The sequence below is a fragment of the Bactrocera dorsalis genome, chromosome 6 (assembly GCF_023373825.1).
Source record: "Bactrocera dorsalis isolate Fly_Bdor chromosome 6, ASM2337382v1, whole genome shotgun sequence".
NCBI lineage: Eukaryota > Metazoa > Arthropoda > Insecta > Diptera > Tephritidae > Bactrocera > Bactrocera dorsalis.
This window is the reverse complement of record NC_064308.1, coordinates 8,040,844-8,185,022: the sequence shown is the minus strand read 5'-3', so window position 1 is coordinate 8,185,022 and position 144,179 is coordinate 8,040,844. Positions and strand designations below refer to the sequence as shown.

The 144,179-nt window shown below is 37.8% G+C and overlaps 3 protein-coding genes, 1 long non-coding RNA gene and 2 pseudogenes across 6 annotated transcripts; 3 read left to right on the top strand and 3 right to left on the bottom strand.

Moving 5' to 3' along the window:
• Window positions 1-83,656: 83,656 nt before the first annotated feature.
• On the bottom strand, window positions 83,657-83,786 carry LOC125779839 (small nucleolar RNA U3; annotated as a pseudogene).
• Window positions 83,787-84,675: 889 nt separating this feature from the next.
• Window positions 84,676-84,805, top strand: LOC125779870 (small nucleolar RNA U3; annotated as a pseudogene).
• A 13,823-nt stretch (window positions 84,806-98,628) lies between these two features.
• LOC125779215 (uncharacterized) lies at window positions 98,629-112,934 on the bottom strand. Its single transcript, XR_007423184.1, has 3 exons — window positions 111,833-112,934; window positions 98,851-105,190; window positions 98,629-98,790 (listed from the first exon to the last, which is right to left on the bottom strand). It is a non-coding gene; the product is annotated as an uncharacterized LOC125779215 (long non-coding RNA).
• Window positions 112,935-112,964: 30 nt separating this feature from the next.
• Window positions 112,965-127,856, bottom strand: LOC125779112 (uncharacterized). Of its 2 annotated transcripts, XM_049459675.1 has the most exons (3): window positions 127,113-127,856; window positions 123,211-127,020; window positions 112,965-123,146 (listed from the first exon to the last, which is right to left on the bottom strand). In XM_049459675.1, the coding sequence occupies exon 3, from the start codon at window positions 115,114-115,116 to the stop codon at window positions 113,620-113,622; it is 1,497 nt and encodes a 498-aa protein (XP_049315632.1). In that variant the 5' UTR covers window positions 115,117-123,146; window positions 123,211-127,020; window positions 127,113-127,856; the 3' UTR covers window positions 112,965-113,619. The 2 variants fall into 2 exon arrangements, with proteins under 2 accessions (XP_049315632.1, XP_049315631.1); XM_049459674.1 differs by having other exon boundaries at window positions 112,965-127,020.
• Window positions 127,857-128,235: 379 nt separating this feature from the next.
• Window positions 128,236-139,248, top strand: LOC125779105 (uncharacterized). 2 transcript variants are annotated; one of them, XM_049459644.1, is made up of 2 exons: window positions 128,236-128,858; window positions 128,959-139,248. In XM_049459644.1, the coding sequence occupies exon 2, from the start codon at window positions 137,014-137,016 to the stop codon at window positions 139,246-139,248; it is 2,235 nt and encodes a 744-aa protein (XP_049315601.1). In that variant the 5' UTR covers window positions 128,236-128,858; window positions 128,959-137,013. The 2 variants fall into 2 exon arrangements, with proteins under 2 accessions (XP_049315601.1, XP_049315602.1); XM_049459645.1 differs by having other exon boundaries at window positions 128,236-131,304; window positions 131,394-139,248.
• Window positions 139,249-140,968: 1,720 nt separating this feature from the next.
• Window positions 140,969-142,508, top strand: LOC125779182 (uncharacterized). The gene has a single exon (XM_049459823.1). The coding sequence runs from the start codon at window positions 140,996-140,998 to the stop codon at window positions 141,587-141,589; it is 594 nt and encodes a 197-aa protein (XP_049315780.1). The 5' UTR covers window positions 140,969-140,995; the 3' UTR covers window positions 141,590-142,508.
• Window positions 142,509-144,179: the final 1,671 nt, after the last annotated feature.

Sequence of the window (144,179 nt, the reverse complement as noted above, 5' to 3'; positions counted from 1 at the left end):
TCATTCAATTCAATTTTCACAGGAAACGGAATACGTTTGAACTGAAATGGCAAATCGTTAGAACTCAAAGGAATTCATAGGATCAAGCATTCTGTCACTTTGTACTCTACAGGTGCGTCACAATCAGTCGAGTTCCATTACACAGTTTCGGCGCATGAAGATTGGGAAACATAATAACGATAGATCCTACTTTGGGACGCAAATGATGCGGTGGCATACCAAACCTGTCCAAAGAATTTAGGAATACCACTGGATAATTCACAGCGTCGTCTTCATAGTCAAGACGATCGATCGATTTGTATGAGCGTAAGTCTCTCGGAACTTGACTTTGAATCTTACAGTTGAAGTCAACAACATCGGTATTTTTGGTAGCTAATATTGTGCGTGCACTTAAGGAATCGTAGTTATGACAATTTGGCCAATGTCCGAACATTTGTGATGAGTTCATCCTTCGTGAATTGATAAAGGGAAGATGGAATTGATATCGAACCCCCGGAAGTATCAACCGAAATTGAACCATTTCCAATTTTTAGCGAAGACGATGTAAAATGTCTTTGACAATGTCGAGGTTTATATCGAAAAGTATGCGAACTTCATTTTCATTCCAGTGATTAGCGTGTTCCAGCATTTGTAATTGCTGGCTTACTTCTCCAAAACTTGCACATATTCTCATATACCATTCACAGTAAGCAATGACTCAAATAAAGTTGAACCGCGTACATTATGTAATCAATAGCAACCGAAGGTAGAAACAGTCGTCGTTTTTCGGGTGGATTGTGTAAATTCGTCTTAAGGAATTAGTTGATAAGACACCTGGATGTCAATCTACTGGTTGGCCTTGCTTTCTGCGCAACTATTCGACGATGCATTCCATGTACAATATCAAGGTATTTTCGAATAGAGCAATGTTCTCACAAACACATCACTGACAAAAGTTAAGAAAAAACTCGTCAATGTTAATTTTGTTGCTGGCGATGTTTCCACTGGCTATACATTATTCTCTGGGATGAAATACACTCTTTGGCCATTCTCCAAATTAACTGCGAGACGCACAACAGTCGGAAAACGTTCATGAATTGCAAAACTAAATATCCTACAAAGCGCTTTATTGCAGTTCACGTATCGACCGTATCGTTCAAGACCAATAATCGCCATGTTTTTTCCTTTGGTGACGTACTTACAAACGTATTTTATCGATTACACCAAATTGCAATTTTGAATGTGAATTAAACAGTGGCGAATATGGTACGATCCGTGTGTTGTCAACTTCGATACTCACGCCTCTAAATTAAATGCTAAATGTTCTGCCATTGTCGTCTGGTGAGCAACGCCGATAGAGTGGCTATCCATCATTTCTAGTTTGTGTTTCCGAAATAAAAGTACGTGGAAGAATGTGTGCGTGCGGCAAACCACTCTTTTGCCCCTCAACAGAGTACATCTAGCATCTAACAGCACCATATATGCGTTGCTTCAAGATAATGTCCATCGAAGCTGTTGAAAAGTTTTGCTATGACATCGTGACGATCGCTTTCTGATTGATCGCGACCCTTAATACCGCACGTATATCATCGCATCCTGGGAGTACTCGTTCATGTGGCTTGGGCTGCAAATGTATATTGATGCCAAAAGGAACGCCGACCGATATTAGCGCGACCTCTTCATGGCATCGTGACAAATTTCAAGCTGTAATTGATCACTTTGTTTGAAAAACACATAACATTTTCACGGAATAATTTTCAAAAATTTTTGAAGCAAGCGCCAAATTTGAAAGATTTAAATAATTGAAAAACAAAACAAAAAAATTGAATAAAAACATTTGTATGGAAAAAATTAACTTTTTGGAATTGTTCAATTTTCCGACTTTTCCTCATGAAAGACATACAGGTTCTTTATTTCTAAACCTTTCCCGATCCACGACGAACAACCTCTTAAAATTTCATCAATATTGGTTCAGCCGTTCTCTTACCGTTACCAACGAACAAACATTTAAAGTGCTGTTTTCAGGGGGTTTTCGGCAATTATTCGAATTTTTTTCTCCGCAGGAACCATCCCTGAACCTCAACGAACATCATAAAAAAAGAATCATCAAATTTGGTTCAGTCTTATGAAAGTTATGAGCGTACATACATTTTGGCGACTTATTTTTATTTATATAGATTTATTTTCTTCATATTTTTTTTCGTAAAATTTTCCAGAATTTTCTAAAGTATTCTACTTGTTTGGGCGGAGACCTGTCCGAATTGGTGCTAATCACCGAAATCGGTCCAGGCGTTCTCCAGTTATAAGCGTAGTAACTAACATCACTTTCTTTTTTATATATAGGTTTATTTTTTTCATATTTTTTTCGGAAAATTTTCCAGAATTTTGTTAAGCATTCTCCTTGTTGGGGCGGATACCTGTCCGAATTGGTGCTAATCACCGAAATCGGTCCAGGCGTTCTCCAGTTATAAGCGTAGTAACTAACATCACTTTCTTTTATATATATAGATTATGTACTTTTAAGGGTTTTGCAGAGCTATCAACTGCACAAAAACGGCAGCAGGTATTTAATATGAGTGATGATAATTTTTTAAACTTCAGTAACCCCTAGTGACAATATCAATTTTTTAGAATAAACTCCTACTATCGTTTCAAAATGAATAATGGCAATGAACTAAAATTTTTATTAGATACCGGATCGAACAAATATTACATCACGCTAATATCAATGTTTTCGGTGATGAAATAGATAATTTAAAATTTCACATTATGCTCAAGTTAAAAACCTCTGATGCCATAATAGGTAACGATACAATGTAAGTATTAGTAATTTTTACTAAGGAGAACTATTTTACATTACTCAATAAATACGAATACACTATCCACCAGTTAGCAATTAATTCTATTGCGCACACTACATTAAGGCTAAATCATTTGAGTCCCGAAGATAACGATAAATTAAAACAAGAAAAAATGCTAACTTCGGTTGCACCGAAGCTAAATACCCTTCACAGGTGCATTTCTATTAGTAACTATGTGTTCAGTTTGTATGGAAGCAACATATATGCTATAGTTAACCGATCTAAACAATTTCTTCGGAGATTACATTGTTGCCTTAGAAAATAATATATACCAAATTTCTTGCATATATCTTGTCAAATGTGAAAGTTGTCCACACGAGAACTTGATTCCGATCGTTCAGTTTGTATGGCAGCTATATGCTATAATTAACCGATCTGAACAATTTTTTCGGAGATTACATTGCTGCCTTAGAAAATAATTTATACCAAATTTCGTGAATATATATTGTCAAATGTGAAAGTTTTCCATACAAGCATTTGATTCCGATCGTTCAGTTTGTATGGTAGCTATATGTTATAGTTGTCCGATATCGGCCGTTCCGACGAATGAGCAGCTTCTTGAAGAGAAAATGACGTTTGCAAAATTTCAAAACGATATCTTAAAAACTGAGGGACTAGTTCGTATATATACAGACAGACAGACGGAGAGATAGACAGACGGACAGACAGACGGACATCGCTAAATCGACTCAGCTCGACATACTGATCTTATAGGGTCTCCGATGCTTCCTTTTGGGTGTTACTTCGTGAGAAACTTAATATACCCTGTTCAGGGTATAACAACTCTTTAACTCTTGCCCAACACTATTTGCTGAACCATATAAAAAATTAACATACATGTATGTCACGAACGTTATAGCCAAAATTAGGACTAAAAACGATAGGCCAATATATTCCAAAACTTACCCGTATCCAATGCCTTCAAAAAAAAAAATAGACAAACAAATTGAGGAATTACTTAAAGATGACATTATTCGACCATCGAAATCTCCCTACAATTCTCCGGTATGGGTCGAAGCGAAGAAAGAAGATGCCTCAGGATTGAAAAAATTCCGTATGGTAATCGACTATCGTAAATTGAACGAGGATACCATAGCAGATAAATATCCCATTCCAGATATTACCACTATTCTAACTAATCTAGGATCAAATAAATATTTTTCTACATTTGACCTTAAGAGTGGATTCCATCAGATTGCTCTTAACGAAGCAGATATTGAGAAGACCGCCTTCTCCGTTGCCAGTGGGAAATTGGAATTTACTCAATTTCCATTCGGCTTAAGAAATGCGCCTGCCATTTTCCAACGCACTTTGGATGATGTACTACGAAAACACATCGGCGTTCGGTGCTACGTTTATGTCGACGACATAATTATCTTTAGCAAAAGTAAAGAAGATCATTTTAGAAGTCTTATAATTATACTTGTACATTGGTATGAACAAAAAGGGTACAAAAATATGGTATTTTGAAGTCTTAAAATATGAAAATGTTTGGGGTTTTATGAAACAACACACTTTGATTGAGTCTATCCTGGCCAGGTTGCAAGCAGTAATTGATGCCAAAGGAGGAGTAACAAAATTATGACTCATTAAAATAAAAAAAAATAAAAATTTATAATTTTTAATATAAACCATATAATATTATATGACATTGTATAATTATCTTTGGCACGAATAAAATTTGTGTAATAACTTCTGACGCCAATATGCATCAAACAATTGTATTGTTTTTGTGAGAAATATTGCGTTATTTTCTTTGAATTTTTGTTCGTTTCTTCTACACACTCCATTTCATCCAACAACAACAAATCTTTAACTCTTGCCTTCATATTGAAAACAACAACAACAGCAATCGGAGGAGTCTTATTAGTAATGTGTAATAACATTTGACTATGGCTGTATGTACTCGTATAGCGCTCAGCACACACCTATTAGCGTTTGTATTCTATTTGTGTGCCTAGCCACTCAATGTCATACCGCACAAATAAATATATTTTTACATGATGATTTTTTATTTATTTGAAAATATGTATTCACTTTCTAAAGTGCGTATTATTATTTTAATACATTTCCATAGGCAGCTTAGATCTTTAAAATTTAATAAAACAATTATAGAAAAAAAATCTCAATTCTTTTAATAATGGTGAAACGTTGCGAGGTTTCGAGAGAAAGATATATAGTCCTTTGCACGTTGGCCATGGCGAATACCGCATTCGATGAAACGATAAGCTGTATGAGATATACAACGACATTGATATAATTCAGCGAATTAAAAGACAGCGACTACGCTGGCTAGGTCATGTCGAGTGGACGAAAACACTCGGGCTCTAAAAGTATTCGACGTAGTACCCGCCGGGGAAAGTAGAGGAAGACCTCCACTCCGTTGGAAGGACCAGGAGGAGAAGGACCTGGCTTCCCTTGGAATCGCCAATTGGCGCCACTTTGCGAAAAGGAAGAAACGACTGGCGCGCTGTTGTTAACTCGGCTACAATCACGTAAGCGGAATATACGCCTTTCTGTTTTATATATAATATGTAGATATACAAAACTGCCTAGCATTTGTACGTATAAAAGCCCACAACTTGAGACAAGATTTCCCAATTGTAACTAAAATGAATTTTTACAACCGGCATCATTACCATTAATAGTTTTATCACATATACATACATTGGAGTGAACTAAAAAAGACAATTTGGTATTGTGAAGTTTTAAAATATGCAGTTTTCTTGTTAAATAAAATTATTTTTAGATACAAGTATAACTTATACAATTTTGATTAGAATGTATACTTGATATATTGGGGAGCATCACTGCGTTAAATTAAATAAAAACTTCCAGTTTATTTTTTATACATTTGGTTTTTCAACAATTTTATTTAAATTTAAATTTATTGATTTTATCATATAAACTCTTTAAATATGATATCGACGGGCGAGGCGGCGATACTCCAATTCCGGGAACGATTTGTCACCGCTGGCGATCGAGTGAACACAGATCGTGGTTGATTTTTTTAGTTGGAGGTGTCGTGAGGTGTCGACGCGGCGGAGTGCATATGCACGAATTGTATGAGTCGAACGAATTGCTTAGAACCAATTGTGTCTGCCTTCCCGTTGCCCATCCTTTTTGTTGAGTGGGTTGGTGAAGAGATGTGTTGAGTTGTGTTGTAGTGTAGTGTAGAGGGGGTGGATGCTTAACTCATTTAAACATCCTGGCCCCCCTAGGCGAATATTTTGCCTAGTTTTATACATATATTGCATATAATCTGAGACATGTAATTCGGCATACTGTTGGTGTAGTAGCCGAAGGCGCAGAATATTAGTTGTAAAAAGCGATTTTGGTTTTAATAGAAAATTGCATATTGGTGCTTGTAAGTGTAAGTGTTTAAGTGTGTAAGAGTGTAAGTATTGGTGACTGATTTTGTGTGTTTTGAGGACTTATTGTATTATTATTGCAAAAAAAGTTGTTTGCTTTTATTAATTTTATTGGCGGTTATTTACAACTTCTTATTTTATCGGTTCGGTATACCGGTTGTTGCCTTTTTTGTATGATCGCCAATTGTTTGCATTTAATTTATTCCTGGCTTATGAAGGATAGTAACTCCACGCATGGCTCAGATATGGCCGGAATGGATACTCCTTAGCCCTGGACTAAGACAATAGAGAGGTCTTGCGAGGGAGTGGCCGTAAATAGAGAACGGCTTCGATTCGTGGATAGATAATTATTTGTACTGTATTTAAGGCTTTGTATAGATGATTTCCATAACTCACCCATATGAGGAGCGCTTTGATAGATGCGATAAAAGTGACTTTTGCTTTTTGTAAGAGTAGGTGCGTCACTTTATCGCATTGGGAGTATGGTGATCCCTAAACTTCCTTTTGAGATTTTATTTATTTTTGAACATTTATGAAAAGTGTCGACTTTTCGCCTTTTTGATACAACTGTGTATAAAATGTAACATTTTAATGCATATGCACTAATTTGCCGTTTAGTAGCTCGCCACCGCTCTAGGATTTGTTCAGAATTGTTTTTTTTTTTTTCATTATTCAAAATATCCGGAAGTAATACCAGAAATCGAATGGGGAGCATACGTCGACGTCTAGAGACAATAATTGCAATAAAATGCAGGCCAAAAACCGGTAAAACTATTGTAATTACTTTTGATTTAAATAAATAATCATTGGTGTACGGAAACTTTTTTGATATGAATTAGGCGCATTTTAAGCTTTAGCATTAATTTTTTTGTTTCTTAAAAAAAAAAAATATTTTTATATGCTATATTTAATGTTAAATATACATATCTTGAAATGGATAGAAAAAAACTACAAAATTTATTCATTTTGAAACAAATAAACGTGTCGTAATTTAATAAAACTAGGTGTATGTAAACTTTTTTGGTCCGCTGTATATATGTATACATTCAGTATAGAAATATGTACAAGGTCTGTGAAACAGGACTGTTAAAAAAAAAAAACAACAAAAAATTAATATTTTTCAAAAGTTATATTTTTTATTCAAAGTAGTTTCCTTGTGCTTCGATACAGCATTTAGCCCGGTCAATTAGCATTTCAAATGAGTGTTTAAGGTCATTTTTCGGAATGCTTTTGAGAATATCGGTCGTCGCCTTTTGGATAGCTGAAATGTCCTGAAACCAGTGTCCTTTCATGGGCAAATGAAGTTTTTCAAAAAGGTAAAATCACAGGGTGCCAGATCAGGTGAGTAGGGTGATTGATTAATGGTTAATATGGAGTTTTTTTGTCAAAAAATCAGTGACAAGCGTAGACCCATGACACGGCGTATTATCGTGCCATAGTCGCCAAGACCCTACCTCACGGTATTGTGGTCGAGCACAACAAATGCGTGACAAATGACATTTCATAACACCAAGGTAAAACACAGCATTCATCGTTTGGCCAGGTGGGACGAACTGTCGGTGTACAGTACCCTCGGAATCGTAAAAACAAATCAGCATTGGTTTATTTTTGACTTCTGAAGACGACTTTTTTTCGGTGATGGCTCTCGTCCTCACGAGCTTCTTGCAATCGCTTAAACCACTCATGTACATTACTACGGGATAGGCACTGATCACTATAAACTTTTTTCATCATTTGAAATGTTTCAGTAAACGTTTTCCCAAGTTTAGAACAAAACTTAATATTTACTCTTTGTTCAAAATGCATTTTACGACCGATGACCAAAAGTTGCTGTCACTTGTTGATCGATAACATCGATTTAGTCATCCAATTGTCTTAAAATTTTTACGAAATGTCAACAACAGATCAAACTTTTTATTTCATATACCCACCAATAGGTGGCTCCCCCAGAAACAGTTTTTTTTTTTTGCGACAGACCTTGTATATTCTAGCAAAATTTATTTAAGTCCGCATGCGACTGCTGCGTAGTGGGTCGACCCCCCGGCTAAGCTTTTGTAGCGATGAAATTTATAAAAATATGTACATATATATTAAATGAAAAAACACTCTATTACTTGACATTGACTCTTCTCCAGTACCCCAGTGACACCTACATCGCTTATTATTATTACGTGGCATCTGGACAGGAAAAATATTATTTGAAGGTAGCCTGTAATAGTAGGTCGGTAGGAATAGTAGGTAAATACAGATTTGTCAATATGTATGTATGTTTGCAGTTGTTAATATTTTAATGAGAATTATTGTCATCTGTGTAGATATATTTTACTGAAATGAGTATTCTCAAATAGATCAATGTGTATTCTGGAAAAATTATTTATATAGTAATCCTATAAAATGAGAATATACTTGTACATATATTTGTATTAAAAATTCAGTATCTCGAATAAATAAAAATAATTCTACAATTTTTTCATGCTCTTTAAATTTTTAAACGGTTCAAGAGCTCGAATGTTCTCGTTCTCATTTTGAAAAGGAAATATCAAGATATCAAATGCCCTCATTTTTCAAATAACTTACAATTTTAAGCTAATGATATCCTTCGAATGGAATGTCCAAATTGAACAACTTAATATGAAGTCATTTGCTTTGATAAGGATTAATTTCAAAGCATAAATAAAAAAGCGTTTATGGCGGTGGCATTTATATATATTTTTTAAAATGATAGAAACACTTATTGTGACAAAACTATAATAAACATGTGCTGTCGCGACAAGATTTGTAGATAACAAATGCGTAGTACATATATTATTTTGTTCTATAATCAATAATTTTCACAGCGCACGCAATTTAAGAAAAAACTTTGGTTTGGGCAATGAACAAATAGAAAAAGTTCGTACAGATATTTAAAGCAGGAGTGTAGATTAATTAGTAATTTTAAATCAGTTGATAAAGCGGTTGAAAAATTACCGGTTACAATAAACTCAATAACCGGTAAAAGATCTTTTAAAACTTTATTTTATAAAGAAACCCACTTATATTTGGAAGACACGTAAAAAAAAAATAAAATAAACGTTAACTTCAGCTGCATCGAAGCTAATATACATTTCACAGGTGCATTTCTTTTAGTAACTATGTGTTCAGTTTGTATGGAAGCTACATATATGCTATAATAATCCGATCTGAACAATTTTTTCGGAGATTATATTATTACCTTAAGCAGTAATCTATAAAATTTCGTGAAGATATATCGTCAAATGAGGAAGTTTCCCATACAAGCATTTGATTCTGATCATTCAGTGTGTTTGGCAGCTATATGCTATAGTTAACCGATCTGAACAATTTCTTCGTATATTGCATTATTATATTACAAAATAACCTGTGCCAACTTTTTTGAAGACACATTGTCAAATGTGAAAGTTTTCCATAAAGGAACTTGATTCCAATCGTTCAGAGTGTATGACAGCTATGTATAAGTTATAGTGGTCCGAAAAATTCTTCTTGAAGAGAAAATGACGTTTGCAAAATTTCAAAACAATATCTTAAAAACTGAGGGGCTGGTTCGTATATATATAGACGGGCAGACAGACAGACGGACATGGCTAAATCGACTCAGCTCAAATACTGATAATTTATATACATATATGTATGTATACTTCACAGGGTCTCAAACGCTTTCTTCTGGGTGTTACAAACTTCGTGGCTAACTTAAGGGGTTAGGGGTAGTCAGAGGCACGAAAAAATGAGAATTTGCAGTATTTTTTTCCTATTAAGTAAATTGTGTTATTTTACAAAAGCAGTAATATGGCATTATTAAAGAGTGTGTTGACTTGAAGTCACGAAAATTTCAAAAAAAAAATTTAATTTCCAAAGTTATAGCTGTTTGTATTGACCCTCTTCTAAAAAAAAAAGGTATTTGCGGTGAAAACCATAAGTCCTTGGAGATTAATCTAAAATCAATCGGACAAAAAAAATTTGTTTTATAAATAGATAATCCTGGTCCTGATCGAAGGATTTTATTTTTTTTTTCAAAATTAATAAACTGGTGGCCTCACATTGTTAAAGTTTTAAAAATGTTTGTAATAAAAAAAAAAATTGGTCTTAAAAAATCGAAATTTTTGAAAAAAAAACCTTCGATCAGGCCTGAGTTTATTATGTATTCTAAAATCTGTATAAATTTCTCGAATAACTCAAAAACTAATTATCGGATCAACGTGAAATTTTCAGAGAATATTTTTAAGATATTACACTTAACGAAAAAGACATATTTTTTGAAAATTCTAACTACCCCTAACCCCTTAATATACCCTTTTCAGGGTAAAAAAAATTCAGTACCATAACAAGAAATAAGTTACAAAAATTTAGCATAGCTAAAGGAGAAATCATATGAGACAAAATTTATGGGTAAAAGAATAAATTAAATCTTAAATAGAAAAAACAAATAGTTGATGAAGACTTTGGAAATAAAATAAAAATACAAAATAGAAGAAGAATAATCAATAAAGATAATACTAAAGCTTAATTTTTATTTTCTTATAAGTAAAATGAAGAATTTTTATAAATTAAACAAGAGAAAATTACATATATGTAGCGGAAGAAAATGAAGCAATTTTTAAATATTAGGGACCGATATACGATTTAACAAATGTATCGTTGTTTGAAAATGTACAAGAAAAATAAAAACCTAATGAAGAAATAATTTTAATTGACAATTAATATAAACATTTTTAAGACATTTATAAACTTACAATAACAGAACTAAAAGAGGCATTAATGAGTTAAGTCTTCCATTTTTACTGGGGTAGACCAAGTTCCAAGCGAAATCAGGCCTTCTCACTTTCCAACGGAGTGGAGGCCTTCCTTTGCTACCCCTGGCGTATTGCGTCGAATAATTTCAGAGCTGGAGTTTTTTCGTCCATTCGGACGACACGACCTAGCCAGCGTAGCCGCTGTCTTTTAATTTGCTGAACTATGTTAATGTCGTCGTATATTCAGTACAGCTCATCGTTCCATCGAATGCAGTATTCGATGTGGCTGCCAATGCAAAATGACCATACATATTTCGCGGAACTTTTCTCTCAAAAACCTGTTTGGTTTTTGTTCGTCGAGGGAGGACTTAGTTCGAAGTAGCACCTATGTATTGGCAAGAGTTATTCTAAGTTGGATTTCGAAGCTGACGTAGTTGTTGGTATTATTGCTGGTTCCAAGATAGACGAAACTATCACCAACTTCGAAGTTATGAGCTGAGCCGAGAGTGCGACGATTGCATGTTTGATGACAGGAGATATTTCGTCTTGCCCTCGTTCACTACCAGACACATTTGCTTTGCTCCATTATCTATCCTGGACAAAACAAAACTTCTGCAGCTCGAATTACTTCCTCCATTGAAGAAGTCGCACGATAGTGACTCGCCTTGTCTGAAACCTCGTTTGGTATCAAACGGCTCGGGGAGGTCCTTCCCAATCCTGGCGTAGCTTTTTGTATTGTTCAACGTTAGTTTACACAGCCGTATTAGTTTTGCGGGGATACCAAATTCAGACCTCGGGACAAAAAGGTAGTTCCTTTTCCTGTCAAAACCAGCTTTGAAATTGACGAAGGGATGGGGAGTGTCTCTCGTTTTGTGAATTGGATAGCGCACATCTAAATTTTAACCGTCAGACATAGAAATATGTTCTTCGCTGCGTGGTTGAATAGCTTCGCCGGAAATCCATCGGCCACCGCCACTTTTTTGTTCTTCAGACGGGTAATTGCTATTCAAACTTCTTCATAGTCGGGCAATGAAATGTCTGCTCTATCGTCATCGATTGGGGAATCGAGTTCGCCTTCTCCTGGCGTAATACTTTCATTGAAGGCTGGAAAAGTGTTTCCTCCATAATTTTAGTATGCACTGCGAGGTAGGCAGTCAGCTTTCTCTTCACTGCGACATGGCACTCCTCATCGTACCAGCTATTCTAGCTGTACGTAAGGAGTTAAAAATGCCGTCCCAGAGATCCCTTAAACCGAGTTGTTGACGAGTTCTATCAGAAAGCAGGAGTGCAAGCCGAGTAGAAATCCGTTCGGCTGTCTGTTGTGATTGCAGCTTCTCGACTTCGAACCTTCCTTGTGTTTTCTGATGTGCGTTTTTTGCTGCAAAAATGAGGGTGCGTATCGTGGCTGCAACAAGATGGTGGTCCGAGTCGATGTTAAGACCTCAGAGCGTACGCACGTCTAGAGCATCTTGTCGGTTGTTGATTTGCCCGGTCTAAAGCCACAATGATATGGTCCAATCAGTTTGTTGACGGTGGGCTTTAATCTTTTACACAATACGCGCGATAGAACCTTATACGCGATGTTGATGAGACTTATCCCACGGTAGTTGGCGCAGATTGTGGAGTCTCCCTTTTGGATTGGGCAGAGCACACTTAAGTTCCAATCGTTGGGCATGCTTTCGTCCGACCGTATTTTGCAAAGAAGCTGATGCATGCTCCTTATCAGTTCTTCGCCGCCGTGTTTGAATAGCTCGGCCGGCAATCCATCGGCCCCTGCCGCTTTTTTGTTTTTCAGGCGAGCAATTGCTATTCGAACTTCTTCATGATCGGGGAATGGAACGTCTGCTCCATCGTCATCGATTGGGGTATCGGGTTCGCCTTCTCCTGGTGTTGTGCGTTCACTGCCATTCAGCAGGCTGGAGAAGTGTTCCCTCCATAATTTAAGTATGCTCTGGGCATCGGTGACTAGATCACCTTTGGGGGTTCTACAAGAGTATGCTCCGGTCTTGAAACCTTCTGTAAGCCGCCGCATCTTTTCGTAGAATTTTTGAGCATTACCCCTCTCGGCCAGCTAATCAAGCTCTTCTTACTCACGCATTTCGGCCTCTTTACGTTTCTCTCTGCAAATGCGTCTCGCTTCCCTCTTCAACTTTCGGTATCTATCCCATCCCCCACGTGTTGTGGTCGATCGTAGTCTGTTTTCTCTCCGCTGCGATACGGCACTCCTCGTCGTACCAGCTGTTCTTTTGCATTTTTCGAAAACCAATGGTTTCGGTTGCAGCTGTACGTAAGGAGTTTGAAATGCTGTCCCACAGTTCCCTTATACCGAGTTGTTGACAACTGCTCTCAGAGGGCAGGAATGCAAGCCGAGTAGCAAATTGTTCTGCTGTCTGTTGTGATTGCAGCTTCTCGACGTCGAACCTTCCTTGTGTTTGTTGGCGTGCGTTTTTTGCTGCACAGAAGCGGGTGCGAATCTTAGCTGCAACAAGATAGTGGTCCGAGTCGATGTTAGGACTTCGGAGTGCACGCACATCTAAAACACTAGAGACGTGTCTTCCATCTATCACAACATGATCGATCTGGTTGGTAGTTTTTCGATCCGGAGACAGCCAGGTAGCTTGATGGATCTTCTTATGCTGGAATCTAGTACTACAGATAACCATATTTCGGGCCCCGGCCCGACCCATTTGGGGATGTTTCCTCGTGGAGGCTGAATTTACCGACCGTAGTGCCAAAGATACCTTCTTTGCCCACCCTGGCGTTAAAGTCGCCAAGCACGATTTTGGCATCGTGGCGGGGGAGCTCTCATAAGTGCGCTCCAAGCGCTCATAGAAGGCATCTTTGGTCACATCGTTCTTCTCTCCGTCGAGGCGTGGGCGCATATCAGCGATATGTTGAAGAACCTCGCTTTTATGCGGATTGTAACTGATTGTCTGTGTTTTTTTTTGGTTTAATTCGCGCCCGTTTGTTTATTGTAAGTAAGTAATAAAACTATATTTTAGTTGAATTTAAATCAAATTCATATTTTTGTTTTTAGAATGGCAAATTTGAACCATGGGTGATTCTATTTTATTGTTCGTAACAAGATATATGTATGACTTAGAATTGCTTAGAACCAATTGTGTCTGCCATCCCGTTGCTCATCCTTTTTGTAGAGTGGGTTGGAGGACAGATGTGGTGAGTTGTGTTGTAGTGTCATCAGCTATGGTTAATTGCGCTGTTGTATTAGGATGCGCCGGTTTTACCGGTTATAGGGGATGGATGCTTAACTCTGTTAAACACATTTTTCCCTAACAGTGATTAGAATTTCCCACCATACAAGAGTAAATAAGAACAATAATTAATACGAAACTGTGAAACCTGCAAAATAATTTTTACCTCTTTTTGTTCACACAACTGTACAATTCCGTTATGAAATAAATTTTCTATTCAATATGTGCACAATGTCAGTATTGCCGCAACCATTCTGCAATGAACACTTGACTTGTACCGCAAAAATGGCCCAATATGTGAGCTATTTAAATTAGAATAGGAGTGCATGATTTATTTATAATAGTGTATCTTTGTTACAAAAATAAATAAGTTTTAGCGAAAACTTGGCCTAGCCCTTTTCAAACGTCCGGCTGACTTTACTCTATATGATTGGTTTGACACCTTAAAGAATTTCCCTTTAATTCTTGCAAGTTGCAAGAGTATAAAGTGTTCGGCTGTACCCGAACTTAGCTCTTTCTTACTTGTTCTCATTAAACATTGAAAATGCTCAATTCTGCTATTTTCGAGTCCTATGAACCAAAACTGTGGTGAAACACGCTTATAATTTATCTTTCAAAAAGTTACGTTATCTGAATCGTGAACTTTCCCAATGGTATACCTTCGTTTTCTGGTAATATCCTATTTTAACTTTCGCTAGGTAGCGCGTGAGATTCTTATGCCTTCGAGCATTATGGTGTCTCTGGGCAGTTTTTAGGGGTCTGGTTTTCGGGATTTGCCTTTGCTATTAAACCCGTAGTTTTTTGATATAAGCGCTTTGTTTTATTTGTAAGATAAAATGTTAAACTCAATAAAGATTCTTTAAATTCTTACCACTAGTGGAGGAAAAGTAAAGACCTTATTGAGCTGAGAAATATTTTCATTCTAATTTTTAGTTTGTATTTTCATTGCTTATGTACTTTTTATGGAATCTTGTCTTATAGTCGTATGTGTATGTGCATATTGTTTATGCTGCACTATATAGTAGGGTTGTTTTCAAGTGTACAATTCAATACATGTGTGTGTATTTCATATTATCTGATTTGGGTTTCTAAAGTGTAAATTTATGACTTGTGTTCGCCCATTTAGTTTACAATTCCTATATGCATTTTTGTTATTATTGTATGCGCATTGCATGTAAATGCATATGTCTGTTTATGTACATATGTATAAATTTTTCTTTTTTTATAGTAGGGGGAAGCATCGAAAGCCGGTGTGCGGAACTTTAATCCGCTAAACCTAGCCTACTCCCAACTCAAGACTCTCCTACGGACCGGCTTAGTAGTACTTCGTCGGAGGGACAAGACAGTTAAGTCTCCTCAATTGCGCGGACAGACGGACATCTAGTCTGTTGAAAAAGTCTCTGTTTTCTCATTATGAATGCTGACGCTTCGCAGACAGCTTTCCATTTATCAGTCGACTGAGGCATGAGCGTCGTCGAGTGTGGTTTTTAGTTTTTTCCTTGTATTCGAAAGTCGAGGGCAATAAAATAATAAATGTATAGAATCTACTACATACTCTGTACACGTCGGACAGTTTGGACTAATGTCATTGTTGAATCTGAAAAGGTAGCTTCTAAAGCACCCATGTCCACTAAGTATTTAGGTCAGATCGAAATCGATTTCCCCGTGTCGTCTGTCTAGCTACGAGTGGATGTCCAGTATAAGTCGATGGGTCGAGCTCTTCTTCCACATTTTAGTGCTCTTGTTTTTCTCCTCCTTGCCGATAAGGTTTTAGGCGCCGACAGCTGATATAAACGCTCAAGTTTATCGCCGTAGATGTCAATGGGCGGCATACTGGCTAATACTTCAGAAGCGATGTTTGATATAGTCCGGAAATACTTATTACTCGAATTTCAGAAAGTCTATGCACTACAATTACACAGTGATAGTCAAAAAAAAAAGACAAGACCAAATTCGACGGTTTCCCCCTATTTCGGGTCCTGCAAATCGAACTGCATCATTACTTTTTTGAGTTACAATCATGGTTTCATACAAAAATTTTTGTTGAAGTTTTTCATCAAAGTGGCCCATTGTACTCGTAAGAGAAAGGCACATTTTTCTTCGGTCTCTAACTTTTTTAATGTTGACTTTTTTGGTAAACTTTCTTTGGCAAAACTTCTCAGAATAAGTCCGTCTTTAAGTTCTTAGATGACTGTAAACCCCAAAATCAATGTTTCTTGTGTCCTTATGCCAATATGTCGAAAAAACTGAAATTTAATCCATTTTTTTAATGTTTTTTCCCTCACGTTTCGTCAATATTTTAATTTACCCTTTGATACTTATACATTAAGTGACATCTTGTAATAGTAAGAAACTTAAGCAAAGAAAACGTTCTAAGCAAACTAACCATTAGAAAAAAAACTTAACAAAATTTGTATTTTTTAAAAAAGCGACACTAACTATGTTTGTGTGCTGTTTTATTTTTTTTTTTTTTTGTATCTTATAAGTGTTATCAATAAGTATCATAAATTTGTACACAATATTTAAATTAAATTTAATAAGACTCATCTATCAATGTCCAACACAAATCAGCAAGCAACAAGTCAAGCTTTTTGCCGCTGTACTAATGCTCAAGGGGGGCGGCGACTTGGTGAAATCTTTCTCCATGCTCATCGGATTTTTTTTTGAAGAAAGCTATCACTATCATAGTGTTGTTTGTTTAGCATACGCTTTTATATACATTGCCTGCATCCATACTGGTGCCGTTTACAGTCATTGGCGTAGACCATTTAAGCACTCATTATATTTATTTTTTAGGTTGGCTAAATGTTTAGCCACTGCTACCGCCATCCGCATCGCTACTAGTTTCACGTTTGCTGGTTGCTGTCTTCTTAGCACCCCGTCATATATAAAGTTCCATAATAGTGGGCCTAACACTGAGCTTTTGGGTACTTCACTCGAGGTAAAGTAACTCCTGGTACCTTTGTCCGTATCAAAAATCAGCCTTCTGTATTTAAAATAACTCGTTATTGTGTTTTTGATGTATTCGGGGGCCCGTATTTCACCTGCCCATTTTGCCGTGTTGAACGCATTCTTGACATCTAGGGTATTCAGCGCGCAATACTTTTTTGTGGCACCTTTCCATCTTTTGCCACTTACTGCACATTTCGCAGTATCGATAACTTCGCGTAGTACGTCAATAGGGAATCATCTTTTTATAAAGCCTCTTTTGGCCTTTTGGCGGTTTGTTTCCATATTTTCTTACACTTTACTCATTGTGTAGAGTATACCAGAGGTCGATGAAGGAATAGAAAATCCAGTCGTGTTTCGGGAATAATGTTTCGATGACTTTTCCCATAAAAGAGGCGTCTTTAGATTGCTCCTGTTTTTTTTTTAAATCTCGACATACAGATTTTGTAAGCAGTTCCCCAAAGGTCAATGGTTGCTTCCTCACAGAGCTTCTCAAAACATGAGATTACTGACTTTAGGGGCTTCTTGTGGCTTTTAAATTTTTCCCTAAGGCGATTTTCGTTTGTTTACCCCGGTTACGCTGTAGACGCTGTAAGTGGAAATTTCCTCATTCCACGAACATATAGGTCGCCGCTTGTTGTGATGTAATGTTCTACGTATTATTGCGTCGCATGCTGCGACCAGTTCCTTTCACACTGCCAATACCAATGCCTTTGATGCACTCCAGACTAGCTCAAATAGGTCTTAGTCGAACTCCTGTTGTTTCCAGTTTCGCTTTCGGGAAGATGTATGTATGTGTGGATGCATATATGCTCAATATATTTGAACATAGATATTAATGTTTAATGGACGGTATGTGTTTTTACATATTTGTGTGTTTGATTTTGTATACATGTTTATGTGTTGTATAGTTACGGCTTTAATATTATTAAAATATGAACATGTTAAATGATATTTGAACACGTTACCGAGGGAAAAAAATGATTATTAAAAATTAGTGGACTGTATTTTTTTCTTATTATTATTCTACAGGTTGGGAATATTGACAATGATTCTATCAGCATGATTCGCTTTACATTTATGATGGAAATGTAGTATTATAATGCATATTATTACAATTACTACTAACACTAAAAATTGATGTTCGCTTAGGTTTCTTAAATTTAACTCAACTAATTTTAATTCGTTTTTGCTGATCATCTTAATCCCTTTTCGTAGCTTTCTCTGCTCTTCGTTGACATCTATTCTACTTATTTGAAGAGTAGTTAAGTGATCTTCGCCTATTTCCTTATAACTATAGTCCTCACGACCGGGTCCAGCGTTGGATTGATGCCGCTCTGTATTTTAAATATTTCCATGCCGATTAAGGTATATTTTATATCTTGCAGTACAACCAGCCGGGATATCCCACACCTGCGTTTTGCCCTTTTAACAGTCTAAATGGATGGTGAAATTTTCGAACACTTTAAGGATCCAAGGAATTTTTTCAAAGAGTTCTGATCAAAATATTGATTTAGTCACTTCCTAATATTAACAGTTGGTGTTCCCGCCTTTTAACAACGCTGAAATTTCGCGTGTTTGATCTAAAGCAGGTTACCATGGAGATTTTCCTTTGCATATTAAATGGTTGTTGAGGCTTTTTGGACACCTATTTAATTCTGTTTGTGACATCAAAAGATATCAATTAAGTCCAAAGTTGTAAAGTAAAAATTCGTTTCTTAGTTTTGCTTCTAATATTCTTCTAATTACAATAATCAGTAAACAGTGGGCAACCACCTATTCGAGTATCGAATAGTAGATTACAACTAGAGTGGAATATGGTAATTTTGGGGGTGGTAATGCATCGCCTCCATCGTAGCATAATGCCTGGTTTTCACGAGGTCATATTTGATGCCAAATGTTGGCAAACTACTGAAAATGGGTTGTCATATGGTGTTATTTACGTTTACCGGCATATTTGCCAACGCACGGTCATATAAAGTGACAGGCAAATTAAAACAATCGAACTTCGATATGTGGCAACATTTGACATCCAAATTTGATTTGTCAACATGTTGGCAATTTGTTTTCGTTTGCCGCGGGAACAGCTGTTAAATACAAAAACTAGAAAAAGGAAAAACATTTTAACGAGGTTTTTAAGGTAAGGTTTTTGTTGCATTTTCTGAATACAACTAATTTATTTTTCCGACCTTTTTCAGTTTCAAATATGGAGGAAGAATTTTATTTTGACTATAGGGATCGTAACCATCACGGTGCTCGATGGCATGAGGTGGCTGAAAAATTACGGTTGCCACGGTCGGTGAAATAGTTCACAAGAAACTAAATAACAAATATGTCTTTCAGGCGGCTTTCAACCGGAAAGCATTTTCAAAGAGTGGACAAGCTGCAGGAAGAGCGCCCACGATTAGCCCGCTTTATTGCTCATAAAAGGTTCTTGAGCCCACTTTGCGTGTTGAAGCAACACCACATTAAATTTAATAAATATACTTACATTAAAGTACATTTAGGCATAATAATCTGTAAAAAAATATTACATTTTTTCCATATGTATATTTGTTTTTACAGGACAGCCCGTCGGCCCTGACCTCTTCACCACTATTGTGGGAGTCAGATGATTTCTGGTGAAATACAATCAATGCCATCGACATCACGAGACAGTTAAGGGAGACGTCGAAACCAAAAAGACAATGATGGATATATTGAAGTGGTGGAAGGAGCGCTGGAGACATTGAAATCAGCTACGCAGAATGTCGCTTGGGTTGATTTGTGAAAATTTGTGGCATCCAATGGCGGAGAGTGCAAGAATTTCCACAACTGGCCAAAGATTTTAAGGGGATATATGTGAGAAAGTAGCAAGGCCAGAGTAGTCACACAATTTTATGTTTTAATAAAACATAATTTTTCTGTTTTATTTTATAGCTAAGCATTATTGCTTCCGGAATTATATAAATATATATTGTTACGAATTTACTGCTTGCTAGTTTACTTTGTTAGGTTCGTATCTCTGGATTGACAAATAAAACCAAAACTGTTTAATTTAATTCAACAACTCTTTATTTCACAACTCGTCTACACTATAGCAGTTTACTCTTAGCACTGATTGATTGCTTGTTTAGACAAGCAGACAGCTGTGTCGCCAGATGGGACTATTGTTTAGATAAGCAGACAGCCGCGGCGCCAGACTCAACAATTGTTTAAGTAGACAAGCAGACAGCTACGGCTCCAGATGTCTATTGTTTCGACAAGCAGACAGCCGCGGCGCCAGATGTCTACAACAAGACAAATGCTATTCCATATACCTACAGCTATTGTTCATAATAAGGGATGCATATAGCAATACCTCTGCGAATGGTAGGCACCTTGTCGTGGTGCAGGGGCTTAAACCGCAGCACAGCACGGCATCTCCCATCCGCCAGGGATGATGCTGCTTAGCATCTCCCTTGTGGGATGGCAGAAGCCGCATGTGCGCGGTGACCAAGAGCTACCACCTCCTAATCCAGGGTGTCATGCGACCCGTGCCCATTGGATGATTTGCAGCCAGGAGGTAAATTCGGCTGTATTCGAACGGAGCCTTCCCAACACCGGGCCGCCTTGGGAAGTAACGGTGGCCTTACTGCGTCAAGGGGCTCTGGCGCAGCGGACTCTTCGGATTCCCCTTTCCAAGATTAGACCGGGAGGCCTACAACACGGGCCGAACGGTCGTACGACCAAGATGATTCAACAACAACAAAACCAAGAAACAACCAAACAAACAACGGCAACAACTACGGCAACAACAACGGCAACAACCGAATCGACAACAACAACAACGAAAATCGGAGCAACGAGCAGAAGCAGCGGCAACAGTAGTACCGCAAGCAAGAGTGGCCCAGGAACTAGAAAGAAGTATAGGTTCCTGGATGCCCTGTCGCCTGATGAGCGAGCACTCGTTGAGGAGCACGCACGCGATGATGACGAGGCGCCCTCCTGCAGCGGTACACAGCGTAGTGAGTCTACTAGGACCACGGTAAATCGCGCAAATGCTGCCCCCGCAACTCCCTTGAGCAGGATCGACGGCAAAGAGGAGGGTGGTTTCACGAAAGTGGAATCTAGGGGTGAACGCAAACGAAGACGGCAACGAGGGAACATTCCACGTACCCCGGAGCAAGGACAGCCAGGAGGTCATGGCGATCCTCGCAGGGCAGGAATGAGCGGAGCCACTCTTAAGTGGTACCTTAGGTTCCTGGAGGACGGCATGACACCAGAGTCAGCTGAAAAGCGGGCTCTGAGTAGGAGCAGTGGGAACAATCCCTCTGCCAACAACGCACAGCGCACAGGTGCCAACGGTGGATCGGCGGCAACGAGACGCAGAAATCGAAGGCGTCACCGAGCTCACGCTGCCTCGCTTGAGGGAAGGAGCGAAGCAAAGCCGGCACCCCAGGAGGCACCTAGAATTGAGAGGAGGAAGAGCGGCCAAATCACACCTCAGGAGCCACCCAGACCAAAGAGGGTAAGAGAGGACAAGCCACAGGAGGCCAGTGGAAAGCGCTCCAACCCCAACCAGCAGCCGATAAGAACTGCAAGCCGCAAATATGCAGAGGCTGTGAGCAGCATTCGGATGGCTGTGTTGCCCCGCAACTACCCGGCGGAGGCCCTGGGGTCCGAACAATTAACGGCTCTCCAGGACTGCATCGTGGATGCCCTATGTGTCGGCAAAGGCTTCACCGGAGCCTTCAACGGCATATTTTTCAAGGGCGGCATGCTGCTGGTTGACTGCCAGGAGGAGAAGTCGGCCACTTGGCTTCAAGAGATCACACCAAAGCTGGGAGGTTGGAAGGGTCCGGCCCTGTGCGTAAGAAGGGGTGACGAGATCCCTCAACTGTACAGCATGGTGGCGTTCTTCCCGAGAAGCGCAGACAAAGGATACGACACCGCGCTCAATCTGGTAAATAACCAGAATGAAGGTTTAAGTACCTCGGCGTGGAAGGTCGTAGCTAGTAAAATTGAGGGTTCCGGGTGGAACCTCAATCCTACAAGTACATCCGGCAGAGGGGATTCCGGTTAAATTTCCGCTTCGGGAAAATAATTATGAGGCCATGGAGGCCCAAGACCACGTCGTCAATCCAGCGTGCTACGACAGGGACGACCGAATTAACAGCTCCACCCGAAACCCGCCCAACAGCGCATGAGGCAACTGCGGCTGTGGTTTCAGGAGAGCAAATGGAGACCCCCAACGAACCCATCCCGGTTGTGCAAGGTGAGACCACCGCCGCGGGTGTAGAAAGCAGCAAGGAGCCCCCCATCGAGCAAGGAGGCACGCTGCCATCAACCCAGGAGCTTCTGGAGGGGCTGGAGATGCAGGTCGAGGAAGAGGTTGTGGACGAAGACCTGTCTCTCACCGAACCGGTCCTATAAGCTCCAGAACCGGCATGGAAGTGGCTCAGGTGAACCTACATCACGCATCGGCGGCCTCGGCAGTCATCGTGAAGAGGTTCATCTCGGATAACCTGAGCATCCTTCTAATCCAGGAGCCCTGGGTTTTCAGAGGAGAGGTAAGAGGCCTCAACACGAGTAATAGCAAGGTAATCTGGGATCTCTCTAGCGAGAGACCCCGTTCCTGTGTAGTCGTTAGAGCCGATATAGACTTTTTCTGTATTTCAGAGCTTCTAACGCAAGATCTGGTGGCTGTGCAGGTGAAGGACAAGGAGGGGTCGGACTTTGTCATGGCGTCCGCGTACTTCCCGGGTGAGACAGCTACGGCACCCCCCCCATCGATACTCAGCTTGGTGGAGTATTGCAGGGCCAACAATCTTCCCCTGACCTTAGGATGCGATGCCAATGCGCATCATACGGAATGGGGTAGTACGGACTGCAACGTGAGGGGTGAGTCACTTCTTGAGTTCATACTTAGTAATAGCATTAGTATAGAAAATGTAGGGTGTGAGCCAACTTTCGTAACCAGTGTTCGCAGTGAGGTCCTAGACATCACCCTAAGCAACGACAGCATGACCGGGTTGATCTCACAGTGGCGGGTGTCAACAGAGCCCTCAATGTCGGATCACCGGATCATTCGTTTCGTTCTGGGGGTGAGTGTCGGGGACCGACCTCCGATTCGTACCCCGCGTAATACGAACTGGGGTATTTTCGTAGAAACCTTAAGTAACAATATAAGCATAAATGTGGAGGGGCAGACGGATGGCAGGTCGACCACAGATGGACTGGAGAGCAGACTGAGTGCCATAAACCAGTCCATTGTGGACGCCTATCATTGCGCCTGTCCACTAAAAGCGACCACCAGTAAACTTAGCTGCCCCTGGTGGTCCAGTAGACTCTCGGCCCTCAGACTTAAGGTGCGCAGGCTGTTCAATAGAGCCAAGCGCACAGGGGCCTGGGAAGAATACAAACGGCACCTAACAGCCTACAACAAGGAGATTAGGTCTGCCAAGTCGAACAGTTTCAGGAGATTCTGTGACAGCGTCTCCTCGACCCCAGAAGCAGCTCGACTGCACAAGGCGTTGTCGAAGGGTAAGACGGACACAGTATCGTCCATAAAGAGACAAGACGGGACATATACGACGAGCGCGGGGGAAAGGGCAGAAATTCTCCTACAAACGCACTTCCCGGAGACAGTTCCAGTGAACCAAATTCCAACCTCGGTCACACGTAGGCCGGATCGCTCAGACTGGCTGACTGCAAGGAAGCTTTTCACTGCAGACTCGGTCAGGTGGGCACTGGCCTCCTTTGCAAGCTACAAGTCACCGGGAGTGGACGGCGTCTTCCCGGCCCTGTTGCAGCAGGGTATGGATATTCTCCTACCACACCTGATAGGGCTGATGAGGGACAGCCTGGCGTTGTCGTATATCCCTGAGCTATGGAGAACTGCAAAAGTAATTTTCATCCCCAAGATAGGGAGGAGAGACTATTCACTAGCGAAATCGTTCCGGCCTATAAGTCTCACATCCTTTATGTTGAAAGGGATGGAAAAAGTTATAGACAATCATATTAGATCGGAGGCGCTAAGGATCGCACCCCTGCATGCCAGACAACATGCGTACAGAGCGGGCAGATCTACAAACACTGCTCTGTACCAACTCACATCTGAACTGCAGGATTCGCTGGATAATGGCGAAGTTGCGATCTGCGCCTTCCTTGACATTGAGGGTGCCTTTGATAATGCGTCACACGTTAGCGTGATCAGGGCACTCGAGAGAAGGAACGTCAACCCCCCGATACGCAGATGGATTGAAGCCCTTCTGCGCACGAGGGTTGCGGAAACAACAATAGGAGACAGCAAGATTCGTCTTGGCACCACGAGGGGCTGCCCACAAGGTGGTGTGCTGTCTCCTCTGCTTTGGAGCCTAATAGTAGACGAACTACTTGAGCTTCTCACCAGCAATGGAATCCGCTGTCAGGGATATGCGGACGACATTGTCATAATGGCGAGAGGCAGATTTGAGAACACTCTCTGTGACATTGTCCAAAGGGGCCTGAATCTGGCGAAAGGATGGTGCATCACGGTAGGGCTAAACATCAACCCAACAAAGACCACCGTGATCCCATTCACTAGGCGGAGATCTCTTCCGGGCCTGAGGCCCCTAACAATTGGAGGCACAGAAGTGGAAATGTCAAGGGAGGTCAAATTCCTTGGCCTCACCTTAGACTCAACGTTAAGATGGAGCAGGCATTTGGACCTAACGATGTCCAAAGCAACCAGAGCAATTATGATATGCAGACGCCTGGCCGGCAGATCATGGGGTTGCAAGCCATATATCATTAGATGGCTGTATACCATGATAGTAAGGCCCATCATCACCTATGGAGCGGTTGCTTGGGCCCACAAAGCAGCACAGTCTTCTGTGATTCAGAGACTATCAAAGCTGCAGAGACTTGCATGTGTCTGTGCTTCGGGGGCAATGCGCACATGCCCTACGGTGGCACTGGAAGTCATACTAGAGCTCACACCACTGCATCAGGTGATCAAGTTAGCAGCAAAACACACCATGCTGCTAATGTCAGCAGAAGGCTGTGGAAGAGGGAAAATAATGTCCTCTAAACAGATGGACGCACTAGCGGAAAGCACACCGCTGGCCCTCCTTCCAAGAGACAGCACAACGAAGAAAATAAACTTCAAGAAGAACTTCAAAGTAACCTTAGGCAGCAAGACGGAGTGGAATGATTCCACTCTGGAAAAACTGCTGGAAGACAGTACCATTCAGTGGTACACTGATGGCTCAAAAACACCGGAAGGAATTGGGGCAGGTATTGCGGGTCCGCATACTAAGCTATCCATACCTATGGGATGCTTCCCAAGCATCTTCCAGGCTGAAGTTTTTGCTATCAGTCAGTGCGCCGAAGTCAACCTCAGCCGCAACTATCGCAACCAGCGCATAGCTATCCTCAGCGATAGTCAGGCGGCACTAAAGGCGATCTCATCATTCGAGACCAAATCGCTTTTAGTTGAGGAATGCACAGAAAGGCTAAACCGCCTGTCCTTGTGCAACCGGGTGCACCTAATTTGGGTACCAGGGCACAAGGGAGTAGAAGGAAATGAGAAGGCCGACGAGTTGGCACGCAAGGCGGCAGCGTCTAAGATGTTGGGACCAGAGCCGCACATAGCGGTAGGACCCCACACTCTTAAGGAGCTGCTTCGCACGGAGGAGAGAGAGGTGAGGGAGCAACACTGGCGACAGGCAGCAGGTATGCGTCACGCCAAGTTGCTACTAGGTGGATACAGCCTCTCCAGGTTCAAAGAGCTGATGAACCTCCCCCGTGAGAAATTCCGCCTCCTCGTCGCAGTCTACACGGGACACTGCAAGCTCAGGAAGCACCTGTCCAACATGGGCATGGTCTCCTGTGCTAACTGCCGGTTCTGCGACTTGGAGCAGGAAACACCAGCACACTTAATCCTGGATTGCACAGCAATCTGTGGAAAAAGGCTCAAGGCCCTGGATTCCATCTATATCAGCAGGGATCACATAACCTCACTGGCGCCCGGCAAAATACTGGAACTATTCAGGCTGCTGGGTCTCTGGGAGGTCATGTGATATAGGAGAGGGCACAATAGACCCTAGGTCGCGGTGCATAACCTCAATTAACTATTCATTCATTCATTCATTCATATAGCAATACAAATACAACTAAATACTACTTTTGTAACAATATTATATATCATACATCATAGCTAGTCTTTTGTACCTTCAAATTAATTTTTTAAATATTTTTTCTGCTAAGCAATTTTAAAAAATCTGTAAAAAACGAAACATGTATATGTGTGTTTTTCATATATGTGAATTTTATAATAATTATATTTAGCCATCAGAACTATGCTATTGTTTTTCTTGTAGTTGAAATACTCTGAAGCATAGTTCGCTGGCGCCTGAGTGGCTACGCGTTTTCCATCCATTGCCCCACAGCAACTAGGAAAATGCCATCGCTGGTAAAAGCGCTCTGATACATTTATCCATTCCTCATGACTGTTGGGAAGCTTTCTAGGATTCCATTTTATTTTTTTTCACGAACAGGCATGAATCCTCATTAAAAAAACTCGTCTTTTAAACCTTGAGCAATTGCACCACACGTCTTATATATTATATAATATGACATATGATAATTTTTCCTAATAGAGAAAAACTCGTTCCATGTAAAGGAATGCTAAGAGCAAGAGTGCAAACATGCTTATAGGTTTGCTTCTTCATAGGTATGGTTGTGATTGCAGATGTTTTTACTTCATTATTTTCTTCATTATTGTCTACTAGGGTGGGTCGATTCCGGACTTTTTTCGATTCGGGATTTCTAATAGTGCGGAAAAGTTGCCTTAGTACTTCCTGATTCCAATGCAACTTTTGTGTTATCAGTTTGAAAGATTTCGTATAGGCCGACTCCGAGGCGACAACTATGAACCTAGGAGTAAAGAGGTTACAGAAATAGTTGCAAAAAAGGTTGAAAATACTTTCAAAAAGTCATCTATTCCGATAGTTTCACACACCAGAGTTGTACAAATACCAACCACATACCATAAGAAATTTCTGACTCTTAAGCAAATGTTTTTAACGAACTCAATAGGTTTGAGCTCTAAAAGAGACGACTTTGTCTCTTCTGCCGGAAATTATTTGGCATCGCTAAAGAAAAGCTTTCAAAACGTCATTCAACATCAACTTCTTCTTCTTAATTGGCGTAGACACCGCTTACGCGATTATAGCCGAGTTAGCAACCGCGCGCCAGTCGTTTCTTCTTTTCGCTACGTGGCGCCAATTGGATATTCTAAGCAAAGCCAGGTCCTTCTCCACTTGGTCCTTCCAACGGAGTGGAGGTCTTCCTCTTCCTCTGCTTCCCCCGGCGGGTACTGCGTCGAATACTTTCAGAGCTGGAGTGTTTTCATCCATCCGGACAACATGACCTAGCCAGCGTAGCCGCTGTCTTTTAATTCGCTGAACTATGTCAATGTCGTCGTATATCTCGTACAGCTCATCGTTCCATCGAATGCGATATTCGCCGTGGCCAACGCGCAAAGGACCATAAATCTTTCGCAGAATTTTTCTCTCGAAAACTCGCAACGTCGACTCATCCGCTGTTGACATCGTCCAAGCCTCTGCACCATATAGCAGGACGGGAATTATGATGTGACTTATAGAGTTTGTTTTTTGTCTGTCGAGAGAGGACTTTGCTTCTCAATTGCCTACTCAGTCCGAAGTAGCACCTGTTGGCAAGAGTTATCCTGCGTTGGATTTCTAGGCTGACATTGTTGGTGGTGTTTACGCTGGTTCCAAAATAGACGAAATTATCTACAACTTCAAAGTTATGACTGTCAACAGTGACGTGAGTGCCAAGTCGCGAGTGCGACGACTGTTTGTTTGATGACAGGAGATATTTCGTCTAGCCCTCGTTCACTGCCAGACCCATTCGTTTTGCTTCCTTGTCCAGCCTGCTCCATCGTCATCGATTGTGGAATCGGGTTCGCCTTCTCCCGGTGTTGTGCTTTCACTGCCATTCAGCAGGCTGGAGAAGTGTTCCCTCCATAATTTAAGTATGCTCTGGGCACCGGTAACTAGATCACCTTTGGGGGTTCTACAAGAGTAGAGTCAACATCAACACTTACCAGAAAAGTATCAGCCAGAACACGTGACCATTCAGATCAGCCAGACTCTCATACAGACGACAACAATGTAGGTGCGTCGCACATGGATCCTTCCAAAAACGATGCTGACGATGAATTTTCACACTAGTATTAGAACACATTGCTTTAGCTGCCCAAAGATTTGGAGTAATAGAGCAGCGGCCTTGATTGTTTCATCTGCTTTTCTGGATGCCAAAAAAGCAGGTTTGATAACAGAGGATCAGGCTAGCTTTGTCACGGACAAATGCGAGATTAGTCGGGTATAAAAAAGTGGTGGAGTTAAGCTCCAAAACACCGAAAGTATTTACTCTGTATATGGGCTGCATTTTGACGGCCACAAAGAAAATACACTTACACAAGTCAGCGAAGGTGAAGGGTACTACCGCGCCACTGTCAAAGAGGAACAGGTTTCGGAACCTGGTTGTCATTACTTTGGCCACGTCACCTCTCCTTCCGGGTCAGCTGAGGATGAGACGTAAGCTATATGGCAATATGTAGAAGACAATTCAGTTGATGTGGAACATCTAGAAGTTGTCGGTGCTGATGGCACCAACACGAACACAGGTTGGAAAGGTGGAATCATTCGGAAACTAGAAGAAACCAACTTAGCACAGACCAAGCTTATCTCTATAAAATATCAGAAGCTGTTATTTCCGGTCAATGTTCCTCAGATTTAGCGTCGATGCATCCAGGTAACATGTGCAAATCTCGCTGGCTCACCTGTGCAAATAGAATTCTGAGATTATACATTTCTACTGACAAACCAACAAAGGAAATAAAGATTTTGGCCAAGTACATACTTACAGTTTACTCACCTTTGTGGTTCTCAATAAGATTCAACAGTTCAATCAAAGATGGCTCGCGCCATCTCTATGCTGCAATGTGTGGCCGAAAGCCGATTTTCATCTTGCGCTGTGGCGCGCCGCATTTTCGCTCGTATCTCGGGACCGGTTCGTCCTACGGCCATGATCGCTTCTACCATTTCGGTAGCAAATGACGTGACAAATAACTTTTGTTTTATACATTTTGCCATGAGATGCGTATTTCAGGCGCTAGGTAGACAATTTCACAATTTTAGACGAATTTCCGAAGTTTCAAAGCCGGAGTTGGGGTTGAAGATGCAATTCGATCTCAAAACAAAAAGTTGCATTGGAATCAGGAAGTACTAAGGCAACTTTTCCGCACTATTAGAAATCCCGAATCGAAAAAAGTTCGGAATCGACCCACCCTATTGTCTACTTGTTTTATAAGTACACATTAATTTGTAGATTGGTCTTTTCAATGTGTTGTTGGAAAGCTTTAACGTCACATCTCGAACACGAGCACCACTTCTTGGATGCGTTTCTATAATTTTTCCAAAAGGCCACTTGGTAGGCTGTGTATTTTCATCTTTTACAATGACAATATCTCCATCATTAAGATTGTTTGTCGGAGCTTTCCACTAATTCCTTTGTTAGAGTGTATGTAAATACTCATCTTTCAACCGATTCCAAAAATCTCGATTCATTTTTTGTGTTAATTTCCATTTATTTGAGGAGGAAATTTTGCCATTTGTATTAGAAGAGGGGGTAGATAGTATTTGTTTTACGCATCTATTCCATTATCATCGTTAATTACATATAATAGACGGGAATTAAACTAAGATTCTATTTGTGCTACACCTGTTGACATTTCTTCAAAAGTTAGCTTAGTGTCTCCAAGCGCTCTTTTTATGAAGTACTTCATTCCCTTGACACCTGCTTCCCACATTCCTCCAAAATGTAGGCCTTCCGAGGGAGAAAAATATATGTATATTTGTTCATTAACCAAAATTGATGATACTTTGTTGTTTTTCTTTACTGCATCTTTGAACTTCTTAACAGTATATCTGTTGGTTCAAACAAAAATGTTTCTATTATCGGAGGTCATGTGAAGACTGGTGAGCGTCTTTAGTTAAAGGGTACTTTTTGCCATACGATAACTCTGAGTTTATTAGCCTTCCACCAACTCTCATAATGCCATTTTTATCTAAAAATGGATTGAGGTTGATTATTTGATTGGTATTATGTGTTTGACTTTCGATAGTTAATTCATTTCATCCCTGAATAATTTCTTTTGATTTTCTCGAATGAATAAATTTCTAGCTGCTTAGGGTTCTTCTGCAAATAAATTTAGGGTTTGATAATTTGTTTTTTTTTTTTTATATCGATGTATATACTCGTATGCTACTATTCTTTGTAACTTCAAGCAACTGAAATATCTGCTAAGTAAATTCTCCATAAACTCTGTTGGGTTCTTTGATGTTAATAATATTCTTGCTGAGCCGTTTGTGTTTACTATTGGACATTGATTTTCAGATAATTGGAGCCATTTTGGCCTATACCGCCAGATGTCTACAGTCAATATTTTTTCTACGAGAATTCCTCCTGATTAAAGATCCGCTGTTTTTTTTTTTAAGCTTGCATGTATCCACTTTATTTGTGAAGTAAGCTGTTTGATGCCGTCACTCGATTTCTTTTAATTTTGTCCTTGTTCTTTAAATTTTCAATCCAAGTCAAGGTTATTGTTGAATCACTCCATGCATAGATTGTATGGCTAATAATAATTGTTTACTTTGTTGAATAATTTAGATAATAAATGTGCTGCGCAAAGTTTTAATTTCGGAATTGGTTTCCGATTTTTTTTAGCGGGTTAACTTTTGTTTTTGCTGCTAAAAGTTTTACATTGTTCCCTTTCTTTATGTATAATATAAAGGGTGATTTTTTAAGAGCTTGATAACTTTTTTTTTTAAAAAAACGCATAAAATTTGCAAAATCTCATCGGTTCTTTATTTGAAACGTTAGATTGGTTCATGACATTTACTTTTTGAAGATAATTTCATTTAAATGTTGACCGCGGCTGCGTCTTAGGTGGTCCATTCGGAAAGTCCAATTTTGGGCAACTTTTTCGAGCATTTCGGCCGGAATAGCCCGAATTTCTTCGGAAATGTTGTCTTCCAAAGCTGGAATAGTTGCTGGCTTATTTCTGTAGACTTTAGACTTGACGTAGCCCCACAAAAAATAGTCTAAAGGCGTTAAATCGCATGATCTTGGTGGCCAACTTACGGGTCCATTTCTTGAGATGAATTGTTGTCCGAAGTTTTCCCTCAAAATGGCCATAGAATCGCGAGCTGTGTGGCATGTAGCGCCATCTTGTTGAAACCACATGTCAACCAAGTTCAGTTCTTCCATTTTTGGCAACAAAAAGTTTGTTAGCATCGAACGATAGCGATCGCCATTCACCGTAACGTTGCGTCCAACAGCATCTTTGAAAAAATACGGTCCAATGATTCCACCAGCGTACAAACCACACCAAACAGTGCATTTTTCGGGATGCATGGGCAGTTCTTGAACGGCTTCTGGTTGCTCTTCACCCCAAATGCGGCAATTTTGCTTATTTACGTAGCCATTCAACCAGAAATGAGCCTCATCGCTGAACAAAATAAAGCGCGAAACACATTTCGAACCGAACACTGATTTTGGTAATAAAATTCAATGATTTGCAAGCGTTGCTCGTTAGTAAGTCTATTCATGATGAAATGTCAAAGCATACTGAGCATCTTTCTCTTTGACACCATGTCTGAAATCCCACGTGATCTGTCAAATACTAATGCATGAAAATCCTAACCTCAAAAAAATCACCCGTTATTACTGCGGTACAAGCTCTTTCTGAAGCGTCACAGAACCCATGTATTTGAATCTGCGAATCAATATAAGTTCCTATTCATAGTGGAATCCAAAACTTTTCTATTAAGAACAAATTTTTTTATTAAGTACATCCATTCTTTTATTTTCTTTTTTTTTGTAGATTTTCATATACATACTTAGTTGGTTATCCCATGGAACCCATGTATTTGAATCTGCGAATCCATATAAGTTCCAATCCATCCTGGAATCCGAACCTTTTCTATAAGGCACAAATTTTCTATGAAGTGCATCCATTCTTTCTGTAGATCTTCATATAGTTTGTTATCCCAGCTGGTTTGCCTAGACCAAAGTTTTTGAATATATAACTTTGCAACTATAATTATGGGAGAGAGCCAGCCAAGTGGATTAAAATATTGGGGCAAGTTATGAAAGAACACTTCTTTTTGTAATACTCTTTGAATTTTTGAAATAAATTTTAAATTGGAATTGATCTTTCTGTGGGTCCTAATTTGGTTTGCAGCTTCATATTATTTTATTTGTATGATTTCTTTATCCCCAGCATAAGAATTGTTTTTCGTATCACCTAAAACTAATCGAGATAGATATATTTGAAATCCGGTTGACTGTCTTTCTGTCCGTCCGTCCGTCCGTTCAAGCTGTAACTTGAGTAAAAATTGAGATATCTAGATTAAACTTGGTATGCAGGTTTCTTAGTAAAAAAAAAAAAAATCGACTTCGTAGATGGGCGTGATCGGACGTGGAGGTGCCACAAATTGCCATTAACCGAAAACATATAAAGTGCTATACCTAAGCACCAAATTAGGATATAAAGCTGTAATTTAGCACAGGGGATTGCAGAAGCCAGGGTCACCTGTGGGAAATTTTGAAAAACCAGACGTGGTCTCGCCCTATAATAAGTTTAATGTATATATCTTCCAAAACCACTAAATCTACAACAACCAAATTCACTCAGCATGAATATTACAAGAACTCTTACCTATAGTGTGAAAATGGGCGAAATTGGATGAAAACCTCGTTCACTCTCCATTAGGGTGATTCAAAAAAAAAAATATTTTTTTTCGTTTGGTACTCGGAAAAGTAGTTTCCTGGACACCTCTAAGAAAACCTCTCCAAGCATGAGTTCTTCATTGTAATGGGAAGGTCAGTTTTCTATTTTTTCTTATTATCAGATAGAAAAATTTATATATCGCTTCTAACTACTTGAAAAAATATCTTGTTCCTTTGATTTTGTAGGAAATTGAATGTTATACAAAAAAGGTCTCTAATGCATTTTCGTAAACCCAATCCTTTATAAGATATTGACAGTTACAGTTTGATTATTTTTGGGAAATTTTTTTATTTCTTATAAATTTTATAACTCAGTGAAAAAAAAATCATTATGAATGATGAAACTCATAGTGTTGTAGGAAATTTACTGCTCTATAAAAATAGTCTCTTACGATTTTTCGATTAAGTTAAGTGCTTACGAGACATTCATCGTCAAACATCAATGCATATTAGGGTGGATTAAAAAAATTTTTTGTTTTCGTTTGGTACTCTGAAAAATAGGTTCCTAGACACCTCTAAGAAAGCCTCTCTAATAACCTATGAGTTCATCATTCATAACGATTTTTTTCATTGAGTTATAAAATTTATAAGAAATAAAAAAATTTTCCAAAAATAATCAAACTTTAACTGTCAATATCTTTTAAACGGTTGGGTTTACGAAAAAATCATTGGAGGCCTTTTTTGATGAACATTCAATTTCCTACAAAATCAAAAAACAAGATATTTTTTCAAGTAGTTGGAAGCGAGATATAAATTTTTCTATCTGATAATAAGAAAAAATAGAAAACTGTAAGAAGGAGGGTCCTCCCCGTTACAATTAAAAACTCATGCTTGGAGAGGCCTTCATAAAGGTGTTTAGGAACCTATTTTTCCGAGTACCAAACGAAAAAAAAAATGTTCTTTTTGAATCACCCTACTCTCCATATAACGGTACTGTTCAAAACTACAAAAAAAAAACGCGATAAATCAATAACTAAATGTGCTAGAGACGCAAAAATTTGCCGGGATGGTATGACAAGGTTTTATAGGGACCAGGGTGAAAATTGGACGATGGGTGTGGTAACGCACGCTTTTTGGTGAAATCCCATATTTTGGGACCCGACCAACCGATTTCGACAAAATTTAGTTCCTTTTGCATTCTTAAGTCACAGTGCGAAAAGAAAAAAAACCACGCCTTCTTCCCATATAACACAATTTTGAATTTCACTTGATTGGTTCAGTTTCCAGTACACAAATCAAGAAGCAATTAATATGACGGGATGAAATTGTGCACGAATAATATCTTCAGTGTGCGCCACTCTATGACCATAAGTTGTTGAAATCCAATAAAACCTGTTCAAGCCCCCAGGCACCGAATATTTGGATCCCAGATGACTTTTGATCGAAAATATCAGTCAATGTGTGAGATATATAATTGAAAATAAAAGATGAAAATATGTAAGTTATCGCAATGAAAATGAGCTATCGTATTTTACTCATAAAGTGTATCTTTGTGCCTAAATTTGAGCGAAAAGTTAAACTAACAACCTATTTAATATTAGGATATTAGGACTTTCGAACATCCAAAGGCAAGGTTTACTTTATACGATTGGTTTTACACCATATAGTATTTCCCTGGCTTTGATTCTTGTAAGTTGCAAGAGTATAAAATGTTCGGTTGCATCCGAACTTAGCCCTTCCTTATTTGTTTTGTTTGTTTGTTGCCTGTATTTTGAACAGAACTATTTTAATTTGGTCTAGCACTATAACCGGCTAGAAGAACCAAAAATGTTTGATTTGTAAGATCAAACGTTAAACTCAATAAAGATTCTTTAAATTCTTACCGCTGGTGAGGGAAAAGTTAAGACTTTATTGTGCTGAGAAATATTTCATTCTAATTTTTATTTTGTATTTTCATTGCTTACATACTATTTTAGGATATTTACTCTATACATCGCATCTTTTCGTAGAATTTTCGAACATTACCCTTGTCGCCAGCTTACCAAGCTCTTCATACTCACGCATTCGGCCTCTTTATTTTCCTGTCTGCAAATGCGTCTCGCTTCCGTCTTCAACTCTCGGTATCTATCCCATCCCGCACGTGTTGTGGTCGATCGTAATATCCTCGTCGTACCAGCTGTTCTTTTGCATTTTCCGAAAACCAATGGTTTCGGTTGCAGCTGTGAAATGCTGACTTTGCGTCCGCACGACTTCTTACAGAATTATATTCACAACGATCACTTCCACCGCTGCCGAATTCTACAGAATTCGCGCTCAGCAGTTTTTGCTCGCTTTGTCGATACCACCAATATCAGCAACTCAACTTAGCCTAGATTTGATTTAAGTTGAAGCAACCAGTGTAAAATCGAAATAAACGAAAGCAAACGCTTCTTAAGGAGGATGGAGTCATGTGTAGAAGTTCACGCAAGTGAGGAAAGTTCTCTGATTGCCATTCACTTGGGAGTGGCCAGAAACGATTCTTTTACATGTGACTCAAGCAGCTCACGACTTCCGGTCTTTGACCAAGTATCCTCTGGATAGCCTAAGAACATCCGCTTGAAGGCGAGCTAAAGTGAGAAGGCGAACCATCCCCTCCGCGTTGTTTTGCGCTGGGCTTGGGACCTGCCACGTAAAAAAAAAACAGTACCAATGAAAAGAACAACAAGCCTCGGATGAGTGACCCCCCTTTTGATGACAACCGTGGCAAACGAAATAAGGACTACGAAGTAAGGGCATGCACCTGGAATGTCCGGTCCTTCAATTGAGAAGGTGCCGCTGCCTAGCTGGCAGGTCCTTGTGGCATTCACTACAGTGCCCATATAAAGGAGCGCAAGGAGCGCAAGGAGCCTTTCATCGATTTCAAAGCTGCTTTCGACAGCACGAAACGGAGCTGCCTTTATGCCGCGATGTCTGAATTTGATATCCCCGCAAAACTAATACGGCTGTGTAAACTGACGTTGAGCAATACCAAAAGCTCCGTCAAGATCGGGAAGGACCTCCCCGAGCCGTTCGATACCAAACGAGGTTTCAGACAAGGCGACTCCCTATAGTGCGACTTCTTCAATCTGCTGCTGGAGAAAATTATTCGAGCTGCAGAACTTAATCGAGCAGAGACAATCTTTTATCAGAGTGTGCAGCTGCTTGCGCATGCCGATGATATTGATATCATTGGATCTGCTTTCTCCAGACTAAACAAGGAAGCAAAGAAAACGGGTCTTGTAGTGAACGAGGACAGAACGAAATATTTCCTGTCATCAAACAAACAGTCGTCGCACTCGCGACTTGGCACTCACGTCACTGTTGACAGTTATAACATTGAAGTTGTAGATAATTTCGTCTCTTTAGGAACCAGTACTAACACCACCAACAATGTCAGCCTAGAAATCGAACGCAGGATTACTCTTGCCAACAGGTGCTACTGCGGACTGAGTAGGCAACTGAAAAGTAAAGTCCTCTCTCGACGAGCAAAAGCCAAACTCTATAAGTCGCTATATAGTGCAGAGGCTTGGACGATGACAACAACCAATGAGTCGACGTTGCGAGTTTTCGAGAGAAAGGCTCTGCGAAAGATTTATCATCCGTTGCGCATTGGCCACGGCGAATGTGTCATTCGATGGAACGATGAGCTGTTCGAGATATACGACGACATTAACATAGTTCAGCGAATTAAAAGACAGCGGCTACGCTGGCTAGGTCATGTTGTCCGGATGGATGAAAACACTCCAGCTATTAAAGTTTTCGACACAGTACCCACCGGGGGAAGCAGAGGAAGAGGAAGACCTCCACTCCGTTGGAAGGACCAAGTGGAGAAGGACTTGGCTTCGTTTGGAATATCCAATTGACGCCACGTAGCGAAGAGAAGAAACGACTGGCGCCCTGGTGTTAACTCGGCTATAATCGCGTAAGCGGTGTCTACGCCAGTAAAAAATAAGAAGAATTCCTCTTTTATGAGTCTAGCTTGGTTTTGTAAGCTTATTAAAGTAGCTATCACTTTGAGTCACTGAGAAAACTATCCTTTCGTATGGAATTCATAAGGCTGTTTTTCAGCTTTGTTAACTTATTTAATCGCTGTTTATTATCTATCTTTAAATTGTTTCGTCTTTCAAACATATTACTTTTATTACTTACAAAATGTTTTTATGAAATTTAATTAAAGTTTTATATTTTTTATTTTATTATATTATTTTGTTTTAATTAAATTTTTCGAAAAATATTATTTATATTAAAAACGAAAAAAAATATTTCATATTTTATTCAAATTTTAACTTTTAATATATTTATTTATCATGTAATTTGTTTATAACGGGTGATTTTTTTGAGGTTAGGATTTTCATGCATTAGTATTTGACAGATCACGTGGGATTTCAGACATGGTGTCAAAGAGAAAGATGCTCAGTATGCTTTGACATTTCATCATGAATAGACTTACTAACGAGCAACGCTTGCAAATCATTGAATTTTATTACCAAAATCAGTGTTCGGTTCGAAATGTGTTTCGCGCTTTACGTCCGATTTATGGTCTACATATCATTTCTCATTTCTGGTTGAATGGCTACGTAAATAAGCAAAATTGCCGCATTTGGGGTGAAGAGCAACCAGAAGCCGTTCAAGAACTGCCCATGCATCCCGAAAAATGCACTGTTTGGTGTGGTTTGTACGCTGGTGGAATCATTGGACCGTATTTTTTCAAAGATGCTGTTGGACGCAACGTTACGGTGAATGGCGATCGCTATCGTTCGATGCTAACAAACTTTTTGTTGCCAAAAATGGAAGAACTGAACTTGGTTGACATGTGGTTTCAACAAGATGGCGCTACATGCCACACAGCTCGCGATTCTATGGCCATTTTGAGGGAAAACTTCGGACAACAATTCATCTCAAGAAATGGACCCGTAAGTTGGCCACCAAGATCATGCGATTTAACGCCTTTAGACTATTTTTTGTAGGGCTACGTCAAGTCTAAAGTCTACAGAAATAAGCCAGCAACTATTCCAGCTTTGGAAGACAACATTTCCGAAGAAATTCGGGCTATTCCGGCCGAAATGCTCGAAAAAGTTGCCCAAAATTGGACTTTCCGAATGGACCACCTAAGACGCAGCCGCGGTCAACATTTAAATGAAATTATCTTCAAAATGTCATGAACCAATCTAACGTTTCAAATAAAGAACCGATGAGATTTTGCAAATTTTATGCGTTTTTTTTAAAAAAAAAAGTTATCAAGCTCTATACTTACATTAATTTTTGTTTAAAATTTTGCGATGTGTCGTTGTAGCAGTTTATTAGGTGTTGCATAGTCAGGGTATCATTACAGTTCATGCAAAATGGTGGTGATTCTTTTGAAAGTAGATATCCGTGCGTTAGTCTTGTATGGCCAAGTTTAAGTCTCATCAAAACAAGTTGCTGGTGTTTTATCTTAAAATTCGATTTGCTGCCATGTTGTTGAGATAACCGCGTTTATTGATGAGAGACTATCGGTGCATATTATTAGATTACAGTCTTTGAGTTTTAATTTTGCAGCTTCTTCAATTGCTGTAATTTCCGAGGTGAATATAGCGGTGTATCTAGGCAAAAGTCCATTTTGATTAGTTCTTTAGATTCTGTTGTAATAACGAAAGTATTTTCAACTGTCTTTGAACCATCACAGTACCAAATTAGCCAGTTCTTTTGCTTCCATTGCACTTCTTCAGCATGTATAGGGTGATTTTTTAAGAGCTTGATAACTTTTTTTAAAAAAAAAACGCATAAAATTTGCAAAATCTCATCGGTTCTTTATTTGAAACGTTAGATTGGTTCATGACATTTACTTTTTGAAGATAATTTCATTTAAATGTTGACCGCGGCTGCGTCTTAGGTGGTCCATTCGGAAAGTCCAATTTTGGGCAACTTTTTCGAGCATTTCGGCCGGAATAGCCCGAATTTCTTCGGAAATGTTGTCTTCCAAAGCTGGAATAGTTGCTGGCTTATTTCTGTAGACTTTAGACTTGACGTAGCCCCACAAAAAATAGTCTAAAGGCGTTAAATCGCATGATCTTGGTGGCCAACTTACGGGTCCATTTCTTGAGATGAATTGTTGTCCGAAGTTTTCCCTCAAAATGGCCATAGAATCGCGAGCTGTGTGGCATGTAGCGCCATCTTGTTGAAACCACATGTCAACCAAGTTCAGTTCTTCCATTTTTGGCAACAAAAAGTTTGTTAGCATCGAACGATATCGATCGCCATTCACTGTAACGTTGCGTCCAACAGCATCTTTGAAAAAATACGGTCCAATGATTCCACCAGCGTACAAACCACACCAAACAGTGCATTTTTCGGGATGCATGGGCAGTTCTTGAACGGCTTCTGGTTGCTCTTCACCCCAAATGCGGCAATTTTGCTTATTTACGTAGCCATTCAACCAGAAATGAGCCTCATCGCTGAACAAAATTTGTCGATAAACACATTTCGATCCGAACACTGATTTTGGTAATAAAATTCAATGATTTGCAAGCGTTGCTCGTTAGTAAGTCTATTCATGATGAAATGTCAAAGCATACTGAGCATCTTTCTCTTTGACACCATGTCTGAAATCCCACGTGATCTGTCAAATACTAATGCATGAAAATCCTAACCTCAAAAAAATCACCCGTTAGTTGCCTTAAAGCAAGTGGGTTGGTGCTATTTTTAGTAAAACCACTGGAGATGAAAAGAAATTCTGCAGATTTCCAGGAGGACTGAATACTTTGTAAGCTTTTAGTTTCGAAAAATCTATATCCATCTTTTTAGCCATTTTGAAGATTTCCGAGATTGTAGAATTAATTTTTAGGTATCTTTTCGAATGAGCTAGAGCCTTAAAATCTGTGTACAGGATGTTATCTGAGTTTTGTATGCAGTTATATATTTTATTCCCAGTTAATTTAAAAATGCAGTCTTCAATAGTAGAGAGTTTCAGTTCATAGCGTATGTTTGCAATTGGAGTTGTTCGAAACGCGAAACTAATTATGCGCGCTGCCATGTGGTTATATTTTTTGATTTCCTGCAGACAGAGTTTGGACGTTTTGCCATATATAATAAGGCCATAGTAGATTTTCCCCAATATCAAGGCTTTCATAATATTTAATAGAGACTTTGTATGTGCACCACTTTTCATGCTGCTTTGGAGTAGATTTATTCGTTTTGAAAGGTCCTGACATAGGTTTTCAATTTGGTATTTCCAAGTCAGTTTTTGATCGAAGGTTATTCGTAGGATTTTAAGAAAGCGCACACTTTCTACTAAATGATTTTGAAATATTGGATCTTGATGATTGCAGTTCCGCTTCTTGCATATGTAGGTGCTTACACTTTTCAAAATTAACAGATGCACCCGTTGTTAATGACCAATTTGTAAATAAGGTAGACAACTTTTCCAGATCATAAATGTAAGTGTTTACATCATTAATCTTCGAAACAAAACAGAGGTCATCTGCGTATAAATAGTGGAATATGTTATTAACTTTTTCCATTAAAGCATTTATTTTTTCAAATGCAATTAGAAATAACGTCACCGATAGGGGAGAACTCTGTGGTACACAATTGTTTAAGTTTGATTTATGTCCGTTTACGTTGACCATAAATGTTCTACTTGATAAAAAAGCTTTTGTATAGTTGTAGATTTTTGGATCAACTTTCCACTGATCAAGTTGATTGAGTATAGAGTGAACACCTATACGATCAAAGGCTTTAATAAAATCAACACTTATAACAGAGCAGTGATTGCGAGTTGATAAATTACTAGCTAAAAAGCGGTCTAGGTAGATTATTGCCTCTATCGTGCCTGACCTGGGTTTAAAAGCACTTTGTTTTCTACTTATCAGATTACTTTCAAATAAAAAAAATTGTGTACGTTTTGATATTATTTTTTTCAACAGTTTGCTTAAACATGATAAAAGCGAGATAGGACGGTAATTTTTGTAGTCATCTTTCTTATTCATATTTTTTGGAATACAAATAACGTTTGATTTTTTCCAAGAGTGGGGAAACACACCAGTTTTGACGATTAAATTATATAAAATAATTAAAGGACCTTTTAATACCAGAGGCCCATTTTTAATCATTGCATAGGTGATTCTGTCCAGGCCAGGACAATTCTCTTTAGTATTTTTAAGATTATTTTCCAGTTCAAACAGAGTAATTTCTTCCTCAAGACTACTAGCCGACTATGAAATTTTATTCACCTTGTATACCGATTTGAGGACACGATTTTTTTCAGAAATGTGTTCACTTAAAAATTGTTCATCTGCAGAAGCCGATGCAAAATAAGTGACAAATATTTCTGCAATGTGGACTACATCTGTTATACATAATTCCAGTAGAAGATTTAAGTGAGTGAATGTAACAGGAAGTGGGATTATCCTTAAAAACTCTTACTATTCACCAAACCTTTTGTGTTGGAGTATTTGGGTTGATATGAGCCGTAAATTGTTCAAAAGAGCTAGTTTTTGTCTCTTTTACTTTTTTGCGAAAAAGAACATTACATTTCTTATAATTGAGCAGTTTCTGTAAGGTTAAGTTATTTTTTAGAGCATGCCAGTATTTCATTTTCTCATTTCTAAGTTCTTGCAGCTCTTTTGTCCACCAACAGGTATTACGTCTCTTCTTGTATGGTTTAGATTGCGGAATACTTACATTGGCAGCTGGCCTAATAGCTTTCGTTATGTTAGCCGCGTCTTTATTAATGTTATCAGTATACGGGTAGGTATCGGTCTACTTCTATTTCTAATCTCTTAGAAAAAAGAGGCCAATTAACGTTTGCCGTTTTGTAGCTTAGGTTCTGGATAGTACACGCATAATTTTCCCTATAACTGAGTATTATTGGACTATGATCACTACCAGACATATCATCCACCGTGTCCCAATTTATCGAAAGAGATAAATTGGGGCTACATGCTGAGATGTCAATCGCAGTTAAAGTATGATGAGTGGAATAGTGAGTTTATTTGCCATTGTTAAGAATACTCGTACACAGATTATTTTGTAGTATAAAACTTTCAAACATTATTCCTCTGGAGTTGGTATTGTGAGAGCCCCATAGTGGATGCCACCCATTTATATCGCCCAATATAATACTGTTCGCAAAATGAGTATCAATTGAATTGTTCAACTCATTTGAAGAAATTTTTATGCTTGGTGGTAGGTAAATATTTTGTATTTTAATTTTTACACTAGTTTTCACTTGGATTGAAGCTATTTGAAAATTCGAACTAGTGCCATTTGTCCAGTAGATATGTTGAATATTTTTGCGGATGAAAAATGCAATACTTTGTTTATTTGAAATGTTCGTATTGTGAAGATAAATATGTATTATACCCTTTTGGGCATTTGGTTGTTTTCAAAGCCGCATTGATATGCGTTTCTTGTAATGCTATAACATGTGGTTGGAATTCCGTTATTAATATCTCCAAATTATAGTAATTGTTCCAATAGCCTTTGATATTCTACTGAAGAACTTTCATTATAAAATGAGCACGAAGATGTGAGTATAGTTATTCAGGATTTGAATCTGTTATTATATTTTCCTGATTATTGTAATGAAGTTGTGAAAGAAACTCATTGATGTCTGTACCCATATTATTCTGTGAGTCATACTTGTTTTCGGTAAAATTGCTGGTGTTGGCAATGTAATTATATTTAAATTCATTTACCTGCATTATAGTTGATTCGGTTACTTCCCGAAAATTTGATGATGTGGGTATGCTTATTGAGCCAATAGAAGATACACTTAAGTTATTATCGGATGGATTATCTTTATTTTGATTGTTGGGATGAGTTGCATTGTTATGATAAATTTTTGTTGGTAGGATAAAATCTGAGTATTTTAATTGATTTATATAAGATTTTTGTTTTGTAGTTGTGTTGTCAGCAAAAGGTTTTTCATAATTATTGGTTTTGTTTTGTAATTTTCCATTGTTTTTGGTTGTTATTGTTTTTGCTTTGATTAATTCTTCTGTGGTTAAGCCCAATGATTCTATTGGGTTTTCTTTTGTGAAGTAGTCTAGTGAAAAGTTGTTATTCACATAAGTTATTGCTTCTTTAATTGATGTTCGGTTTATTGTAGAATATTTAGGGATTTCCTGTTTTTTAAGATAAGTTGGGCATTCTTTATTTGTTGATTTATGCTGAGAATTACAGTTAATACATTTAATTTGAGTGCACTTTATTACCTCTGAGTGTTCTGGTAAGGCACATGTGACAAAAACAGGACTGTTGGTACACCTGTTTTTTGTATGACCGATAACGTAACATATTTTGCATTGCATGGGTATTGAATAGTTTCGAAATCAACTTTTAGGTCTTTAGGGAGCTGGTATAAGTCAAATGATAGAATATGCAAAGGAGTATTTACATTACCGTTATTTGCTATTTTTTTAATTTTATTAACTTCGATTACACTTTGATCCATAAGGCCAGTTGTTATTCCTTTGTCTGAAAGGTTTGTTAATGCTGGAGAAAAAATCACACCTTTCACCGTATTAAGTTTATGCGAAATTACTTGTGAATATCATGCAAGATATTGACAAGTAATTTCGCATAAATTTGACAGATTTTTTCTTTTTATTAAAAAGTCTGCGGTTTTTTTTGTTGTTAACTAAAACGAGTAAATTACCATCACGTGTAAATTTTGTTAGTTTTCTACTATTCTCACTAACGATACCGTTTAGCGCTTTTATTAAGAGAAAAATATTGTATGTATTTAGCGGCTTTTCATTATTTGTACTTTTGATGGTTACAAATTTTTGAGAATAAATGTTTTTATTATTATAGAGATTTTCCGTAATTGAGGTTAGAGCAGGAAAAATCTTCGGGTTGTTTAAGTTTAACTCTTTTTTCAGTGAGCTTTTCTTTTTCTTGGCTGGGGGATCCATATCCAGAATCCCATAATAGCCTCCTCCAGGAGGCGGCCCTTCGGCCATAACTGCGAGCGAGAAATCAGTATAAGACACTTGTAAAGACTACGTTTGAAAAAGAACAATTTCTTCACAAAATTATAGACTTTCAATTTAATTTTTTCACAAATTTATGAATTCCTCAAAAATTTTTTATAAGCTTGAGAAAAAATAATGCTATCGTTTTCAATGCTTACGGCAAGAAAAATTCGAATATTTGCCGGAAAACCTCTAAAAACAGCCCTTTTCTTTTTCCCATACAAACGAATCAATATAGTTTGTAAGTAACGCTAAGAGAACGGCTGCACCAATTTTGATAAAATTTGCAGATGTTGTTCGCTGTGGATCGGGGAAAGTTTAGAAAAAAATACCTTACACTTTTCTTGAAGAAAAGTCGGAAAATTGGATAATTCCAAAAAGTAAATTTTTTCCAAACACATTTTTATTTGTTTTGTCTTTCAATATTTTGATTTGTAAATTATTTGAATTGTTCAATTTCGGCGTGCTTGCTTTTTTATTCCGGCTATTCAAAAAAAAGTTATTGAAAATTATTTAGTGAACACTTTACGTGTGTAAATATCGGCCGGCGTTCTTTCTAATACGCTTTTATTAGCTTCACTTGTATGTATGTATGTATGTTTGTTTGTAACTTTTTTAAGTGGTACTGAAACGTAGAATATTTGAGCGACACTGTAGGAAGGCGATAGTAAGTTTAAGCAGCTCACCAAAAAGATGCGCTTAAAAGTATGCAACATCTATATAAAACTAGTTTTAGTGACATTTAAATAGCATACTGATTTGGGCTCTCGACTGTTTGCTGCTGGACAAGCTTATAAAGCACTTAGTCATTGTAGATCTTTGGACTGTATTCGAATTGAAGAACTGGACTATTCAAAGTTGACAGGTAAAACCTCATGTAACAGTGAAGCTTTAGAAGAAATGATTCGATTAAGAAGTAATAATTCGTAAAGTCGTCAATAGAACTTGGTCGCAAATAATGTAACAATTAGTCAATGAAAGGTTATGAGTAGATATTAAATGCTGCCTAAGTATCGATTTACTTAACAAATACTACATGTCATAGTTCATATTTTAACAAATTTTGGGGTTTCTCACACCAAACTAAAAAATTAAAAATAAATATAGTTTAAAAAAACTAAAAAACACGCTTTTAAAGCATATTAAACTAAAAAGTGAAAAATAATTCTTTGTATAAACTAAAAATAATAATGAAGGAAAAATTCCTGCATTATTGTGAGAAAAGCGTGGGGTGCTTTGTGACATATTTTTCATATATCGAATTTTTCCTTCATTATTATTGCTAGTTTATACAAAGAATTATTTTTCACTTTTTAGTTTGATATGCTTTAAAAGCATGTTTTTTAGTTTTTTTTTAACTATATTTATTTCCATCAACGTATGGCAGCCCAAGGCAAGTCAAGGAAAGCAAGGTCCCAGATCGCGGTCAATCAGCAAGCGATCGTCACGATGGCACAGCATGACTTTTCAAACATCAGTTACGATGTTTGATGGACTTTATCTTGAAGCAACGTATATGAGGTGCTGTTAGATGCTAGATGTACTGCGTTGATCAAATTGATGAAATAATTTCTGCTTCGGTTTTTATGTCTGACAATAAATGCACCAAACACTATCCACGTGCTTTTCTTTCGGAAACACAAACTATAAATGATGGATATCCACTCCATTGGCGTCGCTCATCAGACGAAAATGGCAGAACATTCAGCATTCAATTTAGAATAGTGAATATCGAAGTTGCCAACACACGGATCGTACTATATTCACCATTATTGTCTTATTCACATTCAAAACTCATATCAAAGTTGAGCATTGCAGTTTGCTGTAATCGATGAAATACGTTTGTAATTACGTCACCAAAGGAAGCAACGTGGCGGTTATTGGTCTTGAACGATACGGTCGATACGTGAACTGTAATAAAGCGCTTTGTAGGATATTTACTTTTGTATTTCGTTTTCCGACTGTTGCCGTCTCGTAGTTAATTTGGAGAATGACCATTTCAACCCAGAGAATACAGTACAGCCAGTGGAAACACCGCCAGAAACAAAATTAGCATTTACGAGTTTTTTCTTAACTTTCGTCAGTGATTCGTCTTCAAGAACATTGCTCTATTCGGAAATGTCTCGATATTATACATGAAATGCATCGTCGAAGAAATAGTTGCGCAGAAAGCAAGGCCAACCAGTAGATTGACATCCAGGTGTGTTCTCAACTAATGTCTTCCGACGAATTTACACAATCCACCCGAAAAACGACGATTGTTTCTACCGCCGGTTGCTATTGATTATTGTACGCGGTTCAACTTCATTTGATTCATTGTGTCTTGTGAATGGTACGGTGAATTATGTATATTTATTACTAATTTTATGTTTGTTACAAATCTCCAAATTAAATAAAAGATGATGTTCGCTCTTTGAATGTCAAAATCGTTCTAACATTTTATATTTTAATATTTAATACAGCATAACTTAACTGCTAAGCTTAAAGCTATATGAAACGTTTATTATTTATGTTTGTGCACTTAATGCTGTCAGCAGTTTTGGTAGGAATGTTTGTTTGACGATTCTTAACTCCCCCCTTTGTTAAATGTCAACAGGTTGCGTTGGAACTTGTTTAATATTTACTTCCACCTATTTTTCCTGTTTTTTAATTTACAAATTATTATAATAGTTGATACTAGTAGTATCAAAGCTATTAAACTGTAATTTATAGCCTTAGATTTGTTAGCCTCATATTTTAATTCTGATATTTGTTTTATGTTTTCAATTTGATCAAAATGGATTTCTTCCATTGTTATATCTTTCATTATTGTTACATTAATAAGCTTCACCGGATTTGGTAGAATTTGAATTGACATTGGTTTATTATGTTTATACAATTTTCCCATTACTTTAATATCGCAATTTTCAAATCGGATTAAATAATTACCATTTATGGTAAAGTTATTTGAATCACAATTGTGATTAACTGTTTCATTTATTGCATTAATTATATATATATGATTTGAGTCTAATTCAATGACATTGGTTTTATTATTCATCTGTAAAAATATCTCTACTTAAAAAATTGTTTTGGCTAGTCATAATGATTTCTTTTATTCTAATTACCTTTTTCTCAATGTACATTAAATTTTCTAATAATTTATTGTCCCATTTTTCTTTCGATACAGCTTTAAGTTCTGAGTTGATACTCTTCATGTTTTCAATTAATTCAATTAATTTGTTCAATTGCATTATGTGCATTTTGAGTATTAACATTTAATTTTCCTTCAATTTCTACACGATCTTCTTCGTCCATAGTTCCATAGATATATTTGAGTCCTGTTCCCAAAAAGTTAAATAATCCCCTTTTTTGCCTTTGGTGATGTGGAGTTAGTAAAGGGTTAGGATTTTCTTCTTTCAAAATTAATTTTTCCAAATAATTTACTTGGCCTTTGTACATTGTTGTATTTACTAAGCATGATATTCTGTCATATCTTTCGATTAATTTGATTTCATTTAATTTTAGTAGCGAGTAGCCGTTTTCATGGTTCAAGTCTACTATTTCTATCTGGGCTGCGATTAGAGGTATTGCCAAAAAGAGTATCGTAATCTTCATCATTATGTTTTATCTACAAAATTTAAGATTTTATGTTATCTTCGTAAATAATTCTATTTTTTTCTTGAATCATAACCTTATTTCGTAAATCTTGCTTAACTATTTATTTCCTATATCTAGGTTTTATTTTCCTTGAAATTTACTTCCTTTTTCGTATATCGTTTGATTTTCATTGAATGATCTTAATTTACGGCCTTTTTTCTATAATTGAGCATCTGACTTTGAACTAATTTTAATTTTTCGGTTAAATCATTGTGCTTGATTTAGTTGTATAATATTTCAAAAGGCTTTCTTTCCGTTACAGAATGAATAGTTTGATTATATGATTGAGCCGCGCGTATTATAACTTCAACATCATTTATTAATTCCATTTCCTCTTTTAGGCATTTTGCAATTTCAATTATTTTTGAGTGAATTCTTTCTATTTGTCCGTTCGTTGTTGAATGTCTAGAGTCGCAATAATTTCATTCTATCTGCGAAGGGTTTGAATTGAGCTGAGCTGAATCCGGGCTCATTATCGCATGTAATCATTTTGACTTCTGGGAAACTTTGAAGGGCTTCTAATACTTTTTCTGACAAATTAGTTTTGTCTTCGATATGTTTAACAATTAAGAATTTGGAATATGCATCCATTACAGTAAGGAATTTTAAATTTGATGCAAAAAATATATCAATATGTAATTGTTCCCCCTCTTTTTTCGGAATTGGAGCCTCTCCAATCGGTATCCGTATAGGGTGTCTATCGTATATATTTTTATTGCAGATTTCACAATTCCTTACAAATTGTTTAAATTGTTTCTTCATTAGCGGCCAGTAGTAATCTTTAGAAATTTGTTTTAAATTTTCTTTATAACATCTGTGCGCTCTTATATGTGTTTGTCTAATTATTTTTTCCTGATCATCTTCGTTAGTTATACTCGTATCAATAGTTATTGTATCCGTATGGAAAACTTTCTTTGCAATTGTGTTTAGCAAAATTCGCTTAACTTCATGTACATAATTCTTCTAATGTGCAATTTACCCCAGTTAAAAGGTTTTTATCTACTTTTTCTGAAATGATTTGTTTTAAAAATTCTAAATCTTTATACCGTACTAGCGGGCCCGGTGCCTGCTTCGCACGGCAAAACAAAATAAGAAACACACTTGTTTTTAATAAAGTTGGTTTTGTTCCCTATTATTCAACTTTTAATTCTAGTTTCTTACAATCTTAGACTATGTATCACTTAAACTATCTTAGAGCTCTTTCGTAGTAGTGTAGTGTGTAGATAAAGAGAACTGAAGGCTTGCCAACACGTGAGCACGAAACATATAACTGGCAGTGTGAAAAGCAAGTATATTCTAAATCAATTCCACACAATTCCAACGATTGCCCTTGCGCTTTATTTATTGTAATAGTAAATGCAAGACGTACATATTTGAAGCTGTAGTCTTTTGAATTCAAAAGGTAAATCTGATGGAATCATTGGAATTCGTGGAATCAATACATCTTCACATTTAAACTTCCTTTTAAAATTGTTGCTTCGATCAAATTGTTCATCACCTTTTTAACCGCTAATCTTGTCCCATTGCATAATCGTGGTTGATTTATATTTCGAAGCATAATAATGAGAGCACCCACTTTCAATTGTAAACGATGAGGTGGAAATCCGGGTAAATCCAATGAATTCAAAATTTCTGTCGATTGCTGTGCAGTATCAACTGTGAAATATACACGTTGTCCATTTTCTAAATGTACTGACAAATGAATAACTGCCGGATTTCGATCATGAATTGGGAACGACAATATTCTCCAAACTGCCTCATTGCTACTGATATACCTTCCTATTTGATATTGTGTTATTTCATCATTTCGGTTCTCTGCAACACCAAACACAGTCATGTCGCTGCCTTAATTTACATACTTGCAGATATATTTAATCGTTTTAACCGAATTGCAATATTCTACATTGATATGAGCTTTGAATGCTTTTGATAGTATTGGCGAATATGGGACAACCCACCTATTCTCAACTGTAATATCTTGATTATTGACTCGTAGATTGATTGATTTGCCATTATAATCTGTTGAGCGTCGGCGATACAATGGGTAACTATCATTCCATTAATTGTCTCGGAAATCAAATCTCTGGGATACCGCTTCGTGCATTTCCCATTTTTCATACATGGCGAATTAATATTTAGAACACCACATGGCCCATGAATCATACTTTTTGTAACAACATCAAATAAACCTGGATCGATTTCCTGATCAGGAATTTCTGCTGAGATGATGTCATCTATTTGATCGCTTGTTATTTTGTTGACTAACCATACCAAAATATGGGCATGTGGTAATCCTATCTTTTGCCATTCCACCGAATACATCCAACATCGAACTTCGCCGAGAACTTGATGTTTAACAATAAAATCCATCAATGATTTCAGCTTCTGTCTAAATACTGTTATGCAGTTATGTCGTGACAGTCTGTAGAAGATTGTTCTTCATATAAATATTGCTTGATTTCGTCCCATTATGGATTACATGTAAATGTAATAAACAAATCTGGTCGACCATACCAACGAACATAGCAAATGGCACCTTGTGTAAATTACAAATAACCGTCTTGTTTTTGTTAAATTGCTTTATTGATCAGACAGACCATCCTGTCTGATGAGTTCTCTGTTTAAAACTAAACTTACATTGTAAATGTCTTAAACCTGCACCTTGTCTCAGTTGTTGTGGAGTTATTGCAGCGGATACGACGCCGACGCTTGCGTTGGCAGTTTGCCGCTACCGCTGTGCCTTACCTGTCAGCGTGGGAATGTGAATTCGCTGACTCAGGCCACGCGCGGACTTTGTTGTTGACGAAATGCTGCTTATGTTGACTGATAGCTGCCAGCGTGAGAATGTGGATTCGCTGACTCAGGCCACGCGCGGACTTTATTGTTGATAAAGAGCAGCTTATGTTAACTCCTCCCCTTCTAAATGAAGGCCGTCCACGGACTTCTTAAGATTGTTTATGACGTTCTGAAGATTCTGGGATTTGAGTCTTCTTTTTCGCTCTCGGTATAGTTTAATTAGACCGTAACAGGTAATTAGTATGACAATGCTAGTGAGACCTGATATCGTTGGTCCCATCATAGTCCTCCCTTCGATTTTCCCGATAAAACGCAGGTTTTCCATACTTATCTTGTGAAGGTATGGAAGACTCAAAATCTCTTGATGACTGGTGATATTGAGGAGCGCCGTCGTTGCTGATCCTGGTAATTTTTTAAACATGCCGTTTACGTTTTTGAAGTAGGATCCATTAATTTGAATCTCATTTTCGAAGGAAAGTAAATAAGTTCCCTTTATGGTCTTCTCGGTGTCTGCGGTAGTCTTGACTAAAGCGGTATTATCGTTAATGATGATTATGCCATCATCGGCCACCATAATTGGTTCAAGGTGGCTAGGGCGAGTGCTGCAGTGGGCAACATTACCAGAATGAAGCTGCTGGGCGCACGTTGGATGTTGTAATTTTTTGCAAAACGTTGATGTGAGCGTTGCGCTGCAATTTCCAATCGCCAAAATTTGATTATGACAATCGGCAACATTGTTGTCATTCCCAAGGTGCAGGATTGTTCCGTTGTGTTGTACAGGAAAAATAATAATTTTCTTACAGACTAGTACTGGCTTGGGATATTTGATTATAAAATGTAGAAGATTACCGTCTAATAGAACCTTAATATATGATACCTCCATTAAATCAGTGATAGTTGTGTTTGTAGAGTGCATTTCAATAATGTTTTTTATATCATTTGAGTTTAACAACATGGGATTTATTATCCCTATCTTTGCAAGGGTAGTAGTTGAAATTAAAGTTTCAATTTCATTTATAATGATCCTATTTCTTGCAAGCAACATTTCATACAAGTGACCAGTGTCGATCTGTCCAGCTTTTGAGTTTTTAATGATGTGGTTAACCGTTTGCGTCAGTTCATTTATCTTTTCTTGTATCCTTGTGTTTATTTCTACCTGATGTCGCTCTGAGTCTACGAGTTCCTGTTGTCGGAACTTTAAGTTTTCGAAATCGTCAAAGTCAGGCGTACCTGCGATAACCTTTAGGGCAGTACCCAAAACGTTAATGCTCCTAGCCTGTCTGTGATGGATGTCCAGTGTTGTCAGAAGCACCTTTATATGTGCAATGTCTGCGTCGAGTAACATTCTCATATGGGATAGAGGGAATTGCGTTGTTAAGCCTTTGGTTTCCTCAACTATTCCCTTGTATACTGTAAGATTAGTTGTATGCCTTAGATAGCCAAATTCCTCCCAAATCGTCGCGTCACCATCCTGAATCGGTATGTAGTCGGAAGTCGAATAGTCGGTCAATTTTGCCGTCGTCGTTTGAATAAGAAGTATCGCAATCAGTATCCTGAAAGATAGTGTGAAAGAAGCTTAAATAATTTACCCTATGCTATTTAAAGAATTCTAAAATATGCTAAGCGTTTTCCCTTACTTTAGGTTGTCCTTGTGGACCACCCTCCCTTTTATGAGAACCGTGGTTCCCAAGTCTGCTTCAACTTCCTCCTCAACATATAAAGGGGTTAATTTATTTCCGAGTCGTCTGTTAGTCTTTACCAATACTCTTTCCCCCACGTCGAATACTCTATTCCGTCTGGAGGGGTTATTCCCATCCATTTGTACTTGTTGGGCCTTCATTATTTTCATGGTTATCTCATTCCTCAGTTCGGGTGGGTTAGCGTGAAGTATTTCGATTGGTTTCATATTGGTCACCGAGTGAATCGTTCGATTGTATTTAGTTGTTGCCATTAATATGAGGTCTGTCGTCTCGTTAATTTTTCTGTCCAGTTTCAAACATCTGGCTATCTCCAAAAGTGTACTATGGAGGCGTTCAACCTGCCCGTTCGAGGTGCTATGAAGGGGTGGTGCGTTTACGATGTCCACACCAAAACTATTCCTCAACAATGTGGTTATCGTTTCAGAATTTAGAGAAGCTTCATTATCACAATAAATTGTTTTTGTGTTTGGAAATATATTCATTAACTGAATGATTGGGACCTTTACATCCACAATTGTTCGAGAAGGTATAGGCTGCACCACCGCAAATTTTGAGAATTTGTCCAGACAGGTAAGAAAGTACTTTTTATCTGTCGAAAACATATCAATGTGCAACATTTTCCCGGTATAGGAGGGGATTGGAGTTACACCATGTTCCTGCTTACGTGGGTGTCTGTCGTATTTGGCCTTACCACAGATCCTACAATTCGCGACAACTTCATTCGCCAAATTTGTCATCTTTGGGAAATAGTAATCGCAGAGGATTTGTTTAATATTCTCCTGGGCTGCTCTGTGAGCTCGATTGTGCCCAGCAACAACAATCTCCCTCTGCTCGTTTTTGTTGACAATATCAGACACCATGTTTTTGCAGTGCCAAAACTTTGTTGACGGAAAACTCCTTACCAATTCATCTTGTATGCTGGCCAATGTTGGTAGATCGCAATGTATGGCATTTACCACATTTGGGTTTACAGCTATTTTTATCTCCTCAATAAGGTGCTTCCTATTTGTAAATTGAATTATATGACGAGTTTTATTGCCAAAGTATATGAAATTCCGTCTTAAAGTCATGTCTGCTTCTTCTAAAACGATTTGGTTTCGGAAGCAATTTAATGGTTTCTCAGTTCCTTCTATCGTATAGGATAGTGACATTTCGCTGTGGACTGTAGCCAAATCTGATTGGGCATCCTCCTCTAGAGCGTGGATGTTCTGTCGTGACAGCGCGTCAGCAACATGATTTTCCTTACCCGGTTTGTAAAAAATTTTAGCGTTGTGCTCGTCGATAAACGCTTTCCAGCGTTTAATTTTGGCATTTGGGTTTCGGTCTGAAACCGCAAACGTAAGTGGCTGATGGTCTGTAAAAATGTTTAAATTTTTAACGCCATAGATATAGATTCTAAGGGTTTTTAGGGCCCAGACTATGGCAAGTAACTCGCGTTCGTTAGTTGCGAAGTTTTGCTCACGATCTTTCAAAGTCCTTGAAATAAAGGTGATTGGCCTATTTTCCTGTGACAGTACTGCCCCTATACCCAAAGATGAAGCGTCTGTCGTTAGATCAAATGGCTTCCTGAAGTCTGGGTAGAGTAACATAACATCCTCCGATGTAAGGACTTCCTTCAATTTGTTAAAAGCAAGTGATTGTTTTTCGTCTAATTCCACTTTAATCTTTTTCGATTGTGTGGCGCTAACCTTGCCGTTTTCTCCTTTCAAAATATCTGTTAAAGGCTTTGCTATTGCCGCAAAGTCCTTAATAAAGCAACGATAGTAGCTTGCTAAACCTAGAAAGGATCTGACATTGAAAAGAGTGGCGGGCTTCTCGTAGTTATGTATAGCATCTACTTTGCTGCGGCTCGTTTTAATGCCTCCCCTAGACACAACAAAGCCTAAGTATTCAACGCTTTCCTTAAAAAATTGTGATTTCTCGCGCGAAATTCTCATATTAGCTTCATGTAACCTCTTTAACACCCACTCGATATGCTCGACATGTTTTTCTTCGGTTTCTGAAAAGATAATAACGTCATCGACGTAAACGTAACAGGACTTTCCTATTTGTTCTCTCAGTACGTCGTCGATAGCCCTTTGAAAAATGCTGGGCGCATTCTTCAATCCAAAAGGAAGCCTGCAGAATTCGTATTTTCCGTTGCCTACCGAGAAAGCGGTCTTTTCCCTATCGGATTCTGCGAGAGTTATTTGGTGGAAGCCCGATTTCAGGTCGAGTGTTGTGAAATACTTGGCCTTTCCTAGATTTGATAGTATTACGGTTACATTGGGGATGGGATATTTGTCATCGATGGTTTTTTCGTTTAATTTTCTGAAGTCTATTACAAGACGTTTCTTCACATTGCCTTGTTCGTCCATTCCTTTTTTATCTACAACCCATATTGGGTTGTTGTATGGTGACCTAGACGGTCGAATAATACCATTTTTTAGTAAATCGCGAATTTCAGTATTCACGAATTCCGCTACACCCATTGGATAAGGGTATAGCTTAGAATACACCGGGTCGTCACTTTCGGTGCGAATAGTGGCGACAATATTTGTGTTAAATGGTAGGGCCTCATTAGGATCAGAAAAAACGCGTAATAAATTTTTCAACATTTTCTGAAATTTGCTCTTTACAACCTTGGGGACTTCTATGTCCTCTACTCGTGTGAAATTCACATTTGCACACTTTAAAAACTTTATTTCTTCTGAGCCATTATTAGTTATTATTCTTTTTGATTTTAAATCTATTGTTGCGTTTGTTTGCGTTAGCAAATCCAGACCTACTATTCCGTCGAACGTTGAAAGAGACGGGAGAATAAAAAAGGTACTGTTTGTGTCGAAAAGGTTTACCGTGCATTTTTCTTTAATGTGAGTAAAGCCATGGATTGACTTTACCAAGAAAGAATTTTCGACAGGTGCTATGTGCTTAAGCACTTTTAGAGGCTTTATATAGTTCTTTGATGCCCCCGTATCAATCAATAATTTTAGTTTTCTCCCTGCAACTGTTCTTTCAATGAACGGTAGCAAGGAGTCCTGTCTAAAAAATTTAACTGGTTAGGTTCAGTAAGGTCGTCTTCGATTGATGAGGCCTCTGAGTTTGCTACCTCATGATACGTCGTATCTTCTTGATTAGAAGTAGAATTTACGTTTGGCAGGTAGTTAACCCGATGTTGTTTTGGTCCTGTGAATTTTGCAGAATCATTACTTGGTCTCTTCACTGTCTGTCCGTATTTTTGATTTTGATTATTAGGATATCGAGATGAGTATCCACTATTTTTCTGTTGTGCTGAAGGTTCTCTGAAGCGTTGCGAGGTATCAACGTCCATTGGCTGTACTGGCTCTAGTTTCGGCGGAGTCCTGCTGTTGAAGTCCCGCGTTCTGTTAAAATGGGGATTTTTCGCAAGATACGTGTCATTCGTCTGATATCTACTACTTGTACCTTTTTGCCTAGATTGCTCTATATTTAGCCTTTGGGATTTGTCTTCCAGGCTCCTGGCATATGTGCTTGCGAACTGGTATCGCTCATGGTTAGATTCCACCTCCTGTGCTAACGCTAGAGCCGAAGGTAGATCTTTAGGCCGGGCTGAGAATAACACATCACTAAGGGGTTTCTTAGTCCCTGAAATAAATACGCGTAATGCATCCATTCTGTATTTTTCGTTCAGTGATGCAGCAATTGATTTTTCGTAAGTCATTATCGTTTTGTTAGTTAAAAGGGTTAACTTTTTCTCTACCTCGTCGTAATATTGTAGTAGTGACAAACTTCCTTGGCGGAGAGTTGACATCTCCTGTTCGATCAAGTAAATTGGTCGTTTGTCGGAATAACTAAAATCGAGTCGATTAATTATGGCCTTAAAATTTAGAACGGTATTAAATGAGGCAGAACCATGTCGGCCGGGCCTTTAACTTTATTCCTAATGATGGCAACAGCCTGATAATGTTTGCTGCTACCCTCATAGCCCTCAAAAACTTTGTAGGCGGTGTGTGCCGCCTGCCGCCACGATATATAATTATCCTGCTTACCGTCGAAGTCCGGTAAGGACTTTACAATATCGAGTGGCTCCTCACATGTATTCCCGGGTACAATTTCTGTTTCCCTATATGTTTCTATGTTCGGTGTGTCGATTTTAACGTCATTTAGTCGTTGATTAATAATTGCAAGCTTTTGTTCGAAATTTTCTCTTTGAGTGGCAAGTGCACTACAAACTGCACTTTCCACTAATGCCCTTAATTGGTCTGGTTCCAGCGCCATTTCTTGTCTTTTGTCTGCCACTCTATATTCTGTCCACCAATTTTCAGTATTATCCCTATTGTTGCACTGTTTTTTACTATTCCGTTAAGTCTCTCAAATATTTTGTCCAGGTCCTGATCACTCATGAGCTTGAAGTAAAACCGATACCAATAAGCTGGCCTGCGCAAAATTTATTTCTCAAAAACTCGTGCAAAGATTTACAGTTATATTTAACACAAGTTTTCTTTTTTATCTACTTTTTTTTATTAGAGCAATTCAACATACTATATTTTTTGCACTCTACTTACATATTTTTGAATCTTAATTCTATTGTCTAATTTTTGTAGAAATTTTCTATCCCCTTTGGTCCGTGATTCCTTTTTTTTGTGACGTCTCCTCTTTGATGGTGCGTACAATTATTCCCGAATAGTTTTTCTCCTATTTTTTATCGAGCTTTTTATTTCCGAATAGTTTTTACTATTTTTTATCGAACTTTAATTTTTGTTCCCGAATAGTTTTTACTATTTTTTATTGAACTTTAATTTTTGTTCCCGAATAGTTTTTACTATTTTTTAACGAACTTTAATTTCTTTTATTCCCATATAGTTGGGCGCCAATTACAAATAACCGTCTTGTTTTTGTTAAATTGCTTTATTGATCAGACAGACCATCCTGTCTGATGAGTTCTCTGTTTAAAACTAAACTTACATTGTAAATGTCTTAAACCTGCACCTTGTCTCAGTTGTTGTGGAGTTATTGCAGCGGATACGACGCCGACGCTTGCGTTGGCAGTTTGCCGCTACCGCTGTGCCTTACCTGTCAGCGTGGGAATGTGAATTCGCTGACTCAGGCCACGCGCGGACTTTGTTGTTGACGAAATGCTGCTTATGTTGACTGATAGCTGCCAGCGTGAGAATGTGGATTCGCTGACTCAGGCCACGCGCGGACTTTATTGTTGATAAAGAGCAGCTTATGTTAACTTGTATATTCATGCATGTGCCTTGGACTGCCTGTGTAACTTGCTGGTCAAATAACAACTTGTCCAACATTTCCATCATTATTGATTGCATCGCGGAATATACGAGTACTCTTCTGATCGCAACTTCCGTTGATTGAATCGAATAAAGTTCAAACGCTCTGTTTCTATCTTTGCATACATGTCTACGACATATTGATGAAAGAGTCTCCGACATTTCAAAATATGATTTTCTGATTTTGTCGTATCATAATTCTATGTGCATAATAGTTCATAGCGCTGACATTTTTATTGACTTCACGTTCTGAAGAGAAAAAAACAAATGGAAATTTAAATTATTTCATACTAATTCTTGTTAAACAAAATTGGAAGAGTATATTAAACACAACAAAGACTCACGTGGGTTTGCGGGATCTGCCATTTTTAAATTAATAGAGTATCCATCTTCACCCCGACAAAACAAAATTGGGTACTGTTGGGCATCGAAAGAGCGATGTATTTCACAAACACATTGTAATTGATTAGTTCTTTTACGCAATACATGTCACGTGATTGAAACTCATCGCCGACAATCACCACAGCAACTTCATTATTTATAGGTGCATTAAATCTTCGTTCGTGTTCTCCGATTGGTCTTCTATCAGCACGAATCACGATTTTATGATCATTACACGGCATCTGAAGTGCTGTCCGAAAAGTTTTATTCAAATCATTATGTTCGTGGAACAATGCTTGCAATTCACGTATTATTATTTTTCTGGCACCGCACGCACATGCATTATCGGATTTCAACCAAACTTCATATAAACCATATATGGGCCACTGCCTACGTAGTGTATAAGTTTATGATTAGTTCGGCGACGTACATATACGGACTTATTTTTATATATATAGATGTGGTGCCTGTAGGTATTAAAAGTTTTTGTTCTAAAATGTTCGTTACCATTTGATTTGCTCAGTACAATTTGTTGTGGGAAAGAGTTTAGGGTTTTATTTAAGGTTTTTATGTGAAAAATATCTAAGCTTGGTGCTGAATGCATTGTTTCAGTGGGGTTATCTTCTTCGGTTCCTTCAATATTTTCATTATTATTTTCTTCTAAAATATTATTATTTAACACATTGACGGACAGTAGGAACAAGTAAAGTTCGAAAATTGACACTATGCGGCCATAACCGTCATGGCCGTTTCGTTTTAGACGGCTGTCGCCGTCATGTCACATAGTGAACTTCGCTTTGACGGCTATAGACGCAAGTGTCCGTCAACGTGTTAAAAATTGTCTGGATAATGCATCTGCTACATAATAAGTATTTCCAGATTTATAAATTATTTTTGGGGCATATTCTTCTATAAATGCATGCCAGCGCTTCATCTTAGCATTCGGATTTCGCGGTGATACAGCAAAAGTAAGGGGTTGATGATCCGTGTGAATTTCCAAATCAGCAGCTCCACATAAGTAATTTCTTAAGTTTTTCAATGCCCAGACAATGGCATATAACTCTTTTTCATTTGTAGCATAATTTTTTTCCGTTGAGTTTAACGTTTTGGATATAAAGGTTATTGGTTTTTGGTCTTGTGACAGGACGGCTCCTATTGCATCGTTTGATGCATCAGTAGTTAATATAAATTTTTGTTAAAATCTGGTTGAGTGAGTTTAACCTGTTGCATTATTTCATTTTTTAATCTCGCCACTGCTTTCAAGGCTTCATAATTTAATTTTATAATGACTTTTTTTGATTGGTTTTGTGATATTCTTCCATTTTCTCCTTGCAAATATTTAGTTAATGGTTTAGTAATGTGTGCGTAATTACCCGGTCATTCCCAAAAAACTTCTTAACTGTCGTAAAGTTTTTGGTATAGGATATTCTTTAATGGTTTCTACTTTCTTTTCATCTGTCATGATTATATTATGGGCAACCTTGTATCCCAAAAATTCAACACTGGTCTTGAAAAACTCGGATTTTTCCAGTGAAATTTTCATATGAGCTTCATGCAAGGTATTTATTATTTTCTCTAAATGATCATAGTGTTCGTCAGCATTGCTAGAATATACTATGATATCGTCAATGTAAACATGACAAAATTTCCCTACGTATTGGCGAAGTATATAGTCCATGGCCCTTTAAAAAATTGAAGGTGCGTTTTTCAATCCGAAAGGCATTCGGACATATTCATACTTACTTGCCGTTGTTAATTGAAAATGCAGTTTTCTCTATGTCTTTCTCTTTCATTGGTATCTGATATAAGCCCGATTCAAGATCTATGGTAGAAAAAATTTTAGCTTTCCCCAAGTTTGCCAATATGACATTGCAATCCGGAATAGCATATCTGTCAGTTTATGTATTTTCATTTAATTTTTTATAGTCGATCACCATTCTTAATTTGGGTGATCCATCTTCGTTTGTTCCCTTTTTGGGCACAACCCAAATGGGTGAATTGTAAGGACTTTTACTTTCCCTAATTATGTTTTCTTTTAACATTTTCTTAACTTCCATATTCACAAATGCATTCGCAGAAAGAGGGTATGGGTATTGTTTGCTATATATTGGTGCATTATTATTATTATTATTATTATTATACATGATTATAATTAAAATTATAGGCTAGTAGTAGGATAGGAGCAATGGTAGCAAAGACCTTCAGCTCGCGTAATATATTAGATTTTATGTAAGGAAAGAAATAAATTAAATTTTATAGTACGGCCGGGTGGATTTGAGATATGCTACGATTTTCTTTACATTAACTGTGTTTGGAGTGGACAAGAAAGTTAAAGGATTGGTGCCTCCAAAGAATTTGGTTCTATTGGATTGGAAAAGTGTACAATCTACTAGGATATGGGATATATTAATGTTTGTGGTTTGGTTACAAAAGTGGCAGTATAATTGTGCAGTATTTGTGATGTGGTAACTGTGCGTAATGTTTGTGTGTCCTAAACGTAGATGTTCGAATTTTATTAAGTCTAGCCGGTTAATGGTATCGTCGATATGTTGGGTAAATGTTTGTATATTTGTATGATTGCTGTTGATAGATTGGTACCATGTTGATGTTTCAAGAAATGTGTTGTTGTGAATCTGTCTGTAGTGTAGTGTAATATGCCTGAATGTCCTGGAATCCATATTAGGAGAAATTTGGGGTAGTATTCCGTTAGGATATTTTTGATTTTGAGGGAGTAATATTCACTAGTTATAGGATTAGAGATGGAGTCTATTGAGGAGAGCGAGTCCGTGCATACAGCATATTTTCCTTCCTTGTGTATATGGTAGTCTAGAGCTTTAAAAATTGCAATAATCTCCGCTGTAAAGACTGAAGAGTAATCGGGTAGGAGGGAGTTGAATATAGTCGATGTACTTGTTGTAACACTGTAACTGGTTGAGTGACTGGTTTTAGACCCATCCGTAAAAATTAGTGTATAGTCCTGTATTTTGCTCAAAAGTTCTGAGAACCGTTTTTGGTACGTTCTGATGGAGGTAGAGGACTTGGGTAATGTTCGTAGAGAAGCTTTGATGGAGGACGTGGGGAAATCCCATTGTGGAAATTTGTGTGTTGTTGAAGAGTCACAAAGGTAAGGAAGCTGTAAGAGAGAGCATTTGGCTATTGTTTTGGAAATGACGGATTCGACCTTTTGTTTTGTATTAAGATTGGTGACAGTCGATATAAGCTCATATATTGGTGTGTCGCAAGTGAGAAAGGATTTGGAAAGTTTTGCGGTGATGTAATCCCTAGTTGTCTCGATTGATTTTATGTTGGCTTCGTACATTAGATTACTGATGCGAGTGGTTCGAAAGGCGCCAAACGCTATGCGGACCGTTGCATTAAGAACAGATTGTAGTTTATTGAGGGTACTTTTGGCAGTGTATCCGTAGAGGAATATACCGTACTCAATTTTTGAGATTATTAATGCTTTTACAACGGATATGAGGGAGCTAATGTTGCAATTAAACTTGTTGCTGGAGAGACATTTGACTACGCTGAGATTATGGCCAAGGGCGAGTAAAAGTGATTCAACATGAGGTTGCCATCGGTATTTGGAGTTGAAGGTTACTCCTAGAATTTTGAGATTGTCTACATCGTTCAGGCGAATGTTTCCAAATTGTACGGTACACTTGCAATTATGTTTTCTACAAATGTGTAGATGTTGGCATTTATGCGGAGATAACTCAGCTCCAGAGTACTCGCACCAATCCAATATTTCATCGACTAGTGAATTTATATTTATCGCTTGGTTTTTTATGTTGCCAAGTTTCATGATGATATGGAAGTCATCTGCGTATGCGCAAAAATGTAGTTCCCTGCGTATAGATAATATGTTAGCAAGTTTATTGTAGGCGATTAAAAATAGTAATACGGAGAATCCCCTCTCTCCTTGTGGGATTCCGTTGTAAAGATTTAATGTGCTGGAGTGTTTGAAATTCACTTTAACTTTGATTTGCCTATTTCTCATAAAATTTATAATGTAGCTTATTATTTTCTTACCGATCTTCCATTCTAGAAGCTGATCTATTGGTGCATTTGTGACTGTTCTTATTTCGGCCTTAACATCAGTTCTAAACGGTAAATTTGTATTTATGTTACCGTGGATTTTTAAGACTTTATGTTTTATTTTTCTTATTTTTTCTGCATTTGAATTTTCATCTTTTATATTATTTATTTGTCCTAATTCTGTTTCTCTGAGTGTATAGAATTTCTCTTCATTTTTACAATTATTTCTTAGAAATGTGTTATTTTTTAAATTTAGTTGTATTCCTGCTTTACTGAGTAAATTCAACCCTATTAGCATATCGCTTTGCAAATTGTTAATTTCATAAAATCGTGTCAGGTAACCAAAAATGTGTGCATTGTACTCGTAATAGTTAGTAATCAACGTAAAGCCATTTATTGTTTTTACACGTTTCACAATTTCCAACCTTTGTCTACGAGTATTAGGTAAAATATTCGGTGTGCAATAGCAATTTGTTGCCCCTGCATCTATCTATTAGAACTTTTAATTTTTTATTTGTTCCTCGTAATTGTCTGAATATATAGGGAAGGGTGTTGCTTCGTCTAAAAAAGCACTTTCTTGGATATTATTGATTCTTTGATGTTTTTACGGAATCTGATGACTATTGATAGATTCATGATTTCGCTTAGGAATTCTATTGTGGTTATTATTATTATTTTGAAGAAATTTTTGTCTATACGGATTGTCTAAATTGGGCGGAAGTATCTATTTCCATGGGTGTTGGCTTGGATTGATTTTGCAATCCGAATGATCTTTTATTATAGTTATTGTTAAATTGCTGAGGTCTTTGATTACATCTCAAATTATTAGGATATTGGTTGTTATTATTATATTGCCTGAAGGTGGGCTTGTTATTAGAAAAATTGTTATTTTGGCTCTGCAGACTGTAAGTATTAGCAAATTGTATACCAATTTGATTGGATTCCATTTCCTGTGCTTTCGGTAAAGCACTAGGCAGATCGGTCGGATTTAGTGACATTATTATATTATTTAAAGGAGCGTTGAGTCTCGTAATGAAAACTCTTAATGCATCAGCGCGATGTCTTTTGTTGTATTCATTGGTAATGTCCGAATTATTACCATATGTCATTATAGTTTTGTTAATCATTAAAGTTAATTGAGAATTCACTGTGTTATAATAGTCAATTAAGTGAGTCGACGTTGCGAGTTTTCGAGAGAAAAGTTCTGCGAAAGATTTATGGTCCTTTGCGCGTTGGCCACGGCGAATATCGCATTCAATGGAACGATGAGCTGTACGAGATATACGACGACATTGACATAGTTCAGCGAATTAAAAGACAGCGGCTGCGCTGCCTAGGTCATGTTGTCCGGATGGATGAAAACGCTCCAGCTCTGAAAGTATTCGACGCAGTACCCGCCGCCGGAAGCAGAGGAAGAGGAAGACCTCCACTCCGTTGGAAGTACCAAGTAGAAAAGGACATGGCTTCGCTTGGAATATCCTATTGGCGCCACGTAGCGAAGAGAAGAAACGACTGGCGCGCTGTTGTTGGCTCGGCTATAATCGCGTAAGCGGTGTCCACGCCAGTAAAGAAGAAGAAGAAGAAGTTCATATTCATTTGCCTTATTAAGTTTAATTCCTGTTCAAGGATATGCAGGGGTCTCTTGTCTGCATAAGCGAAATCTAACCGGCTAATTATTGCGTCAAAATTGAGGACCGTGCCGTGATTCGTTAAAGTATAGTTTGCTTCACCAATTATTTTATTTCTTAAAATTGTTAGAGCGACATAATATCTCCGACTCACTTTTTCGTACAAAATCATAGTATTAGTAGCGGCTTCCCGCCAACTTACGTAACCTTTCCCATTAAATTCGGGAAGCGATCTTATTATATCTAATGTTTCGCCACATCTTACTGTTATATCTATGGATTGTGGCTCGAATTCGACCACATTATAAACATCTGTCAAATTTCTAACTTGTAATTTTTAATTTTCTATTTCTCTTTTCAAATTCATTGTATGTACTGAAATGAGTCGAGCTAATGCTTTATCTGAACTTGTAGCCATTTTCACTTTCTAATTTTTCTTGTTTCAAAAATTTTAAAATATTTATAAAAATTTATATTTATTTCTTTTTAAATTTTTTGTTTGGCACTTAAAATCATTATATTAAAAAAAATATATTTGCTTTTGTTTTTCACAATTTTATGTTACCATATTCACAAATTCACAAATATATACATATATTTTATCATTACAGTTTAAACATGTATACATAAATATATAAAAATCACGTGTCACGTTGTTTGTTTGCAATGGACTCCTAAACTACTGAACCGATTTTAATGAAATTTTTAACACTGTGTGCAGTTTGGTCCAACTTGAAAGATAGGATAGTTTATAACTCTCCTTATAGTCGCATTATTTATTTATTGCAAATTATTTGTTTATTATTAGCAAAGAGCTATCCACCAGTTGGTGGCGCTAACAGCGGTATTGAGTGCGGTATGTTACAGTAGATGGCGCTACAAACATTAAATGAAAATGCGTTGTTTGAAGTTTATATTATTTGTGGTAAAGTTATACGAGAATATGACTTCCAAAAAAAATAAAAATTGGGCGGGGCGAAGTTCGCCGGGTCAGCTAGTACATATATATTTATTAGTTTTCTTACTCTTATTTAGTTCTGCTGCTTCTGTTGCTTTTGTTGCCGCTATTTATTGTTCTTGTTGTTTTATAATTATTTCTGCTACTGTTGTTGCCTCCGTTGATGATGTTGATAATAGTTGCTTTAGATATATTTTTGGAGATGAGTGGTCTCCCTCCAAAATCCCTTAATTTTCTCGCTGTTCTCTGCTCGGGCGCCAATTATATTTATTACTAATTTTATGTTTGTTAAAAATCTCCAAATTAAATAAAAGATGATGTTCTCTCTTTGAATGCCAAAATCGTTCTAACATTTTATTCTTAATATTTAATACAACATAACTTAACTGCTAAGCTTAAAGCTAGCGTCTCTTGTTACAGCTATATGAAATTATTATTTATGTTTGTACACTTAATGCGGTCAGCAGTTTTGATGAGAACGTTTATACGATATTTCTCAACTTTAACTTGCTCGCTTATTACACGCAGCAACTTTTGTCTCGGCAACTCTTGGTTTATAGGCGAGGGGGCGACGAGGAGAGGAGAATCGCGCCGAGTTTCCAGTGTTCAGCAACTCGCTTTGTGTTCTTATTCGTAGCAGTTCGCTGCGACGTTTTTCGGCATTCGTGTTCTTTCTTTCGTAGTACATAGTTGCATTTGAGTATATTTTTTTTAAATTAATATTTTGAATATATTTAAAAAATTTAATTTCATCTTTTGGCAAGTAATTTGCAAATATGTATACAAATATACGTAATATAATTTAAATATTTTAGAAAATGGAGTATGACGAAAAATTCGCATTAATTAAAGTTATTGTGAAATGTATGGAGAAAGCCATACAAATTGATTCAGACGATAGTGAAAAGGGTGACATATGTATGTGAAATTCTGTCATATAATCTTTGTTTTCATTTTGAATTATAAATAAAATGTATTTCTTAATTGTCAGAACTGATTAATATATGTGATAGAGTGGCCCAAATACCCATAAGGAAAAAGAAACGACAATGGGTTAAAGTAAAGAGTAGACAATGGGTTAAAGTAAAGTGAAAGAGAATGAGAAAAAAACTCGAACAGAGTTGCGCAACACAAGTTGCTCGTGTGAAGGTAATGGGCGACAGCAAAAGAGAATCGCCCGAGAATTAGCAACTTTTGTCGCCTCGTGTAATAATAGACTTGCTGTCAGCAGTTTTGGTGGGAATGTTTATTTGACGATTTTTAACTCGGTGTGTGTAAGTTTTAGCGAAGTAAGCCAGCAATTACAATTGCTGGAACATGTTAATCACTGGAATGAAAATTAAGTTCGCACACTTTTCGCGATAATCATTTCGACATATCAGCCTTCAAATTCGCGTCAATTATGGGATACGAACAAAAATGACATTGCCGAAGACATTTTACATCGTCTTCGCAAAAAATTGGAAATGGGTCAAATCCGATTGATACTTCCGGTGGTTCGATATCAATTCCATTTGCCGGTTATCAATGCACGAAAGATGTACTCATCACGAATGTTCGGGCATTGGCCAAATTATCCTAACTACGATTCCTTAAGTGCACGCCCAATGTTAGCTACCAAAAATGCCGATATTTTGACTTAAACTGGAAGAATCAAAGTCAAAATCCGGGAGACTTGCGCTCATACAAATCGATCGATCGTCTTGACAATGAAGACGACGCCGTGAATTATCCAGTGGAATTTCTAAATTCTTTGGAGAGGCTTGGTATGCCACCGCATCATCTGCGTCTCAAATTTGGATTTGTCGTTACTATGTTTCGCATTCTGCGCTATCGAATACAGAATGCTTGATTCTACGAATTCCTTTGATTTCTAACGATTTGCCATTTCAGTTCAAACGTATTCCGTTTCCAATAATTACAAAATTACAAAACTACTATGAGAGTATTGGCTAATTTGAAAAATCGCGAGGTTTGAGGCGTTTGAGTCGTCTTGGTGGTCCATCTCTGGAAGTTAACACTGCTACTTCTTCGTTACAATGCTGTAGCAATCTTGATCTAGGCGTAAACTCGGTTAACACAGAAATATTAAAAATTGCATCTATCACGTTCTATATCAGCACATCTACAATACCAAGACGCTTTGACAATTAGTCTTAGTACTTTGTTTTGAAATTGTTGAATGACTTTCTTATTGTTTGCGTTAGTACATCCCCAGAGTTGGGCACCATAGCTCCATATCGGTCGGAGTATTTGCTTATAGATAAGTAACTTATTTTCAATAATTTTTAAGTCGGATGTCCAGCTCCATACGTTTGTTTTTTACGTGAACCTTCCACCGCAGCTTAGAGTCAAGCGTCATTCCTAAGTATTTAGCGGAATTAAAGTACGGTATTCGTGCACCGTCTATGAAAATTGGTAAGTGCTGTATCTTGTTGTATGTGAAAACAATGTGTACAGACTTTGCTTCATTCAGTTTTACCTGTCATTTTTTTGCCCATTGTAGGACTTTATTCACAGCTTTTTGGAGATTAGTAGTGGACTCGTGTTCATTACTACCAACAGCAAGCAACGCGGTATCATCTGCAAATGTTGCTGTTGTATAATTGACATCTACTGGCAAGTCGTGCGTGAATAGAATATGAAGAAGAGGGCCCAACACACTAGGTTGTGGAACTCCATCTTTTATTTACCTAAGGATAGAATATTTGTCTCCTTGTTTAACGCGAAAGTAGCGATCTGATAAATACGATTTTATGATGTCATAATGCTGTTTCGGTAAAATCAGTTTCGAAAACAGTCCTTTGTGACAAACTTTATCGAACGCTTTTGCAACATCCAAAAACAAGGCAGAACAGAATTTTTTTTCCTCAAAGGCTTTTTCAATAATGTGTGTTATCCTGTGGATTTGATCAATCGTGGAATGGTTGGCTCGAAACCCAATCTGATGCGCTGGAAGTATGGTTTTTCGTTCAATGATGTTATTGAAACGTTTTATGAGAATTTTCTCAAAAAGCTTCGGTATTACCGGTAGAAGTGATATGGGCCTGTAAGAAGATACATCATATCCTGGTTTTCCTGGCTTAGGAATAATGATAACTTCAGCAATTTTCCACTAAGTTGGCACGTATTTAAGATAAAAAACCGCGTTAAAAATGTTGGTAATTTTTACTATACTTATTGGAGGAAGCTGTTTTAGGACTTCGGTAGTAATCAAGTCGTAACCGGGCGATTTTTTGTTTTTAAAATTTTTGATTTCCTCACTTAGCTCACTGCTAGTGCAACTTGAGATTTCTTCGGTTTCTTGACTGGAAGCAGGAGGATAATCTACGTGTGTTTCATATGGGGAGAATATTTTGGCTAAATAATCCGAAAATACTTCTGCTTTTTTGAACCGTCTCTGGCCCAGTTATCAGCACTTATTTTAATGGGACATACTTGAGTTTCTGGTGTTTGTAATCATTTACAACTTTTCCAGAGAGAGTAGTCGGAATTTCTTCCATTGTTTAGGGACCGAAGATATTTTGCGAAACTTTCATTTTTAAAACTTTTAATTTTCCGATTAAGATCTTTAGAAACTTTATTTAAAATGGATTTATCAGCTTGGCAACGAGTTTGATGCCACTTACGTCGTAGCTTTCTCTTTAATTTCATAATTTCTCTTATATCATTGGGGTATTGAGAGTCAACAGCAATTTTCCTTAATTCTAGTGTACTTTTCCAAGCTGCGTGTTGCATACTTGTTGTAAAGTGCAAAATTTCAGATTCCAACTGGTCTGTATTTAATATAGAGTCATATTTACTTTCATTACATTCCATGATCATTCTAAAGTATTCTCAATCCGTACGTTTATTATACAAGGCCGCGGTTTTGTCTTTAAAGATGACGGTTTCGCTATAGGTTAAATAGATAGGAGAATGATCCAAGTTAAGGTCATAACCCTGATTGATCGACAAGTAGTTCCGGGATATTTTGCTCACAATGAAAAAATCTATCAGGTCTGGAACCTTTTGATTATCTGATGCCCAATAAGATGGTAAGCTCGTCGAAAATGCGTAACTTCCGGTTGACTGCAGTGCTTTGTAGAGTTCTCTCCCCTTTGTAGTGGTAAGCCTTGAACCCCAGTGCGTGTTCTTTGCGTCGAAATCTTCACCCATTATGAATCTATACCTGTGTCTGTTTATTAAGTGTTGGTACTCTCCAAATTGGATTTGATGCCTTGGAGGACTGTACACAGAAACGGACTTTTAACTCCGTAAATAGTCACTGTTGTAGCTTGAAACTTATCAGTTGAAAGTTTTTCTTCCTCAAACTGTTTAATCGTATTTTTAATTAATATTGCGCTTCCACCACGGGCGCAATTGCTAGGATGAATTGTATGGTAAGTTTCATAGTTTTTAATTTTAAAATAGGTCATACATACATATACATTTTCCGAGTTCAATATAATTTCGATTTCATTCTTATGTTTGATTAACCCATTTGAGTTCCATAAAAGAATTTTTATAGATTTAGACATCTTTGGTATTAAAAATATATTTTTCAAGCTTGCATAAGTGATTTTGTAAGGAAGTGTTGAATTCGTCTTGTTCGTTGAGTTTCTGTAAGATCTGTGTGCTATTGGATTGAATATTATCACTATTATTATTTGCTTTTAAAACATGAACAAAAGTCGATTTTTTTGATGTTTGATCTGTAATTTTAGGATTTTCTTGTTGATGATGTTCATTGGTTTTCTTTCCGAAGTCTACAGGACCCTCTACCTTTTGGGTTAGACCCAGTGGCGTAACTAGGGTGGTGCAGGTGCTGCCCCCGCACCAGGGCGCAGCCCTGGGGGGGCGCAATATCAAGGAAATATTTCTTTTATTTTGCAACACAAACTCAACATAATTTAAAATCGATATCACCGAACACCGAACACTACATAAAATATTAAAATATCGATCTAGATCAATGTGTCAATTGACAAAAATATACTTCACTTTGAAAACAAACAACAATCGGTTCGCTTTTCGCAACTAAAGTTAAAGTACAAATTTATTATCAATTTTTTTAACGCATTTAATCGCTGGTATAGCCACAACAGAGCTCAATGGGAGGTATTGTCTGATTAGCTTTAAAACATCAAGTTAAAATCCTTTTTTATTTGTGGAATCAGAATCAGACGGGTTAGTGTTTGGAAGTTAAATTTAGTTGAAAATTACAAAATACAAGCTCTATATAAGTTGGTAAGTACTACATCATTGTTTCTTATTTTTAATAGAAATAAGTATTATTAAATTAATAAAACTTATCTAAATTCGCATTAAAAAAGGGCGAATTTTTACATTTTTCGCGTTTAGTTAACAGGTTAATAGCTGTTCAAAATTGAACATGTTCGTTGCTGCCAAAGAACGGAAAACAATATTATATTTAAATCTTTTATAAGTGTATTTCAATGTTAAATAAGATAAGAAATAATCTATCTATTTTAATCATACAGTCCACTACTATTAGCTATTGCTATTGCCATTGCCAAATCTGTATGTGGGCATTTGTTATCATAACATAATCATTTGCGCAAAGGCGCAGGGTAGGTAGGTTCGAGCTGATGTAGCGCATGCTTTGAGCTCTTGAAAAACTTATTTTATCATATTGCGAAATGCCGTCGGGTAAGTAGCTGATGTAACGCATGTTTTGAGCTGAACTGTTTAAATCTTTTATGAGGAAAATAAAAAAAGGATTACGATCCTTTTGTTTACAAATGTATTTCTGGGAAAAATACAATAATAACAAAGGATAAAGATCCTTTTTTTACAAATGTATTTCAGGGAAAAATAAGATTTTAAGAAAAGGAGAAAGATCCCTTTTTTACAAATGTATTTCTGGGAAAATAAGAATTCATATTTTTGGACTACTATATAATAATTGTGGCATAAATTTTAAATACCAATTAAAATAATAAATTTAAAATGAGAAATGATATTTTGATTTTTGTATAAGTTTATTTAAATTTGCTCATTCCTAACCCAATTTGCATAATTATTCTGTAAATTAACAATATTAAACTAAATATTAATTTTTTTGAAAAATTTTATTTTGAAAATGTACTTTATTTTATTTTTATAATATAACACAACACAATCGTCTTAATATTCGCTCTTCAAAATTTCATATTACCGAAACGAAAATGCCGTCGACACAGCCACAGGCAATAGGCAGGGAAAACCAGTTAAGATGTTTACTTATGATAACCCATGGGTTCTTAGAATACATTTAGCAGCTGCTTGTAAATGTACTCACATTAAAACAAGCCCAAGGTCACACAACATGTGCACTTGAAAACAATACCATACCATGTAGCATAAACAATATGCTACATACATATGAACATACACACATACACATATATTTAGTTATTTAGGATATTTTGGAAAATAGTATATAAGGTTTCCAAATTTATAAATAAAACCAGAATGAAATATTCTTAGCTCGACTAAGGTCTTTATTTTTCCCCCACCAGCGGTAAGAACTTAAAGATTCTTTGTTGAGTTTAAAAAGTTTGATCTTACAAATCAAACAGTTTGAATATAATTTCAAACAATAGCCGATTTCACAGATTTATTAAGAAAAGTTTATCATTAAGTTACTGTTATTTGCGTGGAACTTCAATACAACTTTTACTATTTGACGGTAACATTTTTGTTGAAATAGATATTTTATCGAAGTCAGACATATCCCTAATTTTTTTTAATTCCGAATATAAGGTAGTTAGTTTATTTTTATGCGGTGCAAAGAAGGTAAAAAAAATGCGTTCTTGCTTTATTATAAATAAATACGGAGACGTTTTTTTACATATTTCCACGAGCAGAATAAAAAAAATGTCACTCTTTTTGGCCGCACTCGCGGTGCTATAATATACAATACCAATCTTCAAATCTAAGTCACCATCAGAAATGCAGGGATTTTCTTGTTTTGTTTTAGATTTAATAACCAAGATTTTGTCAAGAATGTCATCAAAAAGACCATCTGGCGCGGAGTTTCGGAAACGAAAAAGAATAAAAGAAGCCAATAGTAAAAAAATGACCGACACATTACTTAAATGGACTAAAACTAGTGACCATCTGACATCTAATAGCGAAGAGAAAACAGATACTGACTATACAAATATTCCATCTACGTCGCAGGAAGTATCGGAAACATTTAATCTATGTCTGGATGATAACCGAAATAATCCGATTGTTCAGGATGACGACAATGAAGCCTCAAATACTTCCCATGGAAATGATGAGCCCGATGTTCAAGATGCTATGGATCTAGATACCGTAGTTGCCAATACAGCCGTCACCGTCGATAGAAATGATCCTGTTACTTGGTACCCAATCACAGATCAAATTCGATGTTTTTTGGTCGAACAGGGTAAACATTTTGATTTTTCTTCTACGGATATGACCGACATGACCTCCAATGATACTGCCAAAAGGACGTTTTCTCGAGACTGGTTTAAAAGAAAATTACCCAATGGACTATATACGAAGAGGACCTGGATAATTTATAGTGGCAAAAGGCAAGCGGTATTTTGTTTTCCGTGCATTCTTTTTAATGAAAATGTTTCAACAAATCCAAATACACCGCCTATAGCTAATCCAGAAAAAGGATTTACCAACTGGCGTCATTTAAGTCCTAGAATTCCAGATCACGAACATTCATCGCGCCATTTACAAAATGTGATACGGTGGAAAACATTAGAAAAGAGCATTAAATCTCCCTCTTCCATAGATAATGCACTCCAAACAGCTATACAACGGGAAAAAATGAAGTGGAGACATATTTTAAATATACATATTAATATTGTTCTTTTTTGCGCTGAAAACAATTTAGCATTGAGGGGACACAATGAAAAATTTGGAGAGTCGGGTTCGGGAGTTTTTTTAAGTGCTCTTAATATGATTTCCAAATACGATCCAGAGTTAAAATATCACATAGAAACACACAAAAAGGGACAGTTATCATACAGGGTAGGCCATTTAAAGTTGACCCATCTGGCAACGCTGTAACTTTTAACAGCGCTGACAAATCGGCTAATGTCATACCGCGTTAGAAGCGTCATTCGAAGACAATTTATACCATGGAACAGTACACTCCAAAAGAACGCGCTGAAATTGTTCAGCTTTATATTCAAAATAACTTTTCAATTGTGTTAACTCAACGTGCGTTTCGCAAAAAAAACAAAGTGAAAAGTGCTCCAGTTAAGAACACAATTAAGTCTTTATACGCAAAATTTGTGAACACCGGTATTCTCAGTAATGCCAGTCATGCCAGTCATGCATCCAGACAACGCACAAGACGTTCTGATGAAAATATCGAAGCTGTACGAGCCAGTATTGAGGAGACTCCATCGACATCGAGTTATCGCCGCTCTCAGGAATTAGACATCTCTCGCACCACTCTCCGACGCATAATTCATAAAGATTTGAAGATGTTTCCATATAAAATTCAAATGGCACAAAAACTAAACCCAGCTGATTATCCGCGACGCCTTAATTTTGGCAAATGGGCCATCGAAATGGCTGAAAACGAACTTGACGAAAAATGGTGATGTTGACTGGCCACCGAGATCACCAGATTTGACGCCACCAGACTTTTATTTGTGGGGTTATTTGAAATCCAAGGTATACGCTAATAAGCCAAAGACCTTAGCTCAACTGAAAGCCAACATTCGACGTGAAACAGCCGCCATATCATCCGAAACATTGGCCAAAGTCATGGAAAATGTCGAAAAAAGAGTGCATTTAGCTGTCAAAGCTAAAGGTGCCCATTTACGCGATCTAATTTTTAAATATTAGCTGAAACAAATCCCCTTGGACCAAAATAAATTATTTTTGAAATGAACAAAAAACATTGTTTTCTTTTGTTCTTTTTTTTAGAAACAAATGGGTCAACTTTAAATGGCCTACCCTGTATTTCTCCGCTGATACAGAATGAAATTATTAGTTTAATGAGTGGTGCTGTTAAAAAACATATTATTGCGGAAGTAAAAGCAGCCAAATATTATTCAATTATTTTTGACTGCACTCCGGACCTTGCACATAACGAGCAGATGTCTCAAATTATAAGATATGTAAAAATTACCAAAGGAGTAGTTACTATTGAAGAACGATTTATTGATTTTATACATTCATACCAGAAAACCGGCGAGGGTTTATCAAAAGAAATTCTGGACAAGATAGAAGCGGATGAATTAGATGAAAAGATTCAAATAACTTTAAAATGTCATGCGGATACTAGGTGGTCTTCCAAAGCCAAAGCGGTAAATGCTTTATATCACCAGCTTAAAGGAGTAATGGGTGCTCTACATACATTGACGTCTAACAATTTTAACGCAGAGACTATCTCTGGTGCACAAAGTTTGATCAACAGCATCGATTTCAAGTTTCTTTGTTTCTTGCAAATTTGGTCCAGAATTTTAACTGCTATAGATCGAATAAATAAAACCCTCCAAAGCAAGGATATTACACTGGATACTGCTTCAAAAATAATTGAAGGTTTAACAAAACAGGTCCAAGAAATACGAAATGAGTCTTTTGAAAAATATTTCAATGATGCCCAAGATCTGGCACAAGAAATAGATATTGACGACGACTTTCCGGAAAAAAGAAAAAGACGAATTAAACGGCAAGATCTGGACGAGAGCACTGATGAAGGGTACAATTTAAACAGCAAAGAAAAATTTAGGACACAAATATTTCAGGCGATAGATTCATTATTAGTCGATCTAAAATGGAGGTTCGAAAAAATGAATACAATTGCAAAGGATTTTAATTTTTTATCAATTGCTAACTTGAAACACAATGACGTCGAAACCCTAAAAAAACATGCCAGAGATTTAGCAAATGAATACGAAGGCGATATAAATGCATTAGAATTTTTAGGCGAATTAGAATCACTGAAATTTCAATAAGATGTATTATTTTCTGAAAGTGAATCGGAGACCCTTCAAGACACGCTGCAAAAACTTCACGAATTCTCTTTGGCAGATACTTTTCCAAACGTAGATGCAGCTCTCAGGATTTTCCTTACCCTTCCTGTAACAGTCGCATCTTGCGAAAGAGCTTTCAGTAAGCTAAAACTGATAAAACCATATTTAAGATCGTCAATGGGCCAACAAAGGCTCAGTGGGTTAGGAATTTTATCAATTGAAAATTCTATTGCGAAACAATTGAATTTCGATTTACTCATTGATGAGTTTGCATCTCGCAAATCTCGCAAAATTATTTTATAAATTAGTTTTAGTTCGTAGGTAGCTTAAGTGTTCACTGGCTTAATTCCTTGTTTTAAGAGTTCCTATTTCACCAAAAATGTAGTGTACATATAAGATGTTACTTTTTAGATCTATAGGTATTGTTACGTAGTTATTTTTTTTTAAACAATCATTTTAAAAATGTTTCTCTTTGTTTTAAAAACGGTCGTTTTGTTTATGAAAATAATGTGATTTATTTTTTCTAACTGTTGTTTGTTTAAATTAACAATTAAATTAAATATAAATAATAATAATAAATAATAATAAAAAAAAAAAAAAAAGTATGATTTTTGAATGACGGGGGGCCCGCGGCGCACAATCTATGAAGGGCGCAAAATTCATCATCCGCACCACGCGCAACGTAGGCTAGTTACGCCACTGGTTAGACCATCACCTTTTTTGGGGCCGATTGTGTTAGCTCGTATTTTTTGTAATTCTTTGGCAACAAGGCACCCTCGATAGTTGGTTGGATGTGCTTCGCCACAGTTACAGCATTTAGGCTGCTACTTCTCTGGTTTCGAAGATTCAGATGTCTTATGCTTACCGGCGTACTTAGCGCATCTTGGTTCTTTACCACAATAGTTTTGTGTGTGTCCAAATGACTGGCAATGTTTGCATTGTGGTATCATCTTAGGCAATTTTACCGGTTCAATAGAAATAATTGAATTTAAAATAGTTTTGGTTTCGTAAATCTTTTTTATGTTCTCCATGGGATCGAATGTTACCAAAACATGTCGAGGGGAGTTTTAGTCTTCCATTAAAGACGATTGACAGTACTCAGTGCATTTAATCCTTGCTCTTTTAAGTCATCAATAATCGATTTTGGACCATAGGAATTGTGCAAATTTTTTACAATGACTCTAATTGGCCGCGTTTGCTTGTTCTCAAAGCTATACCAAGATATATTTCTACTCGAAAGTGCTTTTGATATGCATCTGTAGTCCTCTATGGAGAAAGTATTTACTTTGTATATTCCATTATTTAAGAGTTTAATGGTAAAATTGTTTTTTGCCTCCGATTTTGCAATTGTATGTAGTTGCTGATAATTACTGCCGTTGGCATCTCCAGACACCATAATTGGTGGAGGCCGCGAACTATTTTTTGGGGTAATCGGTTTTGATTTGACTTTAACTTCTTTTTCCGGAAGATCAGGAGAATACTCCGCTTTCCGTTTTTTAGCTGGCCTTTTTTTAAGAATCCATTCCGTTTCTGTAGCTAGTTCTTCTTCATCCGTTGAGAATTCAACCTTATTTTCCAAATTCGGAATTTTCTTTACATCGGTTGACTTGAGCTTTATATTTTCGGCTTTTAAAGAGTTTACTTCTAGTGAGAGTTTTTACAAATTTGTTCCATTTCCTGGAGGCGGTGTCTTAATAATTGGCATTGCTTTTAAAATTTGCTTATAGTTATATTCATACAAACAATTAAAAATATAAATACAAAATGAACAATACTTGGCAACCCTAAAACTCACTTGCCTTGTGGATAATTATTGATCAACATTTTTAGTATACTTTTAGACTAAGGTAATATAAGTAATTTTTTGTGGCGCCAAAAAAGTCTCCAAAACAGCTGATGGGTTTCTCCTCTGTGTCCAACAAAAAGTGATATCGGCGAAATAGCAAACGTTCCAATCCAAATTAGTCAGTGGTTGTAAGTTGCTGCTTCTGCACTCCAATACACCTGATTACCGCGTTTTGGATTTTCGGGATTGATGAGCAGATTTTGATAATTTTCTGCCTTTTTCCACCGAAATTATTTAATTTTTCTGAGCACGCACAATTACACACTCTTTTAGCAGGCAGAGTTGCCAGAAGTGTATGAAAAAAATTAAATGATACATTTAATTTCTTTTCATTTCAAAACACATAATTTCACACAGGACAACGGCGGGGCAGCTAGTATAATAATAAAATAATATAATACCAAGGCACCAATTCGGGTTTCGTGAAAAGCATAGCACGATAGAGTAAGTAAGTACATTTAATAACGAAATAAGAAAAGCATTTGAGCACAGGGAGTACTGTTCAGCAATATTTCTAGATGTAGCTCAGGCGTTTGATAAGGTGTGGCACGAAGGTCTTTTATATAAGATTAAAAAAATTCTACCTTTAGAATTGTATAGAACCCTGGAGTCTTATTTAAAAAATAGAAAATTTACGGTAAAAGTGGGAGATTTCATATCTGATGAACGTCAGATAAGGGCTGGTGTACCCCAGGGAAGTGTTTTAGGCCCAACACTATACATCATATATACAGCAGATCTTCCAACAGCTAACAATGTATTAACCTCAACTTTTGCGGACGACACAGCTATAGTGAGCCGTAACAAATGCCACATAATAGCATCAAGAATATGAGCCGAGCACTTAAGGTCTGTCGAAGAATGGCTAGCCAGCTGGCGTTTAAATGTGAATGAACAAGAGTGTAAGCATGTTACCTTTTCGCTTAGACCAAAAATGTGCCCGGAAGTAAAAATAAACAATATTTTAGTACCGCAAGCGAACGAAATAATATATCTTGGTATTCACCTAGATAGAAGGTTTACGTGGAGAGAACACATCTCTAGTGAAATAACGTGTATGAAGATTAGAGCTGCAAATTTAAATTGGCTATTAAATAGAAACTCCAAACTTAGCCTAGACAATAAAGCGCTTTTACGAGTATATAATGCGACCATAAAGCCGATTTGGATGTATGGCATTCAACTGTGGCGTACGACCTGTGCAACTAATATAGACATAATACAAAGGTTCTAATAAAAAATGCTTAGAACAATCACGAGTGCACCATGGTACATGCGTAATGAAAATATCTATAAAGACCTTGGTATTTCTATGGTAAAATAGTATATGGTGAAGTAGAAGACAGCAGAATTAAATATATGTATGTATATCTAAACTCCGAGATCACCCAAACCCTTTGACTAATGCTTTGGTACATTCCTGGGATCAAACACGCTTTAAAAGAAGAGATATTCCCGCGTACTAGGGAGCAACGTATGACCAAAACAGCTTAATCACTTCCTTGAGCGTATCTAGTTTTTAAATATGTAGATTTAAGATTATATAACGTATTGTTGTAAACAAAAAGCAGATTTAATAAATAAAAAGATATTGAACAAAAAAAAAACAAAATATAAAAGATAATATGTTAAGTTATTAACAGGTATTACCTTAAGAAAATATTAAAGTTTCCTTCATTCGCACTTTAATTGAGCTTTTCTAGTTTAATTGATTTTACTTATTCAATAGATGCTCTAATTGTATTTATGTTTCTGGATTCAATATCTATTTTTGTTATTTCGATTTTCAACTTCTAACTTACGATACTATATTCGATGAGGTCGCCTTTCCTGATGGAATGAGCGTACTCCTGTTTGTCTTGACACGTCCCCCGCTGTGCAATCAACAATTAAGTTTAGATTGCAGTAGGTTTATTTCCGTGCGGCCAAATTAATACCCGCAAGTCCCTCGGAAATGTAACTACATTTTTTATTTTTTTTTAGCCGACTTCGCGAACTTGGTTAAGCTGTTGAGCCGTCAACATTATTAGTTGTTAACACGTGTCGTCCCCGGACCCTTGGGTCCCTTCTCGGGCGCCAACTGACTGCTTTAACTGAAATCAAATTTAAGTTGCACGTAAGTGCATACATATACCTGTTTATGTACGAGTACATATGTATGGATGCATGTATGTTCAATATATTTGAACATAGATATTTTTGTTTATTGGGCTTTATGTGTATTTGATTTTGTATACATGTTTCTATGTCGTACAGTTTCGGCTTTAATACTATAATATGAGCATGTTCAATGATACTTGAAAACGCTTCTTTGCGTGCTTTAATGACTTTGTGTCAATATAAGCAATTAGATTTGCTTTTGCAATTTTTATAAGTATGCACATGTGATAAGCAATTAGCATAATCTTTTTGATCTGACAAAGTTTTTCGTTCCTTGACTTTTAAGTTTTTAAGCCTCTCGCAAGATGTAAGTTTGAGTCCTCTTGTGCATGGTCCGCATGACGTATATTTTCTCTGTGCGGATGTGATACGGTTCTGTTAAAACTTCTGGATGATTTGTTTTTGCTTCTATTGAAGCCTGTGTTGAAGTCGTAATGAGCATTATTTGTTTTAATTAGATTTTCGGTTACAATTTTATTGATTTCGTACTGGGTAGTTAGGAAATCTTTCATTTATTGCAATGTTGAGCACCAGATTTTATTTACCAGAATAAGTCCCAGCTTTCTGTGAGGGCTTTTTGTGTCGATAGAACCGATAAACAATTAAAAACAGTGGATTTTAGTCCAATATATTCTTCACATTTTTCTTTCTGAATTTTAGGCAAGTATTAGTATCGTTAGTTGTTTATCGAATAGTGTTCTTTCGTTATCGTATTTTGCTTTGATAAATTGAAATTATCGTCATTAAGAGCGAACTGTTTTACTATTATCTACGCCTGCATGACCTTTAGTTTTGTATCGAAGGTGATACAATATTTGTGCTTTTAAAAGTTGTGGACGGTTGATGGAAACGGCTGTATACATGTCCCGGAAGGACGGCGATTTTTCTTAACCTCCACCAAATGTTTCTGAGTCACATGCAGGCACCTCGAGTTGGATTCTTGAACTTTCCTTTTGACTATATATTTGTAGCAGCTCTACACTCGGATGTGGAGCAGGTGCAAGTGCTTTTATTAGCTTTACTTAATCGGTTATCATACTTCTGGTTTGTTCGTACTGGTCTTAGTAGTTTTCATTTATTTCGTAAGCCGATGATATACAACTTTGTGGTAGATCTAAATCGTCGGAATCCACTATGGTTTCATGAGTAGTTTTGAGACGAGTACAATATTTTTTAAGATTTTGGTATATTATTTCTAATAACGATTCAGAGTGATCTTGAATCGGTGAAGATGAAAATCTAGTGCAGAATCTTAATAAACAGTCATTTTATGAAATAAATTTACTAACCTGTTTTGGCGGTGTAACTCCTACAGGTGTATTTTGATTTGTATTATTATTCATAATTTTGGTAGTATGTAGAAATATTTGTTAAAAATAATAAAATTTTTCCCAGCGTAAACTGGCTAAAGGTATCTATTCGAAACGATAAATTATAACAAATTGAACACTCTTTTAAAACCATATCTTTTTTTGGTTTTGAATTATATCGGTAATAAATGTAGTTCATTGAACTAGAAAACACGTTTTTAAAGAACATCGAACTAAAAAGTGAAAAATAATTCTAAATATAACCTAACAATAAAAATGAACCAAAAATTCGTATATTAATGTAAAAATAGCGTGAAATATATGTAATGTCTGCAATATTAGTAATCCTGGCAAGCAGCAACCAACTTCACGTCTCAAGGAGTAGTGACGGTTGGCAAAATACAGTTGGCGAACAGAGTTGGCAAAAGACATTGAGCGAAAAAGTTGGCAAACGCGGCTGATCATATATTTTTCAATTGATTCATTAATTTTTCAATTTATTGTAACTTAATTATAAACAACATTTATATAATCACTTTTTAACTCTGCAAATGAGGAAGCTGGCAGCTGGAATAAAAGTGCGTGATGATCCGAAATATCCATTGTATAGTTCTAAAACATTTAAAGAACTAAAAGAGCGTTTCGGAATTATACAGCAAATGAGTTACAAGCAGAGCAGCAGCAGCACACTACAAAAGCGAAACTACACGAAGCTTGCGCCAAATGTTAAAGACGATGAGGGCGAAAATCGCGCAGTAAGCAGACATTGTTTCAATTGCGGGTCATCTACACACATACGTGCAGAATGTAAGGCAGAAACAAAATGCTTTAAATGCAACGGCAATGGTCACATCGCAAAAAATTGTGAATATCAGAAGAGAACGGTGAACATGCTAACAAGTGATAAACGAAGTAAGCGAATGCAAATTAGCAACAAGAACATCTCATGTTTAATAGACACAGATGCAGATGTGTCACTTATGCAGCAAAGTGTTTATGAAAAAAATTTTGGCAGTCACAGCCTACAATATTATAGAAAAGATGCCAGAAATTGATGTTCCGCCTCAACATAGAAATGATGTTAATAAATTAATTAATGAATACAATCCTGTAGTAAATCCGATTGAACATCCTATTCAGTTAAAAATAAAAAAAAAGACGATTTTATTAATTTCAATGAAAGTCCCACCCGATTATCTGCCGTAGAGCGTGACGTTGTCAAGAGTCAAGTGAACGAGTGGTTAAAACTTGGTAAAGTTCATGAATCCCACGCAAACATAGCCAGTAAAGTTGTTCTTGCAAAGAAAGAAGATGGAAGCTATCGTGTTTGCATAGACTATCGTAAATTAAATGCTGTCGTTAGAGAAGATACGATCAGCGAAATTCTTTACGGTTATGGACCTCAAAAATGCGTTCTTTCACGTGCCGATTGAAAAAAGTATTCAAAAATATACAGCATTCGTAACCAGAGAAGGTTTATTTGAATTTGCTAAGGCACCGTTTGGATTTTGTAACTCGCCAGCAGAGTTCATGTGGTACGTAAACTGTATTTTTCCACAGATGATAAACGACGGTATCATGGAGTTATATGTAGACGATATTGTTGCTTTCGGGCGAATGTTCGAAGAATGTAAAAATGGTTCTGCAGAAGGCGCAAATTCTCGGTTTAGAAATAAAATGGACCAAATTAGTTAATTAGTTTTTTGGGTCATGAAATTCATTATGGTAATGTATGGCCTGGAAGAGATAAAATCAAAGCTGTTAAAAATTTTGTTGTACCTAAAAATATCGGAGGCGTCCAAGCTTTCTTAAGTTTGACGGGATATTTTAGGAAGTTTGTTCAAAATTATGCCATCATAGCTAGGCCATTAGCACAGTTACTGAAGAAAAAAGCAGAATTTCAGATTGGTCCATCGCAGCAAAAAGCAATACTTGATTTGAAGTCAGCTCTTACGCACGAGCCTGTTTTAAACATTTTTAAGCAGAATGGTAAAACTCAACTTCATGTAGATGCGTCGAAGTATGGGTTTGGTGCGACTTTAGTACAAGAGCATTAAGGGAAGTGGTATCCCGTATTTTATTGGAGTCGAAAGACCTCACCTCAAGAAGAAAGGTTACATAGTTACTTTCTCGAAGTCAAAGCTGCGTAATTGGCAACGAAGAGTTTTCGTCACAATTTAATGGGAATTCAATTTGACTTAGTTACCGATTTTTCGGCGTTTAAACAGACTGCGACGAAAAAAGATGTACCCCGAGAAGTGGTTCAGTGGCTTATGTATCTATAAAATTTCCACTTTAATATTGAACATCGGTCAGGAGAGGGAATAAAGCACGTTGACAGCTTAAGTCGTTATCCGGTTATGGTTGTTACATCGCAGGTACAAGTACAAATTCAAAAGGCGCAACGAAATGATGAGCATCTAAAAACGATAACTGCAATTCTCGACAATAGACCATAAGCAGATTACGTAATGAAAAACGTAGTGTTATATAAACAATGGAAGGGTCAAGAGCTATTGGTAGTACCGAAAAATATGAAGAAAGAAATTATACGAAACGTAAGCAATTTTGGTCATATGAACTCACAGAAGACGATGCATGCGATCCAGCAAAATTATTTTCAAAGCACATTTACAAAAGAAGGTGAAGCAGCACATATCAAACTGCTTTGAGTGCATAGTACACAATCGCCAAGCAGGGAAGCAGGAAGAATTTTTGCATTGCATAGATAAGGGTGACTACCCACTGGCAACTATCCATGTCGATCATTTGGGTTTCTTAGATTCTACGTCGAAAAACTATAAGTATAATTTTGCAATAGTTGATGCTTTTTCTAAATTCGCTTGGCCTATTCCGACCAAAACAATAGACACTAAAGAGGTAATAAAGGATTTGAGTACACGGGTCACCATTTTTGGAAACCCGCAACGTATTATCAGCGATAAAGGCGCAGCATTTTTGTCGAATTTATTTAAGGGGTTACATGGGTTTCATCGGGCAAAAAACGGTCTTTCTTCAATAATTTTTTTTACATATAAAAAATGAAATATTTTAATCAAATTTTTTTTTACTTAAACGACTCATATTTAATAAACATTTTGTAAAATTTTCAAAAAAAATAGCAAAATGGCAGTCATTACGACGCCATTTCCGGCAGTCCCTCGGAAAAAAGGTGCATCCGCGTTGTCAGCAGAACTTCTTTCAGGGTCATCTGAAATAAAAATAAAAAAAAGGTGCGTGGAGTCCCTACGCGCGGATGAAGTTATACTTCTTAGTGATATTCAGAAATGCATATCATTTTGTATGAAAGAAAACTAGAAAACTTATAATCACATTTTATAAATTTATTATGCACATAAAATGAAGAATAAAGCAAAGTCTAAATGAATGAATTTTGACTCAGAAAGTAGTTCCGTCTCTTCGTTGCGGAAGAGAATATGCAGCGTAATCATCTCTCTTTTGTTCTTCGCCAATTTGGCTGCCGGATTGACTTGTGAAGATCAATTTTTTGTTGGTGACATATTCATATGTGTACGCATATGTATGTTTGTATGCTTGTGATTTATTTGTTCGGCAATGTATGCAAATATATGTACATATAAGTATATATGAATGTATGAACATGCAAGTCAATGCGCGCACATGCGTATACATACACTCATATGAGCATGTGCAGATACACAAGATAGGATAGAAGATGTATGCCTTTTAACATCGTATACTATACAAATAAATATTTTTCTTACTAATAGAAATTAAAATAAAGAAAAATATTTTTTTTTATAGTATACGATGTTAAAAGCAAAACATTAAAAATTTATTCTGTCGGGATTCGAACCTGGGACCTGTGTTAGCATCTTGACCTTCCAAGCGCTTACCACCAACACCACCATTGACAATTAGGTTGCGCTGACTTACATATACATAACATTGCTGTGATGCCCTGAGAAGTATAGTCTTAATAAATTTATTTTCAATTTTTTGCTTACTAATAGAAATTAAATTTATCACAGCAATATTATGTATAAGTTTATTGCTGTGAAAAATTTATTTTCTATTAGTAAGAAAAAAATATTTATTAGTATAGATTTCCAAAAGCACAGAAATGATTCTGTGAATTTATTCATTAAAATCGCCACTCAGAAGTCATTTTATCCCTTGTAAGCGAGCGATTTTCTTAAATCTCACGCTCCCAGATAAAACCATATACCTCGTCCTCGTGGGTCAGTTTCAAAAACCACAGAAATGATTCTGTGTGATTCTGAAAGGCCAACGCAGAGTATTTCAACCAAAACATACGTAAAATAGTTGAGAATTCGCAGAAATGAAAGACAAACGAAAGAAAAAGAAGTATAACTTCAATAATGCACAAGCATACAAACATACATATGCGCACACATGTGAATATGTCACCAACCAAAAATTGAAACATTGTTCTACAAAAACAACAACAGCATAAGCATGGAACATTGTGTTGTGTTGTTGTGTCGGCCGAGCTGTGCCGAAAGAAACGAACAAACGATCGCCGATTGTCACCGCTTCGCTTGCTGCTCGCACATCTTCGCAGACAAGGTTGCGTTACATTCATATGGATGGAGCGAGGTCGCGCAACTTTGCGTTACTTTTATATGGAAGGTTGCGCAACCAGAATCTATCGCAACCTTTTCCGGCGTCGTATAAGAAGTATAACTTCAAAAATACGTGTTTTAGTAAAGACAATAAACTTTTTGAAGTTATACTTCTTATACGACGCCGGAAAAGGTTGCGATAGATTCTGGTTGCGCAACCTTCCATATAAAAGTAACGCAAAGTTGCGCAACCTCGCTCCATCCATATGAATGTAACGCAACCTTGTCTGCGAAGATGTGCGAGCAGTAAGCGAAGCGGTGACAATCGGCGATCGTTTGTTCGTTTCTTTCGGCACAGCTCGGCCGACACAACAACACAACACAATGTTCCATGCTTATGCTGTTGTTGTTTTTGTAGAACAATGTTTCAATTTTTGATTGGTGACATATTCACATGTGTGCGCATATGTCTGTTTGTATGCTTGTGCATTATTGAAGTTATAGTTCTTTTTCTTTCGTTTGCCTTTCTGCGAATTCTCAACTATTTTGTGTGACTTTCAATTGAAATACTCTGCGTTGGCCTTTCAGAATCACACAGAATCATTTCTGTGGTTTTTGAAATTGACCCACGTGGACGAGGTATATGGTTTTACCTGAGAGCGTGAGATTTAAGAAAATCGCTCGCTTACAAGGGATAAAATGACTTCTGAGTGGCGATTTTAATGAATAAATTCACAGAATCATTTCTGTGCTTTTGGAAATCTATACTAATAAATATTTTTTTCTTACTAATAGAAAATAAATTTATCACAGCAATATGCATAAACATTAGGGTGATTCAAAAAAAATTTTTTTTTTTTTTTTCAATTGGTACTCGCAAAAATAGGTTCCTAGACACCTCTAAGAAAGCCTCTCCAAATATGAGATTTTAATTGTAACGGGAAGGTCCTCCGCCTAACGGTTTTGTATTTTTTCTTATTATCAGATAGAAAAATTTATATCTCGCTTCCAACTACTTGAAAAAATATCTTGTTAATTAGGTTTTGTAGGAAATTGAATGCTCTAAAATATGGTCTCTTATGATTTTTTCGTAAACCCAACCGTTTAAAAGATATTAACGGTTGAAATTTGACTATTTTTGTAAAAATTCTTTATTTCTTATTAATTTTATAACTCAATGAAAAAAAATTATTATGAATGATGAAACTCATAGTTTTGTAGGAAATTTACTGCTCTATAAAAATGGTCTAAAGTAATTTTTCAATAAAGTTAAGCGTTTACGAGATATTCATCGTCAAAAATCAGTGCATATTAGGGTGGATCAAAAAAAATAAATTTTTTTTTTCGTTTGGTACTCTGAAAAATAGGGTCCTAAGCACCTCTAAGTTAGCCTCTCCAAAAACCTATTCGTAATAATTTTTTTTCATTGAGTTATAAAATTATTAAGAAATAAAAAATTTTCCCAAAAATCATCAAATTTTAACTGTTAATATCTTTTAAACGGTTGGGTTTACGAAAAAATCATAAGAGACCATATTTTAGAGCATTCAATTTCCTACAAAACCTAATTAACAAGATATTTTTTCAAGTAGTTGGAAGCGAGATATAAATTTTTCTATCTGATAATAAGAAAAAATAGAAAACCGTTAGGCGGAGGACCTTCCCGTTACAATTAAAATCTCATTTTGGAGAGGCTTTCTTAGAGGTGTCTAGGAACCTATTTTTGCGAGTACCAATTGAAAAAAAAATAAAAAAAATTTTTTGAATCACCCTAATAAACATATACATAATAGTGCTGTGATAAATTTAATTTCTATTAGTAAGCAAAAAATTAAAAATAAATTTATTAAGACTATACTTCTCAGGGCATCACAGCAATATTATGTATATGTATATACATATTATGCATATGTATTGCTGTGATAAATTTATTGCGAAAGCAAATGTTCTACAAAGTATGTATATTTCTATACTTAAAAAAAATTATTAGAACCATCGTATGTTTCTTGCATTCATAACCACATCATACGTAAGTCAGCGCAACCTAATTGTCAATGGTGGTGTTGGTGGTAAGCGCTTGGAAGGTCAAGATGCTAACGCAGGTCCTAGGTTCGAATCCCGACAGAATAAGTTTTTAAGTTTTTGCTTTTAACATCGTATACTATAAAAATAAATATTTTTCTTTATTTTAATTTCTATTAGTAAGAAAAATATTTATTTGTATAGTATACGATGTTAAAAGGCATACATCTTCTATCCTATCTTGTGTATCTGCACATGCTCATATGAGTGTATGTATACGCATGTGCGCGCATTGACTTGCATGGTCATACATTCGTATATACTTATATGTACATATATTTGCATACATTGCCGAACAAATAAATCACAAGCATACAAACATACATATGCGTACACATATGAATATGTCACCAACAAAAAATTGCTCTTCACAAGTCAACCCGGCAGCCAAATTGGCGAAAAACAAAAGAGAGATGTTACGCTGCATATTCTCTTCCGCAACGAAGAGACGGAACTACTTTCTGAGTCAAAGTTCATTCATTTAGACTTTGCTTTATTCTTCATTTTATGTGCATAATAAATTTATAAAATGTGAATATAAGTTTTCTAGTTTTCTTTTATACAGAATGATATGCATTTCTGAATATCACTAAGAAGTATAACTTCATCCGCGCGTAGGGACTCCAAGCACCTTTTTTTTTTACTTACATTGAATCGTCGATTCCTGGGCCATAAAGTAGAGAACCTGCTACTGCTGCTGCAATGTCCAGGGCATACTTTTGCTCCAGTCTATGACGAATCCTGTCTTCACGAGTCTCGCTGGTCTTTTTGGCTGCGGTCACCCGGTTTTCATCCATGTTTCAGGCATATTCATGGGAATTTGGACCAAGTTTTAGGTCCATACCGTGCATAATTAATAATAATGCTGATATCCCTTCATTGAAAATACAAGCAGCGATTAATGCAGCAATTTGAACGATTACACTGTGATAGTCAAAAAAAAGACAAATTCGACGGTTTCCCCCTATTTCGGGTCCTACGAATCGAACTGCATCATTACTTTTTTGAGTTACAATCATGGTTTCATACAAAAATTTTTGTTGAAGTTTTTCATCAAAGTGGCCCATTGTAAGAGAAAGGCACATTTTTCTTCGGTCTCTAACTTTTTTAATGTTGACTTTTTTGGTAAACTTTCTTTGGCAAAGCTTCTCAGAATAAGTCCGTCTTTAAGTTCTTAGATGACTGTAAACCCCAAAATCAATGTTTTTTTGTATCCTTATAGCCTTCTTCTTCTTTACTGGCGTAGACACCGCTTACGCGATTATAGCCGAGTCAACAACAGCGCGCCAGTCGTTTCTTCTCTTTGCTACGTGGCGCCAATTGGATATTCCAAGCGAAGCCAGGTCCTTCTCCACTTGGTCCTTCCAACGGAGTGGAGGTCTTCCCTTCCCTCTGCTTCCCCCGGCGGTTACAGCGTCAAATACTTTCAGAGCTGGAGTGTTTTCGTCCATTCGGACAACATGACCTAGACAGCGTAGCCGCTGTCCTTTAATTCGCTGAACTATGTCAATGTCGTCGTATATCTCGTACAGCTCATCGTTCCATCGAATGCGATATTCGCCGTGGCCAACGCGCAGAGGACCATAAATCTTTCGCAGAACTTTTCTCTCGAAAACTCGCAACGTCGACTCATCAGATGTTGTCATCGTCCAAGCCTCTGCACCATATAGCAGGACGGGTATTATGAGTGACTTATAGAGTTTGGTTTTTGTTCGTCGAGAGAGGACTTTGCTTCTCAATTGCCTACTCAGTCCGAAGTAGCACCTGTTGGCAAGAGTTATCCTGCGTTGGATTTCTAAGCTGACATTGTTGGTAGTGTTTACGCTGGTTCCAAGATAGACGAAATTATCTACAACTTCAAAGTTATGACTGTCAACAGTGACGTGAGTGCCAAGTCGCGAGTGCGACGACTGTTTATTTGATGACAGGAGACATTTCGTCTTGCCCTCGTTCACTGCCAGACTCATTTGTTTTGCTTCCTTATTCAGTCTGGAGAAAGCAGAACTAACGGCGCGGGTGTTGAGACCGATGATATCAATATCATCGGCAAACGCAAGCAGCTGTACACTCTTATAAAAGATTGTACCTGCTCGATTAAGTTCTGCAGCTCGAACTATTTTCTCCAGCAGCAGATTGAAGAAATCGCACTATAGGGAATCGCCTTGTCTGAAACCTCGTTTGGTATCGAACGCCTCGGAGAGGTCCTTCCCGATTCTGGCGGAGCTTTTGGTGCCGCTCAACGTCAGCTTACACAGCCGTATTACTTTGGCGGGGATACTTATAGCCAATATGTCGAAAAAACTGAAATTTAATCCATTTAAATTTAATGTTTTTTCCCTCACGTTTCGTCAATATTTTAATTTACCCTTTGATATTTATACATTAAGTGACATCTTGTAATAGTAAGAAACTTAAGCAAAGACAACGTTCTGAGCAAACTAACCATTAGAAAAAAACTTAAAATTTGTATTGTTTTAGTGCCTTGTATATTAAGAAAATAAATTAAAATGAATAAGTGTCCAATTGGCCTATCGTTGTTCTGCTACGCATGTGGAAAATTTACAAGCCCTCGGAGTAGACGCAAAATATCCTCGGGAACTGCCGGCATCTACGAGGAATATTTCGATTTGCCCGTTATAAGAGACGTAGATTTGGTGCCAAATACCATTTGCACGCAATGCAACAACAACCTGCATAACTGGTCAAAAAGACTGTGCCTAAAAATGGGGTTCGGCATCCTAATGATTTGGATAGATCCACATGGGCATCATACTGGTAACTGCTACGCGTGCAAGAACAAATTTGCAAGACTCAACAAAAAAAACACAGTTTACAAAAGTGTTCAATCTGCACAGCTACCAGTATCTCACTCAGAAAATGTTCCGATACCAAGATGTCCAAGTCCAACTGACAGATATATTTCGCCAACATTTTCCACCGAGCCTACGGATCTACTCTCAATGTATAACCCAACCGAAGTTGAAAGCCCATGTCGTCACTTGGAGATTCCCCAATCCCGCTTGAATACGATGGTACGACAGCTGAAATTATCGCAAAGACAAGTGATTTGCCTAGCACATCATCTTCGATCGGTAAATATATTGTCTAAAGATGTGAAGGTGTATGGATACCGCAAAAGACAGAAGGAGCTTTTAGATTTCTTTGAGGTTAATGGCGACAATACTTTTTCGTATTGTAAAAATACTCCTGGTATTATGCACTACATGAACTGTAAGTACAAGCCAGAGCAATGGCGCTTGTTTATTGACTCGTCGAAAAATAGTTTAAAAGCAGTATTGCTGTATGTGGATAACACAAAAAATCCGGTTCCAATCGCCATAAGCTCCAACACAAAGGAAACATTCGAAGCAATGAAATTAATTTTGAACAGAGTTCAGTATCAGCAGCATCAATGGAAGATATGTGCGGATTTAAAAGTTATCGCCTTGCTTACTGGTTTGCAGACAGGATACACAAAAAATATGTGCTTCATTTGCCATTGGGACACAAAGTACCACGGAAACCAATATAGAATGCGTGATTGGAAGCTTCGCACAGAATTTCATTTAAATGTGGCAAATGTTATCCATATTCCGCTGATACCAGCTAATAACATTTTGCTACCCCCATTGCACATAAAATTGAGAATTGTCAAAAATTTCATAAAAGCAATAAATCGAGATGCCGAAGCTTTTAAATGTTTGACAGAAATATTTCCAAAACTAAGTGTTGCGAAAATAAAAGAAGGTATTTTAAGTCTTTTAATAGAACGAATGTTATGTTGATACATTATTTTCAGGTGTTCTCAATGGCCCCGATATAAGAAAACTTATGAAGAACGCAAAATTCGGAGAACTTCTAAGGCCAAATGAAAAAATTGCCTGGAACTCCGTTATGACCGTTATAAACCATTGTTTAGGAGTGCACTGGTCTCAAGATTAGAAAAAATATGTGGATGACATGGTATACGCTTTTGAAGAAATAGGTGTGAATATGTCCTTAAAAATTCATTTCCTTCACCATCACAAGGACCATTTTGAGCAGCAAGTTCCGACTGAATCCGATGAGCATGGAAAAAAGATTTCACCAAGTCGCCGCCCCCCTTGAGCATTGGTACAGCGGCAAAAAGCTTGACTTGTTGCTTGTTGATTTGTGTTGGACATTGATAGATGAGTCTTATTAAATTTAATTTAAATATTGTGTACAAATTTATGATACTTATTGATAAAACTTATAAGATACAAAAAAAAATAAAACAGCACACAAGCAAAAAGTACAAATTATAATTTTTTTTTCTAATGGTTAGTTTGCTCAGAACGTTGTCTTTGCTTAAGTTTCTTACTATTACAAGATGTCACTTAATGTATAAGTATCAAAGGGTAAATATAAATATTGACGAAACGTGAGGGAAAAAACATTAAAAAAAATGGATTAAATTTCAGTTTTTTCGAAAAACCAAAAAAGTCAACATTAAAAAAGTTAGAGACCGAAGAAAAATGTGCCTTTCTCTTACAATGGGCCACTTTGATGAAAAACTTCAACAAAAATTTTTGTATGAAACCATGATTGTAACTCAAAAAAGTAATGATGCAGTTCGATTCGTAGGACCCGAAATGGGAGGAAACCGTCGAAATTGGTCTTGTCCATTTTTTGAATAAAGCTATCACATTGTTATCGACCCAGCTGGAAGTATTTTGGGAGTAATTTTCCAAATCAATTGATTAAAACTTTCATTGTTATTTTGTGTAAATCCTCCAACACACCGCACCAAAAGCTCATTCTTACTCAGGTTTTCATAAATTGGTTTCATTGCAGTCAAAACATCATTTGGTAATGGAGTATATTGGTGTTTGAACGATGAGAGAGTACCTGATGCTGATGCTCGCTGCCAGGTGCACCACGTGTCTGGATCTTCAGGGCAATTTTGATGCTGCGTGTTTTTGTCTGTAGAACTGTAGTGGTAGTAAGTTGCCCATATCGCATCCCTCATTTTATCAGCTGAATCACTGTTTCTTCTTATCGCTAAGCCATAATATACAGTTAATTTGTCAATCAATTTACTAGTCAATTTACCTTTACCAGAAATAATTTATTTTAGTTTTTTTACCATTGACTATTTTTTCCTCAACAATTTTCTTCACTAAATCACGCAACCGGGTTCCCATCCTCTTCTGTACGTGACCAACGCATTCTTTCTTATTGACAACAAAATTTTCACCATAAGGTTTGGCTTTGAGAATACCAGAGTATGTTTTAGAATCTCCATCCACTATATAATTCACGTACCTCAAGCCATGTTTTAAAATAGAAAGTTTAAACATTTCAATAATCGAAGATACTTCCATGTTTCCAGATGCTCCAGTGCACATTAATTCTAATTCATTATGTAAGGTAGGTAGGTAGGAGTGCAGCCCTATCGGGCTCAATTAGCAGTGATGTGCCATTTTGATACACTAATTCGTAGAACTTCCTGTATCTGCTATTACGTTTCACCTTCTCTCTCAAACCATTTTGAGGTTTCGATGAAACTACTTATTTCCGATATGCTTTTGGTGGAAATCCATTCAAGGGTTGGTGCTTGGTGGATTCCGAGTGTTTTGTGTCGGATCTGTGCTAGAGCTGGGCATTCGCAGAGAAAGTGGAAGATTGTTTCCTTGTTCCCTGCTACTCCGCAGCCACGGCAGATGTCGTTGTAGGGCATACCCATTTTGGATGCATGTTCCCCAAATGGCCAGTGCCCTGTTGTGGTAGCTGTTATTCTGTAAATACTTTTTCTTGACCTATTTAATAAGTCGATGGTTCTTTTCCTGTCATATGTTGGCCATAATTGTTTAGTTATGACGCATTTTGTAATGTTTTTCCACCTGTTGTTTGCAATTTGTTGAAATTGTCTATTGATCTCTCCTTTGATCGATCCTAGCGGGCTTGGTATTATCTCCGCCTCGGATTCATTGAGTAAAGCTCCTGCCTTTGCCAACTCATCTGCTTTTTCGTTACCGAAAATGTTTCTGTGGCCGGGAACCCAGATCAAGTTTAGTTGGAGCTTGTCTTTTATTGAGCTTAGTGCTCTCTTGCAGTTGTGAACTATACTGGAATTTGTCATGGGTGAAGACAGTGCCAGGAGGGCCGCCTGGCTATCCGTAAATATAGTTGCTTTATGTATATTCCCGTGGTTTTCTAATAGAACCTCGCAGGCTTTTTCTATGCCTAGTACTTCTGCTTGGAAGAAGCTTGCCGAGTTCGGTAGACGTATAGAGAGAGATATGCCCAGATCAGCGGAGATACCCCCGTGCCCACTCCGCAGTTCATTTTGGACCCGTCGGTATAGACTGAGGTGGTATCCTCCTCTGCTATTGAACCTCTTCTCCATTCTCGTCTAGATGGTATCCTCACCTGGAAGTGTCTATTGAAATCCAGCTTTGGGAGAATGTAGTCTGATTTATTAATAGTGAGCTTGTTTAGGATTACACTATGTCCGTAGTTCTGCTGATTCCACCCTCCCAATTCGTTTATTCTTATCGCCGCAATAGCTGCTGTTTTGTGAATAAAAATGTCCATTGGTAGTTGATGCAGGATCACATTGAGCGCATCAGTCGGACATGACCTGATTGCGCCCGTAACACCTGCACATGCTGCTCTTTGTATTCCATTTAATTTTCTAATGTTGTATTGTTTGTTTAGCGCTGGCCACCATACCAGAGCTCCATATGTTAGTATAGGTCTTATGACCGCCGTGTACATCCACATGATTATACTTGGTTTGAGGCCCCAATTCTTGTTGACGATTTTCTTACAAGTATACTAGGTCATGTATGCTTTGTGAATATTTGAATGCCCACCTAAGGGAGAATCACACCACTGCATTTAAGTTTTAGGAGTCACTAGCACTCACGACTAATATTTCTAATTAAAACCATTATTTTAGCGGATCGGAAATAAGTGTTAATTTATTTGTAATATAAATTCCGGTTACACCAAATGGAAACTTATTCTAAATAGGAAACAAATGCGGGATCGATGTAGAACGAAGCGATGTCGAAATAGTCGATGCGCGCAGTGTCGAACGAATTGTGGTAGCGAATCGTCGATGTCGACCCGGCGCAGTGTTTAAGCGAAAGTATCCAAAACGAATGTGTATAGGCGATGCGTGTATGGAGAATGCTGACGTGCGATGAGTGTATGTGTTGATGATCGAATTATGAGAGTCGAATTGTGTCCGCTTTCCCTTTTTTTCTATCCCTTTTGATGAGTGGGTTGATGTACAGCTGTAGTGAGATGTGTTGGTGTTCTGTTGTGGTGTCATCAGCTGTGGTGAATTGCGTGGTCGTATTAGGGTGCGCCAGTTTTTTCGGGAAAAGTAGGCGGATGCTTAACTCATTTAAACATCCTGGGCCCCCTAGGCGAATATTTTGCCTAGTGTTGTGTACGTACACATATGCGATGGAATGTACATCGGTGTACTGCTAGTAGAGTACCCGAGGGCTCAGAATAAATGCTGAAAATGGCTTTGGTTTTAAACATATCGCTCATTTGCTGCAAGACCGGCATAAGTCAAAAAAATCGATTCGCCAGAAAACGCGTTTAAAGTTTTCAACTTACTACAACCTTACACGGTGACTCCAACCTTACACCTCTTCTCAAGCGGAGCATATAAGAGGTATTCATATGAATTTTTCACTCAACATGAAGTATGATATAACGAACAATTCTGCAGCATTAACTCCAAAACACGTTTTTTGAATTATGCCGGTCTTGCAGCAAATGAGCGATATGTATGTATTTGTTTTTACGTTCATACGATATGAAACTATATGATGCGCATTTACGAGTTAGTAACTGCTTTTCGTAGTTATTATATAAAGCGGTTGTTTCTTTGATAGTTATTATGCTAATCATTTATTACTTGATTTTTCTGTATTATTGGCAATTGTTGCAATATTTTTATGATATTTAATTTACGATCGGCTTATGAAGTATAGTAACTCCACGTCTGGCTCAGATATGGCCAGAATGGGTACTCCTTAGCCCTGGGGTTAGGACTGTGACAATAGAGGAATCTTGCGAGGGAGTGGCCGTGAATAGAGAACGGCTTCGATTCGTGGAGTAGATAATTTTTTATATTTAATTTGAAGCTTTGTATAGCTGATCCCACATAGATACGATAAGAGCGACCTTTGCTTTTTGTAAGTGTAGGTGCATCACTTTATCGCATTGAGAGTATGGTACTCGTTGAACCTTAATTTTGTTGAAGATTTTATTTATTTTGAAAATTTACGAAAAAATGTAGATTTTTCGACTTTTGATACAACTGTGTTTATTATTTATTTTTATTTTATATTTTTATGTATGTACTAATTTGGCGTTTAGTAGGCCGCCACCGCTCTAGGATCTGTTCAGATTTTTTTTTTTTTTCATTATTGGCGAAAGCCATCCTGCGGGGCCGAAAAGTTGTATGTGCTTTTAATATAGGAGGAAGTTTCCCTATATTTCGAAATTTCCTTAATGGTGAATTAAGGTATTGATTTTATTTTTTCTCAACTTGAGTTGGTGTGGTGGTAACTGGTTCTGCAACTAGTCCACTTTGTGTTTGACTGTGCAGCGTTTGAGATCTTTGTGCCTTTGAGCAGCATGGTGTCTGTTGGCAACTTTTAGTATTTTCAGTTTCCGGATTTGCTTTTGCAATTAAACTCTTGGTTTGTTTTATAAATGCGCTTCTTTGGGGTGAGATGGGATATCTGCTGTAAGGAAGCATTGTGTGATGTCTTTTATGACAATATAAGCAGTTAAATTTGCTTTTGCAATTTTTAAAATTATGTGTATGGGACAAGCAGTTTGTACAGAGTCTTTTTGATCTGACAAAGTTGTTCCTTTCGTTAATATTTAATTTTTTGAACTTCTCGCAAGATATAAGTTTATGCCCTCTTTTACATAGTTCGCATGCCGTATGTTTTTTCTGTTCGGATGTGAACGATTGCGTTTTGTAAAAGTTTTTGTTTGAATTGGTTTTGTTACTAACTTGGGGTCTATTTAAGCTTCCATTTTGGTCGAAAAAGTTGGCAAACGCAGCTGATCATATATTTTTCAATTGATTCATTAATTTTTTAATTTATTGTAACTTAATTATAAACAACATTTATATAATCACTTTTTAACTCTGCAAATGTGGAAGCTGGCAGCTGGAATAAAAGTGCGTGATGATCCGAAATATCCATTGTATAGTTCTAAAACATTTAAAGAACTAAAAGAGCGTTTCGGAATTATACAGCAAATGAGTTACAAGCAGAGCAGCAGCAGCACACTACAAAAGCGAAACTACACGAAGCTTGCGCCAAATGTTAAAGACGATGAGGGCGAAAATCGCGCAGTAAGCAGACATTGTTTCAATTGCGGGTCATCTACACACATACGTGCAGAATGTAAGGCAGAAACAAAATGCTTTAAATGCAACGGCAATGGTCACATCGCAAAAAATTGTGAATATCAGAAGAGAACGGTGAACATGCTAACAAGTGATAAACGAAGTAAGCGAATGCAAATTAGCAACAAGAACATCTCATGTTTAATAGACACAGATGCAGATGTGTCACTTATGCAGCAAAGTGTTTATGAAAAAAATTTTGGCAGTCACAGCCTACAATATTATAGAAAAGATGCCAGAAATTGATGTTCCGCCTCAACATAGAAATGATGTTAATAAATTAATTAATGAATACAATCCTGTAGTAAATCCGATTGAACATCCTATTCAGTTAAAAATAAAAAAAAAGACGATTTTATTAATTTCAATGAAAGCCCCACCCGATTATCTGCAGCAGAGCGTGACGTTGTCAAGAGTCAAGTGAACGAGTGGTTAAAACTTGGTAAAGTTCATGAATCCCACGCAAACATAGCCAGTAAAGTTGTTCTTGCAAAGAAAGAAGATGGAAGCTATCGTGTTTGCATAGACTATCGTAAATTAAATGCTGTCGTATTAAAAGATCGTTTCCCTGTTCCAATTATCGACGAAGTGTTAGAGAAGATACGATCAGCGAAATTCTTTACGGTTATGGACCTCAAAAATGCGTTCTTTCACGTGCCGATTGAAAAAAGTATTCAAAAATATACAGCATTCGTAACCAGAGAAGGTTTATTTGAATTTGCTAAGGCACCGTTTGGATTTTGTAACTCGCCAGCAGAGTTCATGTGGTACGTAAACTGTATTTTTCCACAGATGATAAACGACGGTATCATGGAGTTATATGTAGACGATATTGTTGCTTTCGGGCGAATGTTCGAAGAATGTAAAAATGGTTCTGCAGAAGGCGCAAATTCTCGGTTTAGAAATAAAATGGACCAAATGCAAGTTTCTAAAAGAGAAAATTAGTTTTTTGGGTCATGAAATTCATTATGGTAATGTATGGCCTGGAAGAGATAAAATCAAAGCTGTTAAAAATTTTGTTGTACCTAAAAATATCGGAGGCGTCCAAGCTTTCTTAAGTTTGACGGGATATTTTAGGAAGTTTGTTCAAAATTATGCCATTATAGCTAGGCCATTAGCACAGTTACTGAAGAAAAAAGCAGAATTTCAGATTGGTCCATCGCAGCAAAAAGCAATACTTGATTTGAAGTCAGCTCTTACGCACGAGCCTGTTTTAATCATTTTTAAGCAGAATGGTAAAACTCAACTTCATGTAGATGCGTCGAAGTATGGGTTTGGTGCGACTTTAGTACAAGAGCATTAAGGGAAGTGGTATCCCGTATTTTATTGGAGTCGAAAGACCTCACCTCAAGAAGAAAGGTTACATAGTTACTTTCTCGAAGTCAAAGCTGCGTAATTGGCAACGAAGAGTTTTCGTCACAATTTAATGGGAATTCAATTTGACTTAGTTACCGATTGTTCGGCGTTTAAACAGACTGCGACGAAAAAAGATGTACCCCGAGAAGTGGTTCAGTGGCTTATGTATCTATAAAATTTCCACTTTAATATTGAACATCGGTCAGGAGAGGGAATAAAGCACGTTGACAGCTTAAGTCGTTATCCGGTTATGGTTGTTACATCGCAGGTACAAGTACAAATTCAAAAGGCGCAACGAAATGATGAGCATCTAAAAACGATAACTGCAATTCTCGACAATAGACCATAAGCAGATTACGTAATGAAAAACGTAGTGTTATATAAACAATGGAAGGGTCAAGAGCTATTGGTAGTACCGAAAAATATGAAGAAAGAAATTATACGAAACGTAAGCAATTTTGGTCATATGAACTCACAGAAGACGATGCATGCGATCCAGCAAAATTATTTTCAAAGCACATTTACAAAAGAAGGTGAAGCACATATCAAACTGCTTTGAGTGCATAGTACACAATCGCCAAGCAGGGAAGCAGGAAGAATTTTTGCGTTGCATAGATAAGGGTGACTACCCACTGGCAACTATCCATGTCGATCATTTGGGTTTCTTAGATTCTACGTCGAAAAACTATAAGTATAATTTTGCAATAGTTGATGCTTTTTCTAAGTTCGCTTGGCCTATTCCGACCAAAACAATAGACACTAAAGAGGTAATAAAGGATTTGAGTACATGGGTCACCATTTTTGGAAACCCGCAACGTATTATCAGCGATAAAGGCGCAGCATTTTTATCGAATTTATTTAAGGGGGAGCCTGCTTTAGAAGCTTGAAAAAATCGATTATTTTTTTTTTGCTTAAATCTCTTTAAAAATAATCTAAGAATATGTCCCCAAAGTTTTAGATGGAAATTCGAGATATTTTCGAAGCTAGAAGGCAAATAGTGACTAAGCGTCTAGCAGATATATGAGCGATTGGGCAGAAAGCGAAAACTTTGACGCGCGATTTCTCGGTTTTTCATTTTTGGGATTTTCCAAAATTGGCGGGACAAATTACAAAAAAAGTATTCAACCAATCGTATAAAACCAAAGCTTATTAGATTCAGTATCTTACTACCTCCTCTGTGAACCTAAAAAGTTCTTGAAAACAAAATTCTAAACTATTCTTTTAGTAAATTGAAGTTAGGTTTTTTGGTGAAAAATGCAACTTTTTTTTCAAATCTAAAAAAAACTTTGATTTTCGCGTTTTTTCGTTTTTTAGGTTCACATAGAAGAAGGACTAATGAAAATCAATTATCCATTTGATTTTTTTGTTTCAGATAAAAATTGCGACCTAGACTTTGCCCGCCAATTGGACACATCAATTGCGCGGTGGTGCACAAAAGTAGATGAAAATGGGCTATATTTCGATATTTTAAATTTTAAAAATGTTTTTGTAAGTTTAAATATGTAATACAATGATGTAAAAATTTCATTACATTTGCTTGTTTTTTTCTATCCTAAAAAATTCACGAAAAACTGACTTTTTTAGGCCTCTTAAAGCAGGCTCCTCCCTTAAGGGTTACATGGTTTCATCGGGGAAAAAAGGGCCTTCCTTCAATAATTTTTTTACATATAAAAAATGAAATATTTTAATCAAATTTTTTTTTACTTAAACGACTCATACTTAATAAACATTTTGTAAAATTTTCAAAAAAAATAGCAAAATGGCAGTCATTACGACGCCATTTCCGGCAGTCCCTCGGAAAAAAGGTGCATCCGCGTTGTCAGCAGAACTTCTTTCAGGGTCATCTGAAATAAAAATAAAAAATACGTGTTTTAGTAAAGACAATAAATTTTTTTTTAACTTACATTGAATCGTCGATTCCTGGGCCATAAAGTAGAGAACCTGCTGCTGCTGCTGCAATGTCCAGGGCATACTTTTGCTCCAGTCTATGACGAATCCTGGCTTCACGAGTCTCGCTGGTCTTTTCGGCTGCGGTCACCCGGTTTTCATCCATGTTTCGGGCATATTCATGGGAATTTGGACAAAGTTTTCAAACGTCCGTACCGTGCATAATTAATAGTAATGCTGATATCCCTTCATTGAAAATACAAGCAGCGATTAATGCAGCAATTTGAACGATTACACTGTGATAGTCAAAAAAAGACAAATTCGACGGTTTCCCCCTATTTCGGGTCCTACGAATCGAACTGCATCATTACTTTTTTGAGTTACAATCATGGTTTCATACAAAAATTTTTGTTGAAGTTTTTCATCAAAGTGGCCCATTGTAAGAGAAAGGCACATTTTTCTTCGGTCTCTAACTTTTTTAATGTTGACTGTTTTGGTAAACTTTCTTTGGCAAAGCTTCTCAGAATAAGTCCGTCTCTAAGTTCTTAGATGACTGTAAACCCCAAAATCAATGTTTTTTTGTATCCTTATAGCCTTCTTCTTCTTTACTGGCGTAGACACCGCTTACGCGATTATAGCCGAGTCAACAACAGCGCGCCAGTCGTTTCTTCTCTTTGCTACGTGGCGCCAATTGGATATTCCAAGCGAAGCCAGGTCCTTCTCCACTTGGTCCTTCCAACGGAGTGGAGGTGTTCCCCTCCCTCTGCTTCCCCCGGCGGTTACAGCGTCGAATACAAAGGACCATAAATCTTTCGCAGAACTTTTCTCTCGAAAACTCGCAACGTCGACTCATCAGATGTTGTCATCGTCCAAGCCTCTGCACCATAGAGCAGGACGGGTATTATGAGTGACTTATAGAGTTTGGTTTTTGTTCGTCGAGAGAGGACGAAGTAGCACCTGTTGGCAAGAGTTATCCTGCGTTGGATTTCTAAGCTGACATTGTTGGTAGTGTTTACGCTGGTTCCAAGATAGACGAAATTATTTACAACTTCAAAGTTATGACTGTCAACAGTGACGTGAGTGCCAAGTCGCGAGTGCGACGACTGTTTAATTGATGACAGGAGATATTTCGTCTTGCCCTCGTTCACTGCCAGACTCATTTGTTTTGCTTCCTTATTCAGTCTGGAGAAAGCAGAACTAACGGCGCGGGTGTTGAGACCGATGATATCAATATCATCGGCAAACGCAAGCAGCTGTACACTCTTATAAAAGATTGTACCTGCTCGATTAAGTTCTGCAGCTCGAACTATTTTCTCCAGCAGCAGATTGAAGAAATCGCACGATAAGGAATCGCCTTGTCTGAAACCTCGTTTGGTATCGAACGACTCGGAGAGGTCCTTCCCGATCCTGACGGAGCTTTTGGTCCCGCTCAACGTCAGTTTACACAGCCGTATTAGTTTTGCGGGGATACTTATAGCCAATATGTCGAAAAAACTGAAATTTAATCCATTTAAATTTAATGTTTTTTCCCTCACGTTTCGTCAATATTTTAATTTACCCTTTGATATTTATACATTAAGTGACATCTTGTAATAGTAAGAAACTTAAGCAAAGACAACGTTCTGAGCAAACTAACCATTAGAAAAAAAAACTTAAAATTTGTATTGTTTTAGTGCCTTGTATATTAAGAAAATAAATTAAAATGAATAAGTGTCCAATTGGCCTATCGTTGTTCTGCTACGTATGTGGAAAATTTACAAGCCCTCGGAGTAGACGCAAAATATCCTCGGGAACTGCCGGCATCTACGAGGAATATTTCGATTTGCCCGTTATAAGAGACGTAGATTTGGTGCCAAATACCATTTGCACGCAATGCAACAACAACCTGCATAACTGGTCAAAAAGACTGTGCCTAAAAATGGGGTTCGGCATCCTAATGATTTGGATAGATCCACATGGGCATCATACTGGTAACTGCTACGCGTGCAAGAACAAATTTGCAAGACTCAACAAAAAAAACACAGTTTACAAAAGTGTTCAATCTGCACAGCTACCAGTATCTCACTCAGAAAATGTTCCGATACCAAGATGTCCAAGTCCAACTGACAGATATATTTCGCCAACATTTTCCACCGAGCCTACGGATCTACTCTCAATGTATAACCCAACCGAAGTTGAAAGCCCATGTCGTCACTTGGAGATTCCCCAATCCCGCTTGAATACGATGGTACGACAGCTGAAATTATCGCAAAGACAAGTGATTTGCCTAGCACATCATCTTCGATCGGTAAATATATTGTCTAAAGATGTGAAGGTGTATGGATACCGCAAAAGACAGAAGGAGCTTTTAGATTTCTTTGAGGTTAATGGCGACAATACTTTTTCGTATTGTAAAAATACTCCTGGTATTATGCACTACATGAACTGTGAGTACAAGCCAGAGCAATGGCGCTTGTTTATTGACTCGTCGAAAAATAGTTTAAAAGCAGTATTGCTGTATGTGGATAACACAAAAAATCCGGTTCCAATCGCCATAAGCTCCAACACAAAGGAAACATTCGAAGCAATGAAATTAATTTTGAACAGAGTTCAGTATCAGCAGCATCAATGGAAGATATGTGCGGATTTAAAAGTTATCGCCTTGCTAACTGGTTTGCAGACAGGATACACAAAAAATATGTGCTTCATTTGCCATTGGGACACAAAGTACCACGGAAACCAATATAGAATGCGTGATTGGAAGCTTCGCACAGAATTTCATTTAAATGTGGCAAATGTTATCCATATTCCGCTGATACCAGCTAATAACATTTTGCTACCCCCATTGCACATAAAATTGAGAATTGTCAAAAATTTCATAAAAGCAATAAATCGAGATGCCGAAGCTTTTAAATGTTTGACAGAAATATTTCCAAAACTAAGTGTTGCGAAAATAAAAGAAGGTATTTTAAGTCTTTTAATAGAACGAATGTTATGTTGATACATTATTTTCAGGTGTTCTCAATGGCCCCGATATAAGAAAACTTATGAAGAACGCAAAATTCGGAGAACTTCTAAGGCCAAATGAAAAAATTGCCTGGAACTCCGTTATGACCGTTATAAACCATTGTTTAGGAGTGCACTGGTCTCAAGATTAGAAAAAATATGTGGATGACATGGTATACGCTTTTGAAGAAATAGGTGTGAATATGTCCTTAAAAATTCATTTCCTTCACCATCACAAGGACCATTTTGAGCAGCAAGTTCCGACTGAATCCGATGAGCATGGAAAAAAGATTTCACCAAGTCGCCGCCCCCCTTGAGCATTGGTACAGCGGCAAAAAGTTTGACTTGTTGCTTGTTGATTTGTGTTGGACATTGACAGATGAGTCTTATTAAATTTAATTTAAATATTGTGTACAAATTTATGATACTTATTGATAAAACTTATAAGATACAAAAAAAAAATAAAACAGCACACAAGCAAAAAGTACAAATTATAATTTTTTTTTCTAATGGTTAGTTTGCTCAGAACGTTGTCTTTGCTTAAGTTTCTTACTATTACAAGATGTCACTTAATGTATAAGTATCAAAGGGTAAATATAAATGTTGACGAAACGTGAGGGAAAAAACATTAAAAAAAAATGGATTAAATTTCAGTTTTTTCGAAAAACCAAAAAAGTCAACATTAAAAAAGTTAGAGACCGAAGAAAAATGTGCCTTTCTCTTACAATGGGCCACTTTGATGAAAAACTTCAACAAAAATTTTTGTATGAAACCATGATTGTAACTCAAAAAAGTAATGATGCAGTTCGATTCGTAGGACCCGAAATGGGAGGAAACCGTCGAAATTGGTCTTGTCCATTTTTTGAATAAAGCTATCACATTGTTATCGACCCAGCTGGAAGTATTTTGGGAGTAATTTTCCAAATCAACTGATTGAAACTTTCATTGTTATTTTGTGTAAATCCTCCAACACACCGCTCCAAAAGCTCATCCTTACTCAGGTCTTCATAAATTGGTTTCATTGCAGTCAAAACATCATCTGGTAATGGAGTATATTGGTGTTTGAACGATGAGAGAGTACCTGATGATGATGCTCGCTGCCAGGTGCACCACGTGTCTGGATCTTTAGGGCAATTTTGATGATGCGGGTTTTTGTCTGTAGAACTGTAGTGGTAGTAAGTTGCCCATATCGCATCCCTCATTTTATCAGCTGAATCACTGTTTCTTCTACTGCTAAGCCATAATATACAGTTAATTTGTCAATCAATTTACTAGTCAATTTACCTTTACCAGAAATAATTTATTTTAGTTTTTTTACCATTGACTATTTTTTCCTCAACAATTTTCTTCACTAAATCGCGCAACCGGGTTCCCATCCTCTTCTGTACGTGACCAACGCATTCTTTCTTATTGACAACAAAATTTTCACCATAAGGTTTGGCTTTGAGAATACCAGAGTATGTTTTAGAATCTCCATCCACTATATAATTCACGTACCTCAAGCCATGTTTTACAATAGAAAGTTTAAACATTTCAATAATCGAAGATACTTCCATGTTTCCAGATGCTCCAGTGCACATTAATTCTAATTCATTATGTAAGGTAGGTAGGTAGGAGTGCAGCCCTATCGGGCTCAATTAGCAGTGATGTGCCATTTTGATACACTAATTCGTAGAACTTCCTGTATCTGCTATTACGTTTCACCTTCTCTCTCAAACCATTTTGAGGTTTCGATGAAACTACTTATTTCCGATATGCTTTTGGTGGAAATCCATTCAAGGGTTGGTGCTTGGTGGATTCCGAGTGTTTTGTGTGGGATCTGTGCTAGAGCTGGGCATTCGCAGAGAAAGTGGAAGATTGTTTCATTGTTCCCTGCTACTCCGCAGCCACGGCAGATGTCGTTGTAGGGCATACCCATTTTGGATGCATGTTCCCCAAATGGCCAGTGCCCTGTTGTGGTAGCTGTTATTCTGTAAATACTTTTTCTTGACCTATTTAATAAGTCGATGGTTCTTTTCCTGTCATATGTTGGCCATAATTGTTTAGTTATGACGCATTTTGTAATGTTTTTCCACCTGTTGTTTGCAATTTGTTGAAATTGTCTATTGATCTCCCCTTTGATCGATCCTAGCGGGCTTGGTATTATCTCCGCCTCGGATTCATTGAGTAAAGCTCCTGCCTTTGCCAACTCATCTGCTTTTTCGTTACCGAAAATGTTTCTGTGGCCGGGAACCCAGATCAAGTTTAGTTGGAGCTTGTCTTTTATTGAGCTTAGTGCTCTCTTGCAGTTGTGAACTATACTGGAATTTGTCATGGGTGAAGACAGTGCCAGGAGGGCCGCCTGGCTATCCGTAAATATAGTTGCTTTATGCATATTCCCGTGGTTTTCTAATAGAACCTCGCAGGCTTTTTCTATGCCTAGTACTTCTGCTTGGAAGAAGCTTGCCGAGTTCGGTAGACGTATAGAGAGAGATATGCCCAGATCAGCGGAGATACCCCCGTGCCCACTCCGCAGTTCATTTTGGACCCGTCGGTATAGACTGAGGTGGTATCCTCCTCTGCTATTGAACCTCTTCTCCATTCTCGTCTAGATGGTATCCTCACCTGGAAGTGTCTATTGAAATCCAGCTTTGGGAGAATGTAGTCTGATTTATTAATAGTGAGCTTGTTTAGGATTACACTATGTCCGTAGTTCTGCTGATTCCACCCTCCCAATTCGTTTATTCTTATCGCCGCAATAGCTGCTGTTTTGTGAATAAAAATGTCCATTGGTAGTTGATGCAGGATCACATTGAGCGCATCAGTCGGACATGACCTGATTGCGCCCGTAACACCTGCACATGCTGCTCTTTGTATTCCATTTAATTTTCTAATGTTGTATTGTTTGTTTAGCGCTGGCCACCATACCAGAGCTCCATATGTTAGTAAGGGTCTTATGACCGCCGTGTACAAGTTAACACATAGTGCCCAATTTCCAGTTGGGTACGAGTGTGGTGAGGCCAATACAACATCTTGCCTCATCAGCAGATTGTGTGGGCGACGACCGCCACTAAAGCAACGACTCAGATTACATAAACAATAACAACCACCAAGGCGGCGAGGCGGTCGGACAGCGAACCACAGTGTCAATAGCCGATTGCGTAAACAGTTGACCAGCGATCGTTGCTTGCACTATCAGCAATTGGGTAAACAATTGTATGGAGCAGAGTCAGCACGACGCAGACGTCAAAGCCGGCAGCGTCGATTACTGGATATGGATATGCGTTCTTAGGCTTAATTGTTAAGTTAGGTTTTGGGCTAGTTTAGATTTAAGTTGAACTTTAGCCAGAGTACACGTCTGTGGCCAATAAAAGAGTACTGCAAATATATAACCTGCATTGTTATTGCCGCGTCCGACCGGCTGATACAGGGATTACAGCCTACATACTTTACTGGCGCCCAACGTGGGGCAAAGAGCAAAATTACGGAATTATCATATTCATTAGAAAATCATGTAAGTGAATGGCACAGCCAATCGTGATTGTTTGTTAAAAGCAGCATTATATAAAGAGTGAAGTGATCCTTTTTTATTTTTTATTGTTTTGGTGGCCGTTAACGATTGTGCCGCGTTTGAGTGAAAAAATACTTATGTGTGTTAGTTTGTTCAGGGTCTAATGAGCCACCCCCCTCACGATAAAGAGCTTTACGATAACTCAGTGCAGGAATTAATAAACCATACTAGAAGGTTACGTGTGGCAGACGTAGTGGAAACAGAAACGGATATGGACGCAAGACAGGTACAAGCGGTGTTAGAAGCCGCATTGGCGGCACAGGCCGCTCAATGGAAACAGGTTATTGATGAAAAAATTAGTGAAGTTAGGAACGAGATGAGTGCATTGAGGATCACGGCCCCTGAAGTAGAAAGCTACCAGAAAATTGCGATAGTGCAGGGAAAATCGTGTAGTCAGACGTTAGACCTCGTCAAGTCATTGCCAGAGTTTGATGGTAAACAAGAGGAATATATTTCGAGGAGGCAGGCAGCGATGGCCGCCTACGAATTATTCGAACCTTATGAAGGCAGCGTAAAGCATTACGAGGCAGTAGGTATTATTCGGAATAAGATTAGGGGTTCAGCGAATAATATACTGGCCTCATTTAACACAGTTTTAAATTTTAAGGCCATTGTGGCACGGTTAGATTTCACCTACGCTGACAAAACTCCAGTGCGCATTCTCCAACAAGAATTAGATACCTTGCGTCAGGGCGATTTGAGCTTGTCACAGTACTATGATGAGATAGAAAGGAAACTGACCCTCATAATAAATAAAACGCTTATGACATATGATGCAGCTGCTGCAGCTGTCCTAAATGAAAAATTTAGATGTGATGCCCTAAACACGTTCGTATCGGGTTTAAAAAGACCCCTACACCAGGCTGTATTCCCAGCTAGACCAAAGGATCTACTAAGTGCCTTGGCACTAGCCCGCGAGGCCGAGTCGAGTCACGATAGGTACATGTTCGCGGCAACGTACGCTAAAAATGCCGAAGAGAGAGCCCAAAAGTCAGGGGGTCAAAAATCCCAAACTCGGCGGCAAAATAATTATTCACAGAATAGTGGCGGCGATGCCAATCACGCAAAAAATCCACATTACTTCAAGAGTCAGGTCAGAAATAATCCAGGAAAGGCTTCATCATTTAGGCAACGCGAAAATGATAGGGATTTTCATGGTAGAGGCCCCGAACCTATGGACGTCGATCCTAGTTCGTTTAAATTTAGGCACCCAACGGAATACCAACAGGCACAAGCTGCCGGTATTCACAATGCTCCCGTTCAGAGAAATAAGAGACAGAATAATTCAGAGCGTATGACAGATTTTAGGCGTCAAAGGATCAACAATCTGAATCATTCAGATGTTGATCAGGGTTACCAAGCGTATGAGGCTGCTGCCGCAGCTGCAGTAGCAGAGGTAGACAATGAAAATGGGGTTGACTACGAAAGTAACTCTATTAATTTTTTAGAGGCCACTCCCGGCTACCGTTCCTTGAGCGGACGTTGGCTGGGAAAACACTAAGGTTTTTAATTGACACGGGAGCGGCAAAAAATTATGTCAGGCCCGTAAAAGAGCTTAAAGGCATAAAGTCGGTAGACTCCCCGTTTAATGTGAACTCTATCCATGGGTCCAATAAAATCAAACAGAAATGCCTGATAAATATTTTCGGGGTAACATCCCCATTCTTTGTGTTGGATAGTCTAACACTGTTCGACGGAATCATAGGCCTTGACCTGCTAACGCAGGTGGGCGCGACTATTGACCTAGACGGAGGCAAAGTAAATTATGGTACCATGTCAGAAGATCTGCAATATCATAAGTGCAGCAACGTTAACTTTACAAATGTCAACGACATACAGGTACCAAGTTCAGTGAAGGCAGAATTTAAAAAAATGATCCTGAAAAGGATTAAGGCATTCGCAGACTCTAACGAGCTGTTGCCATTTAACACTTCGGTTGTGGCCACGATCCGAACCAAAGATAACGAGCCTATTTATTCGAAGTTGTACCCTCACCCAATGGGAGTGGCAGATTTCGTCGAAAAGGAAATAAGAGAACTGCTACGCAATAAAATCATTAGACCGTCAAGGTCCCCTTACAACAACCCAACCTGGGTCGTAGATAAAAAGGGTTACGACGAGTTAGGCAACAAAAACAAACGTCTGGTTATTGATTTTAGGAAGCTCAACGAGCGCACTATTGCCGATAAGTACCCAATGCCGAACATTTCAATGATTCTGGCAAATTTAGGGAAAGCCAAGTACTTTACGACTTTAGATTTAAAGTCAGGCTACCATCAGATTTTCCTCGCCGAGCAGGATCGCGAGAAAACGTCTTTTTCCGTTAACGGTGGAAAATATGAGTTTTGTCGATTGCCATTCGGTTTGAAGAATGCTGGAAGCATCTTCCAGAGGGCGATCGACGACGTCTTACGTGAACAAATTGGCAAATCATGCTATGTTTACGTCGATGACGTCATAATTTTTTCTGAAAATGAATCGGAACATGTCAAACATATAAATTGGGTCTTGGAAAAACTGTGTGAGGCCATTATGAAAGTTTCACGAGAAAAAACACATTTTTTTAAAACAAGTGTGGAATATCTCGGTTTCATAGTAACAAGAGGTGGGGCAAAAACTGACCCCGCAAAGGTCAAAGCCGTTCAGGAATATCCTGAACCTAAGGATTTGTTCAGCCTTAGATCCTTTCTAGGGCTAGCAAGTTATTACAGGTGTTTCATAAAAGATTTCGCCTCCATAGCAAGACCTCTAACTGAGATCCTAAAAGGTGAAAATGGCTTAGTAAGTAAACACAAGTCTAGAAGGGTACCCATTGGTTTTAGTGAAGCGCAACGCAATGCCTTCGAAAGATTAAGAAACATCCTAGCATCTGAAGATGTCATCTTAATGTACCCAGATTTTAAAAAACCATTTGACTTAACGACAGACGCCTCCGCTCACGGCATTGGCGCAGTCCTCTCGCAGAATGGTAAACCGATTACAATGATTTCAAGAACGCTGAAAGATAGGGGAATGCATTATGCAACAAATGAAAGAGAATTACTGGCCATAGTATGGGCTTTAGGGAAACTTCAAAATTATCTCTATGGAACTAGGGACATCAACATCTATACAGACCACCAGCCTCTAACGTTTGCGGTTTCTGATAAGAACCCGAATGCAAAGATAAAACGGTGGAAGGCATTCATAGACGAGCATAATGCTAAAATTTATTATAAACCTGGTAAGGAAAACTCTGTCGCAGATGCTCTTTCACGGCAGAACATAAATGCGTTGGAGAGCGAACTCAAATCTGACGCAGCGACAGTTCACAGTGAATTGTCACTGACCTACACGGTCGAATCAACAGAAAAACCCATAAACTGCTTCAGGAATCAAATAGTTTTGGAGTAGTCGCGTTTCCCTCTGAAACGGAATTTTATACTCTTTGGCGGAAAAACCCGCCACGTTATTCACTTCATAGATAAAAAACAGCCTCATTGACGAAGTAAAGGAGGTTGTTAACCCCCTCGTGGTGAACGCGATTCACTGCGAGCTACCGGCGCTAGCCAGCATACAACACGAATTGGTAAGATGCTTCTCATCTACCAAATTCTGGTACTGCAAAAATATGGTGTCGGATATTACGAACAAGGATGAACAAAGGGAAATAGTCACTACTGAACACAATCGTGCTCATAGAGCTGCGCAGGAAAATGTGAAACAGATCCTCTGTGACTATTATTTTCCGAAAATGTCCAAATTGGCAAACGAAATTGTCACAAACTGCAAAATATGCACGAAAGCCAAATACGATCGACACCCTAGAAGGCAGGAACTCGGCGTTACGCCGATTCCATCGTACGCAGGTGAAATGCTGCACATAGATATTTTCTCCACAGACAAGAAGAATTTTTTAACTTGTGTTGATAAATTCTCTAAATTTGCAGTAGTTCAACCGGTACCGTCGCGGACAATAACGGATGTAAAAATACCCATCCTCCAATTGATTAATTTCTTCCCAGGAACAAAAACTATCTATTGTGATAATGAGGCGTCCTTCAACTCGGACACCATTGTGACTCTGTTGAAGAACCAATATGGGATTGATATAGTAAACGCTCCCCCTCTCCACAGTACTTCCAACGGACAAGTAGAGAAGTTTCACAGTACCTTGGTAGAAATTGCTAGGTGCCTTAAACTTGAAAGAAGAATAAGCGATACAATGGACCTGATCACTCAAGCTACCATTGAATACAACCGAACAATACACTCGGTCACAAATAAGGAGCCTATTGAGGTAATATACGCCTCAACCGAAGAATTCCGAAAGGAAGTGAAAGGTAAAATCGAACAAGCACAACAGGATCAGCTCGATAGAAATAACCCGTCAAGACAGAACAGGGTATTTGAAGTAGGGGAAAAGGTAATGGTAAAAACTAATAGAAGGTTAGGGAACAAGTTAACCCCCCTGTGTGAGGAGAGGAGAGTAGATGCAGATCTGGGGACAACAGTCCTAATAAATGGAAGGATAGTCCATAAGGACAACATTAGATAAAGTACTTAGCCTTAGAAAATGACGACATTAATTTCTAATCACCTTATATTGCTTCTTTAGGTTTTCAATCACAATTCTTCTCACGTTCGGGATAGCGGCAGCCAAGTTAACGGATTACTCACACTCACATTACATACCGGTAGTGGACGGCGACGCACTAGTATGGAACGAATACAATTACCTGAGGCACTCAACTAATTTGACCGAGTTTATGCGCATGACAGACGAAACTGTCAACATGACGGACTTGTTCCCGCAGTCGCACATGCGAAAGTTGCTAGAGACTGACAATAAACATGTTAGAACATTACTAGCGACTATAAGCGTACATCATAGAATGGCAAGAAGCCTAGACTTTCTGGGTTCAGCCCTTAAATTTATCACAGGTACCCCAGACGCTGACGATTTCCACCAAATTAGAATGACAGAAGCCCAACTAATAGAATCCAACAATAGACAGGTAGTGATTAACACAAAGACACAGGAACAGATTAACGCACTAACTAGTACGGTAAATGAACTCCTCAAAGAAGCGAAGAAAGAAAGAATCGATACGGCGCACCTTTTTGAAATTTTACTCACTCGAAATAGGATTATGATCACGGAAATTCAGAATATAATGCTCGCAATAACCCTTGCGAAAATAAAGGTAGTAAATCCAGCAATCATTGATGACGAGGGTTTGAAATCCATATTGGTTGGGCCAATCACAGATATAGCAATCACTGAACTAATGGAAGTGTCAACCGTTAAAGTTATTCAGCACAATGATGTAATTCATTTTATAATCAAATATCCTAGAATTAAGTTTTTGTGTAGGAAAGTTTTGATTTTTCCGGTGATACACAACGGCGTCGTGCTGCAAATCAACGAAAACACAGTGGTCGAGTGCAAGAGCGGAATTTTGGCGGTCAACAACTGTGAAGCAACAACAACTTCAACGTTCTGCAGCTTAACTACAAATACAACATGCGCTCTGCAACTTCACACCGGTGGCACAGCACATTGTAACACGCAACCGAGTCACCTTAACGCTAGCACCATAGTTGACGACGGAGTCATAATCATTAACGACAGCCCAACCAGAATCGCCATTGATGAAACACCTGAGAAAAATGTAAGTGGCACGTATCTCGTCACTTTCGAGAACCATGTGTTTCTGAACGGCACTAAGTACGTTAACAGAATGAGTAGGCTGGAAAAGGATCCAGGTATTGCTGCTTCACCCCTGCTGAACATCACTGGCCATGAGACCATTTTGAGTTTGCCTTACCTTCACCGCCTCAACAATCAAAATCTACAAACCATTGACGAAATTAAAGAAGAACTAACGACCGTCACGAGCCGAACACTTGCTTTCATCCTGGGTCTGGGAGTAGCTGCGTTGATCAGTTGCCTCGCTTTCCTCTGGCAGTACAAGAAGAAAACACGAGCATTACACGAGATCAACCTGGTAGTGAAAGATATGGCAACGAACGAGGACGATCGTGTTTCGAAGGGGGGAGTAGTTAACACATAGTGCCCAATTTCCAGTTGGGTACGAGTGTGGTGAGGCCAATACAACATCTTGCCTCATCAGCAGATTGTGTGGGCGACGACCGCCACTAAAGCAACGACTCAGATTACATAAACAATAACAACCACCAAGGCGGCGAGGCGGTCGGACAGCGAACCACAGTGTCAATAGCCGATTGCGTAAACAGTTGACCAGCGATCGTTGCTTGCACTATCAGCAATTGGGTAAACAATTGTATGGAGCAGAGTCAGCACGACGCAGACGTCAAAGCCGGCAGCGTCGATTACTGGATATGGATATGCGTTCTTAGGCTTAATTGTTAAGTTAGGTTTTGGGCTAGTTTAGATTTAAGTTGAACTTTAGCCAGAGTACACGTCTGTGGCCAATAAAAGAGTACTGCAAATATAAAACCTGCATTGTTATTGCCGCGTCCATCGACCGGCTGATACAGGGATTACAGCCTACATACTTTACTTACATCCACATGATTATACTTGGTTTGAGGCCCCAATTCTTGTTGACGATTTTCTTACAAGTATAGTAGGTCATGTATGCTTTGTGAATATTTGAATGCCCACCTAAGGGAGAATCACACCACTGCATTTAAGTTTTAGGAGTCACTAGCACTCACGACTAATATTTCTAATTAAAACCATTATTTTAGCGGATCGGAAATAAGTGTTAATTTATTTGTAATATAAATTCCGGTTACACCAAATGGAAACTTATTCTAAATAGGAAACAAATGCGGGATCGATGTAGAACGAAGCGATGTCGAAATAGTCGATGTGCGCAGTGTCGAACGAATTGTGGTAGCGAATCGTCGATGTCGACCCGGCGCAGTGTTTAAGCGAAAGTATCCAAAACGAATGTGTATAGGCGATGCGTGTATGGAGAATGCTGACGTGCGATGAGTGTATGTGTTGATGATCGAATTATGAGAGTCGAATTGTGTCCGCTTTCCTTTTTTTTCTAACCCTTTTGATGAGTGGGTTGATGTACAGCTGTAGTGAGATGTGTTGGTGTTCTGTTGTGGTGTCATCAGCTGTGGTGAACTGCGTGGTCGTATTAGGGTGCGCCAGTTTTTTCGGGAAAAGTAGGCGGATGCTTAACTCATTTAAACATCCTGGGCCCCCTAGGCGAATATTTTGCCTAGTGTTGTGTACGTACACATATGCGATGGAATGTATATCGGTGTACTGCTAGCAGAGTACCCGAGGGCTCAGAATAAATGCTGAAAATGGCTTTGGTTTTAAACATATGTATGTATTTGTTTTTACGTTCATACGATATGAAACTATATGATGCGCATTTATGAGTTTGTAACTGCTTTTCGTAGTTATTGTCACAGTCCTAACCCCAGGGCTAAAGAGTACCCATTCTGGCCATATCTGAGCCAAACGTGGAGTTACTATACTTCATAAGCCGATCGTAAATTAAATATCATAAAAATATTGCAACAATTGCCAATAATACAGAAAAATCAAGTAATAAATGATTAGCATAATAACTATCAAAGAAACAACCGCTTTATATGGTTGTTTCTTTGATAGTTATTATGCTAATCATTTATTACTTGATTTTTCTGTATTATTGGCAATTGTTGCAATATTTTTATGATATTTAATTTACGATCGGCTTATGAAGTATAGTAACTCCACGTTTGGCTCAGATATGGCCAGAATGGGTACTCTTTAGCCCTGGGGTTAGGACTGTGACAATAGAGGAATCTTGCGAGGGAGTGGCCGTGAATAGAGAACGGCTTCGATTCGTGGAGTAGATAATTTTTTATATTTAATTTGAAGCTTTGTATAGCTGATCCCACATAGATACGATAAGAGCGACCTTTGCTTTTTGTAAGTGTAGGTGCATCACTTTATCGCATTGAGAGTATGGTACTCGTTGAACCTTAATTTTGTTGAAGATTTTATTTATTTTGAAAATTTACGAAAAAATGTAGATTTTTCGACTTTTGATACAACTGTGTTTATTATTTATTTTTATTTTATATTTTTATGTATGTACTAATTTGGCGTTTAGTAGGCCGCCACCGCTCTAGGATCTGTTCAGATTTTTTTTTTTTTTTCATTATTGGCGAAAGCCATCCTGCGGGGCCGAAAAGTTGTATGTGCTTTTAATATAGGAGGAAGTTTCCCTATATTTCGAAATTTCCTTAATGGTGAATTAAGGTATTGATTTTATTTTTTCTCAACTTGAGTTGGTGTGGTGGTAACTGGTTCTGCAACTAGTCCACTTTGTGTTTGACTGTGCAGCGTTTGAGATCTTTGTGCCTTTGAGCAGCATGGTGTCTGTTGGCAACTTTTAGTATTTTCAGTTTCCGGATTTGCTTTTGCAATTAAACTCTTGGTTTGTTTTATAAATGCGCTTCTTTGGGGTGAGATGGGATATCTGCTGTAAGGAAGCATTGTGTGATGTCTTTTATGACAATATAAGCAGTTAAATTTGCTTTTGCAATTTTTAAAATTATGTGTATGGGACAAGCAGTTTGTACAGAGTCTTTTTGATCTGACAAAGTTGTTCCTTTCGTTAATGTTTAATTTTTTGAACTTCTCGCAAGATATAAGTTTATGCCCTCTTTTACATAGTTCGCATGACGTATGTTTTTTCTGTTCGGATGTGAACGATTGCGTTTTGTAAAAGTTTTTGTTTGAATTGATTTTGTTACTAACTTGGGGTTTATTTAAGCTTCCATTTTGGTCGTGTTTGTTCTTAGTTTTGATTATTTTTTCTTCTAACCTTTCCGGAATTTCATATTGGGTGATGAGAAAATCTTTCATTTGTTGCCACGTTGGGCACTTTTTTCGTGATGAGAGCGATTGCTCCCATAGAAGTAACGACTTTTCTGGTAATGCGGCGGTGCAAATGTTTACCAGAATAGGATCCCAGCTGTCTGTGGGAATATTTAGTGTCGATAGAATCGACAAGCAATTTGAAACAGTGGATTCTAGTTTGATGAATTCTACACTTGTTCCTTTCTTAACTTTTGGCAAGTTCATTAGTGTCGTTACTTGTTTATCGACCAGTATTCTTTCGTTTTCAAATCTAGCTTTTAGAGCTTCCCAAGCGAAATTGAAATTGTCGTCATTTAATGCGAACTGTTTAACTATTTCGCCTGCTTGACCTTTTGTTTTGTATCGGAGGTGATACAGTTTTTGTGCCTTTGATAGTTGTGGATGGTTGATGTAAACGGCTGTGAACATGTCCCGGAAGGATGGCCATTCTTCATAAAGGTAAAAGGTTTCTGTATCACATGCTGGCACCTCGAGTTGGATGCCTGAACTTGCTTCTTGATTGTCTATTTGTGGCAGCTCTACTCTACTGTGGGGAGTAGGTGCAATTGCTTTAATGAGCTTTAATTGATCGGAGATCATAGCATTCGTTTCTTCATATTGGTCCAAGCAGTTTTCGTAAATATCGTAAGCCGATGATTTAAAATTTTGAGGTAGATCTGAATCGTCAGATTCTACAATGGCGTCGTGAGCCGATTGGAGGCGAGTCCAAAAATTTTTAAGATTTTGGCCTTTTACTTCCAATAACGATTCCGAGTTTTCGTGAATCGGTGAAGCGGCAAATCTAGTGCAGTATCTTGTTAAACTGTCACTTTCTGAAATGAATTTAATAGCCTGTTTTGAGCGTGTAGCTTCAGGTGTACTTTGATTTTTGTTGTTAACCATTTTTGCAAAATAATATTATCTATTTATATTTTAGTAGAAAACGTACTTTTTATCAATTAAAATATTTTATGTCCGAATATTTTTTATTTAGGTACACCCTAATACTTGGACTTATACGTGCTTATGTTTTATGTTTTGTGCAATTGAGAGCTCGTTGAAGAGATCAATGCGCTATTTAAATAAATACACGAATTGTTTGTGTGCTTATTATGCTTTTCCTTATATTCTTAAGTAATTGAGAGCTCGTTAGAGAGATCAAGTCGCTTTTTTAATTAGTATGCACAAATTGTTTGTGCTAATGTATATGACCAAACAATGTGCTGTAATGCTTGTGTAATTCTGTTTGGTTTGTTTTTGTTTTAAGCAATTGAGAGCTCGTTAGAGAGATCAATTCGCTTTTTTATGCAATCCTGCTTGTTTTTGGTTGCCAAAGAACAAGGGGTATTGCCGGATAATTGCCAATATGGTCTTTGAATATAAAAATATATATATATGTATGCAAAAATATATATATATGTACGAATATGTATGCATATATATGTGTGCTCAATAATTTTTTATGTTAAGCTGGGTTTTTTTTTGTTAGATTGAATAAATTATGAAGGTATATGTTTTAACAATTTGTTGTATTGTTAATTTTCCCGCGTCATTTATTTAAGCATAGGCAGTTTGTATGCCGTATGTTTATATTTTTTCGCAAAAAGAGAGGACGCGAAAACGGAATAGAAAAAAATTGTATTTTCCGTTGTCCTCTTATGTATGTAATTTAATATATAAATATAGCAATTATACTTGTTAAGTAAGTAAGTGACATATATACGTTTACTTTTTATATAGTATTTTTATATGCATATCCATATGTATGTTTGTATTTAATTTTATTTGTTTTCCTTTCTTCGCATTGATATTTGGATTTATGCAATCCTGCTTATTGTTGCTGTTAAACAAAAGGGGTATTGCTGGGCAAATTTTTTTTGGAATATCAAGCTTTATGTATCTACTTGATTTAACTATTTTTAATAATGCGACGATTTGAATTAAAAACATGAACTTGAATAATTAACATGAGGTTTTTAAATACGAAAAACCTTAACTTAAAACATACATATGTACATATTTTTGTGCATATATTAAATATAACGTGAAATAGATACGCTCACTTTGATTCGGGGAAAACGTATGTGTGTGCATGCCCCTTTTTATCGCCAATTCTCTTCTCTTGTTTCAGCTCTTGAAGGTGTTGTTGCTTGTGTGTATAGTTGTTTTAATTGTTCGCGCCCGTTTGATCCGTTTTTGTGTATGTTTTGTTATATAGGAGCTTTTACCTTTCGCGCGCGATTTATGTTTTGTAATTACATTTCGCGCTCATATGTATGTTTATTGTTTATATATATTTTTAGTTTGGAGATTTCACGTCCGTTTGTTTCGATTTGTTTGTTTTATTGGTGCCCGATTTAGGTTTTGTTTTTAGGTTCCACGCGTGTGTGTTTTTTTTTTTGTTTTTTGTTTGCTTGTTAAAATTGTTTTATATATTTTGTTTTTCTATGCAATTTGTTTTTGTTTTTGTCACTTCACCTTGTCTTTTATTCGCTGTGAGTCTTGTTTTGTTTATTTACATACATATAAACACTGCACTGTTCTGCACTTTCTTTGTTTCTTTATTTGCTGTGACACTGCACTACTGTTTTTTTTTTTTTTTTGTTTTTTGTACTTTAGCGCACTCTTTTCGGTGACCTCAAATTTCGTAAAAATTTATGTTTTATTTGGTTTTTGTGTTATTCACGTCACCTTTTTGTAATTTTTGTGTTTTCTTTTTTAAGTTTCCCTTCTTTTTGTTTTCCAATCACCACACTTTTTGTACCATTAAGTCAAAACCTGTATATGTGCAAATATATGTACTTTTTTTTGTGTCACTGCACTTTGTTTCTTTTTTTTTCTCACTGCACAGTTTATATTTATATGTTTATTGTGGTTTTTGTTTCACCACTGGTGCCTTTCAGTGAGGCTCGAAGGACCATGAATATTTGGGTGCCCACCTAAGGGAGAATCACACCACCGCATTTAAGTTTTAGGAGTCACTAGCACTCCCGACTAATATTTATAATTAAAACCATTATTTTAGCGGATCGGAAATAAGTGTTAATTTATTTGTAATATAAATTCCGGTTACACCAAATGGAAACTTATTCTAAATAGGGAAACAAATCCGGGATCGATGTAGAATGAAGCGATGTCGAAATAGTCGATGTGCGCAGAGTCGAACGAACTGTGGTAGCGAATCGTCGATGTCGACCCGGCGCAGTGTTTAAGCGAAAGTATCCAAAACGAATGTGTATAGGCGATGCGTGTATGGAGAATGCTGACGTGCGATGAGTGTATGTGTTGATGATCGAATTATGAGAGTCGAATTGTGTCCGCTTTCCCTTTTTTTCTATCCCTTTTGATGAGTGGGTTGATGTACAGCTGTAGTGAGATGTGTTGGTGTTCTGTTGTGGTGTCATCAGCTGTGGTGAATTGCGTGGTCGTATTAGGGTGCGCCAGTTTTTTGGGAAAGGTAGGCGAATGCTTAACTCATTTAAACACTTTGTTTATTCTTTTTTCTATATTTATTTTCCAGGACAGTTTGGTGTCATTCTCCACCCCCAAGTATTTAGCTATTGGGGATAGAGTGAGTGTTGTACCATTTAGTACCGGAAGTTCAAACTGAGGTATTTTGGTTCTGCTTGTGAATAGCATCAGTTCTGTTTTGTTCGGTTTAACTCCTAGAACATTGTTTTTAGCCCATAGGTTTAACCTACGAAGTGCTCTTTCCATAATCTCGCTGACTGTTGAAGGAAACATACCTGAAACATACGTCTGCATACGCTACTGCTTTCACTCCTCCACCGTTTAGTTGGAGAAGTACTTCGTTCAGCGCTACAACCCATAGAAGCGGAGAGAGGACCCCCCCTTGAGGCGTCCCTCTACTCACATAACTTGTTTGTGTTGCAGCGCCGTTTGAAGCTATAATCTTCCTATTCTCAAGCAACGATAGTATCCATCGGCACACAGTGTCATCTATGCCCCCATGCGACAGAGAATTAATTATCGTATTTACTTCTATGTTATTGAAGGCGCCCTCTATGTCTAGAAAAGCAGCCATGGTGTATTGCTTGTGGTGTAGTGATTTTTCAATCACAATTATCACCTCGTGAAGGGCGGTTTCGGTTGATCGGCCCTTTATGTACGCATGTTGGGACTTCGATAACTTCTCCGCCATTATTGTTCTTACGTGTATATCTATTAGCCTTTCTAGTGCCTTTAGCATAAATGAGGTAAGGCTTATAGGTCTAAAATCCTTGGCATTCTCGTGTGTTCTTCTGCCTGGTTTCGGAAGGAACACAACTTTACTCCTTTTCCAACTTCTTGGGATGTAAGATAGTTGAATGCTTGCTTTGTATATATTTTCAAGCCTTAGAACCATTGGTTCTACCAGTTTCTGCAGAATTATGGGCATAATCCCGTCAGGACCTGCCGCTTTAAATGGTGCAAAACTATTTATGGCATATTTGATTTTCATTTTGTCTACTATTTGGCTTCGATAGTCAGCTGCGTTCACCGGTGGTTCCGGTTGAACCCTCGTTGAAGGTGTTTGCTGACTCCTGGGGAAGTGTGTTGTGATTAGTACCTCCAGAGACTCTTTTGCCGAGGAGGTCCAATCACTTCCCTCCACATATGCACAAATTGTTTGTGCTAATGTATATGACCAAACAATGTGCTGTAATGCTTGTGTAATTCTGTTTGGTTTGTTTTTGTTTTAAGCAATTGAGAGCTCGTTAGAGAGATCAATTCGCTTTTTTATGCAATCCTGCTTGTTTTTGGTTGCCAAAGAACAAGGGGTATTGCCGGATAATTGCCAATATGGTCTTTGAATATAAAAATATATATATATGTATGCAAAAATATATATATATGTACGAATATGTATGCATATATATGTGTGTTCAATAATTTTTTATGTTAAGCTGGGTTTTTTTTTGTTAGATTGAATAAATTATGAAGGTATATGTTTTAACAATTTGTTGTATTGTTAATTTTCCCGCGTCATTTATTTAAGCATAGGCAGTTTGTATGCCGTATGTTTATATTTTTTCGCAAAAAGAGAGGACGCGAAAACGGAATAGAAAAAAATTGTATTTTCCGTTGTCCTCTTATGTATGTAATTTAATATATAAATATAGCAATTATACTTGTTAAGTAAGTAAGTGACATATATACGTTTACTTTTTATATAGTATTTTTATATGCATATCCATATGTATGTTTGTATTTAATTTTATTTGTTTTCCTTTCTTCGCATTGATATTTGGATTTATGCAATCCTGCTTATTGTTGCTGTTAAACAAAAGGGGTATTGCTGGGCAAATTTTTTTTGGAATATCAAGCTTTATGTATCTACTTGATTTAACTATTTTTAATAATGCGACGATTTGAATTAAAAACATGAACTTGAATAATTAACATGAGGTTTTTAAATACGAAAAACCTTAACTTAAAACATACATATGTACATATTTTTGTGCATATATTAAATATAACGTGAAATAGATACGCTCACTTTGATTCGGGGAAAACGTATGTGTGTGCATGCCCCTTTTTATCGCCAATTCTCTTCTCTTGTTTCAGCTCTTGAAGGTGTTGTTGCTTGTGTGTATAGTTGTTTTAATTGTTCGCGCCCGTTTGATCCGTTTTTGTGTATGTTTTGTTATATAGGAGCTTTTACCTTTCGCGCGCGATTTATGTTTTGTAATTACATTTCGCGCTCATATGTATGTTTATTGTTTATATATATTTTTAGTTTGGAGATTTCACGTCCGTTTGTTTCGATTTGTTTGTTTTATTGGTGCCCGATTTAGGTTTTGTTTTTAGGTTCCACGCGTGTGTGTTTTTTTTTTTGTTTTTTGTTTGCTTGTTAAAATTGTTTTATATATTTTGTTTTTCTATGCAATTTGTTTTTGTTTTTGTCACTTCACCTTGTCTTTTATTCGCTGTGAATCTTGTTTTGTTTATTTACATACATATAAACACTGCACTGTTCTGCACTTTCTTTGTTTCTTTATTTGCTGTGACACTGCACTACTGTTTTTTTTTTTTTTTTGTTTTTTGTACTTTAGCGCACTCTTTTCGGTGACCTCAAATTTCGTAAAAATTTATGTTTTATTTGGTTTTTGTGTTATTCACGTCACCTTTTTGTAATTTTTGTGTTTTCTTTTTTAAGTTTCCCTTCTTTTTGTTTTCCAATCACCACACTTTTTGTACCATTAAGTCAAAACCTGTATATGTGCAAATATATGTACTTTTTTTTGTGTCACTGCACTTTGTTTCTTTTTTTTTCTCACTGCACAGTTTATATTTATATGTTTATTGTGGTTTTTGTTTCACCACTGGTGCCTTTCAGTGAGGCTCGAAGGACCATGAATATTTGGGTGCCCACCTAAGGGAGAATCACACCACCGCATTTAAGTTTTAGGAGTCACTAGCACTCCCGACTAATATTTATAATTAAAACCATTATTTTAGCGGATCGGAAATAAGTGTTAATTTATTTGTAATATAAATTCCGGTTACACCAAATGGAAACTTATTCTAAATAGGGAAACAAATCCGGGATCGATGTAGAATGAAGCGATGTCGAAATAGTCGATGTGCGCAGAGTCGAACGAACTGTGGTAGCGAATCGTCGATGTCGACCCGGCGCAGTGTTTAAGCGAAAGTATCCAAAACGAATGTGTATAGGCGATGCGTGTATGGAGAATGCTGACGTGCGATGAGTGTATGTGTTGATGATCGAATTATGAGAGTCGAATTGTGTCCGCTTTCCCTTTTTTTCTATCCCTTTTGATGAGTGGGTTGATGTACAGCTGTAGTGAGATGTGTTGGTGTTCTGTTGTGGTGTCATCAGCTGTGGTGAATTGCGTGGTCGTATTAGGGTGCGCCAGTTTTTTGGGAAAGGTAGGCGAATGCTTAACTCATTTAAACACTTTGTTTATTCTTTTTTCTATATTTATTTTCCAGGACAGTTTGGTGTCATTCTCCACCCCCAAGTATTTAGCTATTGGGGATAGAGTGAGTGTTGTACCATTTAGTACCGGAAGTTCAAACTGAGGTATTTTGGTTCTGCTTGTGAATAGCATCAGTTCTGTTTTGTTCGGTTTAACTCCTAGAACATTGTTTTTAGCCCATAGGTTTAACCTACGAAGTGCTCTTTCCATAATCTCGCTGACTGTTGAAGGAAACATACCTGAAACATACGTCTGCATACGCTACTGCTTTCACTCCTCCACCGTTTAGTTGGAGAAGTACTTCGTTCAGCGCTACAACCCATAGAAGCGGAGAGAGGACCCCCCCTTGAGGCGTCCCTCTACTCACATAACTTGTTTGTGTTGCAGCGCCGTTTGAAGCTATAATCTTCCTATTCTCAAGCAACGATAGTATCCATCGGCACACAGTGTCATCTATGCCCCCATGCGACAGAGAATTAATTATCGTATTTACTTCTATGTTATTGAAGGCGCCCTCTATGTCTAGAAAAGCAGCCATGGTGTATTGCTTGTGGTGTAGTGATTTTTCAATCACAATTATCACCTCGTGAAGGGCGGTTTCGGTTGATCGGCCCTTTATGTACGCATGTTGGGACTTCGATAACTTCTCCGCCATTATTGTTCTTACGTGTATATCTATTAGCCTTTCTAGTGCCTTCAGCATAAATGAGGTAAGGCTTATAGGTCTAAAATCCTTGGCATTCTCGTGTGTTCTTCTGCCTGGTTTCGGAAGGAACACAACTTTACTCCTTTTCCAACTTCTTGGGATGTAAGATAGTTGAATGCTTGCTTTGTATATATTTTCAAGCCTTAGAACCATTGGTTCTACCAGTTTCTGCAGAATTATGGGCATAATCCCGTCAGGACCTGCCGCTTTAAATGGTGCAAAACTATTTATGGCATATTTGATTTTCATTTTGTCTACTATTTGGCTTCGATAGTCAGCTGCGTTCACCGGTGGTTCCGGTTGAACCCTCGTTGAAGGTGTTTGCTGACTCCTGGGGAAGTGTGTTGTGATTAGTACCTCCAGAGACTCTTTTGCCGAGGAGGTCCAATCACTTCCCTCCACCCTAATGTAGACAGTATTAATATGGTCTTTAGATAGCATTTTACTCAGCCTAGCGGCTTCTCTGCAACTTTCTATCGATGTGCAGAAAGATCGCCATGAGTCGCTTTTAGCTTTCCTGACTGCTTTTTTGTATACCTTCATAATGTCTTTATATGGCTGCCAGATTTTGGTTCTAAAACTCTCATTGAAAGCTTTCCTTAGTTGTGTTCTCAAATTCTTGAGTTCACTGTTCCACCAAAGAAGGGACTTTCTCTTTTTTAAAACTGTTAGCGGAGTAGATTTATTAAAAAGTTGTGGTAAAGATTTTTTCCAACTGCTCTACTTCTGAATCTAGTTCTTCAGGATTTCTGGTACTCGTATTGCCTCCCTTTTCGAGGCATTTTGTTGCTATACTGGTAAATTTTCCCCATGCCGTTCTTTTAGGGTTCCGGTATGTGAGAGGCGCACTGTACCTCTCGCGGATGCTGAAGAGTATCCAGGAGTGATCCGACATGGAAGGCTCATCGGATACCCTCCAGTTATCCACAACGAGACTGTCTGTGTCTGTTGATAGCATGAGGTCAAGAACTTCCTCCCACCCCGGGAACCTATCCGAGCTTGGGAAAATAAAAGTTGACTTATCGCCCTTCTTGCAAATACTTAGATTACTATTCAAAATATACTGCAAGAGTGACTCACCTCTGGTGTTTATACTGGAGCTACCCCATACGGTGTGCCTTGCATTTGCATCACACTCTATTAGGACATCATCTTTCTTGTTCCCCTCTACTAGCCTGGTGAGCGGGGCCGGTGGTATGTCTTCGTCATGGGCCAAGTAGGCCGAGACCAAGAAGAAGGGCTTTTCCTTCTGTTCTACCTTCCCCACTGTGATATCTGCTGTGCTGTAATTAGGACAAAGAAATGCATTTATACTTTTATTGATAAGAATGCATGCCCTAGGTTTACCTCTGTTCCGTGTGTAAAACAGGTTATAATTGCAGCTCTTTAGCCCTTTTATGGAATCTTCATTGACCCAGGGCTCCTGTATTAGGCTGATGTCGATGCCCCCCTCGCTCACGAGGGTTGTCAGATTCGCTGTAGCACTCTTCGAGTGCTGCAGGTTAATCTGTACGCATCTTATGCTGTTGTTATTGGGCATCTCGGGGTTCTTCAATGCCCACATTCCTTAGCAACTGGCTGGCGTCGTCGACCTCTTCCGTGTCGTCTTCGTCAGCCGCTTTGTCGCCTAGGAAGATTTTTAGTCTGGCCTTGCGTATTCCGAAGCTGATTTTGTTGTCAGTCTTCTTCAGAGCCTCAATGGACTCATCGCAAATGGCCACTCGTATTGGCTTGCTTGCTTTATTTGGTTTTTCTTCCTTGATAAGCTGCCACTCATCTATACCAGGTATAGAGTTTTTCGCCTGGCTCCTCTAGTGGGGGTAGCCAAATGCGAGCCCGAGGCCTCTTCGGAATATTGCCGGCGGGTATAAGCCTCAATTGGAGGCCTACAAAGGCGTTGCTAATTTTAGCAACACTACCCGTCAGGAAATCTAGCGAGGCCTGGTCCGCGCACTTGATGACCCTGTAGCCCCTGAGGGTCTCAGAGGAGTCAAACTCCGGGTGAGGACCCGCCGGATTGTCGAGTACATAGCTTCGCACCATACTCGACAATCTGACGTCGATCTCCACCCATCTCTCCTGTGTAGTGCGCGGAGAGGAGGAATTTCCATCTAAAATGGCCACCTGCAGGCTATCCCTGGCTACATCGCAGAAATGCCTTGCCGTTGTTGTGCTGCTGTGTTCGCCTTCACTCCTCCTCGGTTTTTTGGGCTGACTTCCGGGTACTTCTGTGGTAGAGCGATTTCTTTTTTGAGAAGTGCTCTCTCGTTTGCTCCCTTCTTGAGGTTGTGATTGCTTCCTTTTCAGGTAGCTTTCGCTCGACGATGGATTTGAGGCGCTTTGTTTCAGCCTCAACAACTGGTGTACCGGCTGCTTGGTCTTTGGCTATCTTCCCTAGTATGAAGACTGCCCTCTGGTACCGGTTTTTTCTCAGCTGATTTTGGGATTTCTTGCGCTTCTTTTTGCTCTCTCCTTTAGCCGCCAGTGCACTTTGGATGGTGCTCATGGCAGCCTTGGAGGTGGACGCTTCCTCCCTTATAACTGAGGTTTTCACTGCTGTATCTACCGGTATACTTTGGTTGGTATGCCCGGTAGTACTCTTACTCGTCTCCTGGCTGGAGGCAAGTAGTTCGTCTTCTTCGGATTCCTTGATTGGATTCCTATAGCTTATGTCCTTAGTCGTCGCTGTTGTCGTCATGGTTGTTGTAGTTGTAGTTGTTGTTGTTGTTGTATTGTTATTGTATTCGTTCATATTTTGGTCCCATGCGGAGAGAAGGCTTTTATACCTCCGACCTCACCCGGCATCGGAGGGGACCGTTCGCGATCAGCTATTTATTACCCCCGCTGACCATTCAGCCCTCGGAACGGGTACCTCGACACCTTGGCTTAGGGTGGTGTTGGTTCGGGTATCCTCATACTTCCACAATAAGAAATGGGCGTAAAACCTGGGGTTTATTCATCCATATCACTATTGTGGGAATTATGAAGTGTCCCTCTTAGTTCGTAAGATTAGAGTGCGTTTCCTTTGGGATGCACACTTTACTCTTACTTTAGCCCCTTCGCCACGACAAGGCGACCAACTTCATTATGTAAATTTAAATTAAAAAGTTCCTCCTCAGTTTCATTAATTTCATCATCTTGGTTGTTAAGTTGAAAATCTTCTATGGGTTCGCTGCAACATAATAGTTCAATGACTTCAGGAGGAAGTGTGATACATTTCCTCTTTTGAATGCGTTTACTTAAAAAAAATGTGGAAATTAATGGATCTGATGTATCGATAGCCCTATTAAACATGTCTAATAGGTTATTGGTGCGGTTGTTTCTACGAGCGTGATGTAATCTATCGGCTTTGTATATTTGATGTCGCGATTCAGCAGCTTGGTCTCCAAAAAACCCCATGGGAAGTGCAGTATTTTCTATTATTTCTCTTGAATGTATTTATTAGTACTTTATGGACTGTAGAAGTCATTGGCAGCCAGGGATATAGCTCCTGAAAACGTTTTGCTGTTTTAAAGCAATATATTTCAAATCAAAATTATTTTGAAACGAAATATAAGGTCTTCGTCAACATCAGTTATTTTAGAAAAAATAGTGTGTTCAGTAAAAGCTCGACGAGTAGTGTTCCCGTCATTTGTGGAACCGGAGCCTCATATTTTGGACACATCTACGCGAAGTCCAAGCTTTTTCCAAAAATCGTTTTGAATGTCTACTTTTCTTTTTAAGGCAGGTAACTTATCTTCTCCTCGTATCTGCCACTTTTGTATTTTGCATTTATAGCCTAAATGTAATAGAAATTCAAAAAATCTAATCCAAAAATGAAGGGGGCTAATTCCAAATTTTAAGGTTTCCTCTTTTGCATGAAATACTTTTTTTTGTAATCACACGTGTTCATAAAGTCCTTAGGTGTAGCACCACAAATGGAACAAGCCTGGTTTGATCTAGTCCCAGTTATAATGTTTAAAACTTTTCCATCAATTAGTGTTAAAAATAAATTAAAGGATACTTCCACAGATTTTCCATCACCAATTGATATTGTTAGGGTTTTCAAGGCATTAATCTCATTTTTTAATTCCAGGTGCTCCGCTAAAATCACTTCTTTTGTCTCTTTTATGTACTCCAGTTTAATGGGACGGCAAAATCTTACAGACTGTGGTGTGCGGTTGTTCCAAATTGGTTTACCCGATGAGAGCAGTAACCTTAAGGGAATGACTGTTGTAGCCAATTGAGAGCTATCGCTGCTATTTAATGAACCTGGCTCATTAAATGTTGGCTTAAATTGAGCTTGACCAGTGCTACTATCAAATCTGTAGCTTAATATCAATTCAGAGCTTACAAAATTTGCCTTTTCCGTTTCCATTACAGCTTGAAACACTTCTCTTTGCATATCAACATTTCAGCCGTATGTTGTAAAATATTTCGCAACGGAACTTTGGCTAGGGTCTCACTTGCTTCTATACCCTCAGGTCGACATTTTAATTTTGCGGCTGTAATTTTGCTATAATGAGGATATATGTCGCTTTTTCTTTTTTTGCTTCCATCGAGTATTGCATTATACTGCTCTTTTGAAAAATTATGCTCAAGAAGGAAAGCTAAGGCCTCATCCGTTGAATAAGGAATTGGCTGTTTGGGATTCTCGTTAACAAATTTCAGCATTTTTGATGGCCTTGTTGGACTTTCCATGCTTTCTTTCAGGACTGCAGCCAGATCAGTATCACCTTGTGTATGAGCCGATGTTGCTGCTACACGAACTAGAGGATTAGTATCAGCTTTTTGAGCTGATAGGTCTGCGGCTTCTTTTCTTTTTCCGAAATCTGATTTGGCGCTGTATGGCAGACGTGGACGTCCAACAGTGGTAGGTGGTGCTTTTTTAGAAATGTCGTATAACACAAAATTTGTTTCAGTATTAAGCCACGCTTCATTTTGTTTTTTAAAGGTATTTATGTTTCTGTGAGATTTTTCTCACTTTGTTGCCAAATTTACGCAAAAAAAATGTAATATTTGCGATATATGTTTCTCAATTTCATCCGAAAGTATATTAACTTCAATTTTGCCAACTACATATTTTAAAACAGCATCAAACTTTCCTTTTTTTGTGCATTCTTTTCGCCATATATCAAACAAATCAGATTTTTTTATGGTCAAAGTTTTAGATAAATTCTACAGTTTTAAGGATATGTAGACTAATGAATTATTATCAAGTATAGCGACATACACATAAGCCAATGTTAATTAAATACATATATTCTTACTTGTAGCTTTATTTTCCATTTTCCAGTAATCAATTATTATCAACACAATTCGTTAAACACACTCTTAAAGATGACCAAGCACTACTGAACTTGCAATCACATTTGTTGAAAGACTTGCATCGATTGACTTTGACGCACACGTGTGTAACGGTACTCTATATTTAGCACAAACAAAAATCATGCGTCTTTGTTTTGGAGTATTGCCAATTAAAAAACAACAACAACAAAAGTGAAACGGCACTTTGATTCTTATCACTTTTGCACAGAAAAAACGCTCATTTGACCTAATGTGCAGTGTGATTGGCGGTACATTGTTCATTTTCGATGTGTTTTTCTTTCTACTCTTCAAATTCTGCCGTATCTAATTTTTTTTTCCAAGACTCACATAGCTTACAATATGAACATTTAACAATGACATCCAAGACTTTTCCTGATTGATATCCTATTAGAGAACTGACACCATAAAGTAATGCAAAACCACACCTTTTCCAATTCCCATCACCGGAGACAGTCACATCTGTAGCATCTTCCATGCATTACCGTCTTTACCATAAGGGCAAACGGGGCCCGTGCCCAGGGGGGCCCGAAGGACTGACAATTTCTCTCACACATTTTTGTCGAGCATATTACCCTTTTTCACAAATCAGTAATCTTATCAGAGGGTATATTTCCGAACACATCCTACCAAATTTACTAAGTACACCATCCAGCGATCACTCACGCAATCACTCCGATTCTAAAGTCAAGCCGCACCGTGTAAACAATGTCTAACATAAATGTCGACATTGTCTATGGTTGGAGGAATCTCAGGATGATAATACAATTTTAAGAACTATCTTAACTATCTTAATATATGTGTATGAGTGCATGTTCATGTGTTGGTTATTGTTTGAACCTATGTTGTGTGACCTTGGATTTGTTTTAGTGTGAGTACATTTACAAACAGTTGCTAAAATGCATTCTAAGAACCCATGGGTTATCATATGCAAACATCTTATCTTTAGTTATGTTTGTGTTATTGTCTGTTGAATGCTATTGTTTTGCATGACAATGCATTTTAAGTATTTTATTATTTATTTAAGTGTTTGTTTATGAATTTACTTTATACTGCCTCAGCATTGGCGAAGATAACATATTGCGAGAGAAAAAGTAATTATTCAATATTAGTGGACTGTATGTGTTTTTAAAATAGTGAGAATTACGCAGTTTAATATCTTATCTAATATGTTGAATATTCTTAAGTATAATAAAACTAAATATATTGATGCCTACTGAATGTCCCTTGGTATCAACGTACATGTTCATTTTTGAACAATTTCATTATGTCGAAAAGAACATAATTAAGTAGTTCACAAAAAAGAAAAAAAGTTACAGCTAAAAAAGAAACAACGGAAAAACTTCAAAAGCTCACTTCGTTTTTTACGGTTGAAGAAACAAATAAGGCAAGGAATTATTCATTATCATCACCGCAAGACAAAAGTACTTCTGAATGTCTCCAGCAAAAAGAGGTTACATGTGACGAAAATGACAAACATACATTAGATGCTGAACCATCGACTTCAAGCCACTGTAAATTAATAACTGCAAGCTTAGATAATGTTTCTGCGTCTCCTGACCCTGGTACTTACTGTGACGACATTTTACCGGAAGAAGTCCGTGATATTTGGCTTCGAAAAGGACCAGAGTTTTTCCAAAATATAAATAGTGACTTCTCTGAAACTTTTACAAGTTTTCCAGATTCAAAGGGTAAAGAGAAAACTACATAGATACTTAACTAAAAACATTTTTATTCGTAAATTGACGAACGGTAAGTCTTTACAAAGAAAATGTCTCCTTTATTCACTAGCAAAGAAATCTGTATACTGTTATTGCTGCCGTCTATTTAATACCACTACTGGTACTGGACATAATTTAAGTTCTCCTAATGGATATAAAGATTGGAAGCATATAAGTAACTTATTGATAGAGCATGAGAACAGTTTACAGCACAGGGAATTTATGATGAATTATGTTGTAAGAATGAAAACTACTGGACGAATTGATACTGAGTTGCTGTCCCAATATAAAGGGTGATTTTTTAAGAGCTTGATAACTTTTTTTAAAAAAAAAACGCATAAAATTTGCAAAATCTCATCGGTTCTTTATTTGAAACGTTAGATTGGTTCATGACATTTACTTTTTGAAGATAATTTCATTTAAATGTTGACCGCGGCTGCGTCTTAGGTGGTCCATTCGGAAAGTCCAATTTTGGGCAACTTTTTCGAGCATTTCGGCCGGAATAGCCCGAATTTCTTCGGAAATGTTGTCTTCCAAAGCTGGAATAGTTGCTGGCTTATTTCTGTAGACTTTAGACTTGACGTAGCCCCACAAAAAATAGTCTAAAGGCGTTAAATCGCATGATCTTGGTGGCCAACTTACGGGTCCATTTCTTGAGATGAATTGTTGTCCGAAGTTTTCCCTCAAAATGGCCATAGAATCGCGAGCTGTGTGGCATGTAGCGCCATCTTGTTGAAACCACATGTCAACCAAGTTCAGTTCTTCCATTTTTGGCAACAAAAAGTTTGTTAGCATCGAACGATAGCGATCGCCATTCACCGTAACGTTGCGTCCAACAGCATCTTTGAAAAAATACGGTCCAATGATTCCACCAGCGTACAAACCACACCAAACAGTGCATTTTTCGGGATGCATGGGCAGTTCTTGAACGGCTTCTGGTTGCTCTTCACCCCAAATGCGGCAATTTTGCTTATTTACGTAGCCATTCAACCAGAAATGAGCCTCATCGCTGAACAAAATTTGTCGATAAAAAAGCATTTCGAACCGAACACTGATTTTGGTAATAAAATTCAATGATTTGCAAGCGTTGCTCGTTAGTAAGTCTATTCATGATGAAATGTCAAAGCATACTGAGCATCTTTCTCTTTGACACCATGTCTGAAATCCCACGTGATCTGTCAAATACTAATGCATGAAAATCCTAACCTCAAAAAAATCACCCGTTATTACAGAAATTAACTATTGGAAGAATGTGCTTAGGAGGATTGTTGCAGTAGTGAAATTTTTGGCTTCTAGAGGTCTTGCTTTTCGTGGCGATAATAAGACATTAGGATCGCAAAATAATGGGAATTATTTGGAATGCTTAGAACTGATTAGTGAATTTGATCCTTTTCTTGCTGATCACATACAAAACTGCGGAAATCGTGGAAAAGGAAGTACATCATATTTATCGGCAAATATTTGTCATGATTTTATTAATTTAATGGGACAGCAAGTTTTGAAAACCATTGTCAAAGAACTTAAATCAGAATCTATTAGCGTAGATTCTACGCCAGATCTGTCCCACGTTGACCAACTAACTTTCATAGTTAGATACGTAAAAGACGGACAGCCTATTGAGAGATTTATGCAATTTTTGCCCATGGATAAACATAATGCGCAATATATAGCAGATATCATTTTAAACTTTTTTGAAAGCCTTGATATTCCTATAAAAGATTGTCGCGGGCAGTGCTATGACAATGCATCAAATATGTCTGGAAAATACTCTGGTGTTTAGTCAAGAATAAAAGAAATTTGCGATTTACGTTCCATGCGCGGCACATTCGCTAAATTTAGTGGGTGTTCAGGCTGTTGAGTGTGTTACTGAAGCGGTATCATTCTTTCAATTTGTACAAAAATTGTTAAATTTTTTCTCGGCTTCGACAAAACGATGGAAAATTTTGACAGAGCATTTAGGAGCAAATAGAGTCCTAAAGTCCCTTTCGGAAACTGGATGGTCTGCACGTGCCAATGCTATTAATGCTTCGCAAAATGGTTATTTAAATATTTCTGAAGCATTGTCTTCAATCGCAAGTGACACCAATCACCCAGGAGACACTAGAAAGGAAGCCCAAAGCCTAGAAAAAAATGGGAAAATTTGAGACTGCTCTTCTAACGGAAATGTGGAATGATCTTTTGGGAATTATAAATAAAACAAGTCCAAGTTTACAGAATAGCACCCTGACCATGGACGTTGTAACGAAACTTTACGAATCTCTGATCAGATACGTCAATACCGCACGCAATCATTTTGATCAGTACGAAACGGCTGCTAAAGAAAAAAATCCATTTGCTGACTACAAAGATACATTTGAAAGAAAAAAATTCGCAGCACAAGCATCACGTTTTTTGAAGGATCATCAGAGACTGCACAGTTGAGTGGCAAGGATAAGTTTCGTACTCGCGAAAGAATTAACATCTACCTCAGGATTTTTTTATTAAACGATTGTTTCCTCTTTTTAGATCTATCTTTTCTACGAATACCTTCCGTTATCTGGGTTCTAGACACTTTAAACGGCATTTTTTATCGAGTAAAATGCACAACAAACACTTATAACCTCAAAATGAACTTCGTAGTTTAACGAGAAATGACCAAACAAAATATTTTCCAGTAGTTTACCTTATATAAAGAAAAAAGGGACAAGAATAACGGCTAACAACAGATGAGATGCAGCTGCGTTTTACCTACTGCGCCCTCAGCCTCTACCTGACCGCGAGCATCCACCTTTTCATGGCTGTAACTCCGAAACTATTAGTCGGATCAACTTGAAAATTTAGGACAATATTCTAGGGATGTTATAGAATTTAATAAGATACAAATTTTTTTAGATTTTTTGAAACTGTGAAACTCATGGAACCCCATAAAGAATTTTGTAACGAAAATAAAATTGAGCATATAAAAATAACAACAGGCATTCTTAGAGGCAATGGACAAATCGAAAAAGTCCATAGAGAAATTATTTCTATGTTGTCTAAGTTGTCGGCTAATGATCCAGCGAAGTGGTACTAGTATGCAGCTATGGTACAAAAAGCTATAAACGCGCACGTTCACTCGTCAACAAAATTTACACCCTACGAAATTAAGTGTAGAGTAAAGATGAAAAGCGAAATGTCACATTATAAAACTACTCCAAGAAGAATTATTGGAGTTATTCCAAGAAGATCGTCGAACAATGAGAGAAGAATGCAGAGCAATTATTCAGAAAGCTCAAAATATAAAAGAAATTTAGACAAAAGCGAAAATGCAGTACAGAATACAAAAAGGAGATTTAGTTGCAATAAAATTTTTTTGAAGTAAAAAGTTATCGAACAAATTTAATGGACCTTATAGAGTCATTGAAATCAAACGCAATGGGAGGTACTCTGTCAAAAAAGCAGCAGATTTTATGGGACCCAGGGTTACATCAACTAGTGTTGATAATATGAAGCTTTGGTCACATTTCGAGATTGATGAAGATTTGTCATCTCAGATTTGTCTGTCAGACAGATGACAAGCTGGATGACCGAATGTAATGTTGGCAACACCCTGTGTGATGCTGGCAAGCAGCAACCAACTTCAAATCTCAAGGAGTAGCGACGGTTGGCAAAATACAGTTGGCGAACAGAGTTGGCAAAAGACAGTGAGCGAAGAAGTTGGCAAACGCAGCTGATCATATATTTTTCAATTGATTCATTCTTCTTCTTCTTAATTGGCGTAGACACCGCTTATGCGATTATAGCCGAGTTAACAACCGCGCGCCAGTCGTTTCTTCTTTTCGCAACGTGGCGCTAATTGGATATTCCAAGCGAGGCCAGGTCCTTCTCCACTTGGTCCTTCCAACGGAGTGGAGGTCTTCCTCTTCCTCTGCTTCCCGCGGCGGGTACTGCGTCGAATACTTTCAGAGCTGGAGTGTTTTCATCCATCCGGACAACATGACCTAGCCAGCGTAGCCGCTGTCTTTTAATTCGCTGAACTATGTCAATGTCGTCGTATATCTCGTACAGCTCATCGTTCTATCGAATGCGATATTCGCCGTGGCCAACGCGCAAAGGACCATAAATCTTTCGCAGAACTTTTCTCTCGAAAAGTCGCAACGTCGACTCATCTGTTGTTGACATCGTCCAGGCCTCTGCACCATATAGCAGGACGGGAATTATGAGTGACTTATAGAGTTTGGTTTTTGTTTGTCGGGAGAGGACTTTGCGTCTCAATTGCCTACTTAGTCCGAAGTAGCACCTGTTGGCAAGAGTTATCCTGCGTTGGATTTCTAGGCTGACATTGTTGGTGGTGTTTACGCTGGTTCCAAGATAGACGAAATTATCTACAACTTCAAAGTTATGACTGTCAACAGTTGTTCACATGAGCTATGAGCGTTCTGCAGCATCCCACATTACATCACCACACATCACCACACATCACATCATATCACGTCACAACACCTCATCACACAACAGCTCACAGCATACCCCAATACACACACACGCATCAAACACCGATCACTACTACAACACTGCAACACAACAACCATACGATCATCAACGAGACGACTCATAATGTTAGCCAATATTCACCACCCAAACCATCAAAAGGGATTGACCCGACCGGGATTGGTCTCTTTTCCGTTCCATCCGTACAGCAAGAAAGTCGTCCGTGATAGCCAGTTGTCTTAATTTATTTAACCGCAACCATCACCGCAATATCCTTTCTTTTCATCAAATCGCCAAGTGACGTGAAACAACAACAGTGTCCAACAGTGGAATATACACCGAGTTGTATACAAATAACACAAGGTTCTACTGTGACATAATAAAGTGAAATAAATATTTTATAACGTGTGAAAACCAGGGCATTTATTTTCCAACTCATAGGTATACTATAGAAAGTAAGTATATCAGTGCCACACGTTACCATATGGTCCTTCGAGCCTTTCAGAAAGGCACCTAAGAAAAAAGATAAAATAAAAATTTCAATAACTTCCTGGCAAGTGCGCAAGTGGTTGAAGCACAAAATTCGTCAAAAAGAGGAAGAGTTTAAGTGAACAAAGTGAACGTGAACAAATTAAAGAACAAAATTATAGTGAAAAACGAAACAAACCACAGAATCGCACAGAAAATAGAAAGTGATGTGAAAAAGATACAAAAAAGAAATTAAAACATAAGGTGAAAAAAAAAAAAATAATAATAATAATAAAATTCTAACATCAAAACGGGCGCGGCAATAATACAACAAAGTTTGTCAAACATAAAACCTAAAATCGGAAACGGGCGCGAAATAAACTAAAAACCAAAGCAACAAAACCAAACCCTACTAACATCAAAAACGGGCGCGGTAAAATCACAAAGTTCAACAAACATACAAACATTACTCTAAAACAACAAACAGGCGATATACACAGGCATATACACAAATCACAATTACCATAAATTGTCTCGGGAGACTACACCAACAACCAACAAAGAGAAAGACAGCAAATCAGCAGGGACAGCGTTGGACATACATACATAAAAGGGAAAGGAACTGCAATAAGCAAAAAAAGGGTATAAGTTCAATGACCCAAAACCCTTGGCGGAAAATAAAGTGAGTCCGTTCCATATACACATAATTTGATATATACAAATATATAAAATCCATTTTTTATGCACATATATATGTATGTATGTTAAGGTACAGTTTGATGGTATTTCGGGGCACCGTTAACTGTTCTTAACAGTTCGATATATGTATATCTACAAAAAATAATAACTGCAAAAAAGTACAAGTATCCGCTTTTTGCTTAACTTGTGTCGTTAGGCACCCGATTATAATTTCAAAAATAAAAAATTTTTCTTAAGTCAAGTATATCTTGCAATAATTCTTGCGATACCCCTTGGGCTATAAATAAAAGCAACAAGCAGGATCGCTCAAACCCTAAGCAAAGGCGGAAGATACTAAAAGAAAACGAAATACATATATACATACATATATAAAAAAGAAAACATACATATATATGAGCATATTCTCATAAAATTGCAAATCTTCCAATTTTAATATACATGCATGTCTATATATTTATATGCAATCATATAGTACATATGTACATACATACATAATTTAGCATAAAGCTATAGCACATAATAATACTAAACTACCTGCTTGAATGTTCAAATCGTGTCTCCAAACACACTACCAAAAACCATAACAAAAACAATTCACAAGACAAGTACTCGTTGCTTGCAAAATTCCAGCGATACCCCTTGGGCTTTAAAGCAACAAGCTGGATCGCTTAGAACATTCAAGCAAAAGTAGGTAAAAAAAAAAACGGATAAAGAAATAATAGAAAGGAAAAAAGGCATTACATTTATGTACATATGTACCTATGTGCCGGTAAGCATATGCAACTCCCGTGCGACATACATCAACTCATATACATAATTATAAATATATAAACATACAGATATTATTTATTTCAATTTTCTTTTTCTATTTTCTAATAATAGTTCACATTTGAACTACTATTCAACACATATACATACATACATAGATCATTACATAAATAAATGTATAAACATATACATATTATATATTTCTATTTTTTCCGCGCGTTTATACATTTATGTGCGATTAGCGAAGTGTTATATGTTACACTTTTATAACATATATACATACATATTTAGCGAATTGATAACGACAAGGGATACGAGAAAAGCTAAACAAAAACAAACATATAAAGCATATGCATATGCAAACATATGGTAATAAAACATAGATACATACAAACAATTTTACGTATTTTATTTTTCTTTCGCGTTCTTGATTCGTGCAGATACAATTATACAAAATAAGCGCGAGTGAACTGAAGATACTTTGATACACTTTAAAAAAATTTTCAGTCACATTAAAAAAATATATATATATATATATATATTGGACTTTTTCAAAAAAAAACAAAAAAAAAGGATTAATCTCTGCGGTAGCGAAACGAAAATTTGATCACATTATATATATTTTACAAATATATACATATTTTTACAAAAATTAATCTTCTATCAACATAATTTCTAATTTATACTTTTCCTATTTGACTACATTGCTGTAGCAATATTAATTTTGAAACAATTATTTAGTTGACAAAACTTTAAGCTAAAAGCTTCAAACTCAATTAATGCAATCTGATAAATCTAAAGAAGTTTTATTGGAAATTCCAAAAATGGCTGATGATAATAAATCACAAAGCACACCTGCAGAAGCTACACGCTCAAAGCAGAGTATAAAACAAAAAAGATCAAAAGATCAGACAATATCAAGATTCTTCACTGAAAGTGACAGTTTTATAAGATATTGTACCCGATTTCAAGCTTCCTCTATTACTGACATCACAGAATCAGTTTTAAATATAAAACTAGAAAGTGTGAACAATCTCTGGGCTCGCCTTCTGGCAGCGTACGATACAGTACTAGATACTGACGACGCAGAACTCCCAGAAAACGCAAAAGCTTCGGCGACAGCCAAATGTGATAACTGCCGCGATCAGTATGAGTTAACAAAGGGAATGATAAATGAACAAATAAGTTTAGTAAGGCCAAGTAGAGCCACTACTCCCCCTCCCAGAGTAGTTACAACACCAAAAGATGACCTAGATAAAGGCATGTATCTAAAGGTACCAGCTTGTGATACTGAAGTTTTCAATGGAAGTTATGACCAGTGGCCGTCCTTCCGGGACATGTTCACTGCCGTTTATATAAACCATCCTAAACTTTCACAAGCACAAAAGTTATACCATCTAAGGTACAAAACAAAAGGGGAAGCAGGCAGTATCGTCAAGCGATTCGCTATAAATGACGAAAATTTTAAGCTGGCTTGGGAAGCACTAGTCGAAAGATACGAAAATGGAAGGGTTTTGATAGAAAACCCAATAAAAACATTATTACATCTACCAAAAATTCAAAAAGAAACCAGCCAGGAATTTCAAAATTTATACTCGACAGTGACTAATTGCATATCAGTGTTAAAAACACAAAATATCTCCACAGAATCGTGGGACCCATCATAGTAACTATTTGTGCAGAAACACTCCCTGACGCTGCGTTACTACGATGGGAACAATCACTTGTGGAAAGAAAAAAAATGCCCACATGGGAGCAAATGAAAGCATTCCTTACTGCTCAATACGAGATAGCTGAGCGAATTGACAACAAAAATATAAATCTAAAAAGTCATCAAAATGACTCAAGTAAAACCTTGTTCAAACCGCAAGCCAGCAACAATATGCAATACAATAGACACGTTAATAAAAGTCACACTTTCGTGTCAAACCAAACTAATAAATGGCAACCAGTATGTGAAATTTGTAAGGGAGGTCATAACATAAGATCTTGCGAGAGATTTAAAAAATTATCCGTATCTGACAGAAACAATCTTGTCAGACAACATAAACTTTGCATCAACTGTCTGTCGAATGCTCATACGACAAAAGACTGTGAAAGCAAATTTAGTTGTGTGTACTGTCAACGAAGGCATCACTCATTGCTTCATATTACGAACTTTCAAAATATGAAGCAAAATCAATTTCATAAAACCACCGGGTTAGTCACTACAACCAAAAGTGATAATCCCGAAATCTCAAATCCCGAAAAAAGGGAAGAACAATCATGTTGCTCTAAAGCAGCAAAAATTCAAGCGCTTCATTCAGAAAATGAAAGCAAAATTCTTTTACCCACTGCGGTCATCACCATAGCACATAAGGGTGATTTATTCAAACTAAGAGCACTAATAGATCAAGGATCTCAAAGATCCTTTATATCATCAAAAGCTCAAAATCGGCTCAAATTGCCAATAAAACATTCAAATTTCCAAATCTCGGGAATGGGCGGAAGAATTATCCAAAATTCGAACAAAATATGCCCAATTACGATAGTATCTCCAAATGCGGATATTAGAATAGATGCGCAAGCTATCGTTCTACCGCAACTTACCAATTTGCTTCCAAGCTATGAAGTAAATAAAATACACTGGGAAAAATGCTCACATCTTAAATTAGCAGATCCCAATTGTCATACCCCATCACAAATCGACATATTATTAGGCAGTGACTTAATACCTCAAATAATTCTTGAAGGTATTGAGAAAATCTCCAATAAATTGTTAGCCCAAAATACAATCTTTGGGTGGATTATAAGTGGCCAAGTCCCTGAAAAAATCAATTCTTTCACCACACAAGTGGAAAACATTTCAAACGAATTTTTAAATAATCAACTTAAAAAATTTTGGGAAATAGAAGAATTACCCCAAATCACCCAGCTTTCAGAAGAAGACCAGGCATGCGAAGCCTATTACAAATCCACAACAACAAGAAACGAACATGGTCGTTATGTTGTGCGATTACCTTTCAAACCAACTTTCCCTGAAACCATAGCTCTAGGCCACTCTAGAATATCAGCAGTCCAGCAATTTCTAAGCCTGGAAAAAAGCCTGATAAAGAAAAGTGAGCTTAAATCGGCATACGATAATGTGATGGACGAATGTCTTGGCCTCAATCATATGGAAGAAGCTGTACCATATGAAAAAGTATCTAAAGGTAGATATTTATCTTTTTATCTGCCACATCATGGGGTAATAAGACCTGATAAAATTACAACAAAAGTACGAGTGGTTTTCAATGCCTCAAAGTGTACGAGCTCAGGCAAATCACTCAATGATGTACTATACACAGGGCCAACATTACAACCTGATCTCATGTTGCTAATTCTAAATTGGCGCATGTTTAAATACGTTTTCAATGGGGATGTAGAGAAACTGTACAGACAAATTCTAGTACATGAAGATGACCAAGATTTCCAGCGTATAGTCTTCCGCAAATCAAGTAATAGTCCAATCAGCGACTATAAACTTAAAACCGTCACCTTTGGCATCAATTGCGCACCCTATTTGGCGATCAGGACACTACATGAAGTGGCAAAAACAAATGCAACAAATTTGCCTTTAGCATCTTCTGTGTTGCAAACACAAACATACGTGGACGACATACTATCAGGTAGCCACAGTTTGTCCTTAGCGTGCGAATCACTATCTCAAGTGATCAAAGCACTAAATTCAGCGGGATTCCCCTTAAAGAAAATTACTTCAAATCACTCTGATATAATAAAAGACATTAAAAAAGAAGACTTATTAGATACAGACTTCCTTAAATTTGAAAAGGCTAGTACAACTAAAACTCTAGGAATTCAATGGAATGCGATAACAGATCAATTCTCATATACAATTGAGTCAATATCTGCAATGTCCGCCATTACAAAACGCCAAATACTTTCCTCGGTGGCAAAACTTTTCGACCCCGAAATCTTTGGTCAGACTCAGAGATAGTTTTAGCATGGTTAGAAAAACCACCCTATTGCTGGAAGACCTATGTATCCGAATATCCCAAATTTTAGACTTAGTTGGCCCAGCAAAATGGCATCATGTTGCAAGTGCAGATAACCCAGCGGATCTTGGGACAAGAGGTTGCAAGCCACTGCACCTCACCAGCACTACGCTCTGGTGGAATGGTCCAACATGGCTAACAGAATCACAAGAATTCTGGCCAAAGTCTCCCGCTCGTAATATAATAGCGCCGGAAAGTCGCAAAATTGAAAATTTTCATATCACTCCAGAAGAGGATGATATTCTCCACCGATTTTCGTCATTTGCTAGAGCACTAAGAGTAGTCGCTTACATGCACAAATTCATTCAAAGACTTAAACTTAAAATGAAAGGAGCACCAAATGATCCTTGCGTACAACTAACGCATTCCGACTTGCAACATGCCAAGGTCAGTCTAATATTATATACACAAACTCGCTATTTCAGCAAAGAGAAATCAAAGTTGCTCGAAAAGCGACCTCTCGAAAAGGGAAGCTCACTTCTCGTATTAAATCCATTCTTGGATTCTAAGGGATTAATAAGGGCAAATGGAAGATTGGCGAACTCCAGCCTTAGTTATAACGAACGACATCCCATCATTATTCCAGAGAAATCCCGTTTTACTTACCTATTTCTAGCATATCTGCACCATCTTACACTGCATGGTGAGCATCGATTAATGCAACAAATGGTCCGTCAAGAATTTTATATACCGCGACTAAAGCCACAAATAAAAAGGACGATTTTCATGTGTAAACCATGTACCATGTACAAACACAAAATGCGTACGCAGATCATGGCAGCTTTACCACCTGAGCGCTGCAACTATGCTCTACCCTTTACCATCACTGGGGTTGATTTTGCTGGACCTTTCCAGATAAAGGCCTCCATGTTAAGGTCTTCTTCATTTAGAAAAGGGTATGTGGCTGTCTTTGTATGTTTTACGACAAAGGCAGTACACCTCGAGCTTTGTTCAGATCTGACCACTGCGGCTTTTCTTGCAGCATTTGCACGCTTTGTCGGACGACGCGGATTTCCTTCAAAAATAATGAGCGATAATGGGAAAAACTTTGTCGGAGCCCAAAGAGCAACCGAGAAGGAGTTTATAAACTTCATGAAAGAAATCTCCCCTGAAATAGTTAATAAATATGCACCCCAAGGGATCGATTGGCAATTTATACCTCCATGTTCTCCGCACATCAAGATTCTCCATCACGAATTCAGCCACAGATGGAAGGAAGACTATCTCAAAGATCTCCATAAGAGATATCGCTGGAAAACGGCCAAAAGGAAGCCAAGGCAGGAGAATGCGTAATCATACAGGACGAATGCCTTCCTCCAACAGAATGGCGACTAGGCCGCATTGAAAAGGTTCATCGAGGATCAGATGGTCACATAAGAGTAGTCGATGTGCGAACACAAACCGGCATATTAACTCGACCAGTCACCAAACTGTGTTTTCTTCCAAACAGCGAAGAACACCTTCAAACTAAACCGCAAAATAACTCGCAAAATTAATCGAAAAATAATTAATCAATTCCGCTAATTCGAAATTAACATGCGTTATAATCCGTACACAAACAAAAAATAAATTCAAACAAGCGCGTTGAAGACCAACTTATTATACATATATATATGTATAGATATGTAGCTACAACAACTACATTCTAATATTATAAACAAAATCAATTTAATAACAATTCCCATAGAAATGGACGTAGAGGAGACCCAAACCGCCTCCAACACCGTAAGGTCCGAAATCGCTATACCCAAAGCGTCGGCTGCACCCGTTGCCGCTCCAAGGACCAGGGTTATGCGACCACCGCCATCCGCCGAAGCAGTCAGGGAGATGAGAGAAGAGCAGCTATTGGAGCCACAGGGGCCTCCATGTTGCAGCCTGTGCCATCGCCCACACGCCCTGAAACGATGCTCCATTTTTAAGAGCATGCAGCCCGCTCAACGAAAACAGGTTGCAAGAGCCCATGGGCATTGCATGACCTGCCAGGCAGATGACCACGCCACCATAGAGTGCTGGGCCGACGGCGCCTGTCAATATTGCCAGAGGCCCCATCACACTCTATTCCATCGTTTTCCTCGCCGAGCCAATCCGTCGGAAAGTAGCACCAACACACGTACCAGACCACGCAGTGATGCTATCCGGCGTCGACGAAGCAGCCAATCAACCACAACGCGTACACTGCCATCTCCGCCACGCCACGCTCATCGTCAGCACCAACGACGTTCAACAGGGTTGAGCGCTGTACTCAGTACACTACAACAGCTGCAACGGCTCCTAGCCGATTAATTCGCCTAGGGGGGCCGGGATGTTCACATGAGCTATGAGCGTTCTGCAGCATCCCACATCACATCACCACACATCACCACACATCACATCATATCACGTCACAAAACCTCATCACACAACAGCTCACAGCATACCCCAATACACACACACGCATCAAACACCGATCACTACTACAACACTGCAACACAACAACCATACGATCATCAACGAGACGACTCGTAATGTTAGCCAATATTCACCACCCAAACCATCAAAAGGGATTGACCCGACCGGGATTGGTCTCTTTTCCGTTCCATCCGTACAGCAAGAAATTCGTCCGTGATAGTCAGTTGTCTTAATTTATTTAACCGCAGCCATCACCGCAATATCCTTTCTTTTCATCAAATCGCCAAGTGACGTGAAGCAACAACAGTGTCCAACAGTGGAATATACACCATAAATACACCGAGTTGTATACAAAGAACACAAGGTTCTACTGTGACATAATAAAGTGAAATAAATATTTTATAACGTGTGAAAACCAGGGCATTTATTTTCCAACTCATAGGTATACTATAGAAAGTAAGTATATCAGACCACACGTTACCAACAGTGACGTGAGTGCCAAGTCGCGAGTGCGACGACTGTTTGTTTGATGACAGGAGATATTTCGTCTTGCCCTCGTTCACTGCCAGACCCATTTCTTTTGCTTCCTTGTCCAGTCTGGAGAAAGCAGAACTAACGGCGCGGGTGTTGAGGCCGATTATATCAATATCAATACGCCAGCAGTTGTACACTCTTATAGAAGTTGGTACCTTCTCTGTTGAGTTCTGCAGCTCGAACTTTTTTCTCCAGAAGCAGGTTGAAAAAGTCGCACGATAGGGAATCGCCTTGTCTGAAACCTCGCTTGGTATCGAACGGCTCGGAGAGGTCCTTCCCGATCCTGACGGAGCTTTTCGTGTTGCTCAACGTCAGTTTACACAGCCGTATTAGTTTTGCGGGGATACCAAATTCAGACATCGCGGCATAAAGGCAGCTCCTTTTCGTGCTGTCTGAAGCAGCTTTGAAATCGACGAATAGGTGGTGAGTGTCGATTCTCCTTTCACGGGTCTTTTCCAAGATTTGGCGCATGGTGAATATCTGGTCGGTTGTTGATTTACCAGGTCTGAAGCCACACTGAAAAGGTCCAATCAGTTTGTTGACGGTGGGCTTTAATCTTTCACACAATACGCTCGACAGAAACTTATATGCGATGTTGAGGATGCTAATCCCACGGTAGTTGGCGCAGATTGTGGGGTCTCCTTTTTTATGGATTGGGCATAGCACACTTAAATTCCAATCGTTGGGCATGCTTTCGTCCGAGCATATTTTATAAAGAAGTTGATGCACGCTCCTTATCAGTTCTTCGCCGCCGTGTTTGAATAGCTCGGCCGGCAATCCGTCGGCCTCTGCCGCTTTGTTGTTTTTCAGTCGGGCAATTGCTATTCGAACTTCTTCATGATCGGGCAATGGAACGTCTGCTCCATCGTCATCGATTGGGGTATCGGGTTCGCCTTCTCCTGGTGTTGTGCGTTCACTGCCATTCAGCAGGCTGGAGAAGTGTTCCCCCATAATTTAAGTATGCTCTGGGTATCGGTGGCTAGATCACCTTGGGGGGTTCTACAGGAGTATGCTCCGGTCTTGAAACCTTCTGTAAGCCGCCGCATTTTTTCGTAGAATTTTCGAGCATTACCCCTGTCGGCCAGCTTGTCAAGCTGCTCGTACTCACGCATTTCGGCCTCTTTCTTCTTCTGTCTGCAAATGCGTCTCGCTTCCCTCTTCAACTCTCGGTATCTATCCCATCCCGCACGTGTTGTGGTCGATCGTAACGTTGCGAGGTAGGCAGCCTGTTTTCTCTCCGCTGCGACACGGCACTCCTCGTCGTACCAGCTGTTCTTTTGCACTTTCCGAAAACCAATGGTTTCGGTTGCAGCTGTACGTAAGGAGTTTGAAATGCCGTCCCACAGTTCCCTTATACCGAGTTGTTGACGAGTGCTCTCAGAGAGCAGGAGTGCAAGCCGAGTAGAGAATCGTTCGGTTGTCTGTTGTTATTGCAGCTTCTCGACGTTGAACCTTCCTTGTGTTTGTTGGCGTGCGTTTTTTGCTGCACAGAGGCGGGTGAGAATCTTAGCTGGAACAAGATAGTGGTCCGAGTCGATGTTAGGACCTCACGCACATCTAAAACACTGGAGACGTGTCTTCCGTCCATCACAACATGATCGATCTGGTTGGTAGTTTTTCGATCCGGAGACAGCCAGGTAGCTTGATGGATCTTCTTAAATTCCCACGACAGCCGGTTCTACGCACCGGAATTGACTCGGATTTTATCCGACCAAGGGCTGTTCTTTCGGCGATCTAACCCCGTTTGGATCGGTGAGTGTTAATCTGTGTGTGTCGTCCTTAGAGCAACGCCTTGCAGCAGGGTTGCTCCGTATCCTCCTGACTCGTGCTGGCATTGAGTCCAACCCGGGCCCGGAGGAATTTTTCTGCTGCGTCTGCGCTAAAAGGCTCCATCCAAACTCCACCTCGGTCAGGTGCAATATATGCAATGGATGGAGCCATCTTAAGACCT

Bases quoted from the DNA above. Each gene is read 5' to 3' on its own strand.
- LOC125779112 (XM_049459674.1), bottom strand. From the start codon at position 115,116: ATGGTTAACAACAAAAATCAAAGTACACCTGAAGCTACACGCTCAAAA.
- LOC125779105 (XM_049459644.1), top strand. From the start codon at position 137,014: ATGCCCACATGGGAGCAAATGAAAGCATTCCTTACTGCTCAATACGAG.
- LOC125779182 (XM_049459823.1), top strand. From the start codon at position 140,996: ATGGACGTAGAGGAGACCCAAACCGCCTCCAACACCGTAAGGTCCGAA.